At 40.1% G+C, this 144,179-nt stretch overlaps 7 protein-coding genes and 2 long non-coding RNA genes across 13 annotated transcripts in view; 4 read left to right on the forward strand and 5 right to left on the reverse strand.

The window, feature by feature from the left end:
- Positions 1–2,069, reverse strand: part of LOC123773722 (lysosome membrane protein 2) — an 18,328-nt gene extending 16,259 nt beyond the window's left edge. The window contains 1 exon segment of the mRNA XM_069312572.1: positions 2,063–2,069. Coding sequence (XP_069168673.1) covers positions 2,063–2,069 — 7 coding nt within the window.
- Positions 2,070–8,397: 6,328 nt separating this feature from the next.
- On the forward strand, positions 8,398–54,880 carry LOC123773720 (uncharacterized). Its single transcript, XR_006774857.2, has 3 exons — positions 8,398–8,835; positions 42,582–42,680; positions 53,798–54,880. It is a non-coding gene; the product is annotated as an uncharacterized lncRNA (long non-coding RNA).
- LOC123773721 (uncharacterized) lies at positions 12,900–23,415 on the reverse strand. The gene is made up of 3 exons (XR_011224444.1): positions 23,195–23,415; positions 14,921–15,113; positions 12,900–14,641 (listed from the first exon to the last, which is right to left on the reverse strand). It is a non-coding gene; the product is annotated as an uncharacterized lncRNA (long non-coding RNA).
- On the reverse strand, positions 47,838–71,313 carry Tmem214 (Transmembrane protein 214). Its single transcript, XM_045767586.2, is given in 15 exon segments — positions 47,838–53,242; positions 54,758–54,822; positions 54,824–54,910; positions 55,168–55,324; positions 55,880–55,976; positions 56,329–56,452; positions 57,189–57,337; positions 58,079–58,190; positions 61,111–61,212; positions 64,171–64,400; positions 65,106–65,259; positions 67,128–67,256; positions 68,418–68,609; positions 69,855–69,997; positions 71,149–71,313. Coding segments are annotated over 15 exon segments (2,016 nt in total). The 5' UTR covers positions 71,285–71,313; the 3' UTR covers positions 47,838–53,103.
- Positions 71,314–84,654: 13,341 nt separating this feature from the next.
- LOC123773718 (uncharacterized) lies at positions 84,655–98,373 on the reverse strand. Its single transcript, XM_045767583.2, has 5 exons — positions 98,218–98,373; positions 97,071–97,301; positions 95,267–95,406; positions 94,120–94,386; positions 84,655–86,091 (listed from the first exon to the last, which is right to left on the reverse strand). The coding sequence occupies exons 1-5, from the start codon at positions 98,251–98,253 to the stop codon at positions 84,987–84,989; spliced, it is 1,779 nt and encodes a 592-aa protein (XP_045623539.2). The 5' UTR covers positions 98,254–98,373; the 3' UTR covers positions 84,655–84,986.
- Positions 98,374–99,048: 675 nt separating this feature from the next.
- On the forward strand, positions 99,049–106,448 carry LOC123773716 (uncharacterized). 3 transcript variants are annotated; one of them, XM_045767581.2, is made up of 7 exons: positions 99,049–100,151; positions 100,394–100,627; positions 101,662–101,801; positions 102,176–102,322; positions 103,139–103,390; positions 104,381–104,642; positions 104,808–106,448. In XM_045767581.2, the coding sequence occupies exons 1-7, from the start codon at positions 100,116–100,118 to the stop codon at positions 105,411–105,413; spliced, it is 1,677 nt and encodes a 558-aa protein (XP_045623537.2). In that variant the 5' UTR covers positions 99,049–100,115; the 3' UTR covers positions 105,414–106,448. The 3 variants fall into 3 exon arrangements, with proteins under 3 accessions (XP_045623537.2, XP_069168609.1, XP_069168610.1); XM_069312508.1 differs by having other exon boundaries at positions 99,049–99,863; positions 99,991–100,151; positions 104,381–106,448; XM_069312509.1 differs by having other exon boundaries at positions 99,049–100,183; positions 104,381–106,448.
- Positions 106,449–107,571: 1,123 nt separating this feature from the next.
- On the reverse strand, positions 107,572–110,851 carry LOC123773714 (WD repeat-containing protein 36). Its single transcript, XM_045767579.2, has one exon. It carries the CDS (start codon positions 110,775–110,777, stop codon positions 108,075–108,077), a length of 2,703 nt encoding a protein of 900 aa, XP_045623535.2. The 5' UTR covers positions 110,778–110,851; the 3' UTR covers positions 107,572–108,074.
- Positions 110,852–111,814: 963 nt separating this feature from the next.
- Positions 111,815–123,387, forward strand: Arp1 (Actin-related protein 1). Its single transcript, XM_045767582.1, has 9 exons — positions 111,815–111,968; positions 113,946–114,010; positions 115,346–115,447; positions 115,874–115,973; positions 117,976–118,100; positions 118,212–118,346; positions 119,412–119,586; positions 120,093–120,329; positions 121,475–123,387. The coding sequence occupies exons 1-9, from the start codon at positions 111,921–111,923 to the stop codon at positions 121,616–121,618; spliced, it is 1,131 nt and encodes a 376-aa protein (XP_045623538.1). The 5' UTR covers positions 111,815–111,920; the 3' UTR covers positions 121,619–123,387.
- A 4,767-nt stretch (positions 123,388–128,154) lies between these two features.
- Positions 128,155–144,179, forward strand: part of LOC123773712 (venom dipeptidyl peptidase 4) — an 87,889-nt gene continuing 71,864 nt past the window's right edge. The window contains exons 1-2 of one of the 3 annotated variants that reach the window (XM_045767576.2): positions 128,155–128,295; positions 131,321–132,474. In XM_045767576.2, coding sequence (XP_045623532.1) covers positions 132,409–132,474 — 66 coding nt within the window. In that variant the 5' untranslated portion in view covers positions 128,155–128,295; positions 131,321–132,408. Of the gene's footprint in view, positions 128,296–131,320; positions 132,475–140,633; positions 140,693–144,179 lie in introns of those variants that run through there. The other 2 variants (XM_045767575.2, XM_069312514.1) reach the window with 2 other exon arrangements.

Raw genomic sequence — 144,179 nt, forward strand, 5'->3', positions numbered from 1 at the left:
GACCTAAGCAAGCAAATGCAAAATAGGAAGAAATGCCATACATGTTTTAACTATTCAGGAAGGGCACCACAACAAGGTAACATGAAAGGAGGATAGAAAAACAAATCTGAATTTGTATGCAAGAACACTGTAGTTGCAGCTGGCAATCTCAATCATTATGAACAAAAGGAAGAGAATCAGTAATGTTAAGAATTTGTCCAATACAAATACCCATGGAGATTTGGAGTGGAAACTCTAACCAAGCAGCATAGCTGCAGAATCTATAGCAAGTCAGCTTTGGCTATTACCAGAGATTGTAATAAACTATATTTGAATTAAGAAAACATTTGTTAAATAGATACTGTTCATAAAATATTCATCACTTTGCATCTGTAAGGTAACAAGTTTAGGTGTTATCTTGTTTTATAACTGCTCGGTCGAAATGGTTATGAAAGTCCCACCTTTCGGGGCAAAAATTTAATTTTAGCAATGGAATTAAAATGAGCAAACAGGTAATAAATAAGAGAACACAGCAAGGGGCAAGACCAAGATCCAGAAAGTGGAGAGGGTGTATAGTCCATATCCCCTTGTGCTAATGCCTTCACTGTGATCAATGGTGTACTGTACACAGAAATCACAATAGCAACATATCAAATGAACAAATCTACAAGGGCCGTGACGAGGGTTCCAACCTACGCACGGGATGTTCCTTAGGTCAACTGTACCACAACATATTTGTCACTGAATAAAGTACCATAAAACTATTTTGGTAATATGTACCATAAAACTACAGTTGAAAACTCAAGCCATTTATTCACTTCAGCACCAAAATGCCTTTAGAAAATTTAGTTAAAGCCAATTTGTATGATCCAAAAAATCAATCATGAGCAGGAGTGGGTGCAGCCATGGTGCAAAGAAACAATCAAGGAAGTGCAAAAACCAATTAGGGGTGATGAGGGGGATGCGCAGTTTCTCCAAAATAAAGTCTACCTTCTCTGTTACCCATTACAGCCTTTATTAATTTACGATGAAGTCTGCATGGCTTCATGTAGAAACCTGTAACTGCATACCAGCAACGCCAAACAGCAAAGATGCGACACCCTGAGAGTAACAAAATACTGTACTAATAATATGAAGGCTCTGTGGGCCCAGTGCATTTTAAATTTAGAAGTATCTAATCTTAAAAATGAATTTAAAACTCCATAGGATATAAATTAGTTTACACTTTGCTAATTATCACAGAACACTACTTTTAAGCATACAGTACAGTACTTAATTTCTTTCTATATTCGACATTGAAAAGCTACCAGAAAATAAGACATTTTTCAAAAGAATACAATCAGCTACAAGTCCACATTAAAATTAATCGTTGTATTAAAGTCATAGACCAGGTACTGGAACGAGTTAGTATGGCGATTATCCCAGGCTATTTTCCCTAGATCCTGACCCAATTTGCTAGACAATTTAAGGGAAATATTTAGCACTACTGTACGTACTACCAAAATTTACTTGCCAAGGCTTCAGATACAGTACTGTACTTTGCTACAGTACTGTACTTTGCTACAGTACAACTACTGTCCCAATTTGCTACATTGTCAATGATAAAGTTCCTTGAAACTATTGTGGGAAATTCAGTTACTGACAGTTTAATCTTTTGACCCTTTTAAATCATTGTCGTGTCATAAAAATTGGCTTCAGCTACGTGAAATATGAGACTTCTGCCCATAGAAAAAATTGTCAATATGCAATCTTTAACCAGGTCCTCCTCAGAAATGCTGCCATCATAAAATTGGAAAAAACTAATTAGCTACTATGCTTTTTTCCAAATCCTCACAATGTTCAATCAAAAGGTCTAAGGTTCAATTCCTGCACAGGAAACTTGTGGAACCATTTCCTTTCACCTGATGCTTCTGTTCACTTAGCAGTAAATAGGTAACCATAAGTTTGGCAACTGTTGTGGGGTGCATTCTGGAATAGTCAGCTGGCCTAGGGGAGGATCTTTATAATCAAAACCTACCAGGCTCTCTGTTCATCATTGGGAACACGAGGTTTCTTTCCCGAATTTACCCGAAAGCCATCTTACTTGCCATGATGGGCCAGGGGCACTTTTTAGCAACAATAAAAATAAATGTTAGGGGATAGGAAGGCATTATGGGAACAATTGACTGCTGTACAATATTTATGATATTACTGTACATGCCTTGTGAAGACCTAAAAATAAGGACGACTTTTTCCCTTACTAGAAATTTTTTTTTTTGGTCTACATTTCAATTCTCTGTAGTGACAGGTCCAGACACATGGTTATGTAATCAAAGGGACAAAAGTTCCAGATGGGTCTCTAGTGTATTCTTGTCTCTAGTTTAGTTACATTTAAAATGTACCATATTTGATGTAGTAAACAGTCATGGCAATTTTTACGATTGTCTGATGGATGCAGTGCATCTCGATACTGTTCTACACCAATGATGCATCAGAAAAATTTAAGCCCATGGCATTGGAGAATTATTGAATTGGAGCTTGGTGGAATGGCTGAACATTTACATCAATGGTATAAATTCAACACTAGGAGTTTACAAGGTGGTAGGGCCTTCACGGTTCTGTTGTGGGGGATCAGAGTTCACTTAAAAATTTACACATTTATCTTCATGTTGAGATAAAGATCAGAGCTATCAGTCAATTTGCAGATAACATGCACAGTAAATTCAGCAAGCTTCAAATAAATATCCTGTGCTGTTAAACTACACCAAGACCTAAATAAACTACAGAATTTAACAAAATAGCAAATGCATTTAAAGTTTAGATATGTATATAGATTCCTATGTCTAGGGCAAACAGTGGCACTGGTCATCAGCCAACAGATACACTAAAGATATTGATATGGCAAAGCAACAGTATATCCAGATGAGCAGGTAATAGAAATAATTATCCTTCAATTATGGAGCAGTATGGCCTCATGAGTTATACTGTCGACAGTCTGATCTCCATAATGTACGTATATTCAAACATTCTAATGTAGGACGACAAAGCTAATACCCAATACAGTACAGTATTTGTATAATACAAGACAGGTTAGGAGAACTTTAATCTATATTGTCTACGCCTAACCTAGAACAATGGCAATATTGTTTATACAAGGATGAAGTGCATATTCAAGCAGGATAAACTTTAAATTATGAAACCGAGATCAGAATGCTTCAGTGGTTATTAAAAAGAGGAATTTCAATTTAAGAGGGCTATGGGAACAGTACCATATATGCAAATACTCAGGTACCTGTGTTTGGTAATAGGGTAGAAAGAATTTATTACCAATATTAGCAAGCTTTTAAAGATAGGTTTCCTGTGCATCTTGTTAAAGCCAGCCACAGAGAATGCTCATCACTTCAAGATCCTTCCATATACAGTAATCTTACAAAACCTATATACTGAAAAACACTACAGAGGAACAGCTGTACAGCATTTGGATACTAGGTAAAACTCCATTTCAATTACATGATGGGACAATACATTATTCCATGCTACTGATCAGGAAACCTGGTTATTCACCATTACCATCTTTAGGCAAACCATCTTACTGAAAATTATAAAAACCCAAAATACTTGCACGATCTATATTTTGCTTCGAGTAGATAAATGTATCTATGAATAGGCTGTGTACTGTGAGACATTAGTAGCTTCTATGATCCTTTAATATCCCCATACCTAAATATTTTATGTATTAGCACAAAACCTACCATCAATGTATAGATAGTAATTACATTTTTTTTTTTCTAACAAGCCGACATAAGGTGTACAGGCATGAACTTATTAGACGAAACTGAAGTGTCTTATTCACCTACTCTTTAAAATTAGTAACCATGTACAGTACTGTTAAAGTTGCTGCTGTTCATAAATGCCTTTCAATTGTCAATTTTCAAAACTGAACAATTATATTTTCACATCTCCCTTAAATTTAAACACTTTCTAAAGCAATTTTTACATTTTCTACTTTTTTCCACCATATGTTATGCTCGAAGCTGAACATCATTCGCAAAATTTCTTAAAATTTTTACGTTACCTGCTTGTCGGTTGTCCATCGCACCAAACCTTTACACCATTTTCTCAAATTTTGTTCGAAACGTGCACTGTATTAGTGGCTTTAAGCATTATACCCTTATTAATGTATCTTCCTCTATTCGTGTATCGTGCGTGTACACATTTGTGTAAATTTAGACCTTTTGTACAGTGTAACCCATTTTTGAGCTACCACTCCTAAGAGTATTGGGTGCACAAATTACTTATCTTTAGTGGCAACAATCAAATCTTTAGACTATCAGTTTGGGGGGAGAAACTTTGAGCCAAAGTGGCCTTTAGTCACCAAAAATGATGTACCATACCAGAATGACACCAGGGAGACGTATCTCTAGATAAGGCAATGGGTTATCTCGAGAATGATTTAGCGGCTTAGCGTCCCTGCGGCCCGGTCCTCAGCCAGACCTTTTTATTACACATCCCCAGGAAGCAGCCCGTAGGAGCTGTCTAACTCCCAGGTACCTATTTACTGCTAGGTGAACAGGTGCATTAGGGCGAAATAAATCCTGCCCTAATGTTTCCGCCTCCACCGGGGATCTAACCCGGAACCTCAGGACTACGAATCCGAAGCGCTGTCCACTCGGCTGTCAAGCCACCAAGGGAATTAGCCACAAAAGTGACCAATTAACCTGTATGCCAACAGTGACAAGTCATCAGCTTAGGGTGATGTACAATCTTACCAGAAGTCTTGAGCTCTGAGACGTCTTCAGATTATAATGCATTCTTAAGGAGACGAACATAACGTAATGAAATCTTTCACGATATTACGGGTTTGACAAGCACATTTACAGTAAACACAACCTACACACACACACATTGATGGCCTTTAACACTGGTATAGGTACACTAGGGGGGGGTCAACCTTCCCCTAGTGAGTAATGGTGGGTGTGAACGTAGAGTTGCCTCAACAGGTCTAGGAAGGGTCATCACTTTCCTCACGTTAACATCACCTTCACCTGCGATTATATCACCACATCACGACACATCTTGACTATATTACCTAAAAATATTGCTCGGCGCATGATTGATCACAAGGTCACAAGAGGAGCGAGAGCGTCAACATCTCCACACGACCAGTGGCTGAGGTCTACTGAGGCAGGCCGGCCCTGCCTCCCCCGGGGTCGGGCTCAGGCCCTCCTGGGGGCGGGGCTCATATTGTACACACACTCCTTCACTATTTTCTACCCCATTTGTACACCCACGCTATCAAATATCATTTACCCCATTCCTAATGTATATCTTGTATTGGTTTAGGTTTTAAAATTGACTTGGGGAACTTGTGTAGGGACTTGCTGGCCATAAACGAGGTGGTTCAATGCCTCGACCACCAGTACTTAACGAGTCCATTCTCAGGTAGAAAGTTTGCATAAACCTAATTCTTTCTGATGTGGGACGGTCACTCAAGTGTGTTTAAGCCCTAGTTGATATGTCTTTATCGTCTACATTTGTTATACGACACATGAGTTTGGCTTTCGTGATAATAAGATTTAATTAAATACATAATTGAGTCTTATTAAATACCTGAGGCTCCTGGAAGTACAGTTAGGTTTGTTCTTAACTCAATCGAGAATTCCGAGTTTGAGTTCGCGGGACAGAAATGGTTGGGCACGTTTAATTTCTATCACCTAATGCCTCTGTTTACCTACCAGTAAATAGGTAGCCAGCAGTTAGCTTGATTGGTGAACCCAGACAACAGGGAATGCAACAAGTTCAAATACGTTTATTGAGACAATAAAATACATCTCAAAGGGATAGAGTAACTTAGGCTGTTTAAAGACTCCAACGCTCCTCTATTGCATATAAAGAAACAGGTATTTTTTACCACATTTTACTACTTACTGTAATCCTGCTAATACACCTTGGAGTTCAGCCTGCGTTGAAGAGACATTGTCAGTTAAGCGGCGTCCAATAACAGTATCTACAGTGCCGATGTCAGTGATCAAAACTGACCCATCACAATATACATGTAGAGTGTTTTCTGTAGGTCATTTTTTAATTATACAATCATATGTTGCCCTCAGCTCTCCTATCTCATACATACTTTTTTCTTTTACAGGAGGAATAATTACTACATCTACGTTACAATCCTCCCGTGGTGGTGTTTTTTATTTTTTTTTTTTACTATTTTCTACCTCAGACGTGGCCACACATTTACAATGCTAACCAGCATATATACATTTTCTTCTGTCCTCCATGGACAGGGTTAGAGATGTGTTAAACATATAGTTCAAGGGTTTATTGAACAATCAACCACAGAAGGTGATTCAGTGCTTTTAAAATGCAAAGCTAACCTACATACGTAAATACATAGATACACAGATTTACGTATGCCCTACATAAAGTGTTCGATGTGTCTTTTACATTGTGTCATTATTGTGCATTTACAAAGGTGAAATGTCCATGGTGGTGTGAAATGTCTCTTAGGCAAAGCAATACATTATGGAATAACATCATACTTTATAACATTAGAACATAAGGTACTCATATATGCTCTCTTATTGTAATTTATTATACATTGTCCATTATTTCCCACCTTTTTAACTGAGAGGATTAATTCATTAGCTCCGCCACCTCTCATTAATCTAATGGCAGAGGCTACATCTCTGAAATTCTATCATCAATACTTTTCAGATTCAGTTAATCCTCATTATCTCAACCATAGCATTTCTTGTGCATCCTAAGATTATTCTCATATCTTCATTTTGTTCCTTCTCCAACTTGCCCAGTCTACCTTTAACAAAACAAGAAATGACAGGTGCAGCATAATCAATATGGGATCTTACAGTACTCAAGTATATCATTAGTAGCACAGGGACTCCCACTCCCTTTCCACAGTATGCCAAGCCCTTTAGAGGTTGTAATCTCTTCCGACATTGACCCAACAATCTGTTCATCTCAGCTTCCAAACTCTCATGGGTATATCCAACATATGGGACTAAATATTTATATCTATTAACTCTACGTTTTTACCGTTTATTTTCAATATAATAGGCCTCCGACTTCTACATTCAAACCTTCATTCTTATGTACTTATGTATACTTTACCATGGCTTGTACATTTCTATCCGCCTTTTGAAATGAGAGGGTTAGTTCAATAGATCCCCCGCCTCTCATTAAGTTAATCGCCAAAGCTACATGTATATCTGAAAGCCAATCCCCAATACTCTGTATGTTGATTTACATCCTCATTACCTCATTATTAATAGTTGTGTACTGTATAAAATTGTGATCCCTTAAGGGGATCTTTTTACAGACAACGAAAGGGACCTTTTATAGAAGAGTGTAGCCTAAGTTACTCTATCGTTTTTTGATGTATTTCATTACCTTAATAAACTTACTTGAACTTGATCTGACTTAATTAAGCTTTGTCCCTGTCTCTTATTTTTGTATTTATTTATATTTATGGCGGTACTGAAGAAATGAACCTCCACCCATGCAAGCATAATTACGTAAGCACACATAGGCAGTTGACCACCTCTGAATTTGCAGACGAAAATATAAAATTTCCTGTAATTTCCTAATTATACAAAACTAGTCATGTTGAGGAGAAAGTATTGACGTTCGCGAGCAAAATGCAGCACATTAACGAGATGATTCCAAATTATACGGAAATTAGCTAGTTGTAGCATTACAAGTGATCCCAGTTTGTTTAACTAGAACTTTCATTTTCAGTGTACACTCGACAAGCAGGAGTGGTGTAGCTCTGGGATGCGCCTGCTCTCACCCCCTGTCCCCGGCCAGCACTGTGCGTCTGCCTCTTACTTTTCTACTGGTCTATAATGACCGGAAAAAGATGTTTATCTCATCAGACCTGCGGACATTTATAAGATTTAACTGGTCAAATTAGTCCCCTGACGACCGAATGGTTCCTGGTTACATTCTCGGACAGGACGTGGTGCTTGTGGACGCTTACACTACCCAGGATGAATCGGAGGTGCTCAACTAAGCCGAGTTTAAGCTGAAGGAACTTCATACATGTAATTTCTTGCTATATCAATGATGATACTGTTCAAGACGCTAGTGCTCTCTAGAGTGGAATACTGTTGCACAATGATAGCCCCTCTCAAAGCTGAAGAAATTGCTGACCTGGAGAGCGTACAGAGATCCTTTACTGCTAGAATCCACTCAGTAAAACATCTAACCTATTGGAACCGATTAAAATGCCTAAATCTGTATTATCTTGAGCGCAGGCGGGAAAGATACATAATAATTTACACGTGGGAAATAGAGGGGCTGATCATAAACCTGCACACAGAAATAACACCACATGAGACCAGAAGACATGGCAGAATGTGCAGAATACCCACGTTGAAGAGCAGAGGTGCAACAAGTACTCTGAGAGAGAACTCTGCCAAAATCAAAGGCCCGAGACTGTTCAACACGCTTCCACTACACATAAGGGACATAACTGATCGACCCCTCACACAGTGTTCAAGCGAGAACTCGATAGACACCTCCAAAGGATACCTGATCCATCAGGCTGCGAGCAGCCGCGTCCAACAGTCTAATTGACCAGTCCATCAACAAGGAAGCCTGAGCAATAACCGGGCCGCGGGGAAACTAAACCCCGAAACCAACACAAGGTAAGGTAAGCTAATTTACGAACAGCGACAATTAACGCGGCCAGCTCACAGGCACCAGTCTAAACATGGCTCCTGCCCGCCCTGCTGTCCACCTCCCACCTCGCTTACTATTTCCGCCACGCCATCTTTGACATTCGTGTCGCCTACACTCCCTTTCAACGCCTCCTGCATGAAGATGACAGCAAGTCATGCCAATGTCTCAGAGGTTAGTACGGAAGATGACCACCTTAGCGGTGGTCTGGGAACGACACGGTGTGGATGGTAGACGACGGTGTTAGGGAAAGGTAACTGCGAAAGTTGCGATTCTCGAATATTAACATTCAAAGTAACCAACTTTTTTCCTACTTTTACTTTCTGCGGCTCTGGCTATATGCCCGAACACTGTCTCGCTCTATGTATACCTAGCCTAGCTCTATGTATACCTAGCACCTAGCCTCACTATGTATATCTAGCCTAGCTCTATGTATACCTAGCACCTAGCCTCACTATGTATATCTAGCCTAGCTCTATGTATACCTAGCACCTAGCCTCACTCTATGTATACCTAGCACCTAGCCTAGCTCTGTATACCTAGCACCTAGCCTAGCTCTGTGTATACCTAGCACCTAGCCTAGCTGTGTATACCTAGCACCTAGCCTAGCTCTATGTATACCTAGCACCTAGCCTAGCTGTGTATACCTAGCACCTAGCCTAGCTCTATGTATATCTAGCACCTAGCCTAGCTCTATGTATACCTAGCACCTAGCCTAGCTCTATGTATACCTAGCACCTAGCCTAGCTCTGTGTATACCTAGCACCTAGCCTAGCTGTGTATACCTAGCACCTAGCCTAGCTCTATGTATACCTAGCACCTAGCCTAGCTGTGTATACCTAGCACCTAGCCCTATGTATACCTAGCACCTAGCCTAGCTCTGTGTATCCAGAACTGAGTCTCACTCTATGTATTCACCTAGTTGTGTTTTGCAAGGGTTGAACCTCTTTACAATTTCACATTTCAAGAAATGTGTATTACAATAACCTTCAAGAAAATCCACCATTCAGGCATTTGCAACACATTTTCATGTTCCGTGTAATGTGCTTGATTACTCTACACATTTTCATGTTCCGTGTAATGTGCTTGATTACTCTACACATTTTCATGTTACTTGTATTATTTTGGTTTTTCTAGCTCCGTTTTTATGTGTTCTTTGTATCTGGAATGTTGTTTGGTGTTTGTTAATTTATTTGTAAATATTTTCAGTTCTTTTATAAATAAAAACTAATATAAAACAATCTTTTTTGCTGCTATAAAACATGCGGTCTTATGAAATCTTCGCTAAGTATTGGAAGGCCTTCGTATCACAAAAGGTTCCCCCACGCACACTATAGTAATAGAATAGTTGATCAGTGGAATAAATTAACAAATGTTATCATTATTTTCAAAAGAACTGCCACCTCAAATTAGACACGAGCGCTGGTACCCAGCTGGTTAAGGCAAGGAGTGGCTACTGTGGTCTCTCTGCTAGGGGCGTCTCTCTCCTAGGGGCGCCTCTCTCCTAGGGTCCCGTCCCTCCTAGGGGCCCCTACCTCCTAGGGGCGCCTCCCTCCTAGGGGCCCCTGCCTTAGTGACCTCAGGGGACTTACTGCTCTGATCCAACTAAAACCAGTGTGTGTCGGTCGCCACCCTTTTTTGTGGGTGTTAATTAGGCCGTTTATACCTGACTAAGAATTGATCTGTACCCATCCCTTTCTCTACGAGTTTGTGTTATTTAGACTTTTAATGGTCTAGTTATTATTACACATAAGTTTATTATTATAATTATTATTATTATTATAGTTGTTGTAATAACTTAATATTTGATGTTATTTTTCCCATTGATAATTGATACATTGATAAAAGATATTGATACGTTGAATGTTTACTCATGAAATATTAGGAGTGTAGGCAGTGTAGGGAAGCACAAGGAAGCACTAGGGGTCACAATACAGGAAGCGTCGTAATCGTGACCAGCTGACCTCATGGTAGCTCAAAAAAAAAGTGGCTACAGTCGCCACTCCAACATTATATACATTAACTCATACGCGAGGTTTAAGAACTGTTATTTAGACTGAACGGTTGAGGGAAATAAATACAAGTAACATGTATACAATATATCACACCAAATGTAAATAAGTTTATGTTTACAAAACAAATATCAAACAATCTTACTTTTCTAAGTTACAAGCAGCGAGTGATGGGTGGTATTAGCCGGATTGATTTGTCACAAATGGCTAAGGACAAATCCTAATGTTTGTGAGGTTCTGCTCCGGGCAAAAATAAGGTGTGAATCAGATATATTCTTCCCACAAAAAGCGATAATGTCTAGACATGTGTGGTTGAGGAGGGCAGGAGGCATCAGTGGGGGTCGTAATCTCACCAGTACATCTTGCTTACCTTTTCCTGATCAGCTCAGGCGCAAACCAAGAAATTTACCACACAAAATTCACATCACTATTGCGCGCAAAGATATTTCTCAACGCTTGTTCCACCAGCAGTCACGAGAACAATTATGTTCTTGGTGTCGTACACTATTGTACACGCGCCTGCGCCTTACTTTTATGTAAGACAGTTTAATTCTGGCTGTAAATGGTACCTCTGTCCCATTGACCTGACTCGGGGTCAGGTCATTCCAGCTTTAATCGGTCCTCTCACTCTGCTTAAAATACATACATGCCGTTATTACTATTATAATCTATACTGTTAGGCTATTGTTAACGCAAATATTTTGAATTCGACTTTTCTCTAGCAAGCATGGATAACTTGTTATCTGAGTAATATCCAGTATGGATAGATAACTTGTTATCTGAGTATGTCCGCTTCTGGAAATAAATCCCAGTATCCTGTTTGCTTTATTCTGTATATTTAGGCTTTTTTTTTGGCTTAAAAGCCCTACTAATGATGATTCTCAGATCTTTCTTGCCTACTGAAATCGCAGATTTCAACTTTGTCCAGCTGATATCTGAGAAATATATTATTATTATCCAAGTTCAGAACCCCATTTTAAAATTTTTAAACTGCATGTCACTCCTTCATCCATTATGAAAGTCCATCTAGAAATTTACTAATTTATTTCTCGTCCTATTTTTGCATCGTCTGCAAATTTGTAAATATAATTTTCAATCCTGTGTCTAACTCGTTTATATATCTAAACAACAGAGGTCCCAAGATAGAGCCCGAGGCACTCCACTTTCAAATCTCCCATTTGCATTTAACTCCATTTGTGATAACTCAGTTTTCTTGGAAATAGCCAAGCTGTAATCCAACATAGGATAAATCCCCAATCCCATGGAACTCTATCTTTTAAATTAGTCGTTACCTACCTTGAGGTGCTTCCGGGGCTTAGCGTCCCCGCGGCCTCAACCACCGTTGGACTGTCACGACGCCGACTTCTCATGGAGTGCACAACAAATAAAAAAATTCAAATAAATCTTAGCAAAAATGTAAAGTTGCATCAATCACCATGACCGTACTGCGTCCGGCTGTCCGATCGTCACTTGTTAGCGAGTCACCGTGATTTAGGAATTGCTTTAATATAATTGTTTACGATTGTTGGCGTGAGGAGTGATTCAGCGGATTATTGGAGAGATAAGAGGGAGAATATAATATAATATATATATATATGTCGTACCTAATAGCCAGAACGCACTTCTCACCCTACTATTCAAGGCCTGATTTGCCTAATAAGCCAAATTTTCATGAATTAATGTTTTTTCGTCTACCTAACCTACCTAACCTAACCTAACCTAGCTTTTTTTGGCTACCTAACCTAACCTTACCTATAAATATAGGTTAGGTTAGGTTAGGTAGGGTTGGTTAGGTTCGGTCATATATCTACGTTAATTTTAACTCCAATTAAAAAAAATTGACCTAATACATAGTGAAAAGGGTTGCTTTATCATTTCATAAGAAAAAAATTATAGTAAATATATTAATTCAGGAAAACTTGGCTTATTAGGCAAATCGGGCCTTGAATAGTAGGCTGAAAAGTGAGTTCTGGCTACTAGGTACGACATATATATATATTATATATATATATATATATATATATATATATATATATATATATATATATATATATATATATATATATATTATTAAATATGACCGAAAAAGTAAGATTAATAATTCTAACACGAATTTTCTCGATCTTTCTTATGTTTCTTTTCACTGTTGATGGAAATTGAAAAATCAATTCTCCAAAATTCATTTTTATTTCTAGTCTGACGCGACACTTGAACGCGTTTCGTAATAACTTATTACATTTTCAAAGACTTTTAGTTTACACACACACAACTGTTACCTGCAAACACTAAACAGAGTTCTTACTTATGCTATGATTTAAACAGCTTTCATTTTTCATTTTATACCCGCATTTTGGGTGAGGTGATATGTTATAACAGTTTTGGATGAGGTGAACAAAACTTTCAACACGGGATAGAACACGAAACAATTGGTATTGAAGGTAAGAATGGAAGTAATTGCAGAGGGCCTATTTGCCCATATTTCTTGATGCTTCTATATTGGAGCGGAGTCCGCTCCAATATAGCTACAGTTGATTTATTTCAACAAGACAAACTTGAGTTACTGCTGCTTGTCTGCCAGTGTTGTGCTGACCGGTGTTGACATTCTTGACAGTGTCTTGTTGACACTGTCAAGTGTCAACACCAGTGGTATAAACTGGTTTATCCCTGTTTATGCCAGTGTGGCATAAACCTCCACGCTTGTAGCGTCCGGTTACACGACATACGACACCTGCATTCTCTCTGGGACACCACTGGCCCACTCCTGCCCCACTGGACTTGCTACAACTGGAGCACTAGTTGCTACTCCGGCAAGAATGCTTGCGGAAGTGCTTACTCCTCGGTTTCAGAAACAAGACTTGCCATTATTCCTCGCCAACCTTAACCTTATCCGTAACTTGAACCAGTTCCTGCACCACCTTGAGATCTGCAATGCCTTGATTTCAATAGACTTGTGATTGTCCACTAACTTCGCTTCGGTAAGAGTTCCATTGTCTTTTGAACACTCCTTTTCTTTTCCCTTCGTTGCAAAACGATTCGCGTCTCCCCTCAGTTATAACCTTCCCTCATCATTGCCACTTCCCTCAGTCTCCCCTCACCTTCAATACACATTTTCTTCCCTCAGTTTTGGTACGATCTATTGTACTTTCCACTTACACCTTTCATTCGACCCTTGTGTGTCCTTCAAATGTCCCTTCGCTCTTGTCCCTGATTCTTACTGTCCCCTCACAGGTGTCCCCTGGCACTGTCCCCTCAAGCGTGCTGCAGATCCATACACTCTGGGACACCATACTTACAACACAGCTAAATCAGAGATTCATAGCTTGGACATGTGTTTGGTACATCCTGCGCTGACTAGACGCGAGTCATGACGATTTAGTGGGAATCTAGTGATTCCCACTGAGGAAATAACAAGTGAAGTGTCCCCATGTGTGGACCTGGAGCGGAGGACAGGTGAGGGAGCTACACTGAGGGGAGATAATTACTTCTGATAAAGGGGGGTGGGTGAGAAGGTGGTGATGCGCTAATATGGGGTTAAAAGAGAACCATTTCAGCATCTACCGGGTTAAAAGTGAACCATTTCATCAACTACCGGTTAAAAGTGAACCATTTCATCATTACCGGTTAAAAGTGAACCATTTCAGCAACTACCGGTTAAAAGTGAACCATTTCATCAACTACCGGTTAAAAGTGAACCATTTCAGCAACTACCGGTTAAAAGTGAACCATTTCAGCAACTATCGGGTATTTAGGGGTAACCTTTACATCAAGACTTGCGTGTCATAACTATTAAGGTGTCTCTACAAGTGCGGTTTATTAGGCAGAGAAGTGTTTGCATTTTTACGAGGTTGTTGCAGTGTTTACACTCCAAGCTGACGAGCTGTGTGCAAATTGCTGTTTCGTTGGTGGAGACATTTGGGCGCGTGAGTGATGTGTGTGTTCCCACCAGGAAGACCTTGGGCCACGCTGAACTGAAATTGAAATAAGTTTATTGAGGTAAAATACACACAAAGGGATGAGGCAGCTCAAGCTATTCTCACCCCGTTCAGTACATCGTGTTAATACATACATAGACACACATCACAAGCAATAAACGTATTACCGAACATTCTGAGAGATAAACATATACATTTCCTTGGGCCACGCTGTCACACCAGCACCCTCCACGGAATGTTTCCAGCCTCAGTGTTATAAAACAACAAAGGTGTCGTGTGTGACCATATCATTCCAGGAAGAAACGGGTTCCATACCTGTTTGTCCTTGGTAACAGCTTCAGGTTGGCGCCAGTGGAGTAAGACATTACAACACTCGTGATCAACTTTACCAGCGAGGAATGTCTTTCCCTAAACTCTCCTTCTCAAAGTTGTATGATCTCATCGCAGGAGCGGGAGGGCGGGGGGATGTTCCCATAATCAACATGAATGTTGCTGCCAATCTGTAGACCTGAAGACAGAATTGAAGGGAAGTTATCCCCGGGTTTGTTTACAAAACATTTCTACACGTCGATATTTTCGAGAGCTAGAAGTAGATATGACCCACTTGTCAAGTATACTTGGGGAATATATCCTGGGTAGCCAGAGTGCCTGGTGGCCCCCTCCTGCACTGTACAGTGCTGGGGATCTGTTGTTATAGATTCAGCTACTCGGAACAAGTTCCAAGTAGCACGGGCTATGGTGAGCCCGTAGTGGACTTACCTGGCACGGTGGGGATCACCAGGCACTCCCTTAAATGTTCTCCCCTTAACTGTCTCCCTTAATTATCTCTCACTAACTCCCTTAAGTGTCTCTCTCCCTCCCCCTAAGTCTATACCAATATCTACAGCCAATTATTGTAGCATTAACAAGCAGGTTAGTGTTCAATGTAGGGGTATTTTAATGAGAAGTGTACTCACCTAGTTGTGCTTGCGGTCTTATCGCTAATACATAATTGTTTGAGCGATGGAGATATTAGTCATAAGGGAGCTGCTGTTTGTTATTAGTCTTCATAATACACTACTTGTTTCTTAATCTCATATGTCGTTTATCTACTGAGAGCGAAATATGAATTCAGTGTAAGGACTTCAGGTATTTTATCCTTAGTAATAAGATAGGTTGCCATATACAGCGTGAGCTTAGATTTATCTCTAAATGGCTCAATTTTACTACAATCCAAGATATAGTGCTCAAGTGTGTGTCCCTGTCTTTGTCCACACACTTTACACTTTACTTCATCTAGATCCCTATACAAGCCGAAGTGCCAGAGATACTTTTAGCCAAGTCTTATTTGAGCTGTGACAACTTTGTTAGTCTGCTGACTTTGTTACTTGCCCCCATACACATGTTTTACTTCACACATTTCATTGTGATAAACAATGGACCTGCTAGTTCAATTAATTGGTGTACAGATCCCTGAGCCTACTGGGCTCTACATTTGAAACTGTGTATGGAGTCAGCCTGCACCACATCACAGCCTAATGCACTGTGATCCGAGCCCGCTGACTGTGACTGAGCAGAACAGGCAGAAACTACGTAATTATGAATTCAAGAGTGTGAACTTTTTGCGTTATTTTAACAGGCAAAACTGGTAGGGCAGTCAGACGTGACAAGGGGAGCGTGGGGAGGGATTCAGACTTTCACTTGTCACTAGCCTTTATTAGCCGCGCACTCTGCAATAATATTGTGACTTCACATTGTACCCATGTTCACGTATTGTGATGCAAACATGCATGCACTCGCACACACGCACCTCTTACCCCTCCCCCACAAACACCCCACCAAGAGGGGTGCTTGTTCATTTACTTGCTCATTAGGTCGTAATTGTCGTAGTTTCGAACGAATCATCGAGCTCAGGAAAGCTTTTGCTGGGGCGACAGTGCCAAGAGAGACCAGCTGGGCTGGCAAAACCGTCGTTGAGGTTATCAAGTCATTTCGTGAATTCGTAAGCGACGAATCGGAATTGTAGGGTCGGTTTTTTCAAGTTTTGACTATACAACTCAACAGCCGAGCCATAACAGCGGTAAACAACGGAGGTCCCAGCACAGACCACTGGGACCCCACCAGTCTCCCACTTGGATTTAAGCACATTTACTCTAACTTTAATCGTTCTTTGAAATAACCACGCTCTACTTCAACTTAAAATAACCCTTTAAATGCCGTAACTTTAATGAGTTTCAAATGTTTTTAACGAGTCTATCATAGCCGGTGGAGAACCTGCCGGAGTCAGATAGACTCCGACAGTCCATATGGCAGATGGAACTACACCAGGAGCTGTGCTGCGCCCCAGTCAGGTCCGGACGCTCAAGACTCGTGGCCTCACATACCTAAACAATTACCGTCATTATCGCGGGAACGACCGGTAAAAACGCTAGAATACAAGACAGAATACAAGACAACAGGAACCGGAAACCTGTCACAACATCAGTCGAGCGAACACCGCCGTTAGCGTGAGCTCCAAGGACGCCCCCTCGACGGACATGCTGCGAGTTAAGAAACAGAAAACGAGATGCGACAAGCATGACTGATTCACATCGCTGATTACTCTCTCCCATTTAGACCTAGTGCGCCGACTATACGAAAACGTAAAGTAGTAGTAAATACATGGAGAGTGTCTGTCAGCGCTGCTTGTATCAGGTAACGCCAAGCAGACATTCGGAGACTTCACACATGGCTGCCTAACACCTTCCGTAGTCGCAGCTGTTGTGGCCTTCCTTGATGAATCACTCGCTAGTAACTTTTGCCAACTCGACGGATGTTCTTAATGGTACACGAGAGACAGACAAGCTGTGATGCTGCCTGCTTTTGTAACGGCAACCCTAGTCAGGTGCCTGGGTGACCCACACAGACAGCCACAACCCCAGAGAAAGACCTACCCAGTCACAGCCTCGGGGTGACCCACACAGACAGCCACAACCCCAGAGAAAGACCTACCCAGTCACAGCCTCGGGGTGACCCACACAGACAGCCACAACCCCAGAGAGAAAGACCTACGCAGCCACAGCCTCGGGGTGACCCACACAGACAGCCACCACCCCAGAGAGAAAGACCTACCCAGCCACAGCCTCGGGGTGACCCACACAGACAGCCACCACCCCAGAGAGAAAGACCTACCCAGCCACAACCCCAGAGAGAAAGACCTACCCAGCCATAGCCTCGGGGAAAGCCGTACCCAGCCACCTAGAGCCGACCTTCTCTCCGATATGGAAGAAGGCTCGCGATTCAATGCGTATATTACTACCATCCGTAGCAGCAAGGTCATGAGTCAGTCTGGCGTTGCTTCGATGTTAAATATAAGCTGACGACGTTAAATATAAGCTGACGGCGTTAAATATACGTTGACGGCGTTAAATATACGCTGACGGCGTTAAATATACGCTGACGACGTTAAATATACGCTGACGACGTTAAATATAGGCTGACGACGTTAAATATAAGCTGACGACGTTAAATATAGGCTGACGACGTTAAATATAGGCTGACGACGTTATATACAAGCTGACGACGTTAAATATACGCTGACGACGTTATATATAAGCTGACGACGTTAAATATAGGCTGACGACGTTAATTTGTCAACTGGAATGAACACAACACATCCAAATGTTCAGACATTTATGAGAACACTGCTACGGTTACCTCACTCGAGCACTGCTGCCCACAGAGTTATGTCGACTATTAATAGAAGCAAAACTAAATCTGGGAACAGATTATTTACAGGAACTACGATAGGCTTGCTTTATACAATGCAGTTAGAAAAGGTCCTGTTATAATTTAAATACAACTAATAATGAGAGCAGAATATGGTAGTTGGAGTGAGTTAACATAATTATGCTAGTTAAAAAAACTCTGTTGTTAAAGATTAATGTTTTATAACGATATTGTAATACAGAAAATATTTGTGTTCTATCCGGTTAATGTGATCAACCTCATTCAACTTACCAGATGCCATAGTATTGTTGAAGTGTTCGTACAGAATTTACAATTATTTGACTTTCTAATAATAGAACACATTGAAAAGAAAGATATAGTCTTATTAATTACTAATTACTTCATGCTAGCTTGGTGGGTCCCAAAGACGGAACTTGGCTTTCAACAGACCCGACATTTTTTTGCTTGAATTAGTTTGTTAATAAATTAATTATTTACTTTATATAAAGTCATCTTCAATATGTTTGTTTAAATCTTTATGAAAATACAGGTATTGGATTATTTTTATACTTGTTAAGAACTACAATTAAGCAGTCACACACATTCTCTACATTCCCCCTTTTTCTTTTTTTAATCAAGGTCTATTCAACTTTGCTTTAAGCAAACAATTATCATTAACTGTTAAGTCATGTGTGTAAACATTCGCGCTTCTTCATATGTGACATCGAAGAGCTTCGTATAACACATATTATAGCTTAAACATTTGAATATTATTAATTGGCATTCAATTTTATGTTCTTAGCCTATTATACGTTAGAATGTATGAACTTGCAGCCACATATACTTTGAAATTTCGCAAAATACGAGGTTAAACAACGGTTGGGTGGCAGGAGTGAGAGAGTGGTTTGGTAAGTGTGTCAGGTTTGTACTAGGGAGTCGTGAGGCGTGTCGTAACTGTGTCATGTCTAGCCTGTCGTGAGGCGTGTCGTAACTGTGTCATGTCTAGCCTGTCACGATGCCAGTCGTGTCATGCTTGGCAAGATGACATTAACACTTAAGGTGTGACGAAATACCTGTGGTTTTGGGGGGTCTTATCGTTTAGAATTTACATTTTTTGATACAAGAATAAATGACACGTATACAGATGTGTAGTTAAAAGGTTACCTCATTGGCTTATGTTTGTGGGAACCTTACGCCTTGGGGAAGAGAATATACGGCATCCTGGGGAGGCTTGTGAGGCTCCTACAATTATACTTGTATATTGTTTTTTTCTATTACCCTTTACTCACATGCATATCTAATATGAAAAGTAACTCTCCAAAGTGAGCCCCGTGATAAAAGCATCAACCTGACTTAAGACACTGAACTCTGCCTCAAATCGAGGCATTATAACTTCAGTTTAAAATAAACACTTTAGCAGTAGTTTAATTATATATTGCAAAGTTAGTCTTACACCAGAAAACATGACCAGCTTCGCTGAACCTCCGAGTCCTTGGTGAATAAGCTTCGCTGAACCTCCGAGTCCTTGGTGAATAAGCTTCGCTAAACCTCCGAGTCCTTGGTGAACAAGTTCGCTGAACTCTCTGAGCACTGTAGCACTGCCTGGTTGTAAACCGATGGGCAGGACGTGTTCCAGGGAATATTAATGAGTAAGGCTTACCGTAAGCTATGGGAAGGGACACGTAGGATGCTAACAGGAGTCAGAACTCGTCTGTTCCCTGCTAATCTGCTAACAGGAGCCTACTAACAGGAGCCTACTAACAGGAGCCTGCTAACAGGAGTCAGAACCCACATGTGCAAAAAAAATAAAAATAAAAAACGGAGGCAATTTCTCAGTTGGACCAGGCTATCCTCTCGCGCTGGGCAGGTTGGATGGCTTTCTCTTGCCCGTGGAGGAGCCCACTTACCAAGCTAAACACTTTACCTTCACTTTCACGCTCTGCAATAGTGCACTCAAACTCTGCTTTTATCCCATGCCAGTCACTCTCCAGTGTTACCACATCTAGAAGTCTCCATACCGTACTGCCACGTGGTGCATTCTCCATACAGTGTTACCATACCTATCATTCTCCATACAGTGTTACCATACCTATCATTCTCCATACAGTGTTACCATACTTATCATTCTCCATACAGTGTTACCATACCTATCATTCTCCATACAGTGTTACCATACCTATCATTCTCCATACAGTGTTACCATACCTATCATTCTCCATACAGTGTTACTACACTTAACATTCTCCATACAGTGTTACCATACCTATCATTCTCCATACAGTGTTACCATACCTATCATTCTCCATACAGTGTTACTACACTTAACATTCTCCATACAGTGTTATCAGTGTCGGTGCAGCTGAACGATGACAAATTGATATAGACCTTGCAATATTGATGATACGAACTGAAAAGTTGACAGAACTCCTTGAAAGCTGATAGTATGCCTTGAAAAGTTGATAGTTCGAATTGAAAAAGTCGATAGTTCGAATTGGAAAGTTGATAATTCACCAGGAAAAACCAGGGAGCATATTTAGGTAATATAAACAAGTGAGCAGAGTTGACAAGGGAGGAAGTACACACAGAAATCACAATAGCGTGATGCATCAGATGAACAAATCCACAAGGGCCGTGATGAGGATTCGAACCTACGTCCGGGATGATCCCAGACGCTGACCATTAGTCGACTAGGCCATGACATGGTAAAAGAATTGTAACCGGGAGTTCCACTGACGTCACACGGATCCTGCAGCCTCTGGGATGATCCCGGGCCTAAGTTCGAATCCTCATCACGGCCCTTGTGGATTTGTTCAAGGGAGGAAGTGATCCTGGAGTGGGCGGTCGCCGTGGGTGAGAGCATGGCGGACAGGGAGTGGAGAAAGTGTTGGGTGACGTTACTAATACTGGCTTTATCAGCTCCCACTCATGACACACTAGGGGTCATCACCCTAAGTGTACATTAAAAGTAACTTTTATCTCATGTCATTCCCAACGACGGAACGGTGTTCTGTTGTTATGACCGAACTGCTAGAGATAACTAATTGCCCAGTTCCCAAGGCCCCGAATTATCCATACAGACAGTTGGTCGGGCATTGGTCAATGCTTTAATGATTTGTTTTTGATTTACCATAAATTTTTAACTTTTCATTTGCATATTAGTAGCTATTGCAGCCATACAGAATTTGACGAAATCTTTAGTATGAGGCCAAGTGGCTGTTTGACTTGAGATAATTGGCTCCCAGGGAAGATAATCATTGCTTCAGTGCATCACTGCTGACTTAATTCATTACCTCAGTCCATCAGTGCTAATTCAGTATCTCATCCCGTCACTTCTGACACAATTATCTCAACCCATCACTGTTGACATAATTCATTATTATAGCCTATCACTGCTGACATGACACAAGTTCCTCCTTACTGCGTGCTTGTCCAACGCTGCTCACTCCAACCAATGGTTACTCATTTCCTTTTGAACTGAAAATGGTCTCATTTGATTACATTGTTACGAGTTCTGCCTCCACCTGCTGTTTTCAACACCCTGCTTGTATCATCTTATACTCAAGTTATATCCGCGCTTGTTTTTAGACCTTTCAAAACTTGGTTCAGTCATTTATTATGCACCCCATACCCTTCCTGTGGGCGGCGGTGGAATACATATATACATATACATCGAGTTCCCCCCCCCACCCCAAGGTCAAACTACTGACCTTCCCCAGGGTACAATCCCCACAACAATTGCCTAACTGCTAGGTGAACAGATGCATTAGGTGGAAGGGGAACATGCTCAGCCATTTCTATCCGGCACTGGAATTGAACCCAGGATCCCCCCAAGCGTGAGTCGAGAACGTGGCTGATTTACAGATTCATTTTGGTTTATATTTAGCTAAGAGTAGCACGGAGGTAGAATTGTCAACACCGAATATATGTATTGCTCGGCTACTGTTAACCGCCAACCATTGTGATGACGAGGGCGGTGGGACCCGACCAGGGCGGTGGGACCCGACCAGGGCGGTGGGGCCCGACCAGGGCGGTGGACCCCGACCAGGGCGGTGGGACCCGACCAGGGCGGTGGGGCCCGACCAGGGCGGTGGACCCCGACCAGGGCGGTGGGACCAGGGCGGTGGGACCCGAGCAGGACGGTGGGACCAGGGCGGTGGGACCCGAGCAGGACGGTGGGACCAGGGCGGTGGGACCCGAGCAGGACGGTGGAAGCAGCCACAACACCGTCCCACTGGTCAAACATTCCTCACCCAACATACTCGTGACTTTCACAACATCAACCACTCTTGCCCTCCGCTTGAAATGCCAGATTATGCTTGATTGGAAATGCTTGATTACAAATATTCATTTGTAAAAGGAGGAGGAAAGGAGGGGGAAAAGAACACAAATCCTATATTGCTAGGGACCTAATCAACTCCTCTGGTGCATCTTACATTTTCCCAACTCTACTCGAGTGAGATGCAAAACCTGAGCCAGAATACTTACGACGTCACACACCTTGTGCATAACAAGGTGCACAAACATTTAGGTTAGATTAGACTAGGATACACTTAGGTTAGGTTAGGCTAGGATACATTTAGGTTAGGTTAGGATACATTTAGGTTAGGTTAGGATACATTTAGGTTAGGTTAGGCTAGGATACATTTAGGTTAGGCTAGGATACATTTAGGTTAGGCTAGGATACATTTAGGTTAGGTTAGGCTAGGATACATTTAGGTTAGGTTAGGCTAGGATACATTTAGGTTAGGTTAGGCTAGGATACATTTAGGTTAGGTTAGGCTAGGATACATTTAGGTTAGGTTAGGCTAGGATACATTTAGGTTAGGTTAGGCTAGGATACATTTAGGTTAGGTTAGGCTAGGATAGGATAGAATACAAGAGGTTAGGTAGGGTTGGGTTTACTTTTAAAAAGTGGAGGTGACAGTTCCGTCGCAGGTAGCCATGGAACTGTTTTCGTGTGTTAGATGATATATGCTCTCACAGGCTGAGTCCTCTCTCTCTCTCGCTCATGCTGAGTCTTCTCTCTCCTAGGCTGAGTCCTCTCTCTCCCAGGCTGAGTCCCCTCTCTCCCAGGCTGAGTCCTCTATCTCCCAGGCTGAGTCCTCTCTCTACCAGGCTGAGTCCTCTCTCTCCAACAAGAGGTGTGCAGTACATTAGTTTTCATGTACAATAAATGAAAAAAATACAATATGAGAACATAATATCATTAATATCATTAACGTGATACTAATCATTCGTATTATCTTTGGCATATATATTGATAAGGGAAACACTGTGCTGGAGAGTGTAGTGAGGGAGTGTAGTGAGGGAGGTAGGAACTGCATGAGAGGCTACGAGACCACCGTAACCAGCCAATGAGCCGTGAAATAACATTGGTCTTATGTTCAATTGTTTATTGTCAAAAATCGAATTTAGCTAACGTGTGTGTGTGTGTGTGTGTGTGTGTGTGTGTGTGTGTGTGTGTGTGTGTGTGTGTGTGTGTGTGTGTGTCTGCAGGATCGAGCAAGGAGGTCATCACTGGGGTCAACAGAGGGGGGTCCGCGGGACCCCCACAGAGAGGCAAACAGCAGAAGTAAAACAAGAGAAAAAGTGTTCAGGTGAATGTTGGTGAGGCAGAAAGAGAGGCGAGAATAGAGGTGAGGGAGGTGAGAGTAGAGGTGAGTGAGGTGAGAGTAGAGGTGAGGGAGGTGAGAGCGTCATTCCGGGTCTCACCACCCCCCATTCCCCCCCATCACCCCTCACACTTTCACCTGGCGAATTTCCTATCTGGCTAAAGCGCCCCCACCCCCCTCCCCTTGCCCCTCCTCCCCCACCCCAGAGAAGGAGGGGGAGGGAGGGACGGAGGGGTAATATCAGCACCCATACCAAACTTCCCAGAGTTGATTACGCATCTCCTGAACCAACCAAGCCGAGCTTCTCATCCTCCACCACCAACTAGCCTCCACCACCAACTAGCCTCCACCACCAACTAGCCTCCACCACCAACTAGCCTCCACCACCAACTAGCCTCCAACACCAACTAGCCTCCAACACCACCTACCTCCATCACCACTACCACCACCTAGCCTCCACCACCAGCAAATAAGATGATGGACGTCTTTACTAGTAAATGTGGCGATGAAAGGGAGCAGTTCTTGACTCTGAAGGAGGAGGCGGACCAGAAAAGGAAGTAAAGCCCTTGGTTTAACTGGCAATGTAAGGAAGGTAAAGAAAAGACAATAAAGCCTGGAGAAAGTGCAGAGAACAAGGAACAGCAGGCAATAGAGAGGCACGAAAAAAAAATGAATACAAATGATTTAGGTGAGAATCTGTGAGGTAATTTGAAAACGACATTGCTGCAGACGTCAAGGATCAGCCACAGCTGTTCTATAGCCATATAAGGAGAACAAAACAGTTCAAGAGTATTTACTTAGATTGAGGAGACAAGGAGAAATTCTCATACCAAATGATAATAAAGAATGTGGGGAACTCAACAAAAGATTTCAGGAAGCCTTTATATTAGAACCAGCATGGAGACCAAGGTTGCAAGATGAAGAGTCAGAAGAAACAATGGATGACATTGTGGTCACTGAAGAAGTAAGAAAACACCTGGAGGGACTAGATGTGACAAAATCAATCTAATCATAGTGAAATTAGGTCCACCCTAATCTTACTATGGCTTCAGAAGTACTTTGTCACCTGTTATCAATTTTTTGTTAATAAAATGCTTCAGACAGGAAATCCAGAAATCTGGAAAAAGGTAGCTAGTCCTCATATTAAAAAAAATAAGGGGAATTGAGGAAATACTCGTACCCTGTACAGATAGTCAACAAGTGGAATGGACTGAAGGAAGTTGTGGAAGCCACCTCCATCCATAGCTTTAAGGCAAGATTCGACAAATAATTTCGACGTTAGGATTGTTATATTGTAAGAACAGGTACACTAGGCTAGTGGGCGGGTCATAAAGAACTAAACCTCACTGACCTGTAGACACTGATAGGTAATCAATGATAAGCAAGTACCTCCTCCACTACCTCTTCTCCCACTCATGCAAAATCACCATCTCTCACCTCTCCACCACATTCACATTACAACCCGCTCCCTCTCTCACCCTAATACCATCTTCTCTCATCCTACCACCTCCGCTCTCTTACTGATCGTACTCCGAGATCCTTGCAATGTCACCCTCCCTCACCACCCTCATATCTTGATCAGGGAGATATTGGGGGTTATGGAGGGCGCGTGTGACTGTACACCCGCAGTAGGGGCCCCCCAGCCTTGGTGAGCCCAGGTCACCTCTCCGCACCGGAGCCCGACCTCTTCCCTGGCACGAGATGCATTAGTTCTTTTGTGGTCGCCGTTACCATCTTGTTGGCGGCGGAGGACCCGATAACCATGCTGGGGGTAGTGTGGACCCCCATATCCATCCTGTTGACGGGCGTGGACCCCATCCCATCTATTCCGATCCGATTTCCATCTTGTGGGGCGAGGCAGAAAATACATCAGTCGAATAAATAGTATTCAATTCCCCGGTGAGAGTCCTAAATATGGCACGGGAGTGTCAAGCCTTCTTGGTGGTCATAGAGAGTGTAGTAAGCTAGGAGCCGAGGTGTCGTCATTCATGAAGCGAGGAGTCGTTTAAGGAAAATAATGTCCAGAGGTGTAGGGTCAAAGACCTCTGTAAAGTAAGCGCACCTATTTCATCTCGGCTGTGACCATGTCAACGCCATCTGTTGGACGCACACCAATCCATTTTCTGTTCCCCAGTGGAAGGCTGTGATCTTGCTGAGGTCTGTGTAGTTTCTTCCTTACTATTTATTTATATACAAGAAGGTACATTGGGTTTGTGGGCGCATCCGATCCCACGATCGTCGTCGCCCCTAAATCAACACAACATTGGGTTTGTGAGGATACATAGCATGGTATGTACAATCTTGTAAAGCCGTGCAGCCTTTCGGGCAGGAAGCGTATAGCGTTTCGGGCTATACAAATTGTATTCCTCATTAGTTATGTAGTGGGTACTTTGGTTGACAAGAGTCAGTGTACTCGAGTGACCAGCAAGTGCAGTCCTGAATGCAAGACTTGTTTCAGTGGGAACATTGAGCTATTGGAGATTGGACCGACGTATCCCGGGATGGCCCAGTTATGTTACTAGATGGAATTAGCGTCCGTCTGTCCTCGAAGGTAAGGCTTGGTAAAGGTGAAGCCTTTCCAGGAAGCCAGCCAGCATGTTGCTGGAGTTTTGAGTTAGTGGTTTGATACTGTGGAGGATTGGTCCGTGAATTGTTGAAAAAGAGTGGATTTGCCAGCATGAGTACCGTAGAAAAAAGCCTCAGGGAAAGGAACCTTGAGTGTTGTACGATAGAAGATCGCAGAAGTTGTTTTGAAGTGTCTTGTGTGACAGTGAGACCGACGGTGTTATGTACATATGTAATAAGTGTCTTGTGTGACAGTGAGACCGACGGTGTTATGTACATATGTAATAAGTGTCTTGTGTGACAGTGAGACCGACGGTGTTATGTACATATGTAATAAGTGTCTTGTGTGACAGTGAGACCGACGGTGTTATGTACATATGTAATAAGTGTCTTGTGTGACAGTGAGACCGACGGTGTTATGTACATATGTAATAAGTGTATATAGTTAAGTACACGTGACGATGGTTTTGTTCAGTGTTGTTTAACCCCCATTCCCGTTAGACTATTACTGCCAGTTCTTAATAACTTACCTAAGACTTTGGGTTGTATCTTGTGATAACAAGAGGCACTAAGACCCCATAGAGAGTTTGAATGGAAAGAACCCGGTTACTGGCTAAGTGAGATTGATTGATGAAGATTAAGCCACCAGAAGTAGTGGCACGGGCATGAATAGCCCTCAGGTGACAGATTTTTATATTGACTGTGATCTTCGGTCGTGTAACATCTTGAAGTGTCTCTGGCCTTACACCTGCTCTTCAAACGAGCCTAACCTAATCTATCCCAACTTAACCTAACTACACACAGTCATGATACGAAACCAACAACATATCGTCTACCACAAATAACATAGCAATTTACGCATATATGTAAATAACGAGGTCCATGATAACATTAAGGGAAGATGTCTCCAGGTGCAGAGTTGCTGGGAGAGGAGCTGGGAGAGGAGCTAAGGGAGGAGCTGGGAGAGGAGCTGGGAGAGGAGCTAAGGGAGAGGAGAACTCACACGAGGGCAGAGTGACCGGGCTCCAGTCCCGGCCAAGAAGCAAACTGTTGCACGCAATTTCTTTTATATGAGGTTTGTGTTCGCCAAGCAGTAAATTGGTACCTGGGAGTTAGAGAGCTCTTGCGAGCTGGTGTGTGTGTGTGTGTGTGTGTGTGTGTCAATAAAGTATGTAGTAGACATGTAGAAAAATAGGTCGAGGATCTGTAGCGTAAATAACCGACAGGAAGGCGTAATACAAGAGCTAACTGCTCTTAGCGCTCTAGAGTGCGCGCTACACACACACATCAAAGAGCCGGAGCTCAACCCCCGCAAGCACAAATAGCTGAGTACACACACACCTGCGGGTTGATATCACGCCAGACCTTCAGACCGCTGAAGCCCACGTAAAGAGGATATCATCAGCGGCATATGCCAGGTTGGCCAACATAACTACCTTTTAGAAACCGCGTGAGGAATCATTTAGGACTTTATATACCACATGTCAGACCAATCCTGTAGTATGTAGCTCCAGCGTGGAGTCAATATCTGGTCAAGCACGAGACTAAATTAAAGAAGATTCAGAGGTATGCCACCAGACTAGTACCCGAGCTAAGGGGTATGAGCTACCAGGAGAGACTACGGGAACTAAACCTCACGTCGCTGGAAGATAAGAGTTAGGGGGGGACATGATCACCACAAAACAGATTCTCAGAGGAATTGAGAGTAGGTAAGTTTATAACACAAGTGGTAACAGGTGGAAATTGAGTACCCAGATGAACCACAGATACATTAGAAAAAACTTGATTAGTGTTCTGGAAACTGTTTGCCTATTCTCCACGCACATGGGTATTCAAGGCCGAGGCGATGCAAGTGTAGTTATGTTGTTCTACTGCTCCCTTTCATCAATATAAGTGGTTCGTAGTTGGTTGAATTCTTGTACCAACCTACAGATCCTGATGTTGCAACTGCTGTGTTGTGGTCACTGTACATCATCTGCATTACTTAGTGCAGATGGAATGCATTAGGCAGTAATGTGGTGGAGGCTGACTCCATACACAGTTTCAAGTATAGATATGATAAGAGCCCAATAGGCTCGGGAACCTGTACACCAGTTGATTGAGAGGCGGGACCAAAGAGCTGATGCTCAATCCCCGCAAGCACAACTAGGTTTTTACGCACATAGATGCTCACTGAATGGGTATGGGGTGCACCACCACTCGCAGGATGGGTATGGGGTGCATAATAAGCGTGCCAAACTTATATGCATGCCAGGAACATCTGGTCGTGATCGAATTTCACTGTCAAACTTTTTTTTCTCTCTCTTCACCTCCCCTTTTTAAAGTCTACACTTTCCTTTCCTCATCCTCTCTCTCCCCTTTACTATTCTCTTCCTCCTCTACATCCTACACCCTTCTCATGTATATATATTTACTGGAGACTTGCAATCTCTGGTCCCCAGCGGCTCTGACTGACCTCTGGGAAAACCCTTCGTCAAGCCCAACCCGGATATCTTGTGATGAGTAGCGTAACGATACCTGAGCTCCTCTGACGTCCAATAATAATAATAATAATAATAATTATTATTAACAGGAATGTTTAGCTTGCAGTAGCTGTTGCTAGGATTCATAGGTCAGGAGGGTTGCTGGGGTTTGTACGTTTGTTAAACCCAAAAGTTAATTTTTTTTACAGTGGCAAATTATTGAACGATCTGGTTCATGAACGCTCCTGATATACCAACAAATCCGGCACCAGATGTTGCAATTTGCACTAGGAAAATATACGAGAAACCACAAGTGTCTTAATATTTTCATGTACACGAGGACAAGGGGTGTTCCGCCATATTGGGATACGACCCCAAGCAAAGTCGCGCGCATATTATTATATTTTGTTTTTTTACAGGGAAAACTTTTTTATAATCGTGATCACGATTTTTGTCCTCAAGGTAATTGTTAGGGGAAAGCACTAAGCCATTACAATCATATTGCCTTATATATTTTTTCCTCAATTTGACTAGTTTTTATAACAAGGATTTGCAGGTACAAATTGCATGAGGCTAGTTTTGTGTCGTGCGGAGGTTACCTGATGGTGAGATGGGCCCTCAAGCTCTTGACCTTGGCTAGCCTCTGTTAATTGTATACCTGTGTGTTCATTGCTGCCCCGGCATGAGGCCTACGGAACCTCGCTACACCTTGGTAAAGGGAGGGGAGACATACCCCAACATGGCAGACTGCTGTGAGAGGGAGCAGCAAGGAGAGGCTTCTTGCGCGTTACGGGCCGCAAATAAATGTTGGATGCGGTTGCCACTATAACTCAAAACACAATTATAATGATAATACTATACTTGGGAAGACTGGGGCTCTGATGCTGACGCTACAACGATATTAACTAACAATCTTCAGTAGCTTCAGGAGTGAAGCGATCAGAACTGACGCCTTACACGAAAACCTATATTTCAGTCGACTTCAGTCTCAAAGGCGGGACCCAGGAGGTGAAGGTCAACCCACACAAGCGCAGGTACACTGAGATGAGAGACATCATGTCAGCTAGGGATGAAGAGAAGCCTGAGGGAGATGAGGAAGCACATTTCCAGGGGTGAGGCTACTAGCCTTGTGGAGGAAGACCTTGAAGCTGTTGAGGGCCAAGGCTGACTCCAGCCAGCACTAGTCACCGGGCCAAGATGTTAATAACTGGAAATTTCAAGTTTTCTTCCAATTTCATATGTTTAATTTTCAATCATGTTTAGTAGTAGTAGTAGGCATCCATCAGTCTCAGGAGACAGTCTCTGTGATTAACTGGAAATATTTGACCAAACAAACATCCGACCATCACCGCGTCGGCCAGGCGATATGTACAAAGGCAGGACTCGGGAGCTAAAGCTCAACTCTGCCAAACTCTATGGGTGAGTAACACTGTATATTAACTTTACCATCTTTCTCACCCTCCACACTCATGGAGGAGGAAAAGGGGATGGTGTGGGGGAAGAGAAGGAGGGATAAGTGAAAGAGAAAAAGTTGTTAAGAATAATTGTAGAAGTTGATTGTGATGGTGGTGGTGTTGTTCCATTGACAGTGATTGTAGGGATGGTGGTGGTGGTGATGGTGTCAGTGAAAGTGGGGCTGATGACAAGGAAAGTGGTGATGGTGGCAGTGAAAGTGCATATCAATAGTTACCAAACAGTGACATTATATATATATATATATATATATATATATATATATATATATATATATATATATATATATATATATATATATACACATATACGGAGTATTTCCTTTTAATTTTTAGATTAATTTGCTTTTCATGTTTCAACTTTTAGCCTCTCTTCCTATTTCTCTCAATTTAAAGACTGTTCTTATTCACCTTGTCTAATCCCCTCAGTATCATGTATATATTGTCATCATATTCCCTCTATTTTTTCTGTTCTCCAGGTTTGAGGTTCAGCTTTCTCTACCTTTCCTCATAGTTCAACCCTCTTCACTCTGGCACTAGTCTTATTACAAACCTCGATGCTTTTTAAAGTTTGTTTTATGCTCCAAAAGGTACGGATTCCTGTCAGGTGTTGTATATTCCGGTACTGGCCTAACAAGGGCTATGTACATTGACTTGAACAGGCCCTAATTAAGTTACTAAACGACATACTGATGTTTGCCGTTGTATATGTTGCTGATGTCACCCTTCCATGTGTGCCTCTTGTGTTGGTGCCAATGGTGGTGGTGAGTGGTGGTTTTGGCAATGACAATAGTGGTGACAGTGGTGGTGATAGTTATAGTGGTGTCAGTAATGCTGGTGGTGGTGACGGTACTTGCCTATCCATGCTTACATACCAGTGACAAGAAGGAAGTGAGGTATAGTGGGCCCCGCCTACTTGGCTTCTTATAAAAGTTGTACAACAGCTTAACTATTTTGACGCTCAAATTCTTTGTCGAATTTGTCCTTCAAATTCATGGATGGGGGTGGCTTCCACAACGTCCTTCAGTACACTTCACTTGTTGACTACGCGTACAATATATTTCCTTATGTTCCTTAGTCATTTCTGTTTCCAGCTTCCACTTGTCTTCTCCATTTATTCTCTCAATTTCAAGAAACAAGCTCTATCCACCTTGTCTCTTCCCCCTCGGTATCTTGTATGTTATGATCATATATCCTCATAGCACAACCCCTTGTAGCTGTGAGGTATTGTAATGGTAAACCACCTCACGTTTTCAGTTTTAGTGTTAGGCTTGACGAGGTGTGGGTTTCCAGGTCGGTGTTGAATATCCAGTCTATCAGAACCTGTGTAGATTGCCTTGAAAGAGTCCTGATTTAGGTTTGTAAGTGGTGTTCTAATGCTGGCAGCTACGTGGTGGTGATGCCGATGGTGGTAGTGGCGGAGGTAGTGGTAATGATAGTGATGGTGACAATAATGGTGATGACAGCGATGGTGAGTCCCACTACAGCCTCTCCCACACAATGTCTCACTCCCTGCTCTACACTTTCACCAGTTGTTGACTTCTCTCTGCTCAACTCTCTCCTGTCAGCCCTCATACATGCTGCGCTGCTGCCCTGGGCGTTGTTCTCTTGTTTCCTTTGTTACCGTGTGTGTGTGTGTGTGTGTGTGTGTGTGTGTGTGTGTGTGTGTGTGTGTGTGTGTGTGTGTGTGTGTGTGTGTGTGTGTGTTCTTACTTAACAGTACCTAACAGAGTTGGTTGATTTTCAGCTCCAGGGTCAAGGCTTTCCAAGTGTTAGATGTCTTGTGTTTATCATTGTCGGCAACTACAGCCCTGTTAGGCTTATACCGCCCCCCCACCCACTCCCAAGCCAGCGATTGACCTTTCTCAAGATGCCAACCACAACAGTTACTTAACTCACAGCCCTTTTACCGGGGAAATACTGAGACTCCTCTGAGTCCAGCTCCCACCACGTCCTCGCCTTCCGCTATTTATCATACTAAACATCTCTTATATTTATGTTCATGAGTGGAGTATTGGGAGATGCCGGATGGCGCCTGTTGTCCTTGTGTGGTGAAGGCTGGCCTGGTGATCGCCCGCTCACCATATTCCGCTGATGTAATTCCATACATGTGTCATAACTTTTAATACTGCAGCTTTCAGTTATGACAAGTTCTGTAATAATAGGTATTTGTATGGTCAGCACAGTAACCGGACCAGGCAATGTGATGTAGTAATCGCGCGAATTCGCCTTGGCTATAGACACATCTGGCAGGTTAGTGAGGCTGAGCCACTACCAGAATATTCAGATTGTAAACTCTGTGATAAACCTTTAATGCATTCACTAGAACACTATATTGATGAATGTGAAACCGTAAAGGACTTTAGACCTCCTGGCCTCTTGTACCACCAACTGTGTAACTATTTTATTGACTCAGGTGTTCTGGACGACATCCTAACAATTTACCCAAAATTTGCTTGTCCATTTTAAAGAATGAAGAACAATTTCTACTTATATTCTAAGCTGTATCACTTATGAACCCATCCCTGCACTTGTGTGGCAGTGCACAATAGAAAGTTGTTTTCACATATCCACACATTAAAACATTGATTGTAACCGTGATATATATGTGCTTCAGCCTACAGTTTAGGCCTATTGTCTTATGTATGACCCTCTGTCCTGCGTGACAGTGAATACTAGCATTAACCTCAATTTAATAAGACTATCAAAATCCTCAGATTAGGCAAAATTGTAATTAATTTTGTCAATAAAGATGTTAATAATAATAACATACATGTGTGTCGCCAGAGAAAGTTTTGGTGTTATGTCTTCGCCAAGATCCTTTTCACTCAGTGATCCTGGAAAGTTCCTCCCTTGTGTATTTTTCTCAAGTTTAACTCCTGTTTCCATCCTCATAACGTTGCATTTTATCTGAGTTAAAGTTAAGGAACCATTTGTCCAACTAGCCATGGGGACCAAAATATGGACTCCTTCAGACCGTTGTACACAGCCTAAGACCAGTACAGGTACTAGAATATGGTGTTGGGTGTGTGCTTGCCTAAGTGTGCTTACGGGTAGGGAGGAAAAACTCTAGACTTAATCTCCTAGCAAACTTTAGTATCTTGTGTATATACAATATTACATTAGTATATATTGTATAGTATTTAATAAAGACAAGAAAAGTATCTTGTGTAAGTTTGCTGCTAATAATCTATGATTTTGTTATATTTGAACTTGTGAACAAATCCACAAGGGCCGTGACGAGGATTCGAACCTGCGGCCGGGAGCATCCCAGACACTGCCTTATGGGATGCTCCCGGACGCAGGTTCGAATCCTCGTCACGGCCCTTGTGGATTTGTTCATTTGATGCATCACGTTATTGTGATCTCTGTGTGTATTGAAGTTGTGAATCTTATTAGTGTCAACCACGTACTGGTGGAGACCATTCCCAGCGTCCACTACTGACAGAGAATCCCTTCATCCTTGCATCTGGGGCTCTGTTCCCTGTCTAGTTACTACCTCTGGACTCCTGCTCGGAGCTGAAGGTCCTCACACCATCATAGCGAGGTTCTCATAGGAGTCCCGTTGTAACTCTCTGGACCTTTACCATTTTTTTTTTTTTTGCAAGTTGAAGGTTGAGTAGGAACGGTGTACATTTCAGTAACACCTTTTATAGGCTGTTTAACACGTGGTGAAGGACTACTTGTTCAGGCTCCTGAAGACTGTTGTTATATCCGAGTTTTGTATATGTCATACTCTTATTGCTTAGTCTTTTAAGAGGTCGCTAGCTATCACCCTTTGAATCTATGCTGCTCTTCTGGGGCCAGATTCACGAAGCAGTTACGCATGTACTTACGAACGTGCTCATCTTTCCTCAATCTTTGACGGCTTTGGTTACATTTATTAAACAGTTTACAAGCACGAAAACTTCCCAATCAACTGTTGTTATTGTTATAAACAGCCTCCTGGTGCTTCGGAGCTCATTAACTGTTTAATAATTGTAAATAAAGTCACCTAAGGTTGAGAAGATGTACAGGTTCGTAAGTGCGCCACTGCAGCTGTTTCGGTCCTACGGAATGCATCAAATTATTATCCCTGCAATCATGAATATAAGAATTAAATTTCTTTGGCAGACTTTTAGATCTTACCAATAAGAGAATCCACTTTTTACGGTTGGTGGATGACGAGTCGGAAACAGTTGGGGAAGAAACAGAACAGTTTTCTTCATTACAAAGCTTGAAAAACTGCGTTTCCTTAAATACTTTCTGATGTGGAGAGACTACGTCAGAGCTGCACACTCCAGGACTGGTCTCGTGTAGGTGGAGTACAGTGTTCTGGATGAGACCCAAGTTCCTGAAGGGTTTTCTGATAGTCACCTCTTTCAAGGATGCTGCTGACTTTATTCTGTTTATGCGTGTCTAGAGCAAGATTATTTTTAAATCAACTTGCATGACTTCTTCTTTAGTTGGTAGTATGAAGGTGATTCTCCTAGATTGTACGCTGTCCTGCTGGTCTCCTCTCCCCTATCTCTATTGTCATAACCTTTCAAGAATAAACATTGAATTCCAGTAGCCATTTCAGGGACCAACTGTACAGTGCGTCTAGGTCCTCAGTGTTCTACAGTCTTGTCCTCTACTGACTTTTCTCATTAATTTTGTATCATCCACAAACACTGACTTGTTGGACTCTACATGTATGGTAACTGACACAGTACGGGTACTAGCAGGTCCTAGCCTAGGTCCTAGCCCAGGTCCTAGCCCAGGTCTTTGGGGTGCTCGGCTTAAGCTTCCAGATCCACATTTGTTTACATCCTTCTTCCCTAATTTCCTTTGTAATAGCTGGTTAGTGCGTCTTGCTACCTCCTGCAAAGTAGCTTATTTGTTTTAGTGCAGAAATATTTATTCCTGGGTGGGCCCTGAGGCTCTGGCTGGCCCACTAAGTCTTACTTGTTTCTTCTTTTCCAATATGCTATCATACCTTCTGGACTATTATTTTAAATGTATGTTCATGAAGTCTGATATTAAAACGGACGATCCACAGTTTGGTTTCCAGTAACCTGCTATTTTGCCTCATCATGGACATGGAAGGAAGCCCACCGAGGCTCTGTCTCCTCCCTTGCTGATCCCAGCTCACCCTATAGGGTCTGTTTCCTTCATTTTCTACTTCACGCTTTGGCTCAGTTCTCATTTTGTTCCATATTTGGTTTAACATTTTGTTTAGCCTATTCCAGAGGAGTGTTCCTTGTTCATCCTGTTATGCCCCGCCCCTCTTTCTTGTTCCCCTCCGTGTGCTAGTGATTCTGGCCCATGTTTGACCCTCTGCCACTCTAAGAAGCTGGGGACATGCGAAGAGAGAGAGGGGGGGGGGTTGGAAGAGGCATTTCCCACACTTTAAAAAATCAACGAAGGTTAAATCATAAAAAAATATACAATTTACTGAGGTCTTGGGAACATGTCCCATGCATACAAGTTGATTGCAAGTTTTTACACATCTGTTACTTGTTCTGTCAGTTTTTATCAGTAACTTGCCGGATATTACACTATTTACTAATAACAATTGTATATCAACGTTCTGGGATGATCTCGTTAACAGAGGTAACGGGGTCCAGGAGCTAAATTCCGCTCAACAAGCAAGTGTAAACACACACACACACACACACACACACACACACACACACACACACACACACACACACACACACACTCACACTCACACTCACACTCAAGCACTCTACGTGGAGGGAGGGAATTATCACTCCACGCAGAGTGGACATGTCAGGAAAAACACCACCTCATGAAAGCCATGTGTGTGGAAATAACCGGGCCCCGGAGGTTGCAAGAGACAACACAGTGCATGCACATTTTATATAATATTCAATATAAAAGTCATATAATTACGTGAAGTTAAAAGTAAATAGTTTTGAATTCAAATACCTGAGAGGTGCAGCAGTGTAGCCTAACCTGCAGGGAAAGTCAGGGAATGCCGCATGTGTATAATTATTGAACGGATAAGAAAATTGGAAAGTAACAAATGCAAGCTTAGAAAATTAAAAAGAGGGAGGTAAACAATATACAAATATACCAAGACGTCAGATAGAAACACCAGGCTTATGTGGAGTCAACACCTTTGTGTGATATTTCCTACAAATGTGTTGACTTGCTGTTTCCTTGTGGGTGGAAGCGAGTGATCGTCAGGTAAGCTTCTCTGAACTCTTGTGTGAGGTGTACAGGGGTGTTTCATGTCATATCGACACTGATTATAACTCAAAAGTTCATATAATTAAATTTTACTGCATCGAAAGATCATATAAATTACAAGTGGCTTAAGCTGAATCTATAACAACAACAACAGCAGAAAAATACACAAGGACAAAGAAACAGAACTGGGGTACCTGGATCGACCCGGGCACCGCCGGGTATACCACCTAGTTCCTAGTAAATTTGATTTTTGTTATTGAAGTTGTATTTTTTCCGTTTCTATAATTATGGGACGGCCGTCACCTGCCGCCATATAATAATGCATAAAGTAAATGCCTTTATATGATAAGGAAACTTGGGTGAGGGTTGCCGCTGAGGTGCGACAGTCACGTGTAGAGGGCACTGCAAGGTGGGAGAGATCTGCGCCAACACTGCGCATCCCCATAACCCCCTCCCCCCACAACAATAACTTCCCCCCTCCCCCCCACAACAATAACTACCCCCCCCCCTTTCCCCGTTATAACACACATTAACAGGCAGACTCCATATACAGTTTCAAATATAATTTGATTGACCCAATAGGCTCCGGAATCTGTACACCAGTTGACTGACAGCTGAGAGGCGGGACCAAAGAGCCAAAGCTCAACCCCCCCCCCCGCAAGCATAACTAGGTGAGTATATTCTACCACTACACTTCTCATTAACGCCCCCCCCCCCCTCAGAACACACCAGTAATGACAACGACGCTACACAGGAAGTACCTTTTCAAGGATGGTACACCTTGCCATGGTGAGTTTTCATGTATCCTGTAGCACAGTTGTCCCCGGCTAACAACCGACGGACCCGGGTTAATTTTCCGGTCGACAGAAACGATTGGGGTACATTTCTTTTCACCCGATACCTCTGTTCATCTAGCAGTAACATAGGTACCCAGAAGTTAGGTAATTGTTATGGGTTGCATCCTGGGAAAAGTCTTCAATAAACTTAAGTATAGGGTTCCCTTCTACCTCGTCCTCCTAAGCTTTCCCAACGTCAAGAAAATGGTAAATTTAAAGTTCCTCTTCCAACCTACCAGAGGACCCAAAACAGAAAACAGCAAGTCACTTTCGCCAGCCGCTTCCATTTTCTAGTACAACATTTTTTGGTTTGTAACCCATACGAGGGAAATGCGACGTTCTTTATAGGACAGGTTGTCCTGTCACCGTTTGTCGTTTTAGATTCGGCTACTGGGAACAAAAGTTCCACAGTAGCACGGGCTATGGTGAGCCCGTAGTGGACTTACCTGGCACAGGAGCGGGGCTGTAGCACGGGCTATGGTGAGCCCGTAGTGGACTTACCTGGCCCAGGAGCGGGGCAAGTAGCATGGGCTATGGTGAGCCCGTAGTGGACTTACCTGGCACAGGAGCGGGGCAAGTAGCACGGGCTATGGTGAGCCCGTAGTGGACTTACCTGGCACAGGAGCGGGGCAAGTAGCACGGGCTATGGTGAGCCCGTAGTGGACTTACCTGGCACAGGAGCGGCGCTGTAGCTACCCTGTCACCGACAACGGGAAATATATTATAGAAGAAGCAAGATTGCATAAGCAGGATTGGAGCTAAACGTATGGGTGTATAATTATAATAAAAGTTAGATTTTTGTTACTTTTATACAAATTTGATAACATAATGATTCATTCAAGTCTAACCATACTGCTTAGCATTCTCCTTTTATAATTCCTGAATCGATTTACATATAAATATACTTGTCATTAGCGGTCGTTAACTTGATAGCGTTTAGGGCCCACACAGGAATGTCCAAAAAAACTTAATATGTTAAATTTAACAGATGTTTGTATATTTCACCGATACATTGCTCCCGAGGAGAGTACTGCAAACAGTATTTTTTACCTGGGAAGTAGGTGGGAGGAATAACCGCTGGTGCGCCGCACCTCCAACAGAGTAACGGTATCCGACCAGCCATGTTTACACTGGCTACAGGGGGACGGAAATTCCCAATATTATGCTACTGATGCTAAAAAGAAACTTGCTGTGTTACTTCTGTGCATTCCTTGGCTTATTCGTGGTGCATAGATGTGACATCTATAAGAAATTAAGATTGTATGATATATACATAAAGTCCTCTATGGACATTCTGAGAACATGGTGGACAACAGAGCAAAGCTAACCTAAACTTATCTTACCTAACTTAGCCTAGCCTAACCTAGCTTAGACTAGCTTGACGTAGCCTAATCTAATTGTGTAGCCAGGGCTCATCTGACCCATTGGGGTCGTCACTCCCATATTCCCTCCATGTATAGTCTATTCTTGTATTGTCATCAAATGTCAATAGATTTATGGTCAGACAATGTAGTTAATGAATTTATGGTTGTACAAACAATACAATCGGTAGACTTATTATCATATTAGCAATACCGGTATTGTTAGGACGACCGTGAATTCGTCGTCATAATAATCAGTAAATTTTGTATTATACAATAGTGTCAAAACAGACGAATCAGCAGAAAGCTGTTGTAGCCACCCAGTATTTTATAATTCTTAACGTCATTGATTGAATTGAATTGAGTATTATATCATTCTTAACGTCACTGATTGAAAAATACGTATGTATTTTTGGACCCCCTCACGAAGTTCATCATTAGAGTATGGATTAAATTAAGATGAGGTAAAGAAGGGGGCATCTGTGCGCCTTGGTGAAAGTCACCCCAACGACCTTTACAACAGGTTAAGGGCATCACTACACCTTTTCATTTCTTGGAAGTCCGTAGCCTAAAATTCATAGATTCGTCGATATGTTGGATATTATTGCTTTACCTTAGCGACTATTATCATAAAGAAAGGACTCCTCACATGCACTACCACAATATCTTCCAAACACCATCATCAATCCCCCACACTCACCACAATCACATATGGGGGGCCTCGCGGCTAAGTGGACAGTGCTCGGTGGTCGTAATCCTAAGGGGCTCCCCCTAGTTCGATTCCCGCCCGAGGCGGAAACAAATGGGCAGTTTCTTTTACCCTGATGCACCTATTCATCTAGCAGTAAATAGGTACCTGAGAGTTAGACAGCTGCTACGGGCTGCTTCCTGCGTGTGTTAGCGATAAATGAATGTAGTAGATATTATAGAGGATAAATAGGTTGGTTAGAAAGGCGTGGTCCAAGAGCTAATAGCTCGATTATGCAGACACAAATAGTAATAGTAAATACAATATCTACCAAACACCACCACCATTCCGTACCCCCAGAGGAGGGGCTGTAGTCCAGCAACCCACCATCGCTGAGACATAATGGCTGGTATAGCCTTTAAGGAAGGCGGGCATAACGGCGATAATATTGGTGGTGTGGGCTGCAAATTACATTCCCTTGGCGGATGTCAGCGAGAGGAGGTACAACTTACAAGGGATGCATATTATTCACCTCATCCTGTCCAGGGTGGGGCTAGTTTAGGCTACTAGTGTATTCCTTCCAGTATTGTATACCTTCCAGTGTATTTATGACTATAAACTTGTACTTTTATTATATAATACAAGTACAAGTGTACAAGTATAAATAATAAATAAAAGTGTATATATATAATGCAAGTATATACTACAACTTAGTATATTAGTATATAAGGCTAAGAAAATAGGATTTAATATTTTTGGTATAAAATCTAGTTAAAGAGAATGAAACTGTGTGAATTTTCACCAATAAATATACTTATAAGGATAAATTCCCTTTTGTTGACCTGACCATCAAGCTCTTGGAAGTTCCTCATTTCAGTTTATACCTGAGTGAACCTCCCTACCTGCAACCTGTCCTCTGGCTAGGCTTCTTCAACCCTCGGTCAATCCCAGAGACGCATTTATCAATGCTAACGTTCTGTATATTCAGAATTTGTATTTTCTCAAATAGGACTAAATTAGGTTAGGTGGTTTCGATTCTATTGCCAATTATTGCTATTTGTAGTGCATGGATGAAGCGTTTACACAGTTTCCATTGGAGCAGACATGGTCAATTACTATTGATCTCTGCTTGATATACCAGAGAGAACTGATTATTAAATTGAAGTAAGTGTAGGAGCCGCGCTGGACGTAAACAAGCAATTATGGAAGCCGAGAGGTAGACAGACGGACGAACACAAACTCTCGAAGTATAGGGGATTGAATTGAAATTGAAATTGAAATAAGTTTATTGAGGTAAAATACACACAAAGGGATGAGGTAGCTCAAGCTATTCTCACCCCGTTCAGTACAACGTGTTAATATATACATATACACACATCACAAATAAACATATTACCAAACATTCTGAGAGGTAAAAATATACATTTCCTCCCTCACAAGGAGTATGGTATCAGACGTACACACAAATACTTTTATGACCTAGGTATACTGTATAGACAATTTGCAAGACACCTGCAGATAATTCAACAAAATATTACAATCTTGGTGCAAAATTCTTATATCTCTCAAGAATATCATCAACCTTTCCGTTGTGACACATCCAGGCTATTTGTTCAGGAACAGTCCTTATCTCAGTGTTTCTATATACACTAATCAACGGACAATCAAGAATATAATGGGCAAGGGTGTGAGACCTTAACATACCACATAGTTCACACTTCGTGTCATTACCATGAACATCTATCCCATATTCCCAGTAATATTTGTACCCAAGCCTGAGCCGCATGTACACAGATGGCTTCCAGAGAGAAAGTTTCCCCCCCCCTGCAGGTAGTAAGCAATTAGCGTGACCTCACACTAGTATTTACGTGATGTGCGAGGGACGAGTGAGGGACTGGGTGAGATTATAGCCTCTGGGACCTACAGCGTGGGTGGTGGTCCAGGTGGGCCGGCCAAGTTGCTTTACGAATAGTTTGATTTGGTGTTGGGCTTAAGCCTTTCAACTTCTGGAGGGTTATCAAGGCCGTGACACTTTTTTATTTTTTAATTAAATATATTTTAGATTTGAACATTGCAGAGAACCAAAGTAAACGACGTATATACACAGAAGCAAGGTACATGTCCCTGTTACAGGTGCAGATCGTCTAGGAAGGAGTGTACCGACAACGTTGGTGATGGTTCAGGCAGGAATGGTGCAGTTATTGCACCAGTATGGAAGGTGTGAGTGGTCGAGAAGTAGCTGTACTATTCGCTTTAGGTGTTGGTGCAGACAGGAACGGGTCAGGTGTTGTACGGGTGGTCTAGGAACGAGATGGTCCAGGAACAGATGTACCGGTAGATTGTGGGTGGTGGTGCCAGTATGGACGATCACACATTGTGCATGTGTGTGCGTGGTTCAGAGCCAGACATGCAGGTGGTGGTGCAGGCAGGTACGGGTCGGTTGTGGATGGTCCAACAGCAAAAAAGCGGACATATTTTTCCCTTTCCCTCCTGAAATACCCCTCCCCCCCCAGTACATATCCCCCAATGATATACTCATCCTGGAAATTTCCCTAGACATATTTTTCCTGGAAATTTCCCCGGACATATTCTTCCTGGAAATTTCCCTGGACATATTGATCCCTGGTGTCCGGACTGCCTGATTTGTCTACCGTACTATAAAACACATGTATTGAGTCAATATAGCATCCCATACTACAAAAATGACTGCCTCTAACAACTATGAAACGTGTATTGCTCTAAAACGGTTCACGTTTTGCATTGTAATTCTAAATGGCATTTAAATATTGAAACAACCTAATCGGTCCTGGGGCTAAATAAGCACTCAAAGGCCTACCATACCCAATATTAGGCCTATTTTGGAACATGCGTACTATACGAATCCTAGTGTTATTTGTTTTTTTTTGTCTATTTTTATGTTCTCTTTAATATCAGTTATACAATATTTTTTTTTTTTGGGGGGGGGAAGGGGAGTAACAGTCTACATTTGTGTATATTTCATTCACAGTATCTATAATTATTGTAAATTTTGGAGGATAGGATGTAATATAGTACCCTGATGCCCACAGTTATTCAACCTTGACCTACATAACATCCTGTATAATATTTTTTTTCAGGCGGTTTCTGTGGGAGACAGACACAAGGCTCGCTCTCCGGCTGGTTCGTTCAGTTACAGCTCTGTGGTTCAGCCTGAATGGCCTGTGTTCTTACAATAGGTAAATGATCTTCAGTTGATTGTGGTGTGTTCTGTATTTTATATCTAATACTGTCATTATAATTGTAACAATGTCTAGTGTTCGCATAATATTGTTCAGTTATTAAGCATTGTTATAATGGCTATCGCCCTATTTATTCTAATTCTAATGATAATGATCAGTATTAGGCTATAATTATTACTTTTTTAAAATGAGCAATTTGCTTGAAATTAAGTTCAATATAAGATATATATATAGTGTATATCAACCATATATGGGCTATTATTATTAATATTTGTCTTGTATAAATGAGTATGTAGTGTACTTGAAATTTGTCAAGTGCCAATTATACATATATACAGTATACATATATACATTCGTATGTTGGTTTTAGCACAATTTTTACATTTCATTGGTAGTTTGAGCTGGCTATTTACTCTGTACTGTGTTAGGTAATGTTACAGTGTTATGTTAGGCTTTTGTTCAGTGTTGACATTTGATTTCTGGAACCTGTAAAACCTATTTCCCGTGTGGCTAGGCCTGAGGTGGTGTTCTGTCCCTGTTCTTCTATTGTGCCTCTTTAACTGTAGGTGTACATGAGGGGGAATGATTTATAGGTGATGCAGGTGTGGGTATGGTGGACAGGTAGTGTAGGTGGGGGGGGGGTGTACAGTTAGAGTAGGTGGGGGTGGTGTACAGGTAGTGTAGGTGGGGGGGAGTGGTGTACAGGTGGGTACGGCCATGAGACGTTAGACCCGTTAAAAACTGGTCGTCCAGCTAGGCCAGATGTTGTTCACGAGCCTCGTTGTGTTCTACCTCGCCTTGTTGTTCACCAGCCTCGCTGTGTTCTGGGACAGGAGGGAAAGAGAATGGGAGAGAGAGAGAGAGAGAGAGAGAGAGAGAGAGAGAGAGAGAGAGAGACAGACAGACAGACAGACAGACAGACAGACAGACAGACAGACACAACAGGGAGGGGGGTGAGAGACTTGGTAGAGAGGGAGAGAGGTTGGAGGTCAGATGCTTGGGGTTACCCTCGCCAAACTTTCCAATATGATACATGGAAGATATGGGAGTGTCATAGTCCAATCAGGATTGACACCAGTGATACAGGTTCAGAAATATTGACATGTATAGCGAATCCCCCCTCCCACTTCCCTGCGATTTTTTTTGTCTGAAATAGATGCCGTACTGAAAATACGGAAAAAGGGAGAGAGGAGAGAGATCCGGGCGCATCCGAGTACCCCATCTACTATGTTAATAAAAAAAGTTGTAATATTACATTTTCCGATAAAGAGAGAGGGACATTTTTAGAGGGGAAGCTGTTCAAGTAACCTGTACTCAGGAATGGTGCTCTCATGGTGGTAATGGTTTTAAATTCACTACATAATTAGTGCTATCATCTACTCTCCATTCATGGTTAGACTAGGTCAAGGTTTGGTTAGGTTTTATTATGTTTGGTTACATTAATACTGTGTATTGACAAATATGTTAGATAACGAATTCGAAAACTATGAGTGTAGCCGAGAATTTCGTTTACAGAATACCGAATTTTTCAAACAATTGCAAAGAAAAAATGTTCAGCATATACTCCTAATATTTTAAACCAACGATTTATAATACAATAAATTATAACTTGACAATAAGGATTAGTTATTGTTAAGGACAAAATTCACTTATCAGTTTACACGTAGATTATTTATGGGACCATAATATGCTTTCAGCCCATCACAAATATCTAGATACCTACCCAGGTGGTTTGGTCTCTCGTGGTAATGTATTTGTTACCTTCTTTGATGTATGGTTGTTGTTGGCTTGTAGAGAAAACGCAGATGGTCACTCCTGCAGTTTATTGAGTAAGGAAAGAAAGTACGTAACTGGCCAGCCGAGGTCCTCCCTACTGTGAAGGTCTGTGAGGTACTGACTCCTCACTGGAACAGTTAGTTCCAGCTCTCTGTTGACGTCAGAGGCTTACTTGACTGTGATTGGTTACCTCTCAATCGTCGTACAATTTGAATACTAACAAATGGATTTGCTCAGAACGGGCATTTATCTTTATATCCATCCATCGGCTTCCTGTCCTCCTCGAAGTTTAGTTTAGTTCATTTATTATGCACTCCATACCCATCTTGTGTGCGGTAGTGGAAAGGGTTACAGAGGCACATAATGGGCTCAGGGACTTGAACCCCACAATTCATTTAGCTAAACAAGTTACAATGTTGATGAGCTAGTTACAACATTCACTATTGTTAGTGGCCCCCAGGCAATCTCAGTTAACGATTTTCAGCTTGTTTTAATATTTTTTGATATTCAAGTCATTTAAATATGAGGAGAAATCTGTAAACCACATCAATCAACAATTCCACACGTCACATAATACTTGACTAAAAAAATTCATTCGTAAAAAAACAGACGAATTTGATAATGATAATGTTTATTCAGATAAAAGTACATACATACAAAATGAGTTACAATATTGGATTTCTAGACAGAGCAAGTATATACTGTGACTAAAGCCTCTAATACGCACAGTGGTAATAATTTCATCCAATACAACAAATCATTTAAGGAGGGAACCTGTACTAAGCCAACGAACATTGTCATCCTGTGTACACAGAATTCACCTCGCTCAGTATGTGCGTGCTTTAAATAAAAAATACAATTTTCATTACTTCAGTTCCTTAAGGCCAGCTTTTGCACAAAAGGCTTCCTCGTGTAAATAACAATGATAGCCTACTAATTGATGTCCAATATGTTTTGCAAATACATTTACCAAAGCTGCTTTGCCAGTCATGCTGGGTGCACCATCAATTGTCATAACAGCTGTTTATGAAAGGTCAGCCTGTCGATTACACTTATATATTTATTTTGGGTGGGGTTTAAAGAATCAAAAGGCAGCATTGCATGGTGGCAAAATTTGCTCGCGTGCCATTCTGGGCACGCATGCCATAGGTTCGCCACTCTGGCCCTACTGAACTTCTCCTGGATGCACTCTACGACAATGGTCCAATTTCAGTCCATCCTCTTGAGTTGCCAAATTAATAAAAAAACGGTGTACAAGTTAGATAGGTGAACATAGGGATTTGGTCAAAGGAAATGTGCCCAATCGTTTCTATCCTGACAAGGAATTGAACCCAGGTTCCTTGATTATAAGTTGAGAGCGAAGCCAACTGTACTATGAGGGTAGATATTTACCTGAATTTAGCTGATGGCCACCATTTTTCTAATAGCCTCGACGGGGCAGGAAGCCGGCAGTTTGTCAAAAGATCCGACCATTTTTCCTGATGGTAACCTTTTTTCCTTTATCCAATAGGATTTTGAACTGCAGCAATGCTTTGGCATTTACGGCTTCGGCGGGTAGGCGGTTCCAATTTTTTTAGTATAACCCTATGGGTGAAAAAGTATCACCTGTTTTTTGTTCTTCATTTTGACTTGAGCTTTAAGTCGTAGCTCCTTGTGGTCTGTATCAGTATGTTTCAAATTGTTTAGCATCTTGACAGTCTCCATGAGATTAGCTCTGTCATGTCTGGTTTGTGGTAGTGTTAATCCTTTGGCTCTCAACCGTTCCTGGTACGAGAGTCGACTTATTCCTGCGATGAGTTTAGTCGCCCGGTGTTGAACTTTCTCCAAAGGTGATATAAGTCCTTCAGAAGATGTCTCCGTGCGTGGAAACAGTGCTTCAGGTGGCGGGTGTACCAGAGATCTATATAGATCTGAATCTATAACAACAACAACCAGAGATTTGTACAGCTGAATAACTACCTTCTTTTCCTCTGAAGTCAAAGGATAGTTTTTCATTCCTAGGGTTTATCTTATTTTACTACAGTTCAATCTTGTGCAACTTTCAATGACTGGTGGATTCTGACTCTGTCTTCAGAGCCATTTATGTCTAGTACATACTATTATGGAATGATAGACTATTACTTCAAAGTGATCACAGACAAGAATTTCCGTACGGATGTCATGATTTTTCCATTGTTATCAGATTATTTGACTACAGAAGGTGCTCTAAACGTACATATGCGAGGCCGGTCACACAATCATTGATGACAGTCAAGCAGCCATTGTTCTCTCGTTCTCGTGTCATCCATGGCCTCAACTTAAACATCCGCCTTGCCGGCATTCTATGCCTTTCATGTAAAGTTAGCACCACATACTGGGACACACATGTGCAAATGGAATGCACTAGGCAGTGATGTGGTGGAGGCTGACTCCATACACAGTTTCAAGTGTAGATATGATAAGAGCCCAGTAGGCTCAAGAATCTGTACACCAGTTGATTGACAGTTGAAAGACGGGACCAAAGAGACAAAGCTCAACCCCCGCAAGCACAAATAAGTATATGTGGGAAGGTTAGGCTGGGTAAGGAAAAATGAGAAACGATTAGTTTATTTTAGTTGAGGTGCCTAAATACCAAGTATATTTAGGTAAGTGGTGTTAGCATTTATGAGGTTAGGTTAGCATAGTCTAGGACAGGTTATGCTTGGTAAGGTTTGATTTGTTTGTGTGAGGTTAGCTTGAGAGGCGCTAGCTGACCTCACAGCTCATTGGCGCCCTCTATCTTTATTTTCTATTTATCTGAATAAAGAGAAAATGTAAAAAATTGTTCGTCGGTGAACGTGGCAGTCCAAGTTGGTAATCACTTCCCTCTTTACGAGCAAAAGTCTTGGCTAACTCATCCGTTCTATCATGCATTCAGAGACCAATATGGGAAGGAATCCACAGGAGACAAACTCTGCCTGCATCATTGATTATTTCATTATATGTGTGAATGTGGCATAAACTCATCCTCCTGTTTAGACAATACCTATTGTGACGGTCGTCAATATTCACGAATTAGTACGTACTGAGCTTTTAGATAATAATATACTGACTAATAAGAAATTCCTTTAAAATAAATGAAGTACAAACAAAAAAATTAAATATTCCTAGGTCTAGTATAGCTCACACATGTACTATATTAGGCCTCATATCGTGTATTAGGCCTAGGGAGGTTAGGAGAGGTTAGTTTAGTTTGACAAAGCAACAAGTAAAATAAAAAGTTTTCCGGTTTGTCCAACTCGATAGTTCAGATTTCTACTTTCTAATTTCGTTGTACGTCGGTATATATATAATGGTCCTCATCGTTACTATAAGTACTACCAAAATAGGAGGCTAGGCTGTGTTTTTTTTATCTATTAAATCTATTAATATTAGCAGTGCTAGGCTATATTAACAGTGCAAGGTTATATTCTTAGCAGTGCTAAGCTATGTTCCTAGCAGCCCTGTAGCTCTCTGGTGTAGGTCCTCGGCCGATATTCGAGGGTCTTGAATTCGATTCCCGGGCGAGGGAAGGGAGGGAAATATCGAGGGAAAGCGCCAAGCCATTGCGACTATATAGTATTTGGAAGGGATCAGGATAAGGATTAGAGATGAGACGGGGGGGAGGGGAAGGAATAGTGCCGATGGTCGGGGATTAAACGCCGACCTGCAAAAAGCGAGACCGTCGCTCTACCGTCCAGCCCAAGGTGGACAGAGACTGATGGGCACGTATCCTTTGACCTGATGCTTCTGTGCACTTAGCAGTGTATTGGTACCCGGGAGCTTGGCAACTGTCGTGATTTGTCTCCTGTAGAAGTGTGTGTGTGTGTGTGTGTGTGTGTGTGTGTGTGAGTGTGGCCCAAGGGGACCTCGATAGGCACAAGCTTTCTGTCTTCGACTGTATTCACCTATTTGTGCCTGCGGGGGTTGAGCTCTGCTTTTTCGGCCCACCTCTCAACTGTTACTACTATTTTTTTCCACACATACAGCCAGGAAGCTGCCCGTAACCGTCTAACTCCCAGGTACCTGAACAAATCCACAAGGGCCGTGACGAGGATTCGAACCTGCGTCCGAGAGCATCCCAGACGCTGCCTTAATCGACTGAGCCAGGTACCTATTTACTGCTAGGTAAAAGGGGCATCATGGTGAAAGACACTGCCCATTTTGTTTCTCGCCGGCACCGGGAATCGAACCCGGCCCACAGGATTACGTGTCCAGTGTGCTATCCACACAGCCACCGGCGCCCTATGTGGTCAAACCATGAGGTGAACTATATTGTTAGTAGCCCTGGGCTATTGTTAGCATTCCTCAGTTATATTATTAGCATTGATAATAATGAAACTTATCAATCCTAAAAATACCGAATAGAATTACATATAGGCATTTGTAGACGAGGCTTTGAACATAATGAATTCTAAGAACTATATTAGCTTGCCAATCAACGCCTTGGATATTAACACTCAGGCATAGAACGGAGACATTTGCTTATGTGGTAACTTTCAGTATTGTAAATAAGTGTATGAGCGCTATGTGCAAAGACCCATATTTTAATTATAAATCTAAGTCGTGAGCTAAATACAGAGCTTCTACATAATTATGACATAATAACAGAATTATGCATATTTAAAATTGCAGTTTAACTACATAGAGGCCGAAGACTAAGAAAAGATAGTGACTTGTTTTTCAGGAGGGCTTCGACACCTGACCTACTGCGCAGGTGCGCACAGAGTGAGTTTTTGTCCGGGTCACGTGATAGTTGGTGGCAGGTAGTGAGGACGGGTTTGTGAAGGTCACCGGACTGAATTCCCGGTTCTTCATTTTTGTTAACAATGCATTCACCAATAATACATTTAAGAGCCCCGCCAATGCCAGTAACATTGTCTACGCGCCATCAATATAACTTGCATCACTATCAAAATCATATTGATGCCATCAGCCCCTTACAATGCTAGTATCATGAGTCGTACCATCAATGCCACTTTTTGTATTATCACATTTAGGCATATGCATGTGCATATATGCAGCTGCCCTAGACTACATGAAGGGGAACACAGTGTGTTTTCAAGCTACAGGCTATTCGCGCTCATGCCACCTCGTGTGGTGGCATAATCTTCTTCAATCAATCACCAGTGTTTCAAGAGCTTGCTACGTGATGCTAAAAAGTCCATCACGACGGATGGTTCGACATACAGGGTTATGTGATCAGACGTCTACACAGACAAACTTAGGATGCATTATGGGGATATCCTCAAGAACACGTGTTTATAAAGTAATTGCAAAGCTCCAGGTACCTCATGCTGGCAGGCCTGACAGTTGAGTGGACAGCGCTCGGGATTCGTAGTCTTGAGGTTCCGGGTTCGATTCCAGGTGTAGGCGGAAACAAATGGACACATTTTCATCCTGATGCTTCTGTTCACCTAGCAGTAAATATGTACATGGGCGTTAGACAACTGCTACGGGCTGCTTCTTGGTGGATGTGTAATAAAAAGGAGGCCTGGTCGAGGAACGGGCTGTGGGGATGCTAAGCCCTGAAATCATCTCAAAATACTGTAACCTCAAGAAGGTCTGAAGGGTCTAATGCAGCCCGTCCTCATAAACAAAGGCCAAAAGTGATTCCATGCACCCACCAAACCCCGTTTATGAATGAAAAACAGTTTACACACGACTCGACTGATGATTTTGAACACTTCCGGAACAAGTACTTCACCTGACAAATTTTGTTCGAACCAAAATGCTGTAAATGATTCACCCATGTTCTACAAATAATCGCCAACAGAACTTAAACACCTAACCGTACCCTAAATATGCACAATATGCCAATATGTAATAATATATATTTGAGAAATTCCTGTTTTGAACGGACAGCATGTTAAAATTGATGAATGCATCTTTGGGGTCGACTGCTGGATGGAATGGATTTGGTCTGAGATCGGGTTGCCTAGTGACTGGTCATTCAATAATGTAGTGCATAAGATAACGACCCAGTTCCTGCCACAGTTTGTACCTGGAGTGCTCAGGATTGGGAGATCAGTCACCTGCTACAGGTAACGGTAACCTAACCTGATCCTGGCAACCACTGTCGCAGTCTAGTGGACGGTTTGTGCTGCTCATATGCATGGGTTTCGGATCTAAACAAATCATACAATTTTTATACATGTGCTTCAGGACTGTGGGAGTCAGGTACTTTCTCTCCTATTGGCCCAGTGTGTTTGGAACAATACAGTCGTCACAACAGAGATGGGGATACCTAGGTCTAATTCAAATTCATCCTTGTTACATGATAATTTTCCTTATTGAATAGGGCCGTAAAAAAATGATGTTAAAACCCAACAACGGTGGCTCCGCCAGCACTGTATGATAAGAGGCAAGATGCTGATCAAGACAACCACGAAAGAAGAGAGAATACCACACAAACCAAAATTGAAGAAAGGCGGTAGACACACACACACCCCTCTTTCCTGCCCCTCAAAAGATGCACCAAGTTACTAATTCATGCTGCTGCCTGGAAAACGACGCAGGCGGGAATTAATAACGCTGCCACCTGCGGGCCATAGAAATGGCGATATATATATATATAGTACCTGCATCAGGAAATCGTGACGCGAAGACACACACACAAGGTCAAACCACCAAAGTATGTCACTGGACCTATTCTCTGAAAGAGGCAGAGATGCGGAAAAATGCCCAAATTCAGATACCAGAGCTAGAAGAGCCAGAAACCAGAACTGGGCCAGCCTCCAAGGAGTCAGAAGGATCACCCTACCTGAGAATGACTTCTGTCAGGAAAGAACCAAGAACAGCTGAACCAGGAAAAAAAAAAAAAAGAGGGGTAAATGCACCTCAAACTCAACAAATTCAGCTGAAAAGCATCTACCACAAGGGCCTTGCAATCTGGGAATGGCTGTGAAAATGTGAAAAAGTAAATATTGTGTGGAAGTAGTAGCCTGCAACATAGAGCAAAGGACAATTTACAGTTTTGTGTGGTTAATTTGAACAATAATTTTAAGAGGCATGTTTGTACATAATTCAAATAAAACGTTTTTTATAAATCATTTATTTGAAAATAATGCTAAGTTGGTTTCCAAGAACGTAAATAAAGTTGAATACAAAATTTTTTTGATTACTGTATTTAAACTATTGAGTAACTGGACTCACCATTTTGGCTACAGAGTCTGGTGGAAGCCTACTGCACTGTTAGATACTAACCATTTTGCATTTTTGTACATAAAATACACTACACTACACTTATCAAATCTTTTGCATCACGAGCAATTCTAACTTTTTTTTTGTAATGATACAAAAGGGAATAGGGAAAAGTTTCTCTTTCATTTGTTTGTTAATAAAAAAAACAAGTTTTTTGTTTTCGAAAGGGAAAAACATTGCCTTTTGATGCATTCACACCTTAATGCACATTTAAATAATTCTTTCACAACATACATAACTAGTGTCATAACTTTCCGATTTACACAGTTCAAGAAAGTAAGCCAAGTGTGATCCACAGTCAACATCATGTTAAAAGATTTACTTTAAATATTTAAAGTTCCAAAACTACTACTTTATCCCCCCCAAAAAAAATCACTAAACATTAACATTGTAGTAACTCACAATAATAAATGTAATTGTGCAAAAAATATTACAGTAATGAAACATAATTGATACAATCAATAACAATAAATTATTTCATTGAGCAAGTAGTGTTACATAACAGTAATTGCATACAAAGTTATGTTACTCTTGATATCTTGGACGAATTATTTCAAAAGACATTCAACATAGTGACGGCCTTGCACAAACCTTGCTAGAAATCCCATTCCATAGTACAAGCCATAAAAGGTATGTATAAATAAAAAAATAATCTACGGAAAAAGAACAAGTGTACTGTATTTACAATAGCATTCACCTACAAATATTCGATGCATTCAACAGCTAATAAATGTTCTCTTTTCTTGAAAAAATATTTTTAGTATAAATCATAAGTGACTAATGCCTAATATTACTAAATATGATTCACATTACGAGAGCAGACAATAAATATTGCATATGTCGTACAGTATAGTATCTCAAATGTAAGCATGGAGATAAAACTTTTATAAGCAGTAAGGCACAAGTCTTGTCAGTTACATATGTAAAAACAAAATAAAAAGAACAATTTAATAATTACTCAAACATATTAAGTCAAACTTCGTCATTAAGATTTGGTAAATCAATAAATTGTTTTAACCATCTTCAAAAAAAAAGTAATTATTTCAGGATAACCTTAATTTGCTTAAATTAAAACTACAAAACCGAGAAAACACGAGAACATCTACACCTGAGACTCTGATAGACCATGTCAAGAACTCACTGAAAAATCAACTGTTATATCACACCTATATTCAGATTTCAACCTTCTTGGCACAAAATTTATGCATCACACTGTATATATCTCTAAAAATATTTACTGGAATGCAGCATTAATACTTTAATTTATATTACTAGAAATGACAAACGTACAAAATTTACGAAAACCTAAAAATCCATCACAAAATTTAATTACTGTACTTGATATTTTTTCTATACACTTAAATAATGGTAAATAAGTAATCTGGAAAAGTAATAAAAACCAGTTTTAAAGAATCTTAGCCTTAAAAACACAATTGAAATATAATTAGCTAGTTTTATTTGACGTACCATTTGTATCTTGTAACACATTCACAAGATTTGAATGCATAGTTAAAAGAAATTGAGTCAAATAATCCACTGCTCCCATCATGTATTCCTGCAACTTCTCTGGCGCTAAAGATCCTCTGGAACAAACAAACGGATATTTGTACAAGACTATGGAGCAGTGGAGGAAATGAAGAGATGAACATACACTGAACAAATCCACAAGGGCCGTGACGAGGATTCGAACCTGCGTCCGGGAGCATCCCAGACACTGCCTTAATCGACTGAGCTACGACAGGGTTAAAAAGGGTTGAAACCGAAGTTCTACTGAACTTACTGGATCCTGTAGCCTCTCCGAGGCACAAACAAGTTTTTTACACCCCCCCTTTGCACCCGAGCTATGTCAATAGGCCGTTCTCCCTCTTCGCCCTTACATCATCCTTGTGGATTTGTTCATTTGATGCATCACGTTAGTGTGATCTCTGTGTGTGAACATACATTATCAAATTAAAATGAGTCAGTATAGGGGCATTTAGCTCTCACAAAAGAGTATGTATGTTATTAAACAGTATCACTTGTAAATCAAGTTTAAAGTATTTAATTAATAGCTATAAAAATAATATTTTACCAGATGAACTTAATCATTCAAAGAAAATCTAATGTTGAATGTAATGAAATGCCTCTTTTTTTGGCAGGTCCTCTTGGTGGCTCCCCCTAAGCTAGCTGCCTGGTTAGCTCCAAGACTCACTGCAGACCAGAAGCAGAAACTGGTTCACTCAGAGACAAAGGCAGTCTGGGATACAAGATCAATCCAAACCAAAAGGAAAAGCCTCCAAAACAAGCAATTATATACAAAAACATTGGCAGCCCTATTAACTAAATGCTATTATTAGCTAACCAGTTACTCTTCCACCAGCAAATGGCAACCCAGGGCTCCAGCCAGGCAGCTATTGTATTTCAATTCAATCATGCACCTGGAGTAGTTTTCACAAAAGCTCTTCATGCTCCTCCTTGGCTTATATTTCATTTAAGTGTTGGCCTGTTTGTGTTCCCCAGATACTGTTGAAAATAGTCAACATCACCAGTGGATATCCACCCGACAGCGTCGGTGCAGAACTCCTCTACTCGAGCGAGGAAGCTCTGGAACAACTGTTTGCTCCAGAACGCTCTACGAAATGCAGGCCTAATCATCACGCCTACCCAGCACTACCTGGCTGTTAGAACCATTTTTGTCAGCCGCACCAGCATCTACATCGCCTCCCAGGACCATGACACTATACTGAAAAGCATTAACATCAGGAACCCTAGCTCTGACTGCTGTCAAAGTTGAGTCATCAAGAACGATGACAACCCGCCAAACACACACCAAAACTACGACGTTGGTACAACGTTTGAACAAGTTTTAACACCTAACCAGTTATGACAACCAATATAGCAAGTTGTAACAACGTTCTAATAAGTCATAAACACGTTAAGCCAAGATGTAACAATTTTAATAAAAGTTGTAACAAACAGAAAATAGAGATAGTTTCGGTTTGTGTTTCCAGGGAACCTACGGCCGACTCTGAAGGCGAGTCTCTACAGCTACAGCAGCAACCCAATTCATTCTCATTTCTCCTTTCACACTATCTTACATAATTTTCAAAGGTACTTACACAAAGACTTTTGTGCTGAGAAACTTGTGAACTTCAGCTAGATATGGAGACGATACATCTCTGACTGGCAAAGACGCCAACTTCTAAAGTTTCCACTGCAAGAGCGCCATAGTGACTTGCTGATTGAGTCAGTCCAGGCAGTGAAGTCTCAATCTAAGCACATGGAATGTGTGTCATGAGTATGTTTCTTTTACAGAATGGAATAATTTCTGAACTGAAAAAAATAAAATTGTGTTCACTGTGCTGAATAATACAGTACTCAAAACTTTGATTAAAAAAAAAAGTAATAACATCATTATTTGGGTAGATATGCCTAGTCAGGAGTAGCTTTACGAGTTCATGTAAAAAAAATTCCATAATCTTGGCATTCTGTTGTGATCTCATTCATTTACCTCTATTTAATACATTACCTTTTCTTTCATAACTGGAATATACTGAGCAGCTGACTCAATTGCTGCCATGAAATAAATAGCAACTGCCTCTACTTTTTCCAGCACCAGAAGAAGATAGGGTCCACCAAGCTCACAGCCTCGACTGTAGTACACTGGAATATTGACTGCACACCATCTGTCGAAATTCAAAATACAGCACTGTATATAGTTAAGACATTATCAGGACTTCCTTGAGAGGAAAAAAACAATACCCTTTCTTCTATGCAAACTCCTACATACAAGGGGCATAACTGGCTGACTTTTCATGGTGTTCAAAATAAAACTTGATAAACACCTCCAAAGGATATCCAATCAAACATGATGTATTAATTACATCAGACCGAGCAGCCACATCCAACAATCTGGTTGATCAGACCACCAACCAGGTGATCTGGTCAGAGACCAGGCATCAGGGACGATGATCCTAGGAACCAATGCAAGGTAACTAACTGCAAGATATCCCTCATATTTTTTTAGCACTGCCCCTCATTTTTTCTTAACTTTTATTCTAGTCATCACAAATATTATATAATAAATTACCTACTGAAAATTATCCTCCTCATTAATCTAATACAATTAAATACTGTTTGACGATTTCCAATAAATTTAGAGTATATTGTCCAGTAGTTTGTCAAAATATTTCATGCTACCATATACCAATATAAGCAATCAATAAACAAAGCTACCTTACTTGTAAAACAGAATTAACAGTGTTTTAACGGCTCTACCAAAGGCTTCAAGCCAAGGGACCAGCCCCAGCCTCTCCAGTGTCTGTCCCAACTTCGACTCTAGAGAATAAAAGTAATATTTAATCAATAACTAAAATTGTAATGAACTACAAATTATTTGTATATATACATTACTATAAGCAATGGCTAGCACTACTGAACTAGCATAAGAAATTAAAATGGATTTCTGCACATTTTATTTGATAATCTTACATAAACTATCCTGTACAATGCACTTGGAAATCACATTTCTAAACAAGACAATTTCAACTACAGTATGAATAAGCACAAAAAGAACAAATTTAATTATGAATATTACATAATGCTTTCCCTATGCTGTCATTCTTTGGATGGAATGCAAGAAGAATAGATACAAGGCTTCAGAAACTGGCAAAATATGAATACGTCTTACCATAAAATGATCCTGCACTTCTAATGTCCCAAAAAATAGCTGTTAGTAAGAGTATTCCCATAAGTTTCATCACATGAGGAAGAGGCGAGTTGGCTTTTACAGTCTTCATTTGTTTCAGCAATACCTGTAAAAGTCAGTGAAGAGATCATATTCAAATAGGATTATTTCAAATCTTGGCAGTGCTAAATAATCTACATGGCATAGAAATATGTTGACTCCACAGCCCGCCATGAGCCTCGCATTCCCTGGTCATAGCAGCTACAGACAACCCAGCAGCAAACAATAAGACGACGTGAATGGAATAAAAAACTTGTATGGCAACTTTAATTAAAGATATTTGATAAGACAGTTACTTGAGGGGAAAATAACACATGGAGAGCAAATTAAATGAGAATTTTTAAGTGTAGCATGTGAAAGACTCGTCAAGGAATATAGGAAAGGATAAGTCATGATAATTAGATCTAGTAATCAGTGTTGATACATTGAAGTAAACAGAGAAGGTCAACAACACTGGGCAGCCTTGTGAGTGCTGGTCATTAAGCCCCAACCCAAAGCCAACGCATCCATAAAGCCATCGAGCAACATCAGAGGAAAGCACCAAGAAACTGAACCCTGAAAAGCCCAAAGAGGAAGCTGGACACACAGCAACTGACAAAGGGCAATTGGAGTCTGAATTCCAATTAAACTAATAAGTTTGGTTAAACTTAAGTATTACTGAATGTCTTAGCTAATCAAACAGATTTTAGATCACCATACTATTTGAAAACATACTTCAACAGCTAAGTATGTATACATATATACTTATATACAGCTAAGTATCAAAGGTTTAATTTAGCAGCATTAACTGATACACAACTTACATTTGTTGCATCTGTTGCTTCTGTAACTCCTGCTACAGATCGGGCTTTGTGAGACATCTGTTCATTGGATACTGCAAATCCTTCAATTGCATCCTTCACTTCTTTTCTCTGCACTCGCAGAGACTGACTGAGAACCTTCCATTCTCTACCTGCCAAAATAAACAATACAAATTTTTGGAAATACATTTGTCATTCAACTTTACTTTTAATTTAAAAATAATAACAGTCATATAACAAATATCAGATAACCATAGTATACACTAATTGTAAAACATCCTTAACTTCACAATACCTTGTCATTATGTCCATAATCATTAGGTAATCTACATTTTAAGTTGGCATATGCTAACACCCTATCTGAGGCTAGAATTTCTTGTGCCTATTGATCAGCCAATTATAGTCGCAAGTCAACACCTCATAACTTAACTGACGAAACATCCTCAAGAAAATGTTCTTTTCGCCGTCTTAAATTTATTAGAATAGGGAGGGAGAGCTCCATTATTCCTGCCATCAGAGGGGGGCTACATTATTTCTAACATGGCTTAAAATTTATCCTACATATTATTCCTTTAGTTAAAATATTTGCTTCTCACAAATTATTTACATGCTGTACATCATATTGCAATCAATAAAGAGCATCCTATTCATATTTCATGTGCCAATGTATGAGTATTATTTCAAGCTGTAATAACCTATGACTACAAAGTTCATATCTCCACCATACGACATACATTCATATTAGAAAATGAATCCATACAAGAATAAATACCAACAAGACGATGTAGAACCACTGTACTTGGATGAAAAATTACAAATGCTTCGAGCCTCTTAAGTACTATATAGTTGGGTTATTTGGCATAAAGTATAAACACATGTTAAGCTCAACCAACCTAAATGGTGTAGTAAGATGGCTGACTGGGGTAAGTGCTTAAGATACAGCTGTGACCATATATTCCAGCACTGGAGATCCTGAGTGAGGCACTGAACCATACATGTCACTAACTGTTGAGGAGACACTAAACTTTACTATCTGAAACAAATTGTACAATACTGTGTATGTATATCACATGGATGTATATATACATACATACAGTACATATATATTGGATACAGATAATATATTTGCCTATTGAAATTGAAATAAGTTTATTGATGTAAAATACACACAAAGTGATGAGGCAGCTCAAGCTATTCTCACCCCATTCAGTACATCGTGTTAATACATACATATGCACACATCACAAACAATAAACATATTACCAAACATTCTGAGAGATAAACATATACATTTCCTATTTGCCTATTAGTACATTAATACTGTACTTGTCTTTCAACTAGCTCTCAATACATAATGGAATGAAGTCTTGACAGCTTACAACAGGTATTTAAAATTGTACAGCATATAATAATAATCATTACTACTCCAATTTGCACAGTCATGGTAATGATAGGCACCTCAGCCAAGATGCACTAAGAACAGATAGAAATGTAATTAAGATACCCAAAATGACACCATTCACTCGTTAAAAGTTTTTCACCCCTACATATTGCAACGTCACACAAGGCTAGCACTGCTATACTCCAGAAATAAATCCCCAGCGGGACACCTTCACTTCATACAATTAAAGGTTAAGTGCTTCCCATCACTTGTCACTTAACACATTTCAAAACATTCATTAAGAAACTGATCCCCATCTAGCCTTCATCCCTATCATATTTTGTAAACAGTTCACACTCAATCTACACTTCTTCAGGCATTCACTCACCGAGTCTGTCCATTATCATATTGCACCGGCTTGTCTTCAAATTCTCCCCACCTTCAAATTCATTCTTGGGCACTAATCATTCTTTCATTCACTATGACCTAATCATCTATACAGTATATATACACTACTCAGTCATACGATTTAATGGCTTCTATATTCCTCATGTTCCATTATGTTTTTATTCCTTATTTTAATGTCATAGTGTCATATATGCATTTTCCTTCCTCGCCAGTGCCTCACATCCATACACAAGACTAGGACTACAACTAATGCGGCTCTAGCTGCCTCTCTTCCTATCTTCTTAACTAGCAGCTTCACTGCATCATTTTCCTTCCTTCATTTACTCTAATTTCAACTTCTGCACTAATTCTTCTTTAGTCAATTATGCAGCCCCTGTATGTGAACAGAACAATGACATCTAGGACTTCCATTCACTCATATCGTATACATCGTTTGATTTTCTATCACCATTACATTTGGCAACATGTGAAGAAGATTGCAAAAATAAATATCAACAGAACTCCAAACTATTCTACATACAGTATATCCCAATCATTATCTGCTAAAACAAATGAATCATCTTCATAAATATAATGTGGAAACTCCACATAGTCCTATCATAAAAAAATCTCTCACCAATTTATAATAGCAGTCTTCTTACCTTTAACCTCTCTCATAACTCAATCTATAATAACATTTAATAATTATTGTTGGGTATTTCTACATTGACATCAATCCTCAACACATTCACAAGCTCAATTCCATCCAAAGCTCAACCCCCGCAAGCACAACTAGGCGAGTAAATGCATAATACTTTCCAGAGAATATTTCTATTCCCATTATCATATACTTTATAGGTAGATGCTACATAAACTTTATAATGAAATCTTCCTTACATACTTCCTCCATTGCCACAATGTAAATGTCTGATCCACCTGACTTCTCACTACAAAACCTGTTCGCTAAATTCTCAAATCTCTTGCATTCTTCAAATACCTAAACTTCCATAGGAATTTAGCTACAGTATATTATAATCAGTAAACCACTATCTTCATAATCTAAGATTTCTAAATAACTAGCCAATTTCATTCAAATTTATTTAATTATATAGTTTCAAGGTGTAATATATTAGCGTGTCAGTTATTTACACAGTACTGTACTTCCCTACAACTGATTCAAATATTATAGCCATCATAACTTCAATACTGAAGATATTTCTGGTAGATAGGGTGACTAGTAATAGAGGAATATGAACATCTGTAAAATTAACTAATGCTATAAACAGGATATGTAACACCACACACAGAAATCACAATAGCGTGATGCATCAAATGAACAAATCCACAAGGGCCGTGACGAGGGTTCGAACCTACGTCCGAGAGCATCCCAGACGCTGCCTTAATCGACTGAGCTACGACATGGTTAAAAGAATTGCAACCAGAAGTTCTACTGAACTTACTTGGATCCTGCAGCCTCTCCGAGACAAATCAGGACTTTACACAATTCCCCCATGCACTCGAGCCCTGTCAATAGGCCATTCTATCTCTTTGCTCTTACTTCATTACACTCGGCTCAGTCGATTAAGGCAGCGTCTGGGATGCTCTCGGACGTAGGTTCGAACCCTCGTCACGGCCCTTGTGGATTTGTTCATATGTAACACTTAGATAAATGGTTATTGACTAAAAACTAGCAAATCAATTTGAGTACAATGAATTCATTCACTTCACGGGGAGCCGGTCGGCCGAGTGAACAGCACGCTGGACTTGCGATCCTGTGGTCCTGGGTTCGATCCCAGGCGCCGGCGAGAAACAATGGGCAGAGTTTCTTTCACCCTATGCCCCTGTTACCTAGCAGTAAAATAGGTACCTGGGTGTTAGTCAGCTGTCATGGGCTGCTACCTAGGGGTGGAGGCCTGGTCGAGGACCGGGCCGCGGGGACACTAAAGCCCAGAAATCATCTCAAGATAACCTGGTTTATGCTATACCTACTGTAAATCCAGTCAATATTTTGTATGGTACTGTACATAAATAACTTGTTTAAAAAAAATTAGTCTAATTATTAATATGGTATACTCAAAGGCTTATTACATGATATACATTTCATAAAAAGTAAACATTTTATTTCTTAAATCAAGTCAAACAAAGAAAAAGACTCACTTCTACTTTTAGTGGATGGGAAACATTTGGATCCAAGCGACGAAGGAAGGATGGGAAAAAGTTGCGCAGGGTTACCTCAGGACTAGAACTAAAAGCTGCTGTCTGAAAAAAAGTAAGATTAATTTTGTTTAAATTAATGAATGCATATTTTGTGTGTAATGAGATGAAGGCTCAATGGATACCAATATTTCATGGGACAACCCACTTTCATAACATGAACAGAAATGAAGAGTTTTGAAGTGGAATATGTTATTGCCCGTTTTATTCACTCGGCTAATTCAGCTAATAACACAATCTCAAAAACCTAAACTACAGGTACAACAACAGATTGCAAACACATTTTAATTTTAAAAACACACGGCAACCTCACTTAGCCAAAGCCAATTTAATGGTTCGCACTTTAACTAACACAGTAAAATTAGACCGAGTACAATATAAACGAAATTCAATTCATTAATCTGGACAAATGCACCAACTGCCTTCTCTTACTACGTATATAACTGGATCATCTCAGCAATGGCTGGTACTCTCCTTAAGAAACCTTCTTGCACACTCTCCCCATGGGCCTAGAGTCTCAGACCCTATTGGAATGAAGTTGTACCGATCTAATTCCCTGTAATTGGCTGACTAATTGGAAGAAAATATATAAATATAACTTGCAACCAAATCAACCTATCCAAACATTATAAATAAATTAAGTTTGAATGAGTAAATTTTGTATTAATGCAACCATCTATATATGACATTATAAAGTTTTATGTATGACTGAAATTAAGAAATTGTCTCACTATTCAAAATGACTTCCACCAACCTTGCTTCTATTGCTTGTTTTTCTATCCACCTCCCTTTGTTTTATACACAAACCATCCACACTATGTTACTGAATAAAGAAAGAAAAACACAAACACAGGGTTTTCTAATTTCAGTTGTAAATAACTTAGAAAATTGCAGGTAAGCAAGTGGCAAGGACCCATTACCCAATGGTGGTGAGATTGTCCTTGACTGTATCCACACAACTGAAACTGGTGGTACATTGTCAGAAAAAACAATGCTTATATCCACTCCAGCACAAAATAAGCCTATCAAACAATCTTTAGAACCAATAAATGACACCGGAAAAGTTGCATATGTATGAGTTTTGACGTGTTGGTGAGGGAGACATGACAGGAAGCAACACCCTGTGCCCCAACCTTCCATGGCTTGTATTTCCCAGGTCATCTGCAGTGTCATCAAATCTAGCCAGCATGCAGTCTACCTTTGGCCTCGTGACATTTGTAGGTATGCTGCATTGGCCACAGTCGTCTGCAACATGTCTTGGACTGATATTTGGTCTTGGAGGAGTTTGGTGTTCTAACAGAATTGTGGTGGCCCAGTATTTAATGTCCTTGGTCTCAGTTGGTCAGCTTTTGGATAGATTCATTGGTGATTGATGCTTTTGGTTAGTCCAGCTCAGGATGCATCACCTGTTGTGTCTGGTGGCGGATCTTTGCTGCTACCTGTCTCACTTATTGTACCTCGGTATTGTACCTTGTGTGTATTGTTGTTCTGTTGAAGGCTGGCAAGTTATGCTCCTTTATGTGTGATGGGAGTGTTGAAAAGTCTTAAGCCCTTGATGTTGACAGTTCTCTCTCAGTGTACCTACTGCACCTCTGCTTTTCAATTGGGCTATTTTGCACATCCTGCCAGGCCTACTGGCTTCATGCGATGTAATCTCCATGTTTAGATTTGGAATTAGTCCCTCTAATATTTTCTAAAGTGTAGATTAAGTACATCTCTTGCCTGTGCTCTAAAGACCACAGATTTAGAACTTTAAATCAGTCCCAATAATTTAGATGACTTAAGAGTAGATTCTAGCAGTAAATGATCTTTGCATGCTCTCTAGGTCAGTATTTTCTCCAGCTCTGAATGGGGTTGTTAGTGTGCAACAATATTCCACCCTGGAGAGCACTAGTGTTTTGAAAAGTATCATTGGTATGGCATCCCTTGTTTGGATGGTTCTCGTTATTGCACAGGTAATTTTCCTTGCAGGTCGTGACCACTACTTTACTGTTTTCTTTAATGGTCTTCCAACATGATTACTCTTAGATCCTTTACATTGTTTTTTTTGTTGTATAATGTTATTTGATTCCATTTTACAATGGTTAAAATGCATGCCTTTGCAAAGTGTAAACATCTACATTTCTTTCTTTTAATGCTTCTGTGCTTTTGTTATCTTGGTACAGTAAGTGCAAAAGGTAGGACCTTCCCACTTTAAATCCAAGTTGACCTGGGTTGTAAAGTGCCTTGTTCTCCATAAAATTAGAGATCCGACACCTAATCACCCTTGCAAACACTATGAATTGTGTGTGATGCTAGTGATTCTGGTATTTCACCCATATCCACACTTTTGCTCCATACCACACTGAGCACTTGTGCTACCGGTACTTTGCATATATTTATAAATACCTGTACAGAGTTCCAGGAGTCAGTCCCACGGCAAAATGCAAGGGCATATTATCAATTTCTCTTTCAGAGTCTGCTGTGCCCATCTTAATATCAGTTATACTGTCCAAGATGCTCTTGCCACTTCATCATCCCATTAACTAGTTCTTATAATTCAACAAGTCTGTGCAACTCCTCACACTTGCTTGACATTTGTTACTAAACATTTCTTGTATACACACACACCACATGTCACTAAGGTTGTTTACTCAAACTCTTTCTTACTCCAATGTCACTTATCAACTCTACTTTATTTCCCTCATCTACCAATTCTCTCCTTGTAATCTTTTATACGTTTACATAGCATAAAGATGTGATCAGACAAGCATCCTGATATTACTCACTGTGAATGTATAACACCCAAACCTTACCATACTCTCTCCCAACTCGTCAAACTACAGTAACTGCATAATTTGCATTGTACCATGCATATTTATGTGTCATGTTAAAAATATATATAGTATTAATAAATAATAATGGCTAAGATCCTTCCTCTAATTTGTTTTTGTATGCCATCATTCATGTTAAATAACCAATAATAATAATAATATAAAAATTTAAGCAAAATAAAAAACCTACCTTAACTTTTGGGTATAGAGCAAAAAGTTGCCTCTGAACAGGCTTGGGTAATGATCCAGAAGAACACCAAGTGAAGTCCAAAATGGTGAAAAACTCGCGCACGCCTAAAACGTCCCCGCAGTCCTCAGCTCCTCCACCTCCTCCGCCTCCAAATACAGTGCTTCCATATTCTACCACATATGCCGAATAGTTCTTCAAGCCAATTAATGGTACCATTAGTTCCATCCATACTGTAAAAAAAAATAGAACATGACTAAGTAATGTACCCAGATTTTCATTTAATATGTTGAAATTTCAACTGCAGTGTCTTCAGAGATCTAACCCTTCTACTGTGCAACACAACCTGGGATGTTCTTGCTAATTATCCACAAGACGTGTGACATGGCCAGGGATGTTTTTAAGTACAGTACCACGTAAAAATTAAAACTTCTGTGGGTACACATGGCTCACATCTGCTTCCTTAGGCCTCCAGTAAACAGACACCATCTTGGAAAAATAAATCGAAGTGACCGGGTGAGCTAACTGGTAGTTAATAAGAGTACTGCTTGGTGTATGAAATGCCAAACAATATTATACTTGGAATGACTGAATATGTATGTACTGTATAGGAATTAACTGAACCAAATTCAATCCATGGAATCAGTATGATCTTAAATTACAATGCAACAGAGATGGCTAGAAACACATAACCAAACCATAAAGTATGCATATTAAGGATACCAAATAAGCAACAAAACCATTCGATATCCTGACCAGGAAAATCTAATTACAAGCACAAATTTATTTAAAAAGTATCTTGAGACCCTAAATCAATTAGAAATACTTTATAGAATTTTATCTTATTCATATTTATGTTGGGGGCGAAAATCGACCGATTTTTCGCCGCCAGCGGCGAAAATTGGCCGATTTTTGGCCGAAGTCAAACATACACCCACCTTTCAAACCAACACTAAAGTCATCCAGGCCTGACTGTCCGACAGCCCATAGAAGAGAGAGACACGCAGGCGTCTGATTTTGAATGGTGTTCCGTAGCTCACAATAATAAGGCAAATTCATCATACCAACATGTGGGTGGTTTATTGACAAGATCTGAAGAAATACAATGCATATTTAAAGTTCATTCTTAAATCATAACAATGTTACTAATATAGTACTGTATTATACTTCTACAATAGGTTTAGATTTCTGTTCTGTAGCTTAATAAAACTATAAAAATATATTTTTGTCATTTAACCCTTAGATAGCAGTTATCATGCTTTGATTCACGGGGTAATGAGGTTATCATGTAACGATTTAAACAATTTCTGTCTGGGTTTTCACATGTCTGATACGTATATGGATATAATAGCTCTGTGGTTGCAATGGAATTAACCTTGACAGATTAAAAAAATCCTGCTACTATTTCATGGTTACATGTACTAGGAGGAGCCTGCCATCGTGTGCGCACACCACATTGGTAGCTTGCGCCTTTCTTTTAATCTATACTTTTGCCAATATGGTGCCAATTATGCCATATGTAATCACCCAGAGCCTAACACCATTGTATATTATGTTCATATCCTTTTTCACTACTCTATGGTTGTAATGGAGTATACCAGGAAAATCAATCATCAATTAAAACCTGTTATTGAAACAATTGCGTTATATGAGTTGCGTGATTTATCAAGTTATTGAACATACAAGAGACATGGTAAATGAAGAGAAACAAGTGGTAAACAATCAGCGAAACACCCGAGGATAAACAAGAAGCATCAGCAGAACTGGACACCGGATGTTGACCGACGCCAGACACCCTACCAGAGCACGTCCATCCAGTGAAACAATAAATATTCACTTATTTTTTAGTTTTCTTACATTTTGCATACAGATTTATAGTTCTATAATGAAAATAATTTGTCTTTTTTGACCATAGACATGTATGAGTGATTTCTGCATAGCTGCTGTCTAAGGGTTAATCACTAATAAGTGACATCTGATCTAGTCAATTAAAGTACTTTAGTACTTTAATCGCCTGTAATAATTTAATAATTTAATACTTTTGCCTTTAATACTTTAATTCCCTTTATAATTCACAAGCATGACAAACATACCATCTTCAGGAACTGCACTGTACCCTACTGACATTTCAATATAACCTGTCATAAAATCCTATCTGGGACCAAACAAGGTAATTATTGTTGTCTTTACAACAAAAATAACCTACAGACTTTACAGTTTCCACAACTCTGTAAAGAAATATTGTGGTCTGTTACAGTCAATGAAATAACTAAAATCAATGTGAATTAGGTTAACTTAATATTTAATTAATATAATTCTCAAAAAGCTTTACGGTTTCTTCTGACAAAGCTAATTAACAAAATTATTAATGTTTGAATTAACCCTTAATTCTTTGTTTGACTTATGTCACACATTTTTTATCATACTTATCAAATTGCTTTTGTACAAATTAAGGTCTAATTTTTAAGGACTTTCTTGTAATTCCAAACAGCAAGTTTGAAATTACAAGAAAGCTAAATATATAGTATAGAAAAAGTTGGACAAAACTTCAATGTACCGATGCACAGATAGGAGGATCTGCTCACGATCACATGCTATCCTGCACCATCTTGTACAAAAGCTGAACACATTTACTTTGATTCAATAGCTGCAAAACAAGACAGTATTACAGCTTCACAGGAAAAGCTTTATTTTAATAACAAATAATGAACATACAGTATAACTTTTACATGAAAGCTTTGTCCAGCCTCTTGTCTTATCACAAATGCTTCTTAGGACTTCTGCACATCCCTCTATATCTGATAAAGACATACATAGACATAATTTCATTCTTTTTTATAATGACCATACCAACATACACCACATTTTAACAATGGAAAAATGTACATGGAAATATCCGAATTCTGGCTAAGTGCCTTCTTCTCATAATGACTGACTTACACACTGCTTGAGAAGCTTACCTGAATAAAAAGCTTATACCCTGCCACACCAAGACCTCTGACTTGCTCCTGCACCATAGATGATACACAATGCTTGTGAAACGCTGCTAGCACAGTATCACTACAGCCAGAGTGTGTGCTAATCAGCAGCTGCAAACCAAAACACAGTATTTAGATTAATGTCCTTTATCTTGTTACGTTATGAATGTTCCTGTATTCAAAGCATCAAAGTTTACTAAAAAATACTTTATGTACTGTGCATACTTTACATTCTTATAGGAATTCTTAGTTATTATAAAGATCAAACACTTAGGACTGTGAATGCCAGTCAAATTTAACATCAATCAGCACACATATCTAAATACAAATATTAAACATTTTCTATCCATTTCAGGGAAATGTGAAGTTTATTTGACATGTAATACCATAGTGAATAAAGTACGAGACAAAATGAGAGAATTATTATTACATAGGAGAACCCAGAAGTTTTATATTTGCCTTCAACAACATTTCACAACCTATCTTGAGATGATTTCGGGGCTTTAGTGTCCCCGCGGCCCGGTCCTCGACCAGGCCTCCACCCCCAGGAAGCAGCCCGTGACAACTGACTAACACCCAGGTACCTATTTTACTGCTAGGTAACAGGGGCATAGGGTGAAAGAAACTCTGCCCATTGTTTCTCGCCGGCGCCCGGGATCGAACCCGGGACCACAGGATCACAAGTCCATCGTGCTGTCCGCTCGGCCGACCGGCTCCCGTCGGTAGGGAGGTTGAGTAGACATTACCAATAATCTGGCAGAGTTGATTTGGTAATGTCTGGACATTACCAATAATCTGGACATTACCAATAATCTGGCAGAGTTGATTTGGACATCTGTTGCAGGTGGTATACCTCTAATGGAAACAAACACCTTGCAATAAGCTGACACACTTCGAGTCATGCATTGTTGCTCTAATATGCCTTACCCTGAGAATAATCTGAGCTGTCAGCCATAATGCAACTGGAGACATTACAAGCAGAGGTAGTCCATGAAAAGTGAATCTCAGACAAAATAGTTAGTTCCCTTCTATAATACTGTAGCTTATGTCAAAGCTATTACTTCTTCCTGTGTGGATCATTTAACATTCTACCTAGGGAACTGATGTGGGAAGCTGTATGTCTCCCTACCCAAAGCTGGTGATACACTGATATTATGCCAGTATTAAAATTAAAATACAACTTATAATGAAGTACATTATAATTTATAGGTTAACCTGAACTTGTTCTACTCAAATGGGGAATTACACAAGTTCACAAAATAAAAATCTTACCTTCTTGACCTCTGAACTTAGCAGAGATGCTGGGAATGATGTAGGATGACCTCTAAAAGCAGGATCTGGGGAGTGGATTGGATTGACGCGTACATTTAAGTAAGAAGCCAAGTCTTTCAACCATATAAGAGGAGAATCTTGAAAACGCGACATAACCACATCAAGCAGATTCTGCATCTCTCGTACATTCAGCTATTCGAGAAAAAAATTAAGGAAGTACGAGTGAGTTTTATACAGAGTCTTATCTTACAAGTAGATACAGTAAGCCCTCACTTTTTACAATATAAAGTGCCATTAGGCTGATACTGTAATAAATTTGTTACATTTTAAAATAAGGCTGCCTTAACTGAAGTTGTGCAGGAATTTTTTTTACACACATTAAAATACATTATTGCATCACAGCGTCTTCAAACGATGGGTAAAACTAAATCCAATCATTATCGAGTTTATATATCAACTTTATATATATAGTACAGAATATATTTGGCTGGTGAATGGTCAGAGAACTCCATAATAAAAATTCATGTAGGTGCTGCATTAAGAAGTAATGTTTTAAAAATTCAATGTTAAATGTAACGAAATACATCTTTCTGGAGGCATTTTAATCCAGGCCGGACCCTGGATTGTACCTTGATGAGGTTCTGGGAGTTGTTCTATTCCACATACATTCTAGTGTAGAGTGTAATACATTCTACAGTTAATTATTCTTTTAGTGTACCGCAAACAAAGATGACATTCGGAGAAATTCTCTTCCAATTAAACCAAGATGCAAGAGCACTAGTCAGATGGATAGATGCCCCAATCAAGAAAATAATCAATGCAGAATATGCAGTCATACTTAATGAAACATGTCTAAATGAAAACCTGCTGCCAGTATACACTAATTTATATTTATTTGTATTTAATTTATTATTTACATGCAGCATACAAGGACTACTTGTCACAAGTTCATATATACTGTGGCTACTGTGACTGTTCATATATATACCGTCATCTTTATGTACTTAACCCAAACAACTTTATCATTGTGTTCATTGCTGTCTTATGTGCTAGCCATATGCTGTATTGTGCCTACTAATTTTTGTTAAACTACCATTCAAGCTGTCATTGCAATCAATCTGAGCTACCTATGTGCTTTAATATACCTACAATTTTCTCTCATCTTTTATTTTTGTTTTCTTGCTATGTAACTTATCATTTTATAAATTTTGCAAGTATTTACCTACTTAAAATTTTCTTAGATTAAGGACCTGCCCGAAACGCTGCGCATACTAGTGGCTTTACAAGAATGTAATTACTATGCTATGTATCCTCACAATCCCAATGTACCTTCTTGTATATATATAAATAAATAAATAATGTATATTAGATAAACTTTCATTCAACTCTCTGTCTGTGTGTCTTTCAAGTGTGTCAACTCAACTTGTCTTGTCTTACCCTGCAGACAGCCTCCTCCAAGGTGCCCGGCTGATGTGGACCAACATTATTTTTCTTCTCCGGTTTCTTCTTCTTTGGTGCACTTGCAGCTTTAGGCGACTTGGGTTTGCGATTCTCCTTGCCAGTCACAACCTCAATTCCTCCTGCAGGAAGACTTTTTTTAGTATTTATATTAAATACAGCATATCAGATTAGTGATTACCTAGTAGGTAACATTTTTTATATTTGATAAAACCACTAGACATGTGCAGCAGTTCAGGCATAGAGTAAAAATATATACTAAATGCTCACCATATGTTCTTTACCTGACAGGAGGATGTGGAAGGAGGAGTGCAAATGGAAATTGGGAAACCAACACTAACTAAGAGTGACCGAACCAGACATAAGAACATAAGAATAAAGAACTGTAAAAATCCTATTGGCCCATACGAGGCAGCTCCTATTTGCCCCATACGAGGCAATGTACCATGTAGGTTGACCAGACCACACACTAGAAGGAAAAGGGACGACGACGTTTCGGTCCGTCCTGGACCATTGTCAAGTCGACTGTTGACTTGAGAATGGTCCAGGACGGACCGAAACATCGTCGTCCCTTCACCTTCTAGTGTGTGGTCTGGTCAACATACTTTAGCCACTTTATTGTGACTCATCGCCTGCATACTATGAAGGTACGGATGCTACTCAAGATGAACTGGGAAGCTAATGGCAGATATTTACCAAACTGCTTCATCTATTAACAGTTTAAGTTAGGTACATAAGAATGAAGGTAATGGCAGAAGGCCTACTTGGCAGCTCCTATTTATATCCACCCAATCTCATTCATGTCTAACCTACGCTTGAAACAATCAAGGGATCCTACTTTTAAGAATTTTAAGGTTAAAGAATTCATATTTAATTATGCAAACTGACAGGTGTACTGACCTAGTTGTGCTTGCAAGGTGTATGTAGTGTGGGCTAGACTTAGCCAAGAAAGATGTTCCTAAAACCTTTATAACAGTCTGTAAACTACAGTTTAATATATATATATAAACTACCTCTATATACCTCATCATAAAACATTGTTTACATGTCTTAGTTAATACAATAGGCTGGACCGTCCTGTAAACCAACCTTACCAATTATAAATCAAATCTACAACAATATCAGTCAACTAGAACCTTAAAACACACTGGTAAAGACACACATAACCCTTCACCATAACAAATAACATTCCCCTAACAAAATATGGAACAAAACACGAAGCAAAACATATTACAGACATTAACATAGCCCAAGTACCCGCAATACGACATACCTGTTAGAGTAACTCGTGGAGCTGACTGGATAAACTGTTTCTTTTCTTCTTTATTTAGTTTTCCATTAGCAACTGAGGCAGCTTTACCTTTCTTGGAGGCCTTGACAACCAGCTCCCACTCGCCCGTCGCTGCCATGTTGGACCACTGAGCACGGCCGCCTCACAAGTCACTGAAGTAGCCACCTGGCGCTCCAAAAGTAGCGAATTGGTTATAAAAGTAGCCCAATTTTTTGTTTTAGGTGAATGGGTTTCAAAGTTATATATTATGATATATAGAGTACACTACAGGATGTATTATTAACATTATTTCAGCACACACATTCTCTCTCTCTCTCTCTCTCTCTATCTATCTATATATATATACCAATATTACCAATATTTTAAGTTACCAATATTTACTGTATGAAGCATAATGGTTGTGGAGTCCTTCCAGGTAGATTAACAATATCTTAGATCAAAAAACGCCAATTTAATACACAATGCGCTGGCGTGTGTTCGCTTCTGTCTGCAAAGATAATAGAATTGCGAATAAATATTGAGAATAAGCTAAAATTATGAATAATAAAATGGCACATGAGTGTATTATATTGAAATACAAAAGTATTTTTCAAATATGCGAGGCGATTCACCCTTATACAATTGAATGAATTAAATAAGTTTGTCTTAACATCTTTCATACTGCAAAATTATACCACAATATCTACACTAAAATCATTGTAATTCAATTTCTTTATTATGCACCCCATACCCATCCCGTGGGCGGTGGTGTAAGGGATTACAGAGGCACATAATCGGTTCAGGAACTGAACCCTCTAGTTCGTTTAGCTAAGCCAATAATGTTTGACGCTAGTTTCAAAATTATTAATGTTGTATACACATGTACACACTCCCATACATACATGTAAATATATATATATATACGTATACATATATACATACACATACATATCTAATCACCCACACAAATACACACATCAATAATCTTTGTGTCAAGTGATTAACAAGAGGCTCACAACAGTCACTATACAAGGCACTTTACATCTATAGTGAGTCGCACAGTTACTAGTCTTGCTGCACACCCACCCAACTGGGTGGCAGCTTTACAGTCATGTACATGCATTACCTACAGTAAGCAAATTTTGGACACTTCGCTAAGATTTCGGGCAGCACATCATTATGAATGAAATACATGCACAACACAAAGACCAACAAGTCACACCACCGGAGTTATGTAACCGGAGCCCGAACCAGTTGTGTAACCGGATCCTGACCAGTTGTGTAACCGCAAGCCTAGCATGAATGAACCAAACAAACAATTCAAAACAAACAGCATCAACCAAACATCTGAAGCACAACCATGCGCGAACCGAAGCCCGACTATACGCAACCCAAAGCCCAATTGACACCCCCAGGTGCCCAACCAGTTATGTAACCAGAGCCCGACCAGTTGTGTAACCGCAAGCCAAGCAAGCAAACATCTCATCCAATACACACCAAGCCAAACAAACAGCCCCAGAGCCCAACCTAACGCTCTTCCTAGCCCTACCAAACAAACCCTTCCTTAGCCCTACCTAACAACCCCCCTCATACCTTAACAACTAACTTTGGAGCCAAAGCAAAAAACAATTGAGCCCCATACAAAAAAGAAACCTGGAACTCCTGCAAAAAAAAAAACAATGAACCCCTAGAAAATAAACATGTACTCAGCCATTGCAAAGAAACAACGATGATCTAGCAAAGAAATGTGAGGCACTAGCACACAACCCCTGGAGCACAACCATGCATGAATCGAAGCCCGACCATGCACAACCCGAGGCCCAAGTGACACCCCCGGAGCCCGACCAGTTAAGTAACCGGAGCCCGACCAGTTATTTAACCGGAGCCCGACCAGTTATTTAACCGGAGCCCGACCAGTTGTGTAACCGAAGCCCGACCAGTTGTGTAACCGGATCCCGACCAGTTGTATAACCGCAAGCCTAGCAGCATATATCTCATTCAACCCCCCACCTAGCTAACCAGCCCCAAACCCCAACCAAACTCCATTCCTAGCTCAACCAACCAAAAATCTCCTTAGCCCTACCTAAAACCTTCCACTTGCCTAAGAAACCAACTATGGAGCCATAGCAAACAAAAAATTTACCTATGTATGAAAAAAATGATTTCTAGCAAACATATAACCATAGAGCCCTAGCAAGCAAACCTGGAGAACTACTACACAAACAAACCCTAGGGAACGACCATGCACGAACCGGAGCCCGACCATGCACAACCCGAGGCCCAAGTGACACCCCCGGAGCCCGACCAGTTATTTAACCGGAGCCCGACCAGTTGTGTAACCGAAGCCCGACCAGTTGTGTAACCGGACCCCGACCAGGTGGGTAACCGCAAGCCAAGCAAGCAAACATCTCATCCAATGCACACCAAGCCAAACAAACAGCCCCAGAGCCCAACCAAACTATCTTCCTAGCCCTACCAAACAAACCCTTCCTTAGCCCTACCTAACAACCCTCCCATACCTTAACAACTAGGTTCGGAGCCAAAGCAAAAAACAATTGAGCCCCATACAAAAAAGAAACCTGGAACTCCTGCAAAAATAAAACAATGAAGCCCTAGAAAATAAACATGTACTCAGCCATTGCAAAGAAACAACGATGATCTAGCAAAGAAATGTGAGGCACTAGCACACAACCCCTGGAGCACAACCATGCATGAATCGAAGCCCGACCATGCACAACCCGAGGCCCAAGTGACACCCCCGGAGCCCGACCAGTTAAGTAACCGGAGCCCGACCAGTTGTATAACCGGAGCCCGACCAGTTATTTAACCGGAGCCCGACCAGTTGTGTAACCGAAGCCCGACCAGTTGTGTAACCGGATCCCGACCAGTTGTGTAACCACAAGCCTAGCAGCATATATCTCATTCAACCCCCCACCTAAGCTAACTAGCCCAACCCAAACCCACCAACTCCATTCCTAGCTCAACAACAAAATCTCCTTAGCCCTACCTAAAACCTTCCACTTGCCTAAGAAACCAACTATGGAGCCATAGCAAACAAAAAATTTACCTATGTATGAAAAAAATGGATTTCTAGCAAACATATAACCATAGAGCCCTAGCAAGCAAACCTGGAGAACTACTACACAAATAAACCCTAGGGAACAACCATGCACGAACCGGAGCCCGACCATGCACAACCCGAAGCCCAAGTGACACCCCCGGAGCCCGACCAGTTAAGTAACCGGAGCCCGACCAGTTCTATAACCGGAGCCCGACCAGTTATTTAACCGGAGCCCGACCAGTTGTGTAACCGAAGCCCGACCAGTTGTGTAACCGGATCCCGACCAGTTGTGTAACCGGATCCCGACCAGTTGTGTAACCGCAAGCCTAGCAGCATATATCTCATTCAACCCCCCACCAAGCAAACCAGCCCCAAACCCCAACCAAACTCCATTCCTAGCTCAACCAAACAAAAGTCTCCTTAGCCCTACCTAAAACTCTCCACTTGCCTAAGAAACCAACTATGGAGCCATAGCAAACAAAAAATTTACCTATGTATGAAAAAAATGATTTCTAGCAAACATATAACCATAGAGCCCTAGCAAGCAAACCTGGAGAACTACTACACAAACAAACCCTAGGGAACGACCATGCACGAATCGGAGCCCGACCATGCACAACCCGAGGCCCAAGTGACACCCCCGGAGCCCGACCAGTTATTTAACCGGAGCCCGACCAGTTGTGTAACCGAAGCCCGACCAGTTGTGTAACCGGACCCTGACCAAATGGGTAACCGCAAGCCTAGCAAGCAAACATATCATCCAATACACACCAAGCCAAACAAACAGCCCCAGAGCCCAACCAAACGCTCTTCCTAGCCCTACCAAACAAACCCTTCCTTAGCCCTACCTAACAACCCTCCCATACCTTAACAACTAACTTTGGAGCCAAAGCAAAAAACAATTGAGCCCCATACAAAAAAGAAACCTGGAACTCCTGCAAAAATAAAACAATGAAGCCCTAGAAAATAAACATGTACTCAGCCATTGCAAAGAAACAACGATGATCTAGCAAAGAAATGTGAGGCACTAGCACACAACCCCTGGAGCACAACTATGCATGAATCGAAGCCCGACCATGCACAACCCGAGGCCCAAGTGACACCCCCGGAGCCCGACCAGTTAAGTAACCGGAGCCCGACCAGTTGTATAACCGGAGCCCGACCAGTTATTTAACCGGAGCCCGACCAGTTGTGTAACCGAAGCCCGACCAGTTGTGTAACCGGATCCCGACCAGTTGTGTAACCACAAGCCTAGCAGCATATATCTCATTCAACCCCCCACCTAGCTAACCAGCCCCAAACCCCAACCAAACAAAAATCTCCTTAGCCCTACCTAAAACCTTCCACTTGCCTAAGAAACCAACTATGGAGCCATAGCAAACAAAAAATTTACCTATGTATGAAAAAAATGGATTTCTAGCAAACATATAACCATAGAGCCCTAGCAAGCAAACCTGGAGAACTACTACACAAACAAACCCTGGGGAACAACCATGCACGAACCGGAGCCCGACCATGCACAACCCGAGGCCCAAGTGACACCCCCGGAGCCCGACCAGTTATTTAACCGGAGCCCGACCAGTTGTGTAACCGAAGCCCGACCAGTTGTGTAACCGGATCCCGACCAGTTGTGTAACCGCAAGCCTAGCAGCATATATCTCATTCAACCCCCCACCAAGCTAACCAGCCCCAAACCCCAACCAAACTCCATTCCTAGCTCAACCAAACAAAAATCTCCTTAGCCCTACCTAAAACCCTCCACTTGCCTAAGAAACCAACTATGGAGCCATAGCAAACAAAAAATTTACCTATGTATGAAGAAAATGATTTCTAGCAAACATATAACCATAGAGCCCTAGCAAGCAAACCTGGAGAACTACTACACAAACAAACCCTAGGGAACGACCATGCACGAATCGGAGCCCGACCATGCACAACCCGAGGCCCAAGTGACACCCCCGGAGCCCGACCAGTTATTTAACCGGAGCCCGACCAGTTGTGTAACCGAAGCCCGACCAGTTGTGTAACCGTACCCCGACCAGGTGGGTAACCGCAAGCCAAGCAAGCAAACATTTCATCCAATGCACACCAAGCCAAACAAACAGCCCCAGAGCCCAACCAAACTCCCTTCCTAGCCCTACCAAACAAACCCTTCCTTAGCCCTACCTAACAACCCTCCCATACCTTAACAACTAACTTTGGAGCCAAAGCAAAAAACAATTGAGCCCCATACAAAAAAGAAACCTGGAACTCCTGCAAAAATAAAACAATGAAGCCCTAGAAAATAAACATGTACTCAGCCATTGCAAAGAAACAACGATGATCTAGCAAAGAAATGTGAGGCACTAGCACACAACCCCTGGAGCACAACTATGCATGAATCGAAGCCCGACCATGCACAACCCGAGGCCCAAGTGACACCCCCGGAGCCCGACCAGTTAAGTAACCGGAGCCCGACCAGTTGTATAACCGGAGCCCGACCAGTTATTTAACCGGAGCCCGACCAGTTGTGTAACCGAAGCCCGACCAGTTGTGTAACCGGATCCCGACCAGTTGTGTAACCACAAGCCTAGCAGCATATATCTCATTCAACCCCCCACCTAGCTAACCAGCCCCAAACCCCAACCAAACAAAAATCTCCTTAGCCCTACCTAAAACCTTCCACTTGCCTAAGAAACCAACTATGGAGCCATAGCAAACAAAAAAATTACCTATGTATGAAAAAAATGGATTTCTAGCAAACATATAACCATAGAGCCCTAGCAAGCAAACCTGGAGAACTACTACACAAACAAACCCTGGGGAACAACCATGCACGAACCGGAGCCCGACCATGCACAACCCGAGGCCCAAGTGACACCCCCGGAGCCCGACCAGTTATTTAACCGGAGCCCGACCAGTTGTGTAACCGAAGCCCGACCAGTTGTGTAACCGGATCCCGACCAGGTGGGTAACCGCAAGCCTAGCAAGCAAACATCTCATCCAATACACACCAACCCAAACAAACAGCCCCAAAGCCCAACCAAACTCCCTACCTAGCCCTACCAAACAAACCCCTTCCTTAGCCCTACCTAACAACCCTCCCATACCTTAACAACTAACTTTGGAGCCAAAGCAAAAAACAATTGAGCCCCATACAAAAAAGAAACCTGGAACTCCTGCAAAAATAAAACAATGAAGCCCTAGAAAATAAACATGTACTCAGCCATTGCAAAGAAACAACGATGATCTAGCAAAGAAATGTGAGGCACTAGCACACAACCCCTGGAGCACAACCATGCATGAATCGAAGCCCGACCATGCACAACCCGAGGCCCAAGTGACACCCCCGGAGCCCGACCAGTTAAGTAACCGGAGCCCGACCAGTTGTATAACCGGAGCCCGACCAGTTATTTAACCGGAGCCCGACCAGTTGTGTAACCGAAGCCCGACCAGTTGTGTAACCGGATCCCGACCAGTTGTGTAACCGCAAGCCTAGCAGCATATATCTCATTCAACCCCCCACCTAGCTAACCAGCCCCAAACCCCAACCAAACTCCATTCCTAGCTCAACCAAACAAAAATCTCCTTAGCCCTACCTAAAACCTTCCACTTGCCTAAGAAACCAACTATGGAGCCATAGCAAACAAACAATTGAGCTCTGTACGAAAAAAACAAATTTCTAGCAAACATACAACCATGGAGGCCTAGCAACCAAACCTGGAGCACTAGTACACAACCATTGGTGCACAACCATGCACGAACCGGAGCCCGACCATGAACAACTAGAAGCCCAATAAGTAATACCCCCGGAGCCCGACCATTTATGTAATCGCAAAGCCTAGCAAGCAAATATCTCATCCAACCCCCACCAATGTGCTAAGTGGGGCGCCACAGGAGTCCATTTTGGGGCCAACCCTTTTTGTCATACATTTATGACACAGATGAGAATATTACAAACCACATCAAATTTGCAGATGATACGAAGATCTATGGTAAAGTAGGAAGTGAAAGTCATATTGAAACCTTTCAAAGAGATCTACATGAACTCCACAAATGGTCAGATGACTCTAATGTCGATAAATGCAAGACCTTGCATGTGGGGCATAACAACCCACGTCACAACTACCAATTGACAGCACTACCTTTCAACAGATAGATGAAGGAAAGGACCTTGGAGTCAGAATCCACCAATCACTGACAGTTGTACAAGCAAGTGGGAGCAGCAGTAAAAAATCAAACCAAACCCTGGGAATAATCATGCGTTCCTTTACCTTCAAGGAAAAGAAAGTAGACCTTCAATTGTATAAGTTTCTGGTGCGCCCCCACATGAATTATTGCATCCAGGTATGGAGACATCTAGAGACAGACATAGCTGCTCTGGAGCCATGTCTTACCAGAACTATGGAGCTATGTCTTACGACAAAAATCATACCAGAGCTTAGTCATCTCTCGTATCAGGAACGGTTGAGGGCCACAGGGCTAACAACACCACAAACCAGGCATGACAAGGAGGACTTCATAGAACCCTTTAAAATACTAAACAATTTGGAGGATGTCGATGAGGACAATGTCTTCAAAAGGTCAGATGTTACACGAACAAGGAGCAACGGGTTCAGACTCAACAAGCCAGAATGTTGGACAGGAAACATGAGATGCTCTATCACCCATAGGGTTGTAAACGCGTAGAACCGCCTACCCGCTGAAGCAGTAAACGCCAAAACTGCTGGGTTTTAAAATACAGCTGGAAAAGATCATCAGGCCAAATGGGAGAACCTTTGACAAGCCGCCGGCTTACTGTCCTCATCGAGGCCACTCGTGTTAGTAGCCCTCAGGTAAATTCAGTTATTGGAGGGGTGTCCCCGATCCTTCCCGTTGGGAAGTTCATCTATTGCAGTGCACAGTTACAAATCCATTAAGATTTCAACTGAGATTCAACAGAGCAGAAGAAGTTGTTAAACACACATGGCAAAATCTTACTGAAGCGACCATACGAGTCATAAATACTCACACTCCGCCCAAGTAAAACAGAAACAAGCAACACTTAGTGGGCCAGCCAGAGGCTTAGGGCCCACGCAGGAATATCCCTTAAAAAAAAGCAGACTTCTAGCTCATCTAGATTGTAATTTGCTTAGCTAAATGAATTGTGTGGTTCAGTCCCTGAGCCCATTGTGTGCCTCTGTAACCCTTTCCACTACCGCCCACACGATGGGTATGGGGTGCATAATAAATGAACTAAACTATCTATAATACCGAACAAATGTATAATGCATTAAGCATTGTAGGTGCAGATAGACTATATATATTCCTGCGTATCTTCTAACTGCTCAGATATATTAGCAACAAAACAAAACAAAAAAAAAAAAGTTGATGAGCCTTACCTACACAGGAGCGACATACTCACGCCGCCGCTGCTTCCTGACGACTGGCGGGGTCGCGGTCAGTGAGCGGTGACCGTCCAACCGACCCCAGAGACTCCCGGCCTAAAATTATTTGAACGCCATATTGAAATTCCTAGTGTATAGCGCCAGGAGTGTGTGTAAATTAATATTTATATGCATTATAGTCCTTTCTAAAGTAATTTATAGATTTGAATATCATATCATGTCTAACAAACGAATTATTTAAGTTAATATTTTAATTATGCCCGATGCAAGTCTCATCGCGCATAAGATTCGTCAGCGGATTTTTTATTTTTTTTTATTTATATATAAAAATATTTGTATATAAAAAGAGTTCTTAAATTCTTGTAAAGCCACTAGCATGCATAGCGTTTTGGGCAAGTCCTTAATTCTAATTTTTACCTCGGAAAACGACCTGCCAAATCGTTTAACAACCTATTCTCTGCCGGGTGAACAGTTAAGGATCGTCGCCCGGCCAATCCTTCCCGCCAACAGGTCAAAGCGCTGGCGAAGAGCCGGGCGCGCGAATTTTGAAACCTGAATAACCTAGCTCAACCCAATCTTACGTAACCCAAGTCAAACCAATCTAATCCAACCGAACAACCAATGCAGCCCTTCTCAGTACAACTACATTCCCCCCATAACACAGTCTAACCTTAATAACATAACCTAATACAGCCTAGCATAACAATACATCCGGTTTTAAAACAGAACACCAACTTGTATACTGTATTAGTTTTTAAAACAGAAAACCAACTTGTATATTGTTTGTTGACCAACTTGTATATTGGCCATTTTCTACCATGCATGTTCCCCCCTTTTTTATCTTTTATTTGTTTTCTTTCAACGCAAATTATACTTTAATTAAGCTCAATTACTGTTAAGTTTTAGTTTAAGTGTTTTTTTTTCCACCTCACCTTGACTAGTGCTTTAGGTATTGTATGTACTAGCTCTACCTATAATAGGATAGGAAGCCGGCGGCTTGTCAAATGTCCCCTATTTGCCCTGGTGAGATTATCGAGCAATGTTTTGGCATTTACGGCTTCGGCGGGTATGCGTTTCCACAACTTTATAATTCAATGGGTAAAAACATATTTTTCTATCCTTCAGTGTGGCTTGTTCAGCTCGAAACCGTTGCTCCTTGTTCGTCTTACATCTAGCCTTTTGAAGAAGTGTTCTGGGTCAATATCTTCCAAATTGTTCAGTAATTTAAAAGTTTTGCTGAGAGCAGCCCTGTCATGTCTGGTCCCTGTGGCCCTCAACCGTTCCTGGTATGAAAGTTGACTTAGTTCGGAAAAGATTTTAGTCGCCCGGTGTTGAACTTTCTCCAAAGTAGGTATGTCTAAAGATGAGGTCTCAATGCGTGGATATAACAATCCAAGTGGAAGCACACCAGAGATTTTATACAGTTGTATAACTACCTTTTCCTTAGTCAAAATTTCGTTTGACTATTCCTAGGATTTGGTTTATTTTTATAACTGCAGCTTCCACTTGTACAACTATCAGTGATTGGAATCATTGAGTTGCTTAACATTAATATCCCAAATTAGCCCAACTTGCTTTTAAATTAGCTCAAAAAGTAGCAAGTAGCGAAATTAAAAATTTGGGAGCGCGGGGCTCTCAAAAGTAGCCCAATTCGCTACTTGTAGCCCAATCTGGCATCCCTGGCTGGGACACGACCCTACTCCTGTTTCACAATTTATTTACCTGCCTCTACACCCTTTATATTACTTTTTATTGTGCAGTGGGTAGCGTTATTATTTATTTGTAATCATCGTTGCTTATGTGATTTCAATCAATTAACTTAGATTGAAATTTGTATGTAACTCCATGATGGAACGCTCGTCCAATAAAGATTTTTTTTATATAAAACAACATATTATTTTTTATATATTGAAAAATTTGGAAATAAAAATATTATGTTTGAGTTACGTATTTAGGGTCTTGTATAAATATTTTACTCTCGTATTCCGTTTCTGGCCAGCAGCCTAGTGATGTGGATCACTCACACAACCGGCGCCATTTTTAAATACCAAACTATGCTCATTTCTTATATAAATTAGGCCTAAGACTTTAATAATTAATTTATCAAGTACTATAATTTGTATATTTTAGTTATTATGGAGTAAAAATGTATATACAGTATGATGATTGGAAATATATGTCTTCAATATATTTAAAATGTGAGATATATTAGGTCAGACGTATCCTTCAAGTTGGGGTCCGTCTAATTACCACAAGCTACACAAGCTTCACAAAGCTTCCTGGCAATACGTTAGTAATGAATAAATATGATATGTTAGGTTAGGCTGACCTAACCTAACCTAACTTAACCTAACCTAACCTAACTTAACCTATCCTAACTTAACCTAACCTAACCTAACTTAACCAAACCTAACCTAACCTAACCGAAGCTTGGATCGTCGACTTGATTTGGCGTCACCAGCTTTTTATTTTCGTCTAATTTCTTTATAAAAAGATACTTTTTCAGATTTAAATTATGTTTTTTCGTGTTGTACATTCAGCACCAACATTATAATGAGTAAATATATCATATTTATCCATTACTAACGTATTGCCAGGAAGCTTTGTGAAGCTTGTGTAGCTTGTGGTAGCTTGTGGTAATTAGACGGACCGTCAAGTTGTTCAGTATTACTGTATAAATATTTTGATGACATCGGCCCTGTCATGTCTGGTTCGTAGTGTATTTACTCATTATAATGTTGGTGCTGAATGTATAACACGAAAAAACATAATTGTAATCTGAAAAAGTATCTTTTTATAAAGAAATTAGACGAAAATAAAGAAATTAGACGAAAATAAAGAGCTGGTAATGCCAAATCAAGTCGACGATCCAAGCGTCAGTTAGGTTAGGTTAGGTCAACCTAACCTATCATATTTATCCATTACTAACGTATTGCCAGGAAGCTTTGTGAAGCTTGTATAGCTTGTGGTAGCTTGTGGTAATTAGACGGACCCAAAGACATTCAAACATGTATTTTCTGAAGAGAAGGTCTTCATGCTTAGATACAATAATCCAAGCAGGGTTGTGCCAGAGATTTATGGTTGAATAACTACTTTTCCCCTAGATCAAAATTACATCTGACTATTCCTAAGATCTTTTTTTTTTAACTGCAGCTCCCACTTGTACAACTTTCAGCAATTTGTATATTTGAACTCCAACATCTCTTTCTTTATCAGTCTGCTGCAAGATAATAATGTTGATTTGGTAATTGCTTGCAATGTGCATGACCCATATGCAAGTTTTCAACATTAAAAATCATCTGTCAATATTCCGACCACTTATGGAGTTGTGTGGACAGAACCAAGATGAAAGTCACCAAAACCTTTAATTCAGGGTCCCTAAACACAAAACAGGCATCTTTTGGGGCATCCAACCAGGCAGAAAGCTGCAAGTGCTGAAGGTGGACAAAATGAACTAAGTCGGCAGCTGCCCCAATAAGCTTGCACTTCATTTGTAGGGGTCAGAGAGAAGAGCCACATGAGAGGAATAAACTACACAGGATCCAGAGTCATAGGTGTTACTGACCCAAAAGGTAGCATGGCAGAGATAGAAAGAATGATTGTCACTCCATGGCACAGACAATGAACAGCCCTCAAACTTGCACAAGGAGAATTGGGGTTCGGAGGGGATATCCATAGGCCTTATCAAAATCTTCAGGGAATTACCATTGCAGGGGCCCAAGGGACTGACAAAACAAGACATCATGTCCCTAGTGCAAATGGCACTAGGGACATTTGAAAGAATTATAAAAAGAAGACTGACACAACCTAGTTGATACCTGATCCTGATACCTTCAGGGAGCCACAAGGAGTTGCCCCAGAAAATCCCAATATAACTGTTCAGTATTTCATCTGAAATGTTGTGCTCTTCCATTTACTGCACTCATAAACAAGCTCTACATTATTCATTGCAACAAATATTTTTGTTAAAGCAGTGACTGGTCAGGTTTTTTTAGTCCTTTCATCCTCAAGGGCTTCACTATGCACAAGTCTTCTTCAATACAGTACTTAGTAATGACATTTGGGAGATTATGGCAAAGAGAATTGTTAGAACTGAATGTGATGTGTAGTATTTAGTATTACCTACATTCAGTTAACATTATATCATTTCTCTCATTTTTATTTACCTTCTACAGTATTTACACCTGGAATTCATAATGTTGTCAGTGTTGTTTTTTGGTAAATACTGCACAGTACAGTAAATAAAGCAAAGAAACACAATGGCTTCCTTACTCCAGAAAACTATAACAGAGATGATTGGGGAAAAACCCATTCACTGCAGGTTTAGTTATGACCATCTTAACAACAATGTAAACCCTAGGCAAAGTAATGCACTGAGACGGTGGGGCTCTTACTCGGGAGATTGGCCCTATCCACCTCGATTTAAATACCAGGCCTTTCCAGCGGGAGGTCGAGTAACTATCCACTCTGCCAAGAGAGCTCCCATGATCTCATGGAACACAGGACTAATAGAATAAAGAGGGCCTCTGGGCAACTGTCCAGTGTGTCCATGCCTTAAGATGCCACTGGGTTTAGTACCTTCCACTTGTCAAGAGGGAGTTTCTCAAAAGGAGAATGATCTTCAATTTCTCAGAGACAGTGCTCACACCCCTTTAACTTAAACTGTTTGTTGTTCTGGCTGTGATAATAAACTTTAAAATTGTACAATACTTTATGGTCTTCATTAAATTGTTATTTTAATGATGCATACAATTTTATGTAACATGCGCTAATTTAATATTTTATATCATTAAATTCTTGATACTGAAATGAATACAATTTTTCTTAATCAAATACTTTGTTGCTTGGCAAAACAGTATGTTTCTGGGAAGGTGTTTCCTATATAGAAGTGAGATTGTACTGTCCCTTCTTTACCCAAGAAATTTAGCAGATTTAAATATTAGTTATGGGAATGGTAACCATTCGGAAACACCAATTCTCTAATATAAAATGTGTCCAACTCATTTCATATTACCTTTACTGAGCCTCACATTAATTATTAGGTTTAATACTAATCTAAAAATATTATTAATAAAATAGTCATTAAAATATGTTGAAAAATATATTTAACAAATGTACAATGGAACAATTCTTCTAAGTGTCCCCTATTAATGTGTTTCAAAACAGCTTCAGATGACAAGTTTAGACATATGTTACCTGTAACATTTCTATTTTATATTAGAACTCCATCCATATTTACATATTTATATAATTATATACAATCAATATCAAACATGTAAATATAAAGCTCCCACACAGGAATTGGAAAATATTAAGTTTAACACTGCTATCTATATTTTCTCAATACTAGTATTGTATGTAAATAATCTTGAAATATTCGATACTTCTGCTTCTCTAATACAGTTCAGTTTTCCTCAAGTTCTATGATCTTCTTCCTGATGAGCACAGATAGTATGTGAAGGATGCAAATGAATTTCATGTGAATGTATTGTGTGAGCAGGAACATGATGAGCTGATATATGGTGAGTTGATATATGATGAGTTGGTACATGGTGAGTTGATACATGGTTAGCTGGAATATGGTGAGCTGGAATATGATGAGCTGATATCTCATGTGTGGATATTTCATGAGCTGATACATTATGTGTGGATATTTCATGAGCTGATATATCATGTGTTGACATTTCATGAGATGTTATCTCATGGGTTATCTGATGAGCTGATACTTCATGAGTTAATACATCATGATTTGATACCTCGTGGGTTAACACCTCGTGGGCTGGTGCCTGAGCCGATACCTCATGAACTGCTAAATCATGAGCCGATACTTCGTGAATTAATAGGTCTCCATCGCAGTTGTTATTTTCAGGCTGAAGCATCGTCTGGTGATTGACAGGTCGTGCCGTTATAAGCCGTCGCCGTGCCCCCTTCTTCTTCTTTGCACAAATTATGGTTGTTGGATCCACTTTAGAAGAATCTCCTGAATGCTGACGCTTTAAGGTACTTGATATGGCCATGGCTACATTTGAATACTGGCCAAATGTTTGCAATGCATTTACTAAATCATCATCTTTTTGAATATCTTGAAAGTTTTTAAGAAATGTCTCTATAGGTTTTAGATAAATGTCTGGACTGGATTCTAACTTAAATAACAAATCATCAAATACTGTTTTTAGGCCTTCAGCACACTGACCTATAGCTTGTCCACATGAATCTTGTGAATGAAACTGCTCAACAATGTGCATCTGAGGCGAGTAACTTTGTTTATCCACTCGCTGGGTAACTTGAGGCATGGACAAAATATTTCCCTGCTCATTTTCCTCGCTGTTTTCATTTTGTGTCAGTCTAGGTCTTGGAGAACAAATTGCAATGATAACATTATCATCTTCAGTTTTCTCAATACTTGCACAGTGAGAATCATATTTCTCACAAAAAGGCTTTAAATGCCCTTGCAGTTCTAATAACATTTTCTTCCCAAATGATTTAGGATATTTGGGGCAAAATAATTTGTAGTAGAGTCTGGAAAAAAAATGACAATACAGTATATAGAAAACAGAATATTATACATGAAACAATTATGAGTGTCAGACCACGGAGGAAAATTGAAACAGGAATTTCCTTAAGTACTTTCGTATATTAATACATCTTCAGAAGGAGTCAAGGAGAAGGAGTCAAAAGAAGGAGTCATCTTCTGAAGATGTATTAATATACGAAAGTACTTAAGGAAATTCCTGTTTCAATTTTCCTCCGTGGTCTGACACTGTCACGTTTTTAATCACACGTTTATTTTCGTGATATACACACATGAAACAATTATATATAGTACAGCATGTATCAACATACAGTACATGTGAACTGAAATATTATTATACTGTAGATATACTGTTAATGATACAATTTCTGACTGATTGCAACATTCTTAAACTTGTAGTACTGTAATTTTAAAATATATTAATTTCCACATCTGTCTAATTGTCTAAAAGTATATGACATTGTTGAAATAAATACGAGTCAAGAGCAAGCCAGATCATCATTATCCATACAGAAGATGTGATGTGCCCTAAACCGAGCCTAAAAACCCTACTTATCCATGCACTCTCTACCCTTACACCATCATTTGGTTCCTCCTGCTCCCATATACCCCCCTACTTATTCCTCCACTTCCATGTTATCTTACAGTTCCTAGTTCCTAATCCCACTCTAATATTATTCTTCTGTTTCATCTTCTCATACAATGAGTTTAATATACTTTCAGATAAATATCTATGGCATTATTTGAAAACCAGATATTTCATGTAAAAACTGTATAAATCCCATGATAATTTATCTCTTGAGATAAACATAGGTAGCAAAATGACATGATTTTAAAAATAGTGTTTTATTTAAATAATCAAGATAACAGCCCAAGATGTATCTACAATAAAAAACATGGTGTTTGCATCTCTGGCATTTGGTAGTAAAGTTACAGTATTTTATTACCAAATACTAGGTTGTATTAGTGTATTTGGTAGTAAAAAACCAGCGTTGAATGTAATGAAACGCCATTTTCTGGGTGAGACCCGGAGGCTCCCCGGAGCTTTACCGGCTGATATGCTAATGTCAGACTTTGGCATCAGTCATGTGTATGGAGTTCTAGGGCCTACCGGGGACCACGAGCCAGAACCTGGCCCCCTCAGAGAGGCAAGGGGAGCAATGGCCTATAGAAACCCCCGTGTGGTTGGAAGCATTCTATGTCTGCCATCGACCGGGTCAAGCATCCAGAAAGGTAAGCATTCCAAAACAAACCCCTATTCTGGTGAAAATTGCTACCTAAGCCGAACTAGTGAATAGAACTCTTCAACAGAAAACACGGAAACTAGTATGACGTCATACGTCACCGCGCCGCTGTCTGCGCAGCTCCCCCCTCCCCGGGAGGGGGAAGGGGGAGCCCCAGACCTCCCACGCCGGCTATCCACCCATCAGTTCTGAGGCTGGATGTCAAAACACGCGAAAAACGCCGACCGGAGGGAGGGAGGGTTGCCGGGGAGCCTCCGGGTCTCACCCAGAAAATGGCGTTTCATTACATTCAACGCTGGTTTTCTGGGGGGAGCCCCGTCGGCTCCCCGGAGCTAACTACCCACAGAGGAAGGTCAAAGGGACAAAACCGGGAGGCGGACACCACGCACCCCCCAAGGAGGCGAGACAACCGGCAGCAAACGCCAACCCAAGGCGCCACAGCCCCGAAAATCCCGGGAACAACACGAGAACCACGAGCAGCAAGGCCCCTGCACGAACACCAAAAATCCATGCCCGAAAGACTGCAAGGCCACGTCGCCCAGACGGCAGCGAGAGCAGCGAAGCCACGAACGCCACAGGCATGAGGGAAGAACACAGGCAGCTTAGCCACAAGAACACGGCTGACCACCCGGGACACCATCACCCGCGAACCGGGAAGAACAGAACCGGATCAACGCAAAACGCGCTCCGGACCCAAACGCCGTGGCACGCAAACAACAGCAGAGGGCCGCCACTGAACACAAAAACGACACACCCCCGGCCCGACCAACAAAGCACCAACAAACCCTGGACCCCTCCAGAATGCAGCAGCCCCACCCCGCGCCAGAAAAGATGGAGACTGCTGCCATCAAACAACCAAAACGCTAAAACCGAAGGAGCAAGAAAACACAGCGAACCGACCCCCAGAGGCAAAGGCCCAAAGGAAAGAGCCGACGAAAAAACACACCGGAACCGAAGGGGCACTACCAACCGAGGAGAAGACAGAGCACGCTGACCAGAGACCAGGATGGTGCAAGCGGCGCACGAACAGGCCGGAGGTGAAATGACGCACAAGACAGCTGACTAACGGTGCAGAAGCAACACCAAGACCGAAAGCAAGCTGAAGCGGCTCCGCCTGCGCCGCACGAAAAGAGGCGACAGTATGTGGCAAGACGACGGCCCCCAACCCCCACTAGAAAACCAAGCCGAGAGTAAACCAAGCCAACAAGAAGGACCCACCGAAGAAGGGACAGGAAAAGGAAGGACCGCCAAAATACCCCATACTGCCGCCAAGAAGCACGCAGGTGGGACACCTACCACGAAGCCACCCGACCACCAACCGGAGGCGAGACCACGAGGCACAACATAAGCAGCCCCGACAAGGCCCCCCCGAGCCCAGGAAAAAGGCGGAGCCGCGAGAAGATCTCGGGCGCGACCACCGAAACCCAGGCGGCACAAGGAGATGGAACGTCTGCCGAACAGAAAAACTCCGAAGCATGCAAGCCCGCCAGGAGTTCAGAAACGACGGGTCCGACGCGAGACATCGCAAGAACCCCCCCAAAAAAAAATAAAACAACAACAACAACCGGCAGGGCAAGCTAGGAAAACCAAAGAAGGCGGAAGGGTCGCCGCCAGAACAGGACCCGAACCAAGGGGCCCGAACAACTGCAACAGACCGAGACAAAGAAGCACATCACAGGACACAGGCTGACCAACGCCTAAGAACACACGCAGAACATTCCTGCTGCAGAAGAGGCAGGAAGAAAGAGCAGAAGCACAAAAAAAAAAAAAAAACCAGGAGAACAACCAGGGGTGGACAATCAGGCAGGGACAAAAACCCCACGCAATCCCCAGGCACAAAACAGCAGCAAAGCGCCACTCCACAACCGGACACAGGAACAAGGACACGCCACCGTGAAACACGGTACCAATGCTCACGTGCAGCAGCAGCAGCAACAGGCACCACTGCAACATGCAACATGTAAATAGCAACTCCCCTCTGCAAAGGCAGAGAACGGAGCAGGCAGACCCCAGACAGGGCCAACGGAGACACGACAAAACCCTGCAGGCCCAGAAACCTGCACCAGGCGACCGACGGCGGAGAAACCCCGCTCGATACCTGCTGGATGAGGTACTGGGAGCTCTTTTACACCTCAAGCCCGGCCCAAGGTCAGGCCAGACCGGCCAGAGGATGGCCCACCAGGCAGCCGCTAGGAGCAGTCCACCGGCCCACATACCCCCACAACCAGGACGGGCCGGAACTGCCATACGAAAACAGGCCAGTGCGCCCTGGAAGTCCACGGACGAACCAGCAAGAAGGCTTATGCTCGCAAGTAGGTCGTGTAACAAGCACAGACCACTGATGGTAATACAGTGTTCCCCAAAAGTGCCAATAGCACCACTGCACTCCACTGGTACTATCCCGCAAGTTCTACCAGATAGGCGGGACCCAAGAGCCAGAGCTCAAATCCTGCAAGCACAGCCAGGAGCCTCACCAGGTGAGTACAGAACCAACCCTACAACCCCCACACCTCACAACATTAAAAAAGGAGGGTCCCCTGAACGACTGTAGCATGGGTTGGACATGCACAGGAGGGGGACAGGAGTGGGTGATAAAGGGACAGTCACTGGTGTGCGAACGGTCTCAGTCGTACAAAATTATACCTAAATAAAGACAGGTATATGAACACCGCCGCATCCAGCGCCCGGCCAAAAGACGCCAGACCGCAGAAACTCACCTGGCGAATGGTGGCTCGAACTTGACACGACTCAACCGTGCCCAGAAGAACTTGGGAGCACCGCCAGGTGAAGACGCCAGAGCCGGACCCGCAGGAGAACAGGGAGAGGCGAAGGAGGCGGTCCACACCCATGACACAGAAAACCGCGGTGTCCTCCCCACAACTGGGAACCAGGACACCCCTGGCGCAAAGGGGCACATACCGCAGCCAGGGAGAAGAACGAGAGGCGAAGCACTGTAGCAAAAAAGGGCGCAAAACCCCAGCACTGAACCATCGCCCAGACCAAAAACTCCACGGCGCATGCGCATAACACGCTGGCCGAACCGCACACCCTCCCTGCGGGAAGGCGCCAGCCAGGACTATTGCACGAGAAAAAGAGCCAAAAGAGGAAGCAGGAACAAGAAAACCGGCCAAAGAAGCAAAGAGCCCAAAAAAAGGGAACCCAAACGGGCGACAAGTAGCCCAAACGGGCGACAAGTAGCCCAAACGGCCGACAAGTAGCCCAACCGGGCGACAAGTAGCCCAACCGGGCGACAAGTAGCCCAACAGGGCGACAAGTAGCCCAACAGGGCGACAAGTAGCCCAACAGGGCGACAAGTAGCCCAACAGGGCGACAAGTACTAGGAGCCGACAGACGTTCCAATAATGCGGGAAGTAGCGAAAAACCTTCCCGTACCCTCGAGAACACAGAAGCCAACACTAGTCCCGAAGGCACACGAAGGCGCAGGCGCACCCGAGATCAAAAGTCACGCAGAACCCCATCGAACGGGGAAACATGACAAAAACACCGTCCCAAAAAGCGGGGGAGGAAACATCCACCCACAGGACGGAACCAACCGACTCAAAGGCCAAGGAACCGAGCCCGGGGAGGGGCCGACGTCCAACAGCACGTACGGCGAGTGGGGAGGAAAAACCCCACTCCGCGTAACCACAAGCCCCGCCTAGAGGGGGATAAAACCCCCCACGGGGTCTAACGGGGCCAAGGCCCCCCAAGTCAGCCCCTCCCCAGCCCCGGGAACCTACACGACAGGCCCCGGGGCCGAGCCGTTCCCCCAAAGCCCCGGCCGTACCAGAAAACCGGGGCAGCCGTGAAAACACTAAGGAAGGGAGCCCACTGGCAGACTCATACAACACGGCTGGAGGAACAGGCCCAAATGCCCCCGTCACTACCCCGGAAGGGGAATTCCCCGAGACTGCCCGAGTCTCAACACCACCAAACACCCCGCCCTGAACCTACAGACGGTAAGGAACCGGATGCAGGCAGGAAGGGTGAACCAGGGGAAAAACGAAATACAACGGGGCAGCCCCGGGGCTCCCGGGGAGGAAACCACGAGAACGTTGCCACCACCAAGGCTCAAGTGCAACGCCCCTGCTGCCCGCACCCGCTTTGTTAGCACAACTGGGTAACCGAGCCACAACGAGCAACCAAACTCGCAGGACACCGGGTCGAAGGTGTCACCGACCCCACAGGCAGCAGACGGAGGCAAAACAGAGAGTCACCCAGAGACAAAAGGTGAGAGCAACCCTCAAACTCGCTGGAAGCGAGGGGGGGGCTCTGGGGTCACATCCATCGGACCCGCGCGCCCCCAGGGGTTTCCCAGGGTCCCGAGCGTTTACTTTAAGAGGACTCGCGCTCAGGTAATCCCAGGCAGGGTACTGCTAACCGGCACCCAAGCTACCAAACAACTTTCTAAGAGCTGAACCCCCGGGACGTGTACACTCACGGGGACCTAGCAGGGGGTACCACCAGAAATACTCAGAACACAAGGGACACAAGGGGCAAGAACGAAGGCAGACCCCCCCACCAGGTATATAAACAAAAGAAAAAGAAAACCCCGCAAGAGGACAGCGTACCCAAGCGGAACAGAGCCGGCCGCTATGATTGGTAAAGACAAGCTGCACAGTACCCCGCGCCCCACCAGTGCAAACACTGCCCCTTACTCTAAGGCGAACAAGGGAGACAGAACACCCGAGCACACAAAGAGCGGCCGAAAACCAAGCGGTAAACGGCCAAGCAGGGGCAGGACCCAAGGAACTTGTGGAAGGTGGCCCCAAGCCCCAAGGGCAGTACTTACAGGGCACCTAGGGAAGGGAACCCTAGGCGCATGCAGCCCGAGTACTGAAGAATCACACCCGGCTCACGCACCACCTAGAAAACAGACACCACACTCTAGGTACAGTGCTGAAACAACCACTGGAGCCGGAGCACATAACCATTGCCTATAGCATCAGCCGAAGAACTGATGGGTGGATAGCCGGCGTGGGAGGTCTGGGGCTCCCCCTTCCCCCTCCCGGGGAGGGGGGAGCTGCGCAGACAGCGGCGCGGTGACGTATGACGTCATACTAGTTTCCGTGTTTTCTGTTGAAGAGTTCTATTCACTAGTTCGGCTTAGGTAGCAATTTTCACCAGAATAGGGGTTTGTTTTGGAATGCTTACCTTTCTGGATGCTTGACCCGGTCGATGGCAGACATAGAATGCTTCCAACCACACGGGGGTTTCTATAGGCCATTGCTCCCCTTGCCTCTCTGAGGGGGCCAGGTTCTGGCTCGTGGTCCCCGGTAGGCCCTAGAACTCCATACACATGACTGATGCCAAAGTCTGACATTAGCATATCAGCCGGTAAAGCTCCGGGGAGCCGACGGGGCTCCCCCCAGAAACTACTATCAAATACCTTAATGATTGTTTATCTGTAGTCAATTTCAAGTGTTTTTATTCCCAAGTCTGGTGCCAGGCTAGTCTTGTGGTAAATTAATGTGAAAGGCTGTTGCTTGGAAAGGCCTGCAGGTCTACGTACCAATTACAACTCTATTATCCAGCTCTTCCTTCAAGGACTTGCTCAATTACTTCTTGAACTCCTTTACCCGTGTTCCAGAAAAATTTCTTATATTTGGTAGAGAGGGTTGAAATGCTGCAGGCCTCTCATGTTCATACAGTCTTTTCATTTTGTGCCTTTGGCACCTCTACTCTTCATTAAGTCTATTCTGCATTTTCTACTCCCTATCTTTTGGTCCAGTAAGATATTTTATTGTGAATTGTTTGGATCTTAATTTCCTGTATCTACTACGTGCACAATGATTTTGGCCTCGCTTAGTATACAAAATGTTTTTGACACCTTTGTAAGTGCCACATATTCAGAAACTACAGCAAAATGAAAGTGTGGTAATGATGATAATTAAATTATTTTTTAAAATGTTTTGCTGTTTTTTTTTTTTTTTTTTTTTTTTGAGATATATACAAGAGTTGTTACATTCTTGTACAGCCACTAGTACGCGTAGCGTTTTGGGCAGGTCCCTGGAATACGATCCCCGCCGCGAAGAATCGTTTTTTCATCCAAGTACACATTTTACTGTTGCGTTAAACAGAGGCTACAGTTAAGGAATTGCGCCCAGTAAATCCTCCCCGGCCAGGATACGAACCCATGACATAGTGCTCGCGGAACGCCAGGTGAGTGTCTTACCACTACACCACAGAGACTTTACTATGGTATATGTTCACTATGGTATATGCTGAACGTCTTATCCAAGTACTGAAACCAAACTGGGTTACCGTTTAGAAAAGGCAACATATTCTAACAACACAGTTTTGCTACTCCTAAACCAAGTACAGCTGAATATTGCAAAATATACCCACAAAAGACTGATACTAAGCCACATGAAAAACTAATCATAAGCCTATTAACAGTCAACAACACATTTATGCTTCGTTCAACATAACACTGCGTGTACATGCAGTATGATCATCAGGAAAGTAGACAGGTATACTGTGTATGAATTATAGTCATCAGGTAGCCAGGTATATGAATATCAACCCATACTAAATATTGTATTAACTACCATACCTGTTATGACAGGACTAGCTAGCCAACAGCATGATATTTGGGTTTCTTAGGAAAGATATAGATCTGGGCACTTAAGATCCTTGCTGACAGAACATATTATACTATTATATTATCTATTATTACTATTATATTATCAAAGCAATATTCTTTAAGTAGAAACGAACATCTTGCCTTAAATATTAGGCCTTAAAGGTTCACAAACCAGTTTTACTCACCGGTAACAAAACTGTTTATCGGGGCATTTTGATCTATCTGCTGCAACAAAAACATACTGGTCTCTATATTCTTCCTGGAGATCATGTTTGATTACTTCTAAGGCAGATAATGGAGTATGTCCTGCTTTGTACAGCTCTGTCAATTTTTGTACTGTTTCCTCGGACACATCTCTTTTTCGAAGAATTTCTGGTGACAGGAGCTTGTGGTTGTGCTTAAAGTCCAAGTACACACGAGTGGGAAACTCTTGTAAATATTCATCTGTTGACCTGTAAAGTTGCATTATTCCTGTTATGAAAATTAAACAATACACTCCCAAATTTAGATTTGTATTTGTTTCCAAATACAGTACACGGAAATCAGTATTTGCATTGATTAGCTCACATGGTTGCATATTTATACAGTACCGTATTTGTATCTAATAATTGTATTTGAAAGTGCACTTTCGAAAACACATCTGGCCCCCATCTGTGTTACCTCTCTCATCCAGTCAACAGTAAACAGAGGCTATAATTTCATGTAAAATCTGTTTAATATGTCTAGCACCATATATAAAATGTTTGGATCTAAACAGCCTGGTGATAAAAATTAGGTTCATTATCACCAGGCTGTTCCTAGTGATAATGATCCCAATCAGTCAGCAAGGAGGCCTGGTTGATGACCGGGCCGCGGGGACGCTAAGCCCTGGAAGCACCTCAAGGTAGGTGTTAGTAACCAGTCACAGTTTAAATCAGTTCATGGTTCTGTCAGGACCACAACAACTCGTGGGAAGAAAGACGAGCTACTGATAAGATATCCTGCAGTTGAGGGGGAGAAGGGAACTATCGGGAGAAGGCACCAAGCCATGTCGACTATACAGCACTTGGAAGGGGATCGGGGAAAGGATTTGGGATAGGACGAGGAAAGGAATGGAGAAGGAGAAGGGCGAGTGGAACTGTAGTCTAAAATGTACATACAGTAGTGTACACCAGATGTGGTTTTTAGTAGAAAATGCCCTAATGACTTCTCTCTTATATCTGGTATTGCCTGCATGCACCACAAGAAATAGCCCTACAACAATCTTGCTAGCTCACTGGCTCAAATATCAGATGTCTTAGGAAATGTTTTAACATGCATTATTGTCCTCAGCAAGATGACTCCAATACTTACTGTGATAATTTACCACTTGCCATATGAGTTCTCTTCACTACAAGAAACATCTTTGCTGGACAACAAGTATTTTTCGAGGAAGCCTTCTTGTCAGCAGTTGGAGATCTTGAGTAAGTCCTATGTTGGCATCTCATGTCAATCTGACAAGAAAAGAAATCCACATGTCAGTTACTTAATTTAGAAATTGTACCTGTGGTCGGTCTCGAGCCCATTCTTGATGTGACGATGATGAACTAGTTACAAAATTCAGTGCACAAGATTGTAACTTGCTTAGCTAAATTGTGGGGTTCAGTCCCTGAGCCAATTATGTGCCTCTGTAACCTAATCCACTACCGTGCACAAGATGGGTATGGGGTGCATAATAAATGAACTAACTCGGTGATATATAATCAAAACTGATTATATGAGTGAAAAACTTTTAAAGTTGGATATACTGTAATTTGAAAGAAACAAAGCTTGAGAAACAGATCTTGCTAAAGAAAACTGAGAAAAAGAAGTTGAAAGATACATAGAAGAGTACCTATCACATTAATGAAGAACAAAACACAAGGAAAATTTGTTGGGTTATTAATGAAAAAGATGTACAGTATTTGGAATATGTGCAAGACAATTAAATGTTAATGAAGAACTGGGACAAAATGACAAAAATCTCCAGACATTATTATAATGGGGTTGCACATTTATATTTGTTTTAAAAACATAATTAAAACTAACATTTTAGAATTAATCAGCTTCCACTCACCCATTTTGCTTTGACCAGTAACATATGGTATATACTGTACAGTGCCAGACAATAATCCGCTTACCCATCTTTTTTTTTTTTTTTTTTTTTTTGAGATATATACAAGAGTTGTTACATTCTTGTACAGCCACTAGTACGCGTAGCGTTTCGGGCAAGTCCTTAATCCTATGGTCCCTGGAATACGATCCCCTGCCGCGAAGAATCGTTTTTTCATCCAAGTACACATTTTACTGTTGCGTTAAACAGAGGCTATAGTTAAGGAATTGCGCCCAGTAAATCCTCCCCGGCCAGGATACGAACCCATGACATAGCGCTCGCGGAACGCCAGGCGAGTGTCTTACCACTACACCACGGAGACTAAGTATCTCTACCCTTACACCGTCAGGTAATGTACTAGTCTCCTCCTGGATAATTTTGTTCAGTATTTTACATAGAATGTGTGTTAATGATACTGGTCTAGAGTTTAGTACTTCTTTCCTACTGCCTTTCTTAAAATTTTCAGCTATATTTACTTTTTTTTTAAGATTTCCCAACAGCTTTCTGGTCTCTAGTGTATTACTGAAAGCCTTAATTAATGGGTAGCATAGTATTGTACACCTGTAGACTTAGTGATATCTGGTCAGGCATTGCTGCTTTTGTCAAGATATTGAATGGAAACCTTATGGAAGAAATTAAATAAAATAAACATGGCAAAAGCATAAGGCATCTCTGCTGCGATACCAAATTAATATCACTGAATAATAATTAATAATTCAATAATTCATTGTGTCGGGGGACAGAAAGCCAGAGAGTATTCATACACGTTTGGCTTTTATCGAGGTCCCTCCTCCCCCCCTCAGGCCAAATTACTGACCTTGCCCAGGATGCAACCCCACAACAAGCTGACTAACTCCTGAGTACCTACTCACTGCTAGGTGAACAGAGGCATTAGGTGAAAGGAACTGTGTCCAACCATTTCTATCCCGCCCAGGATTCGAACCCGAAATTCTCGACTGTGCATCGAGAATGAACCTGACTGTACTACCGGGACCCTACATAACAATAAATAATAATACTACTTACTCTATATACATTTTGAGTCTTCTTGCCACCACATATTGGATAAGTCTTATCAACTCGCCAGGTCACGGCCGATGTTCTTTCCAAATCTTTTATCCACGATTTTGCTTCTGCTTTTGTTTTTATTTTCATCCGAATAGTAGCCTCAAATTTTGTGGCTGGCTCGGAGCTTTCTTCCTTTTCCGACTCTTTAAATTGGCAGATGCGGTATTCATACGCTTCTGGTAAAATTTGCTGTGAAAAATTTGAAACAAAAGTTGTAAAGTACTGTACATATTTTAGCCTTTTCTTTTGATAATACCTGAATTGCACAACTAGATACGTTTATATGACAACAATCAAGTATTCCGACGCTGGGGTACTTCAGGATATAAGCAGAATGGTTCAAAGAGTACAGATACAGGAAAGTATAACAGACATGGCATGAAATGAGAACAGTGGATGCTATGAGCCCAGGGGGAGTAATGAATCCATTAGATACAATGAGTACAGGCGGTGTAATAAGTAAAGTTTATGACATAGGGAGAGTAAAATGTACACAAGGTGTAATATATACAGGGGGTCCAATAAGTACAGGTGTGATTGGTACAGGGTAAATAAGTACTGTACATGAGTAACAAGCAGAGATGGCATAACATGTACATGTGGAGCAATAATTAGAGATAGCATAAGTAGTAGTCATAGTCCCCGTGGCAGCAGTGGTAAAGCACTCGCCCGGCGCTTCGCGAGCGCTTTGGCGTGGATTCGTAACTTAGCCTAACCTAACTTAACCTAGCAAGGCGTATCACTTCCGCAAACACAACTGAAAATATTTGCTTGCTTGACCACCGAGTCGTCTCACGCGACGTATATCCACCTTAGTACGACTATACATAACGTCTCGAGTTAGAGCAAGTGTGAGGCTCAGGTTATACTACACAACATAACAGACTATATAGCGAATAATATAACATAAAACCTCCTGATCCGATAACGACCCTAATTAAATATTAGTAATAATACCATAGGAGCCTAAGTTAGAGTGACATTACAGGAGCCTAAGTTAGTATAGGAGGCTAAGTTAGAGTGACATTACAGGATATTGTCCAGTTTGGACAAATCAAATGAGATAAAAGCAGGTCAAAACAGGGATAAGTAGTGGGTGAGCCACCTTGAGGAGCGGGTAATTAGCCAGTGGCTGAGCCATGTCTGGTCATGAGGCGACGACGAGGACGAGAACGACGAGGGCAGCGACGACGACCCGGGTCGTCCAGGGGGCCCACGACCACCCCGGGGCCCTCCCTCCCAACCACCCAGGGTTCCCACACTCACCAGTGTGGTCGTTTCGTACACCAACCAAACTCTGTTTTTTTGTGTTTTAAAAGCGGGTATGTTGCTAGGTTGGGATGTATTATGTTAGGTTACATTGTTGTATAGATTGTATTTCAGTCGGGTGGGTTGGGTTGGGGTTTTGAAGGTTTCAAAATCATTTTAAGTTTCAAATTTGTCTGGTGTACGATGTGACCTGTACACTCTCCCTCCCCCCACTAACCTTGTCATAATCACCATAACAATGCTTTTATTTATACTATAAACTTTATATTGTACATGTTAAAATGGCTAGATATCTAGATAAAGTCATTGTTTATTATATAAAACAGTTACACACGGCGTTTAGTGCATTTTAATTACCAGAATAAAAATTCAACAAATTCTAAATGACTCGAAATATTCTAATCTTTTTTTTTTACAGTTTCAAATATGCATTAAGTGAAAATCCAAGTGAATGAAGCTTGCATTCTTTAAGTACACTTAATTATAACCCCTTGGTCACTATGTTCCAATATATAATAATAACTAACAAATAATCCTAATATTATTAATAATATTGCTGTTACTGTGTAAATTATTATTATTGTGGTTAATTATTATTGATAATCATTATTACATAAATATAAAGAGGTAAACTATTATTATAAATAGAGTGTAGAGAACAGTTGTTGACATAACATGAGAGGGAGAACCCCAGTGTGTGAAGTGTCAACACTGTGACAACAGCTGGCACCTCCCAGCACCTCATACAACATCAGTCATACACCAACAACATACACCACCACTACAACAGTTGTACACATCACAACAACTACAACAGTTATACACGTAACAACACCACCAATAGTAATACACATCACAACAACTACAGTTATACACATCACAGCAACAACAAGAGAAGTTATACACATCACAACAACAGCAGCAACAGTTATACACATCAACAACAACAACAGCAGTCATACACATAACAACAACAACAGTTATACACATCACGCCAACAACAACAACAGTTGTACACATCACAACAACAGTTATACACATCACACCAACAACAACAACAGTTATACACATCACACCAACAACAACAACAGTTATACACATCACAACAACAGTTATACACATCACACCAACAACAACAACAGTTATACACATCACATCACAACAACAACAGTTATACACATCACAACAACAACAGTTATACACATCACAACAACAACAGTTATACACATCACAACAACAACAGTTATACACATCACAACAACAACAGTTATACACATCACAACAACAACAGTTATACACATCACAACAACAACAGTTATACACATCACAACAACAACAGTTATACACATCACAACAACAACAGTTATACACATCACAACAACAACAGTTATACACATCACAACAACAACAGTTATACACATCACAACAACAACAGTTATACACATCACAACAACAACAGTTATACACATCACAACAACAACAGTTATACACATCACAACAACAGTTATACACATCACAACAACAACAGTTATACACATCACATCACAACAACAACAGTTATACACATCACATCACAACAACAACAGTTATACACATCACAACAACAAAGAATACAACCATAGTGGAATACCCAAGACTTAAGTCCATTAATCATTAGATCTTGTCTCTGAAGAAAGGATTTGCCGTCTCAGTAGTGACAGCTGTCTGTCACAAGCTACGTTATTAAGGACAGGAATGGGAGCTCCACTAACTAGCTATCCCGAACTCCAGGTTGTTATGTGACTAGTTATGCTGTATTCCAGGTTATGTATAAAATTTTAAATTAAATTAGCCATGATACATGCATTTGTCACAAAATTTTATCGTCCTGTTTCATTCTTAGATTTTCCAGAAGCATTGCACTGATGGAATTCGTGTTAATGATGAATTAGTGTTAGACGTGTGTAGTCTTAAGTGTAGCTTCTTAAGTTTTTAGAAATAATTCACTAACATACATATTCTTTCCTTTACAGAAAATCTTACCTAGTGCATACAAATATAATATCAATGGGTTTGCTGACCTGAATGAGACTGGACAAAATTATTTAAACAAATGTAATTTTAGGACAAGTTTTCAGCTGAACCTTAAAAATAAATTAGAAGTTAAATTGTGGATAAAAGACTTTGAGAAGACATGTGGCATGAAGTGGCAAGTTAGCAAGACTTATCTTGGTTGGGGAAGCAGAGGAAATGTTAATGTTTATCAGGTGAGTTTTGTAATACCCTGTGCAGCTATTGCAAAATATACTGTATGTATAAATATCTGCCCGAAATGCTTTGCGTAATAGTGGCTTTAGGCATTGTATGTACTAGCTCTATCTATAAACCTATCAATTTTTTTAAAAATCTCTTGTATGTACCTTACCTAAATAAACATTTATTTATTATTTATTTATAATTATTTGCATAAGAATTTTGTAATAAGTGTTCGCAGTTGCTTATGTTGCGAACATTACATTATAATACTAACTCTGCATTAGTTAATGTTTTTTCTGTCAAATTCCTAGCATTTAGCAAAAGCAGCCCCCGGTGTTTTTGGGGCGTCAAGAGGACCAGTGTACTCTGGGGTTCTTTAGTAGCTTTGCTTCGTTTTCTAGTCTTGGTGGTCCCAGCTTCTGAGGGTATACTCATTGATACTCTTGGGTGATTTCTGTGGGAACTCCCTCTGCACTATCAGCTCTGGCCTGCTGTTTTTGGACTGGATGCTCAGCTATTCCTGGTTGTGTGTGTGTGTGTGTGTGTGTGGCTGTTCCCAAGCTATGTGCCTGGATATTTCCAAGCTATGTTCTTGTATATTGTCATGTGAGGAGGGGAAATGCCAGGATTTAGGCACTGGTCCTCGGTAGGCTTTTAATGACTCAAGGTCCTGGTGTGACTTAATAGGTGTGGAGGTAACCAAAGCTGCTGGCAACAGGGACCCACTGGGGACCCAACAAAAAAGAGGCAATTCATTACATTCAATCTGTTTTATTCTGACTTGAATTTGATTTTCCAGTACTTCATAGGTTTTTCTTATATTTGTTAATACCTGTAATACTACAATGAATTTGTTGAAAATATTCTAGGATTTACTGCTGTATCAACAATACACATTACAGTCCAATAGGTTTAATAAACTTTCAATCCTCAAAAGACTATGAGTCACTGTGAGGTATGCAGGGTTCGCCTATTTTGTTTTTTTTACAAATTTCTAGATTAAATTGTTCATAATCCTTACACTATGTACTTATATATTTAATAGGTTGATTTGAAATGTCATCATACAGCTTCTGTAAGCAGCACAGCTGTAAAGGAGGATGCATTAAATAGTACTTGCTGCCCTGCAAATATGTCTGTCATGGTAAAGGAAGGAACACAAGTAGTGCCCGATGGATTATGTCAGTGAGTATTGATTTGTGTTAAAAATAAGAAAAATATAGTACTGTATATAATTGTATCATTGTGAAATATCATTGTAATCAAATCTGAATTTATTTCTGGTCAGAGCTGAAGATATGCCTATAGTGTCACTCATCCACTTGAAATTCAAACCCGACATATCTCAATTTCACTTATAAAATGTATGTGCAGATTTGTTACTGCATATTCTATGCTGGTCACGTATGCACACACACATCCAGCCATGGGGCACATATAATTTTCCAATGTGTTTTGGAAAATTCTTTACATCTATTCAGTTCCCTTTACTTGGTTGCCTTTATTAATTTCTGCACATGCATTACCTCATTTACACCTATGTGTTTTTATGATTTCAGCCTCTGCACTGATGAACTTGTCTCGTCTAACCCATGGAAACGGAATCATACTGAGTTTTCGCCCTTACTTGGAGGAGTGCATAATACTCTTGATGGTGAAGCATCTCGGAAAGGAAAAACACAGATAGCATATAGTCAAGCGTCACAGTAAGAATCATAACTTGGCTATCTCCTTTGAGCTCAACATGTATGCTCGTTTCTTAGACTGGCTGGAACATCTGCCAATCCGTGAAACTTGCCATTTCCTGGCTTGAGGGTGCCAGAAGCCTTTAGTATTGACTCCCCCTCCCCTTCACTGGGCTTGGGGTCTGGTATTCAGCTCTGAGATAAATTTCCAAGATCGGTATTTCATCATCCTTGGAGGGGGAAGGGAGTTAGGTCTGAGGGAGGGATCTATGGTTTATTTCTAGGGGCTCCTTGATTCATGGCCTTGTGGTCCAGACCCAATGAAACCTATTTAACAATTTTAAACCTATGGCTGTTATCAATGGTAGGCCAAATAGAACTTCCATAACTGAAGTGACCCATTAACGTGGAAAAATTTCGGCAAGATAGCTTGTGAAAGCTACCAGGGCTCTACCAGGAAGATGCATTTCATTACATTCAATGCTGGGCATTGAATGTAATGAAATGCCCAGCAATAAGAACTGTATGTTAAATAATTACATATTTAATTGTAAATTAACTGTAAAAGGGATATTAGAAAATATCTGCACATTGTCAAATTACCAGGAGCCATTATATAATAATAGATAAGGGATTATAATAATTTGGTGTTAATGAAACACTGAGGAGCACTAGGTAATACACTAACAGAATAGTGACTGGATAATACAGTAGTTTAGAGCTAATGAATTTACATTTTGTTGTTTGGATGAACAGCATGAACATGAACAGCATATATTGCCTAATTATTTACTGAAAATTACTGAAAGTCTTGTACATTTTCTATTTTGTTTTCAGATGTGAAGATCTCTGCTCAAGAGAGTTCCCAACGTACGTTTATCTCAGTTTTCAGCACAATCACCAAGTTTCTTTGCCAGAACATTGTGAAAAAGAATCTGTATCGAAGATAAAACAAAAACTGATAGCGCTCTATAGAACAGGATACACTCCATTAACGGCACTCGAGGCTCTCAAGCATGACCTGCAAAAAGACTACTACTTTATGGCAGGTGACAGAGCCCAGGTTCCTGATAAACAGTTCTGTTATCGGTAAGGGCATATGAACAGAGTACAACATTGATTAGCTTGATTCAGCGAGTATATGGTTACAAATCTTTATTTTTATTAATTTATTCACTTTGTGAATCTCCACTCTAAAGTTATTTTGCTAGCTTTAATATTCTATATTGTACTAATCTAGTTGTGCTTGCATGAGTTGAGCTTTGGCTCTTTGGTACTGTACTGTCTCTCAACTGTCAATCAACAATAATTGTGTGGGTAATATATATAATATTATAATACTGTACAGTGGAACCTAGATTAACGAATTTAATCTGTTCCGGCAGCGAGCTCGTCTTTCAAAACGAATTTCCCCATTTAAAATAATGGAAGTAAAATTAATCCGTTCCACCACTGAAAAACGTCAATATGATATTCGATTTTTTAAATAATGGAGCAGTCTACCTGACATACACTGGATGATTCTTTGACATTTGTCTTGATTTTTTTTTTTTTTTAGAAAATGGAGCAGCCTATCTGACAATCACTGAATAAACTTTTATGACTTTTATATTTTTTCTAATTTTGTCTAAAACACAAAAATCAATGCTTATTGCAACATTACAGCAGTTGCCCCTATACATCCCAGTATTATTAGCATCTTTAAAAAAAGTTATTTGCATTGTTGGAGGTGTCCGAGAATTTGCGATAGCCAGCAGGAAGCACCATGATGTGCTTTTCATGTTAATCAAGCGAAAGCTCGAAATATATAATTTTGTGTGTGACACTTACCTATATGTGCATGTAGGTTTCAGCTGTAACTCTTGGACCCCACTATTCTAGCAATTGGTTGTCTAATGCAATGACTCCAGGCCTAATTCTCTATCATACCTGCTTTTAAAGTTATGAATGGAGTTAGCCTGTACAATCTGCTCCTTTAGGTCACTCCATTTACTCACACCCTCACACTTGTGCGTGTGTGTGTATTGATTGTCGTTAATTTTTCAGTCTTCTAATTCTGTTCTTATTCCATTTTTGCAGGGTGTATTATAGTATGTTCTCTCGAAGTTCACTTCCACGCCAACCATCAAGCAATGAGACATCAGTCGATCTTCACCATCAACAATGTGATGAAATTAATAAAAGGCTACACGTAAATCATAATACAAAATTTACCAGCCCGCTAGATGCAAAACTGCACATAAACCAAAATAAGCATCTATTAGAAAGACAATTGCATGGCCACTCAAAGACATTTTTTAATAAAAGTGACATGGGTCATTGTAAACTGTTAAACAAACCAGTAAGTAGTACGAAGTTAGATAAGAATTGTATGCAGTTTGGTGAAGAAATTGAGAGTAGCTATAATATGACTTCAAATAATGACATATTAGTTGACATTCATAATAAGCTATCAAGTGACCATGATGAAAGATTAAAACCTTATTGCAAAACCTATCAATTTCAGTGTGCAGATGCTGAAAGATCAGATGAAGAAATGTTGAGTGACCTTCAGGATAACTTGAAAAGAATTTGTGGGATGTATAATTTGAAGTGTGCAAATATTGAAAAATGTGATGACCAAGTTATTGTTGCAGTCTGTTCTCCTTTGACAAAAATGGTGTCAAATGAAATTAGTGACAATGAAGAATGTGAGTATAATTCTTCTGAACCCGAGGACATGACATATTTGGAATGTGAAAGTGTGCCAGTTCATTTTCATTCTGAAACATATGCAAATGAATCAACCATAGAACATTGCATTGAGGATATGAGGACAGTCTTTGATGATTTGTTAACAAAAGTAGAATATAATCCTGAAGTTTTTGTGAAACCAATGGCAGTATTTTTTAAAAATTACCACCGAATAAAAAAAGATAATGATTTGAAATCGGCTTTGCATACATTTGGTAAATACACAAATTTAACAATGCCCATAATAAAATCCTTAAAGGGTTTGCATGTAGGTGACTCTGTTGAAGGTGAGCAAAATTCCACAGTATACGCAAGAAAGAGGAAAAGTTCATATGAAAATTGTCAGCAAAAATGTCTTAAGATTGAAGAAGCTATTTAAACATTTTCTGTGGCATTATGTAATGACTTGTCTGTTCTTATTAGTTTTATATAAATGGTGTAAAACACTCTCAAGATCAAGTTAACACCACTAGGCTTTGGTGTCAGGGACTCTAGTGTTCTTTTCTAATGATTGCAGAAACTAATTCTAACAGACAAGTATCTCGTCTAGAGACCAGAGAGTCCAAAGGATGTGATTTACGAGTACAGGTGCACAAGAAGAATGACTACTCGGCAATCTGTCTGGATGTGTCAGCTTGAACTCTGTACCCTAGATAGGACATCATCTCCCATGATAACTGGGGCATGTCCCTGGTGTATAGTAATAACTTATTCCTATGTGTATGGAGATGTCTTCTCCCCAATTGCTATGCTCGATTTTATTTTCGTGGCTACCGATATGGAATGTTGTTAATATATCTATGGTTTGTCATGAGCCCAGAGCAGTTTTAGGCGGGCTCAGACTCCCATCCACTTGGGCTGGATGGTCTCACTTCATGCAGATCGGCGTTCAATCCACGACCTTCCAAGTGGTTGGGCACCATTCCTTCCCCTCCCTGTCCCATCCCAAATCCTTATCCTTTCCCAGTGCTATATAGTCATAATGACTTGGCACTTCTCCTGATAATTCCTTTCCTTCCTTTAGGTGGGCTCAACTGATGACTCCATGTCAAATTTATAACAAGTGTAGTTCATCCTGAAAGTACTGTACTGCAATTTTTTTCTTATACAGTATACATATTGGTTCAGGTTAATGATGCAGTGTAGGAATAGTACCTGTACATTATTCCCTGAAACATAAAAGAATGACATGCACATTATAGTACTGTATTAGTGATCATATTCATTTTGGGTCCTTTGTTCACATTACATTTTCCCAGTCCATAGAAACTTGAGTGTATATTGTAGAAAGGTGTAATTTCTTATTGAGCAATAATGGGTTTGTGTTAAATAAAATTAAAAAATTATCATACTGCACAGTATTGTATGTCATAAGTTATTGTATTTATGCAAGATAAATAAAGTATCTATCTTCTTCTTTCTTGTAATTTTTACATTAAAAGGTTTTAATTAAGTACCGATTTGTAAATGTGAACACTGGTATCAGTTTGGTTGATCAGTAACAGTCAACCAAATATTATAGAGTCCAAGCACAATTAAAAGCTCTGTACCTCAGGGTACTGCTTTTCTTCTCGTATCAGATATAGATAAAAATACTGTACTGGTACAAGTCACAGCTTCGTATTGTCTCCTACAGATCACAAAAATATCAGCATGAAAATTATCTCTGCTGAAGACATTGATAAATTACAAGCAGATATCAATAAAGTTTTTAACTGAGCAGCAAAAAATAACATGATGTTTAACCTTGATAAATTCCAGGTACTCGGGTACAGTACAGTAAAAATGATGACCTTTAACAAAATACACTACCACTCAATACTCACTTCCCTCTTCAGAGCGGGAGAGATTGCTGAAATAGAGGGAGTACAGAGAACATATACGGCATACATAGATACGATAAAGCACCTATATTATTGGAATCGTCTCAAAGCTTTTCAAATGTACTCCCTAGATTTTAGGAGATGAGTGAGCTATTATATAATATACACATGGAAATTACTGGAAAGCCAGGTTCCAAATCTACACACCAGAACAACATACTGGTGTGAACGATATGGAAGAAAATGCAGACTAGAACCAGTGAAAAGCAGGGGTGCCATACACACAATCAGAGAACACTGTATAAACATCAGATCCATGGTTGTTCAACATCTTCCCAGCAAGTATAAGAAATATTGCCGGAACAAACGTGGACAGCTTAAAGAGAAGACTACAAGATAGTTTTCTTCAAGAAGTGCTGGACCAACAGAGCTGTGGTGGATATATGGGCCTGCGAGCTGCTCCAAGCAACAGCCTGTTGCACAAAGCTCTCACAAGTCAAGCCTGGCCTCAGGCCGGGCTACTTTAACTTTTTGTTCAGAGTAGCTGAATCTAAAACAACATACAAAAGAATATTATCCAGAGGTTTAATAATTATCAAGGCGAATGTACATATACTAAGGCCACTAATATGCTAAGCATTTTGGGCATAACTTAAAATATTAGTTATGTTGTTTAGAGGTTTGACGAGGTATACACTTAAATTAAACAAGAAGTAAGTCAACATATATATTGCTCAAACAATTTTGAAAATTATATACAGTACAGCTTTTAAGGAGAGCATAACATAAAAAAGGATGGGAGAAAATGAACATGTATTAAGGGGCAATACATACTTGAAATTAAATGAGATATGGTAACATTGATGGATTGCTATAAGATATGAAAATAATTGACAATTGTACAATAGACATTTTAAAACAGCCATTGTCTTAATAATATATACAGTACAGTACTTACTAATTTTAAAATTGTAGATAAAATTTAGAAAAATAGAATGTACACTATATGAGCACTAAAAGGGGTTTTCTTAAATTTACTGTTGTTAATAAATTAAACAAAATTTGATTCAACTAATTTTATAATCAAAGTAAATTAAAAATTTATGAGTGAATTACCAAGCACATCAAAATTACATAATGTACAGTAATAATTCGTAACTAACATTTTTCAAACAAGAAATAGGATGGTGTAGTTTAGTCTGGTTTATTGCACATTTTCAATAGTTAATCAATGCAGCATTTTTGAAGTATGACACAAGGGAGAGTGTTTCATTCATTGTGTCACATATATTATACCATGATTTCTTTTGAACAACAGCTAATTCCTCACATATCTGACGCACCTCTTTATTTTTCATTACAAAATCTGCATGAAGCTTGAGGAATAATCCTAGATAACCTTGAACAGCTTCAAAGTAATACTGCTTATCTAATGCAAACTTTATCATTTCTAAAAATTTGACCAAAACTTCCTCAGATCCACCAACATCAGGATCCAAGCCCCTAATTTCAACTTCAATTCCAGAGGGGCCCATTTCCATCAACATTTTCAATGCATCTTCCAAATTTCCAGCTTTTAACTTTTTTCCAAAAACAGTTAATACTTCAAAGGTAAACACAGACTTCACTTTAGATTTATCTTCATTTGTTTCTTGTCCTGTAGAAGCAAACTTAAATTCTAAACCAGGAACAGTAGGCAAAAAGAAAGGAGCTGATTTTGGTATCTTGGGAGGCTCCAATGGCTTGTTCCTTCTTTTGATAACATCTAAATTTAGTAAGTTTAACCATCTTGATGTTGGTAGCAAAGCTAGTGTAACCAACTCTTCAGAAATTTGTTGAGGAGACTTGTATTCGTCTTCATCATCGTGAACATCACCATCTTCAACTTCTAACTCAGATGTCTCTTCTCCCTCTTTTGGTACCAATTGCCTTACATCTGCAGCTGTTGAAGGTAAGGCAATGTGTGTTGCTTGGAAACTCTTAGGTAGAGGGCGAAGAGAAAGATGATGATAACATGCCTGATTAGACCACAGATAGACACCAAGTTGATCTGCATGAGTGGTAGCTAAAAAATCACCAACAGGAGACATAGTTAATGAAGTAGTTGGAATTGGTACCAAAAAGCAGTCCACACAAGTCCCTGAAGGTATATCCCAAGTTCTAATTGTATTGTCAAGAGATGAGCTGATAAGCCATTTAGAATCGGAGGTAAAAGTAATGTCTGTCACATGATTATGATGCCCATATAATTTTCTTACAAGACTCTTTGTATCTATATCTATAACATGAATACTCCAATCTTCAAGAACAATGCCTACAAGTCCAGAGTCTCTGTGGAGACACATTTTCGATATACTTTCTTCCATTTTCAATATCTTGATGCCTCGGCAGTCTTTCATTCTCCACCATCTCAACTCACCCTCCTGCCCACCTGACACTACATACTGATTTAGTCCATGTGTTACAACATCCCTTACACCACCATCATGAGCAACTGGAGTACCAAATGTCCCTCGAAGAATTCCAGACTGAATATTATATTTGTCCATATGACCCGAGTCATATCCTATTATAACAAAATTTCCACACACTGTTAAATCTACACATGTTGCAATAGCCCTATGTAAATTTTTATCCTTAAAGCGTTCATGTATTAATTTATGCTTCCCCATTTTTTGTGATCCTATTGACCAAGTTGTCACTACAGTTTTACCTCTATGAATTGCAGCAACATTATCCCATGCCTTCTCCTGCGCAGTCTCCGATGTTAAACAAGTAATTGCTGGCATTTTCTTAGTGTCCAAAGACTTCTTCTTCTTCTTTGAAGCACTTCTGTTATATGAAGCTTGTCCTAAACTCTTGTTCAAAATGTCAGTCACTGTGGAGAAGACCCTCATTACAGAATCTTCACCAGCTGTAAGGATTGAATTTCCCAAGCTTCCATGGAATCTTGCTATCAGCGGAGGAGCTGAATGCCCATCTCGAATCTTCAATAACCTGGCTCCTCCATCTGGAAGATCAAATATCCACATCTTGAGAGAGTTGTCGGATGACGATGTAACCATCAAAGGCTCACTCGATAGACACGTAATCCCAGACACTGGACCAGAATGTGCATCCCGTAACTGTGACACCAGACGTCTCTCTTTTAAATCCCACAATGCAACATGTCCAAGTTCACTGCCCGTCACCATCACTGGAAATCCATCTGTACGGAAGCTTATTCCTGTCACTTTACCCCAGTCCTGCTTGAAGTCTACCACAGTTTCATCGAACTTCAAGTTATGAAGAATAATTCTTCCATTTGCTAGGCCCACTGCCATCACGTCCTGTGCTGGTGCTTGTTCTAAAACAACTACACTGGAGTCCCAGCCATTAAAAGTGTAAACTAACTTACAAGTTTTGAGGTTCCACAGCTGCATTTTTCCTTGCTTACTACCTACTAAGATCTTATTGAGGTAAGTTGCAGGATGTGCCATGGCCGAGATCTCGAAGCATTTTAATTGGAACTCCATCTCCATGTACAGTGATTCAGCTTTGATGTCCCAAACACGAAGATTATTCAGTTTATCCACAGTGATCAAGTGTGGCCCAAATGGGAGCATAAGATGAACACCTGCTTCGTGCCCGACATACTTATGTTTTAACTCGGTCCCACGTCGCCAAGCATATATTGTGTTGCCGCTTGACGTGAAGACATGATAGGCATCAGCAGCCAAGGCGTCGATAGCTGCTCCATGTGGATTACTAACACTTAACAGGCCGAGCTTCCCTGCACCGTAGGTGTGGAAGGAGTTCCCTACGACAGTTACAATGAGATTTTCTTTTCTTCTTTGAATGTAACGTACCACATGTGCTATGTCAGTGCTCACCAGGCCAAGAGCACGGTAAGGAGTAAATATTTTACTCCCTTCACCCATTTTAGTGAGAGTTTAGAGAGACGCACTCGCCCCTACACACGTGTTGGGTGATTTGTTTACAAAGCAGACCAATACAGGTATAGTCTCTTTCTAATTTGATTTCAATATTTGTTCTGAAATTTTGATTAATATGGTAGATGCTTTGAATATATTTTTCCTTTATCAATGCAATTTTTATTTTTAAAATGCAAATTAAAGATATATGAGTGATATTTATGGTTTTATCTAGAAGTTCTTAATGTCGCCTACACAGTTGGTACATAACATGTTCATAACACAGTTAAAAATGTATCTAAATGTTCATCATAAGTGCATATAGTGCTATTATATAGTTTTTCCTAGTAAAAATGTATTAGAATTCCTTTCTTTATTATATATATACACACAGGTATATATATTCCTCGTCTATACTGCCTCATATAATTACTATACAGTCATGTGTGGTTAGCATACTATACGTTTTACTCTGCTGGGAAGATAAGAGACATAGTATAGATTTAGAATAAACGAGTGGAATAAGTCTGGAAGTAATTAAGATGTAAAATTAAGATAAATAAGATTCTTGCCCGAAACGCCATGCGTATTAGTGACTTTAGATATAGTAAATACTAGCTCTACCTATAAACCCAACAATATATGTGTAATTCCTCATCTATATATGTGGTTTTCCTGAATAAATAATTCAAGTTCAAGTATGTTTATTGAGACAAGAAAGAAATACATCTCAAAGGGATAGAGTAGCTTAGGCTATTTCTAGCTCTACTTTAAGTCCATCAAGGGGCGCACAAATTCAGTAAGTACAAATAGACAATTAACATTACAAGAATCCCATTTAACATTGCAAATAACTAATATAATTTCGAGTATAGAGGTATGTGGGTAGGAAATGTAGAAGTTTATCTCTCAGAATGTTTGGGAATTTATTGTTTGTGATGTGTGTCTATGTATGTATTAACACGATGTACTGAACAGGGTGAGAATAGCTTGAGCTACCTCATATTTTACCTCAATAAACTTATTTTAATTGCAATTTCAAGGTGTGAAGGGTGGAGCCGGGAGCCCTCTGGTGGCGGATCAGTCAAGCTCCGGGAGACATTACTAGCAGCAGGGGCTCGGCCGCCCATCTCTCTCATCTCCCTCACCATGGAGCCTTACGAAGTCTTAGTTAACCAGCCCGTCGTCATAGATAACGTGAGTGGGTGAGGGAGAGTGAGGTAGGAGGGGTGGTAATGGCGTGGGTGTGTCAGGGGAGAGGGAGAGAGGTGGGCGGCCGGGCGCGTCTGTCAAATGATGTTTGGCTGATGAGTCATGGCTGGTTATTTACGCTGGTGGGTTAGGTGTGTTGTGCCTCTTGGGCCTCTTGTGGTGCCTCTTGTGCCTCTTGGTCCTCCTGTGGTGCCTCTTGGGACTCCTGTGGTGCCGCTTGGTGCTCTTGTGGTGCCTCTTGGTCCTCCTTAGGGGGGTCACTACAGGCACGGGGTGAGGGCTGTGTGGTGGTAAAGATTGTCTTTCGTTGGTTCATATTCGTATCTTGTTATTCACTTCAACCCCAAACTTCCTCTCCTGATTAGTTGATTTATTGTCGATTTTATGGTTGATGATGCTGGGAGCTTGTGGCCCCGGGTTCGATCCCAGGCGCCGGCGAGAAACAATGGGCAGAGTTTCTTTCACCCTATGCCCCTGTTACCTAGCAGTAAAATAGGTACCTGGGTGTTAGTCAGCTGTCACGGGTTGCTTCCTGGTGGAGGCCTGGTCAAGGACTGGACCGCGGGGACGCTAAGCCCGGAAATCATCTCAAGATAACCTCAAGATATATGTTAGCTGAGCTAGTCATCGTATCTTTGAACTGTTGGCAATCATTTGTTTTTAGTCGATTAATATAGTGATTTCTTGACATAAAGGTCAATATGCTTAGATATTGTCACCAATGATTTCAGCAGGAACTTTGGGGTAGTTAGTCTTGACAAGCCCTGGGATGATGTTGGTCCTCTGTACACATACATCTTGGGCTACCATATGTTACGTTTTTCTCAAAGGTGTCTCCTTTAGTCCTTAACTCTATCTACCTGGTCTTGGTTTTGAAATACTCTGTATAAGAATGTTCAGGTTTTTTGCTGCTTATTCTTTTTCAGATGCATCTTGATATGTTTACAGTACAGTATATAGAATAGTGTAGCAGGAATATAAGTGGTTTTTGATGACCAAACCACCTTACCTTGAGGTTACCTTGAGGTGCTTCCGGGGCTTAGCGTCCCCGCGGCCCGGTCGACGACCAGGCCTCCTGGTTGCCGGACTGATCAACCAGGCTGTTGGACGCGGCTGCTCGCAGCCTGACGTATGAGTCACAGCCTGGTTGATCAGGTATCCTTTGGAGGTCCACACGTCAGATGACAAAGTCGTTTCTCCATCTTCTGATGTGTGGTTGTCGTCGTCATCTTCAGCCGCATTATAGTGACTCATATAATTGGAATATGAAGTAGCTATAAGGTGCCCATAACTCAAGAAGCACATCAATAAACTGAAAAAGGTGTGAAGACATACTACTAAATGGCTTCTAGAACTGAAAAAAATACAATGAAAGACTGCAGGTGTTAAATATTCCAAACTAGAAGATAGAAAGAAAACAAGCAGTATGATCATTCCGTACAGGAACTGACAAAATTGGCATAGGATTTCTTGAAATCTGCAGCCTCAAGCACAATAGTAGCTTTAGTAGGAAGATGAGGCCCATCATTAGCGCATCATCCAGTGTCTGGACGTGCAGGGTAGTCATACTAAAAGGCATTGAACTTTTATCAACAGCAAATGAGTGATTACCATGTATATATTTATAGGCAAATTCTGTTATATGCAGTTGCAAAATTATAAAAATATTTTAGTATATATGTACATAGTATAAATAATAATCCAGGCCATTACAGCTAAACCACGAGAGATATTTTTTATTTGGATTTTTGTGCTTCCTGGATGCTAATTAACAATATCAAATGTGTTTTTTGTTTTTTTCCAAAACCATTTTTTGGTGGGCATCACAGGAGTTTGTGGGCACATATGACATGTGCTCAGTGCAGGGGTTAAAGATGATATTGTAAGTACAGCATCATTTTTATTGCCTTTTGATGAACATTAACATGCAGTAAATGTATTGAAAGAGCTGTTTTGTTTCAGGGCTCAGGTGTAATTAAAGCAGGTTTTGCAGGTGACCAAACTCCAAAATGTCACTTCCCAAATTAGTACGTACTTTTGCATTTTGTCATATCAAAAAAATATTTTACTAATTTTAAATTTAGTGCAAAACTATATTTTTTGTAATTTTCTTATATAAGTGAGTGAGTGGTTAAAATTATTTGAAAAATAATTCAAGTTTTGTGTAATATTGTTCCTCCACATAATCAAAATTGTATTGTGATTAAGAATTTGTTTTTATTTAGCATGACTGTAGTGTCTCACTTTCTGCAACAGTGTGTCTTGGTTTGACTTGTTCTCTCAGTTCCACTATAAACTTGAAACAGGTTTACCATTAGTGGTAGCTCCTCTACCCTTTCTTGTTTCTGCTACATGTAAAGTTACCTCTAGAAGTGCTTGTCTTCTGAGTTTATCAATTTTACTTCTTCACTCTCGTGGGGGCTCTTCATTTAGCCAGCCTATTTACCTATAATTACAATATAAAATAATCAGCATTATTATCCTATTCATCATTTCTAGGTTAAGGAGGAATCAACTCTGAGAAAAAGTGTCAAGTTATAATGAAGTGAGGAGGCATTATAATACTGTATTTTGGATTTTCCTTAGAAGATTTAGCTAGATTATTTAAGAACAGAATAGCTTATTTTTGAGTATAATGTACAATGTAATGCAATAATGTACTTGTGAGCACATTGTACAGTAACTGCCATAATTTTACCATAGCCAAGACTTACCAAATTTGCTGTTGAGAGATATAAGTGTGTTGCCCAAGTTGCTCTAGCGTGTAATTTAGTGAAGTGATTGATTTGATTTGTTTAATGTGAGGAGGGTTTGATTTACAACGGAATGAACACAATGTTAAAGTTGGGCGACACAACACAATTACACTTTACTTATTGTAAGTAAAGTGTAATTATTTCCATAATGTTTGTGTTTTAGAATTAGTGTTGCATCCTGTTGAGTTGATACTGCAACTTGTTTTGTCCAAATATACAACATCGGTTAGTTGGATAACATGTGACGAAATTTCTTTTCTTGTTGATGCTATTACAAAAACTATATATTTCTGTAAATTATCATTCTGAGTGAAAGGAATATGATATTGCTGCTGTAAGTTTACCTATAATCATGTACCACTCTTCTTCAATATTTTGAGCCTGGAATACAAAAACAGTGCTGTTCTGATCTTGTAAGTGCATAAATATTTGAATAGCATATTATTTATCATAATATTGTACTGTACTGTACAGTATATTCTTAATATGTATTTTTTAAGGGAGCCTTCAGTAAGTAGTTCTCCAAACTTAATTCAGGTAACACCAAACCTGAACCCAACACTACATAGGGGTATACATTTTCCCTGACACCACTCTGCTTTTCAGTATTGGCAGACCAAAACATGTGCGTGTAATGGCCGGAGCATTGGAGGGAGACCTTTTTGTTGGCCCAAAGGCAGAGGAGCACCGTGGCCTCTTATCTATTAGGTAAGACTGGCCAGATTCTGTTATAAACTGTTTAAACTTGTACTTTTATTGGGTTTATTAATTTTAACCTATCAAGTAACTAAACTGAATTGTACAGTACTGTAGTTACATTTAATATTTAATATGGCCTGTATTTACAATACCTCATATTCTTTAGATTTACAGTACTATACTTTTATTGGGGGGTATGAATTAATTTTTGTTGACTTGTAATATAGTACATTAATTTACTTAAGCACATATAAAAATATTTTTTGTCAGTTTCTTAGTTTAGCTATTTGATGTACCGTTTGTTTTATTCATAAAAATGTTTATACCACGCATGAGAATCACTGAAGACGTTGCAGTACTGTTCACTGTGATAAACAAATTTATTAATTTTGTCGTACAGTATTTATAGGAAATGTCTCATTTTTCCTTCATTAGATATCCAATGGAGCATGGAATTGTAACAGACTGGAATGATATGGAGAGGATCTGGCAGTATATATATAGTAAAGACCAACTTCAAACATTTGCTGAAGAGGTTAGTGTATACGTGATTATAAATTAGATGCAGTAAAATTTGTTTTTAGTTAATGTATTTCTCAAAACATTTAATATAGTAAAAAGAGACTTATGAGGCATGGACAGTATATTATTTCTGGAGGGAGGCCAACCCCCCCCCCCCCCCCTGGTGGCTCCCTGAAGGTGTCTTGCTGAGATTGCTTCTTGCAATAATGTCTCATCAGATGCAGGAGCTCTGCTTGGCCTACTGGGGACTAGAGGGCAAATTTGGCCCACTCACAGTCGGTGCCACACGGCACCTCGGATGCATTTCCGATGGTTCCTTTTATATAAAAGGGGTGACGCCGAGGAAAATAAGACTTGCGTCCCTACCAAAAAAACACAGAGGTTAAGTGACAGTTTTCCACCACACTAGGAAAGCATCCAGAAAATCAGCAAATTTTTACAGACACCATAAAGTTTAACGAAGGCCAGAGCCTCTAAAATGCCAAGCAACTCTACAAACGATTCACACAGAATAGAAGAAACATTCATAATTAGCGTAAAAACAATATTACCGAATGCTATCTTCCCCCCATCTTTCTTCTCAGATCTGGAGCTCTTGAAAAGTACACCAATGAACTGATTAACCTGGTTGGGAGGTGAGTCAGGAAACCACCAGGGCTCATCCAGAAACAGGCATTTCATTACATTCAATGCTGGGTTTGTAGAGGGAGCCCCCCCACGGTCACTCCCTGAAGCTAACTAACCACAGAGAATAAAAATGGGACTTGCCACAGAGGAGAGGTGGCTTGCACTAGGACAAGGAAGAAAATCGAAACCAGGAGACCCCACCCAAGGTGGTATATGACCGACTTTAACCAAAGATATTAACCAAATACTGTACTGGGCTGCCAGTATCACTGCCAGCCCAGTGATTTGATGATACTGCAGATGACCTTGTAATATGAGTCCTAGGAAACAGGGTTAGCCAACATGGCATCCACCGAGGCAGAACTGGTGATCTGCAGGTAATGGCAAAGAGCCGCAACCAGACACAACAAGTGATGCACCCCCAGTCAGACCAACCAGTCATCAATCACTAGTAGACCCCTCCAAAAGCTGGTCGACTTATACTTTGCCAGAAAAGAAGGTTGAAGGCTGCAAACAAACCATGTGCCAGGGCCAAGGAAACTAAACCCTTGTCTCTGGAAAAAGAGCCTGAAAGTTCCCACCATTTGTTTTGGAGGGGGAGGGGGGTGGAGCCTCAGATTGTAGGGTTGGGGAGCTTCATACTTTTCTCAAGAGGTGTGGTTTTTGTTCACTAGGCCCTGGTGGGGTGTTACATTCGTCTGTTTGTATATTAGTACAGGTATGTATTTTTTTGCAATACTGTACGTTTATGCATAAATATGTATGAATTGCCAGGGATCCTGTACATCTTGTACATAACTATCTTGTACTGTACTTAGTTATCATATTGTAATATCAGGCACTATAAACACCAGTACATTTGCATCAAATTTGCACTGAATATTGTTCATTGGAGAATTCTTTCAAGGCAATTCATACATATTTATGCATATATGTACAGTATTGCCAAAAAGATACATACTAATATACAAACACACACAAGTCAAATAATAAATGCTTCCTTTGCACAGAGCCAAAAGGAAAGAAAATTATACAGTGGATTTAAATATATGTACACTCTTTTGTGTAACCTCGTTTGGGCAGATTGTAATGAACCAGAACTATTAAGAGGGGCGGAAAGAACTCTCCAAATGAACAATGTTCAGTGCAAATCTGATTCATATATTGGTGTTTATAGTGCCTGATATTACAATATAACTATGTACAAGTACTAAATAACTATGTACAAGACAAGTGTTATGCACAAGATGTACTATAGGGTTTGTGTGTCAAAATGAATAAAAAATAATCACTACTTTTGTTGTGTAATTAAACATATTCCTTCAGAAGTTCAAAATTCTATTCAATTTGTGTCCTTCCTAACTTTAATTGTTAATTCTTTTTTTCAGCATCCTGTTTTACTTACAGAAGCCCCCCTTAACCCTCGAAAAAATAGAGAAAAAGCAGCTGAAATATTTTTTGAAACTTTCAACGTTCCTGCTCTCTTCGTTTCCGTGCAGGCGGTCTTAAGTTTGTAAGTATATTTCTGTATATTTTTATATGATGCCATTATTTACTATACATGTATTAGATAAAATGGAAATAATGTACAGTACAATCCATCATTCTGTAAATTTATCTTCAGATATGCTACAGGACGAACAACGGGTGTTGTTTTAGACTCCGGTGACGGTGTAACGCACGCTGTTCCTATTTACGAAGGCTTTGCCATGCCTCATTCAATCATGAGGGTAGATATTGCTGGTCGAGATGTCACTCGGTGAGAACTGTTTATAATCATATCTTTATAATCATGTTTATAATCAAACCTTTATATCCGCCTAGGGTAGATCACCTGACCACCAAGAATAAGTGGAGGAACATATATATTTTGATTATATCAAAATGTATGTAATCAATATATTTTCATGTAATTGCTGCACTTATTCAGGATTTCACTTTTATTTTAATGACATTTTTACTTGACCATTGTTATGGTATAATTGTTACAGCTAGAATAAAGACAAGGTTTTCAAGTTTGTCAAAACTACAGTACTTTTATATGTACTATTCAATCATAATGTTAATATATATATATATTGCATTAATGAAACAATAAGTAGAAAGTAGACCTTATATTAAGACAGTAATTTCATACAAGAACTGTTATTTCCAAATCAAATTTGCTCTCAGCTTGAGTTTTCTCTACATCTTTCTCAATTCATTTGTGCTCTGTTTAACTATATATATATTGTAATTTAATTTTGGACTTTAAATTGTCAAAGGTTATAAAATAGAACATAGCACAGGCCTACGAAAGTTGATTGATTTGTTATTAACCCGATCCATTCCACCAGGAGATCCATTGTAAACAATCTCAGCTTTTTTCAGCTACTATTATGGTCTCTGTTGTTTTGCTATTTTTGGACACAATTATTCTTTGTTACATTATACGCTCAAATTAACAACATTCAATGTAATTTTATCTGGAAAATAAAGCTTTGAACTCGGTATAGGCCTTGCAAAATATTGAGGAATTCTTTTAAGAATAAGACGTTTATAAAGCTCAAGATATTGATATTTTTTAAAAGTGGCATGTTTGAAAATGATATTTAATGTAGGATGATACAGTATTAATAAAGTTATACAATAGACAGTCAAGATAAAACTAAAACTGAACATATATATATATATATATTTGTCTTAGTAATAAAACAAAACCAATAAATTTTGTTTTCAATACATTTGTTCTTGGAATAAATTGTTTAATTAAATATACTGGTTAATTAATTTAAGGTTCAGGAGTAAAACGTATTCATGTCTTAATAATCTGTTATATTTCCAGTTACCTAAAGCTACTATTAAGAAAAGAGGGACTAAGTTTGTATACAACAGCAGAATTTGAAGTTGTAAAAACAATGAAGGAACGTGTTTGCTATTTGGCTACCAATCCTCAGCGGGAAGAGACTGTTGACACAGAGCGACTCTCGTATCAGTTACCGGATGGGTCAACAGTTGAGGTGAGATCATTAGGCATCGAATGTTCACTCTAGTGCATTATTGGACAATAGGAGAAACAAGCCATGAATTATGTGAAAAGTCAAAGTCATCCATTGTGTCCTATCACTTTCCTTTCTTAGCATCGACATGTTAGTTGACATACAGTACCTATCCTGTCTTAACTACCACACTAAGCACCTCTATACCTTGCCTTATTGTGCATATTATTTCTTTCTTCTGCCCAACTAAATTATGCTTAAGCTTCTCTTAACTTTTTGTTGGTAACAGAAAGTCAAGTCTAGTTATTACCTATATAAATAAGACTGCATGTAGACTGCATATGGTTATCTACATCAGTATGTCAAGTTCAAAGTATAAAATGAACAAGAAAATAACCTTGAAAGACAGGGCTTATCATCTCCAAGTTGTAATAACAGGCAGCAGATATTATGAATCCTCCTCACGCCACACCAACTAAATCTTAGGTATTGTAAAACCTTCATTGTTTGTGGCGTTTATTTTTCAGGTTGGCCAGGCACGTTTCCGTGCTCCAGAAGTTTTATTCCAACCACATCTTATTGGAGACGAGAGCGATGGTATCCACGAAGTTCTTCTTTATGCTATACATAAATCAGATATGGATCTACGCAAGCTTTTGTTCCAAAATGTTGTCATTTCTGGAGGATCAACATTATTCAAAGGATTTGGTGATCGATTGCTCTCGGAAGTAAAGAAGCTTGCACCTAAGGATATAAAGATCAGGGTATGAATTTTATAGTTGTTAGTAATTTTGCTTAATGGTAATATAGTAACTCATGTGTAAAGGTAATGGAAAATATATGATTAGGTGTAAATTTGCAGGATAAATATATTTTATGCTATGCCTTGAAAAATACAGAAACAAAGTCTGGATTGTAGATTGAGTTCTAGTTAGTGTGACAAATGCACGTGTGACTGTTTAATTGCCATGTAAAATTCTTTATATATAATGGCTGACTGTTTACTACCATGTCGATCTTCACAAGATTTCCCTGATGTAGCCAAACCTAAGAAAGTAAATTTCAGTCAAGGTGAGGAAAATGGCCAGTGCCATTTTCTTCTTGGTTCTGTCCCTCTTCTAACCTTTATAACCTATTTTCACTCCAAAATTGTGCTCGAGGCACTTTCCTTAGTAACTTAAAGCATTGCTTGTGCCGTCTATGATGTTATTAGTTGGGATAAATGACTTGATGCGAGCAAGGACTGTGTTTGGATGGCAATGGTAACAACAGTCAGCCACCACAATCACTATAAATACAGCTAACATATCCTCTTTAATGATAACTTGCACATCTATACAAACACAACCACTATATTCACTATAAACACAACCTCTGTATTCACTACAAACAGCTACAATAACAACCACCTCCACACCATGCTCATTATATTCACTTTGCTCATTATAAAAGTTTGTACTCATTACACTCTATTTAATGCAGTTTCCTGTAATTATTGCACTTTGTGTACTTACTGCATAAATTTGTTAATACAGCATTTTGAGATCTGCCAACTTGGGAATATTTTCTCATTGCTCTCAAGATATAGAAATACTGTATAATGCAGCATATCTACTGTACTGTAGTTTTAATAAAAAAAATCCAATTTTACATACTCATAATTCTTTTGTCATATGTTAATATCAAATTGTGTTTTGATTAAAGATCTTCTTAAAGATAAAGTTAGATTTCTGTAGTGTGTGAGAAGGCCTATTCTAATTTCATCTGTTAATAGTTAGATTTTGGTAGGTTATAGATTACAAAGATAATTTTTCATTTTCTTAGTTTAAACTCCTATAAGGATAAAACTATCACATGTACTCACTAAAAGAATAAGAAATCATAAATACGGTAAATTATATATTTTCAGATTTCCGCACCTGCAGAGCGACTCTATTCTACATGGATTGGTGGTTCAATTCTTGCTTCTTTAGACACTTTCAAGCGTATGTGGGTCAGCAAACGTGAATACGATGAAGATGGTGTTCGAGCAGTTCATCGGAAGACTTTCTAATTGTACATTAAGTGTAGAATATGGCTAGTTAAGGCAGAGACTATTATTCATGTTCGTTCCATTTAAATTGAATTTGTTTTTATTCTCAGATTATCATTAAAAAAGGTATTTATTTTAATACTTTACAATTAAAACAAAATTAAGACTAACTTAAAATCCATTGGTGTTTGAGAGTATAAAATGGATAACGTGAGTTTTACGTTACTGTATGGTGGTTGTAAAGATTGATACCGTGCAGATACCGGTAATGGCAGCAGGTTAGGTCACTGTGAGGCATTTGTATATGTATATTTTTGCCATGTGTGCGTGGATTATAAACAGAGAAAATCAACCGAACCGTGTAAGGCAAGATTTATAATAAATTGTAAAGCATATCACAAGACATGTATTGAATTTAATATTGCATTCTGTTGTATATTTTCAAAATATAGGATTTGTTATCTCGAGCATTGTCATATTGCACTAGAATGGTTTTAGGTAGGCTATGTGAACTGTAATTTTGTGCAGCTTATTTGTACTTTAGACAGTGGTACTCTGGTGACTGAAAGACGTAAAGTTGACGGCACAGTGACAGCCTGTCGTGGATCTGAATTGCCTTGATGCATGTGACGGAGGATGGCTATATTCCACTTCAGTTTTAACTGACAGCATTGCTTTGAGTTAAAATTGTTTCAAGGTGTATTTTAAGTGTAGTAGATTTAACAGTAAGCTTTAAATTTAAAAGTTACACGATTTGTACTTAATATACAGGTAGTTCATTGTTTTTATGCATATGCATACACTTTGCTATTTAAAGTGAAGATTAAGGTTGAATGCAAATGACAACATCTACTATTAAAAACTGATCATGGCTTCATCTGCCAAATGTGGTTGTGAGTCAAATATTAGCCTACCTGTGTAACTTTCCTAACTTCAACAACTATGGATGGATAATTCAATATTATCCCTGTAATTTCATTACCATTAGAAAGCATTCCTTTGATACTGTACCTCTAAAACTAATCTTCCATATGGGGAACTTTAGTTAGTATAGTATGCAGTATGAATAACACCTTAAGGATAATATTTCTTAACAGATCTTATTAATTTTCTATTGCTTCTGTGCCTTGATAATGAAAGAAATCTATTGCTTTTGTGAAACCAAAGTTAGTTTAATTGTAGCACAGATGAATGTTGTATTTTGCATGAGCCTACTTATGGTGAATGCAATATCTTGAATGGTATTGGTAGCACCTTATTTTGTTACTGCTTCATTTCTTGTGCAGGTCTCGGTGTAACCGAGAAGTACAGTAGTTCCTTTATGAACTTCAGTCATCATTAAGTATCTTGGCCATAATTTGAGTCTTTCTGTCAACTTAAACAATCCTAGAGTTAGTGTACAGCCATTCAAACTGCTTTTGTCCATGCATTTGATGAATAATGAGCTTTAACTAGATATTTTACTCGGTTTATTTATTGAATTTTTATTATTAAAGTCCTATTTTTTAGCATTCGTATAAGACTTCTAGCTATGTACACAATCATTACAAGTTACAAATTTAGGATGAGAATGTTGTATATTTTGTAAGAATTTGCATTGAGCAAGGGCTGTTCAGGGTCTGTATTTTACAGGAAGCACAATGTTATTTACACCTTTATCAATCCACAGATTTACCGTACTTGATTTTTATTTTTTTTTGGTAAGCTTCGTACTGCTGAAACTCTGGTGAAATGGACATTTCCAATATTTACATTGATTATTTTGTATTTATAATGAAGTCGATAATCACTTCTGTCTTTTCTTTAATCTTTCAAGCTCTTATATACATTGCGGAGTCTCTACAAAATATATGCTATTTATAACAATGTCATGGCTCATAGGTGCATTCAGCTTGATGGAATATTATATACAGTATTTTTGCTTTTTAAGCGAGTGTGTTAACTGGTGCTATATCACAGTTAGGTTCAAATTTTGTCAATGAGACCATAGGGCAAAAAGTCCTTGTTTATTTAAAATATTAGCATAGGAAGGAGCAGAACTGAAATTGTTGATATAAGAAGATTGCTCCACACTTCTATATTAGATTCTGTCAATTACGGAAAATAAATGTAGTACTGCATGGTATAAGAGAAGTTTAGAATTTAGTTCGACATAAACTAGATGTATACAGAATTTGTTTTTGTCCATGGTATGATGATTAGCATCATATCGTATTTTTATTTTCACAGCCAACTCGTGGTTTTAAACAAAGATGCATTCCAAGATACCTAAGTTTAATGCTGTTATAGAAAAAAATGAATACATTCCAAAACAGAATTTTAATGAATAAAAATTCCAGTAACTTTTCTTTAACAAATAGTAATTTAGAATATAGTACTGTACTAACACTTGATTAAATCTTCCATGTCAGAGAGAGGAGTAAGGGAGGAGCTGGTGGACTGTATTTTATACCTCTAGTGTGTGTGTGTTTTTTTCAAGCTCTCCCCACTTTAGCCTTTGACCTAAGATGATGGGTTTTTAAAATATATGTTATCAACTTGTTATTTTTAATTTTTGATGTATGACGTATGAAATGAGGAAATTCTAAGCACTAAAATTCATCTAAAAATCATAACCAGCTAGTCTTCAAATTTAGCCAATAGCTTTGTTATATTCAATATGCTGCCTTCAATCAATTTACTAATGGAATTCCTAATATGTATGGGATTAAACTAAATTTTATAATAAGTTGTGTGAATATCTTATATCTACTCACATCACCATACAATGTAGAACGTATAACAGCAACGTAGAATATTTAAATGACCTAAATGATTTCTTCGTGTTGAAGCGATGAATGTGACACTAAGAGTTAACTTCGTGCAGTATTTAGTAAACCAAAATTTGCATAAAAATTGCCAGACTATACTGTACATGTATAATATCTAGGAACAGCAGAATATCCAATGCATGGCAGTACAGTACTGTACCTTCAAAATCAGCCCTAAACAATGAATTACAGTCAAGGTAAGCATTTAAATATTACTGAAGGGTATGCTATGTATATACAGGACATGTACATATCTGCACAAACTTTATATTTGGTAGTATGTTTTGGCTGCGACCCTATTTCATTGATAAAGATATAAAATTACATTAACAAAAATGTAATGCAAAATAAGTGCTTAAAATATTTAAATTTTTTGTATATAACTTATTGAAATTACAGTAATTTAATTAATATGTTCTTGCTACGTATCACAGGCTTAGGAAAATACTATATTAAAAAACTTCACATGGAAAGTGGTGTGAAATCTGTTTCGGAGGTTAATTTCAGCAAACCTCAAACACAGTACATAAACGATTTATTAAAGTAGTGTATATTTTTGCATTATAAATACTATTGTTTTTTATTAATCAAGTGCCACTTCTGCCCATTTATGTTAAACTGGTGCACAAATACAGCCGTGTTCAGTGACAACGTTGGTAACACCAAATGATGGCCAGATTTCAGATATCTTTATTTTAGTGTTGAATTTATTAGTTTCAGGATTGAGAGGAAAAGATGGCACAAGTTCTAGTCTATGTTGCAGAACCTGTGCCATCTTTTCTTTTTTCGTAATTCAAAAATAAAATGAAACACCGAGGCCAGCAGTTAGTTACCATCGTGGGTTCTGAACACTGCCAATTGTCAAAAGATTATAGATATTATAATGTGATAAAAAAACCAGTTTAAGAGTTAGAAAATTGGTATATGATAATGAGTCCCTGTTGAGTGTAACATTACATCAAATTATATCCATATTAAAGCACAGCCTCATGTTTATCCTCTTTGTTTACTTGGAGGAGTTTGACCTCACTATGATGCATGAGTGCTGAATGATGTCCCGGGGTCCAGTGCTACACATCAAGCCTCACCACTATTACACCAACTTACCATTATCCGTGAGGTTTTTAATTCTTTTAATACCAGTTGGGCTGTGCCATACTCAATACCTACTAGAGTAACACCAACTGGTTGGCAGGAGAGGTTATACATCATTTCTAAGTCATTCTATTGTTCTCTGAGTCAAAGCTCAATCTTACTGATTCTTGACTAGGCGCTTGAATAGTCAGAACAAGCTGACAATATGTAACAGGAAACTTTTCAAGGAGATGCAGGAGAATACTCTATCCAACCCAGAACGTATTTTAAGTGCATATACATTACTCAAAAAGACTTTCGAGGAGTAACTTGGCTTTAAAAGAGTGACAGCCTGCTTTCTGGCTACCTGCTGAATGGCTCACTAGGTACTGAAGCTACAACAAAACCCTGCAATACTGCCTCTAAACATTGTATCCTGACAGGTCATGGCTGAATGTTGTATGGGCATGATGCCAGAACTTTAAATTCCCAAGAAATATAAACATGAGCTATATCCTGCTTGTTGGGATATTTTAAGGTTAATTTGCTGGTTGATAAGCAAGTGTCCTAGTCAACACCACTCCCTGGCTGGGTGCCTTCTATTAGTAATTAATTAATTAATAAGACCCAAGAGGTTGATAGGCCTTAAACCATCACTAAACCAATTTCAAATTGAGTAGTATGTGGGATCCTTAGGAGCTGGTGTTGAAGGAGAAGATGGTGATGAAGGAGGGGGAAGGTAGTGAATGATTTTACATGTATTGCTAATAAACAAATTATTGCAATGCCTTTTACTTCATCTTAACTCTTGCAAAAATATATATATGCATCTGAAATTTGAAAAAAAATGCATCATAAGTCATTATATCTAATATAATAACTGCTGATTATATGTAACTTAATTAACATTCTTTAGAAAACTTAAAAGGTTTTTGCTAAAGTAAAAAACTAAATTGTATATCAGCGTTATGTAAATTATATAACACTGAATATATAATTATAAGTAATTTAAATTGAATTTGATTATTCCTTGTACATTATATAACATCAGCACCACTGTTCATTATAACCTATTAGAAACACCATATACCATTCATCCCCGAGAACAACCATATATTACATAAATTGTAATACAACCATGTATTACATAAATTGTAATACATGTAATACAACAACCATGTATTACATAAATTGTAATACATGTAATACAACAACCATGTATTACATAAATTGTAATACATGTAATACAATAACCATGTATTACATAAATTGTAATACAATAACCATGTATTATATAAATTGTAATACAATAACCATGTATTACATAAATTGTAATACAATAACCATGTATTACATAAATTGTAATACAATAACCATGTATTATATAAATTGTAATACAATAACCATGTATTACATAAATTGTAATACAATAACCATGTATTATATAAATTGTAATACAATAACCATGTATTACATAAATTGTAATACAATAACCATGTATTACATAAATTGTAATACAATAACCATGTATTATATAAATTGTAATACAATAACCATGTATTACATAAATTGTAATACAACCATGTATTACATAAATTGTAATACAATAACCATGTATTACATAAATTGTAATACATGGTTGCAAGTTTCCTTAACAGTTAACAAACCATGGTGTGATTGTTATACATTCTTTTCCACAGCCTGAATATTTGTTGCTCTGTTGAATCTGAAACACATATAAAATAAATTATCTGTGAATGAGCAGAATTAAATATTTTTCCAAGCAACCACTTGAAAGAAATGAAAAAGAACTGCAATATCTTTTGCCTTTAAAGCAATAGGTTAATCAAAGCATATTCAACTTCTACATTAATCCATTAAATTCATTTGAAAGAATTCTACAAATTAAGATAATTAAAAATACTGTAATAAAATTTATAAATGTTTGTTTTCTACAGTACATCATATGCATAACAAAGTTGCGCACAATAGTATTTAATCTTAGAAAAAAGAAAAATATCAGAATTAAGAAATGAAAAAAGATTAATGCTATGGGATTACATCCTAAAGAAGGCCACATGCCACATCCTAGGGAGATCTCGATACAAGCCATATAATACTATATCATATATATTATTATATTCCCAGGTTTCTTGTCCCCGAAAAAGGAGAAATATATATCCCAATTGTACCTTTTTTTACGGAAACTAGATACTATAGCAATTATGCATTCATTAATTAAGATGTTGAATAGTGAGGGGCTTAAGACTCCGCCTTGAGGAACCCCAATTCCATATTCATTGTGCTTGCAACAGAATCGTCAAATATAACATTGGCTTTCCATCTTGTAAGATAATCAAATAAAACCCTATAATATTTATATTTTTATAGCTAATATGATGTGTCTACTAGACAAAACATATAGTTTAGCAGACACGGTTAATCATCCATTTGCTCCAAAATAATTGACCTATTTACCGTACTGCTCTAAAGCCAGATAAATCAATTCAGTGGAATTAAGATAGATAAAGATAAAGATTAAGCCACCCAAAAGGTGGCACAGGCATGAATAGCCCGTAAGTGGTGGCCCTTTTGAGCCATTACCAGTATCATGAGCTGATACTGGAGATATGTGGAGGTGCGACTGCACCCTGCGCGACGGGAGATGTCTCCAGTGTCAGTGGAAGTGTTTAAAGTGCGCGGCTCCACCAAGCTTTGGAAAGTGTTAGGAGGAGAGGTTGCGTGAGGCGAGATGTGTCAGTGTGAGAGCTGGACGTGCTGGGGGAGGGTGTGCGACGCTCTCACTCAACCTGGGTAAGTACGGTACACTGGAGCTCCCCATCCCACCTTTCACTCTCACTTTATACATAAGAATGAAGGTAACTGCAGAAGGCCTATTGGCCCAGCTCCTATTTATAATCACCCAAACTCATTCATCTATATGTCTAACAGATTAAGATAGTAATTAGAGCGATGAAGATAATGTACATTGACCACAACACAGCAGTTGCAACATCAGGATCTGTAGATTGGTACAAGAATTCAACCAACTACGAACCACTTAGTTTGATGAAAGGGAGCAGTAGAACAACGGAAGTACACTTACATCGCATCAGGCTTGGATACCTATGTGCATGGGGGAATAGGTTTACAGGTTCCGGAAGATGAGAGGAAATGTCAGCACTGTGGAGAAATGCCCAACAGACCACTGGAACATTATCTAACACAGTGCACAGTTATACCCACAACAGACCACTGGAACATTATCTAAAACAGTGCACAGTTACAGCCACAACAGACCATTGGAACATTATCTAACACAGTGCACAGTTACAGCCACAACAGACCACTGGAACATTATCTAACACTGTACACAGTTACACCCACAACAGACCACTGGAACATTATCTAACACAGTGCACAGTTACAACCACAACAGACCACTGGAACATTATCTAACACAGTGCACAGTTACACACACAACAGACCACTGGAACATTATCTAACACAGTGCACAGTTACAAACCCATTAAGATTTCAACTTAGATTCAACAGAGCAGAATAATTTGTTAAACACATGGGAACAAAATCTTACTGAAGCGACCATACGAGTCATAAATACTCATACTCCGCCCAAGTAAAACAGAAACAAGCAACACTTAGTGGGCCAGCCAGAGGCTTAGGGCCCGTGCAAAAAAATCTATATGTCTAACCTACGCTTGAAACAATCAAGGGCTCCTACTCTTATTATGTTATGTGGTAATTGGTTCCAGAAAATCAACAACCCTGTTACAGAACCAGTATTTACCCAGGTCTTTCCTAAATCTAAACTTATCTAATTTATGCCCATTGGTTTGTGTTTTGTCTTGTGTTGATACTTTTAATACCATATTAATATCCCCTTTGTTATGTTCATTTATCCACAGTATCATAACACACACCGCAGCTCACAGTATCATAATAAACCTTATACCTGGGGGTCTTATCCCTACACAGTATACCCGGGGTCTTGTCCCCCCTACACAGTAAACCTTGGGTCTTATCCATACTCAGTTTACCTGGGGGGAGGGAGGCTTACCCATAAACAGTATACCTTGGAGCTCTAATATGCCTTTCATACACTTACAGCCCCGCTCCTGTGCAAGGTAAGTCTACTACGGGCTCACCGTAGCCTGTGCTACTTGAAACTTTTGTTCCCAATAGCTGAATCTAAAACAAGCACTGAGGATCGATTTTTTCCTCTGCACAGTATCTAGGGGAGAAAGTTTATCCTGCAAAGCAGTGCTCGAAGAAGGGTTTTTTCCATCATGCATATTACTATATGGAATTTTGTATATTATTATATAATAATATAACTGTATATGCCTGCGAGATTTCTTCTCTTCATGTTCAGCTGTAATTTGGAAGCCTATGAATCATCCGTGGATTTTTGTTATCATGCACAATACCTCGGGAATTTTCATCATTCATGCACAATACCTTGGGAATTTATCATGCATGCACAATACCTTGAGAATTTTCATCATTCATGCACAATACCTTGAGAATTTTCATCATTCATGCACAATACCTATGGAATTTTCATCATTCATGCACAATACCTTGGGAATTGTCCTCATTCATGCACAATACCTTGGGAATTTTCATCATTCGTGCACAATACCTTGGGAATTTTCATCATTCATGCACAATACCTTGGGAATTTTCATCATTCATGCACAATACCTTGGGAATTTTCATCATTCATGCACAATGCCTTGGGAATTTTCATCATTCATGCACAATACCTTGGGAATTTTCATCATTCATGCACAATACCTTGGGAATTTTCATCATTCATGCACAATACCTTGGGAATTTTCATCATTCATGCACAATACCTTGGGAATTTTCATCATTCATGCACAATACCTTGGGGAAAGGGGGGAGGGGTTCATTGCCCATGCACATTACCTTTTGGGGTTCTCTTTCTGCTCCGCACAGCTCACGTTTGTCCTCATATTGTACTGTGAGGTTGTCCTCATACTCAAGGCTGGGCGCAGTAGCCTCTCCACCCCGACCATCACCCCCATGAACCCTACAGTCTCTATAAGCGTGGGATTATAGGGCGAGTGTGTGACACTGTGCCCCCTTCCTGTAGCGGTTTATACTAGTCATGCAATTGTCGAGAGTGGGAGGGGGGAGATAATGGTTTTAATAGACAGCAGCAGTGTACAGGGGAAGAGATCAAAGGGGTTAAAATGACTCACGGCCGCACACAAGCATACTAGTTCGTGGAAATATTTTGTAATGACTGGTGGATCGGGTGTTGGGGCTTATCACAAACGACTGTTGTAAAACATAAGAACATAAGAACAAAGGCAACAGCAGAAGGCCTATTGGCCCATACGAGGCAGCTCCTATTTATAGGAGCGTTTAGAAGAAAAAGAGAAGCATTTAGTTCTCCCTGGCATCTGACTCCACCAAATTTGTTTAGTGTATGCCTCCAAGAATCATTGGGCTCCCTATTCCAAAAACGTTTATAATTCTTTTGTTCTAAGCTAATTTAACATGACACTTTGCAAGCTCAATTCTCAGAGTGGACTAAAGGAACATGGTTTTTGAGATACTTTTTAGAGTCCTCATTTCGTACATGCACTCGACGGCTCTTTGTTTTTAATGATAAGCTAGTTTGTTGGACTTGTTTGAAAAATGATTGTTTTTGCTTATCAACTGAATCTTTATTCCGGACCTAAACATTCTTATTCTGTTTTCTGTTTAAGATTACCAGAACATGCATTATTATGTAAACATGTCCTAATTCACCACAAAGTTATTTCGGTACATTTTTTTTTTTCAGATGAAATTCTACCGTGGGTGTCCAGGTCCAAGCTATATATTAGTTACGCCAGCCTCACACTCACTCTTGAAATTTGGGAAGTACCAATAGACAAAAGGGTTAAGGCGGATTAAATGAAAACCAGAGGTTGAAACAATTAAGGCAGCTACATGTATATGGACTCCAACGACGTTAGTGTAATATAATTTCATTGATTGGTAATGTGAATGTAAACGCCTAGTGACATTGAACATGCTTCTGGCCACAGCAAGAACAACACAATATTGTCATGGACATTAGGAAAATATAACCACAATGGAGAAATGATTTTTAATATCGTGATCACTACCTCCACAGAACTTATATACAAGTAAACAAGCCTTGCTACATATTCAAGTTGAAGTAAGTTTATTGAGACAAGAAAAAAAAAATCTCAAAGGGATAGAGTAGCTTAGGCTATTTCTACCCCCCCCCCCTACCTTGCTACATATTTATCTAAAACCAAATAAAAGTATAAGGGAAACAAATATAATATGCATGAATTAGTAACAAGCATCCAAGGGCTTAAAAGGTGATAAACATTAAATATTAAAGAGCGATTGCTCCATCGCGCTGGTTGGTGTTCCTGGCTGCAGCCATCAGAGGCTAGCGGTCAGCCAGACTGGGAACTACTCCAGCTCCACACTCCACCACCCATACAGGCACGCCAGTCCTCTCTACACTAACCATCTACAACAAGAACATTCCTCTGCACAAGATACATAACGTTGTGATGCTGGACATATTCTTTGGACTCGACAACTCGTGTGCTTCGGGACAAATGTAATATTTTTGTTAAATTATAGTGAAAGTCCTGTGTTTTCCACGGTAAACATAATTTAATGATTTTAATGAAAAATTGTGTTGTGTTAATATATTAAAACGAGTTCTGGAAAATCAATTCGACGAGTTAGTGTTATGAAAGCGTTTACGAGCAAAGAAAAGATTGCTTGTTGAGACAGTACGAAACTGGTAATTCAGTTCTTGTCGCTGCTTGTGCCCATACAACTAACATAGTCTAATTGGTCAATAAAGAGCCGTACGTGACCTTGTAGTAGTGACGAGCAAGTATGTTATCCAACGGCTATACAGCAGTCGCTCAGGAAGATGGTGATCACTACTATCTCAGGGAAGAGGTAAGTCCTGTGTACACGGTGAATTGTTCAAGCATGCTGGTGTGCTTCACGGAGTTCAGTGTCACAATTATTGAGTATGCTTTGTGCTTTGCCACATGAAACACTGGTTAAAAAGATAGAGGCTCATGGTATTGGGGTGCTATATTAAGTTGGATTAAGACATGGATATACCAAAGGAAACAGTATAAATGGAGTTAAGTCAGAGTGGGAAGATGATGTAAGTGGAGTGCCTCAAGGGTCTGTCTTGGGACCTCTGTTGTTTATAATATATATAAATGATAGATTCAGGTTTGAGTAGCAACATTTGCAAATTTGCCGATGATACAAAAATCGGTAGGGAAATTAACACACAAGACTCGCTATCACTTAAAGTTGATCTAAATAGTTTTAAAATGGTCAAAAGATTGTCAGATGCAGTTTAATGCTGATAAATGTAAAGTTCCGAGGCTAGGTAATGGTTACAAGATATGAGCTAGATGGTGTTGAGATTGCAGAGTCTCGATTAAGATTGCGAAGTATTTATTGGTGGTTATAAATAGCTGCCTTGTATGGGCCAATAGGCCTTCTGCAGTTACCTTTGTTCTTATGTTCTTTGAGACTGCTACAGTCATGCTAACGTACGCTTTATGAATTTAAATAGGCTTACTTGGAGATTACTGTTACACCAATTTAAGGAGGTCACTTGACATGGTTTTTCATTAACCCTACGGTTAAAATTCCCAGAATTGTGCGAGAAAATTGTATGTTTACCTGTACATGCACTTCATAGTGTACACGTGGTAGGCTCCGTGCACACATCCTGCAGTTGTCAGATTTGAAACATGCTAATTCTATGTAAATTATCTATATATTGGCCTTGATCATGCTAACGTTATAGGCACACAATTAACAATTAGGTCATGCAGAGTAGTTCGCAAGAAAACTAACTTGCAGATTTTCCATTTCCATACATAAGAACAAGGTAACTGCAGAAGGCCTATTGGCCTAATAGGCCTAGAAGGCCTATTTTGTTTGGTAACACGGGAACATTTAACTTGACTAACCTCGTTGGATGTAAAACCTTTTCCTGTATGAAGGTAGCCTACCACGTGTTGTACAAATTGAACATCAGTACATCCTATTTTTAGTTTTATGCGTAGTGTGGTGTGCATTCTTTATTGCCATCATGTTACACTTTAATATACGGTTCTACTGTTGACCATTGTAATGGACAATGATGCTCTGATTTTTTTAGTGTTGGTTTGGGTCATGATGCGGGCAAGGTTAAATAGGCCACAATGACGCTCACCTTGACACACTTGTTCACCTTCAAGGCTAGACCTGACTAGGGCCAGAGGACGGGTCCTAAGTAACGGTACAACCAGGCCAGCATACTGACTTTCCCTACCTTCCCGTTCTCACTTTCAATCTAACATTTAAGGGCTAGAATAACAAATCTGGTAACGTCCCGGTTTAGGCAAAACAGTTTCTATTAAATGTGACAAGGTTTGATAAAAGGAAAACGTTCTCGACTCGCATGCTAGTAACGTTCATATGCTAGTATTCTTTCATACAAATGACGTCTCATTCTAGTGCAATGTTACCCTGGGTGGTAGGAGGTTTTTACCTGATATTAAGCTCACCTTGAAGAGCAAGGAAGTGCATTTTGTAATAATTTATAGCAGTAGGTTTGCCTTGGTAAACTAAAAATATATTCGCGGAAAAACTACTCTCTAGGAAGCAAGATCCTATGCTTATACTTATTTTATAAACGGTAAAACAGCTAGTCTTACTCTAGAGAAATTGGCAAGACAATTCAAGCTTCATAACGAATAACTCCCTAGACTAGCATTGCTCTAGTTTTACGGACCATTTTTAGCCTCGCCCTGAAAAGGGACGAAACTAGGCTAGGTCTAATTTCAAACAGGGACAAAACTAGAATTGTGCGCTTGTCTATTCCCTTCAGTGAGAGATCATGCTTCCATCCTCCTAATAGAACGTCGCATTTTGACGTATATTTTACCCAAGGCCAAAAACTGCCGTTTTATATAACATTTTATATATTTTATATTTATATAAAACATTTTATATAATAAAATGTTGTTATTACGTCTGCGGATTGAGCAAGGCTGCTGCCAGTCACTGCTGCTTGGCTGCTCGCTCGCTGGTGGCTTGCTTCACCTTCAAAAACTGGTACATGGTTTGTATTTTAATGTATTTATAACTCCGCCGTAATCAATTTTAGTATTATCACATTTGCTTAAATAAAATAAATACCAGTATTTGCGATTAAAACTCGATTCAGTTCCTCTTTCCGACATGAAGTAGGACACCTGTTTTTTTTTGTTAGTGGGGGGGGGGGGTTATTCTCTATAATACACATTAGTAATACACGACTAGTAAAATAGTTGTATATTATCGGCGTGACAAGTACACCTTGAGCAACGTGACGACAGCACGTGTGAAAGTGAGTGGGGCCACCACAGTAGGAACAAGACCAGACGCAGGCTGTTACAACGCTCTTGTTTTGTCTCCCACTGTTGAAATTTTGGTATTATTGCTGTCGTGGCTAGACCCAACGACCCCAGCATGGCGGGGCTGTTCCCCCTGATGATGAGCAGTCGACTTTGAGTGACTCTTGGGGGGGGGGGGGGAAATATAAACCGAGTGTTTAATATTAGTACCAATCAAGATCACCAAATTGCCCAAAAGATTGTGGAATAGGCTCCCAGAGAAACACAATCTGGAACCTGCTTGACTTGGCCAGTTGCTTGGCCTGGTGCCCGGGAAAAAACTACCAAATGTGTGTAAAGGTAGATGCAAACTCGCCACACACGCACAGAAAATGCTTGGTAAGTATGGCTACTGCAATGTCTATGGATATCTTCTTTGCCAGACATTAAAGAGGAGTACCCAGTGGCTTGTTCTTACAACATCGCAGTGGATCTTCCTTACCAACTTTGGCTCAGTGGCGACTTTTGATAGTTGGGAGTATTTTCTTCTTGATTTACTCAATCTGAAAAACCTGGAGGTATTTTAACTCTACATTGGAAGTATTTGACCCTACACATACTGTGTATTTGTACTGAGAAAGTAGAACTGATAGAGACATGCAGCCCAGAGTTGCTTGTTAGATGGGTGGTAGTGAGTCAGAGCAAGTATAATTGCCGAGGAGAGATGGTTGTGGCAGCCCGGGCCGCCGACAGTATAGTCTAGTGGAATTTCACCGTTTCCTGAAGTCTTAAGATGATACAACTGAGCCCCGAAGCAGTACAAGTATTGATGTAAGAAAATAACTAAAATTATATACTAGTTGTTAGGTGTTTTAATAAGATAAATTAGACTGCTTGTAACTAGCCACGTTGAGGCTTTTATATATACAATACTGCGCTCACATAGTTCTCAATTATGTGATTTTTAAAGTGGATGTAAGCGCTAACAGACTATTATCAAGCTACTGCCCAGAATAAATTAATGCAATGATCTCAGTTTATCGTAATTGTGTCGTACTTAGTTTGAAATTATTTAATTTAAAGTCTAACCCATTCCATTTAATTAAAACTCGAACACTGAAGTTCTTCTTGATGTCTCTCCGGCGCCTCCAGCCTCACCATAGGTCTGTGCACCTGTTTAAATATTCAACTTAGCCTTTGTCGACCGTCAGATCTTTCTTATTTGTAGGCTGTATTGTTTCTTCTGCGTGGCAAGACGTGGCTTCCTCAGCCGTTCACTACACCTCGAGACGCCTCATTTCCTGAACAAGTATTATATATTAGACTATATTTAGTTCATTTGTATACTTTTTTCTGCTAATGTTACACGCCAGAGCTGAATACTAGAGGGGCGACTCTCAAAGTTGTATTGTGTGTGCTGAAGGATATTGTCAGTATAATACTGTACAGGTGTATAAGCATGCTTTGGATTTTTAATTTTAGAAATCCGGAATTTTTAAATTGAGTGTTCGCTAACAATTGTGTAATAATAATTTTAATATAGAATGGCTTTCTTTCTAATGGATACGGCAAAGTGTCTGATATTCCAATACCTATGAACCTTCTCTTAAAAAGTCAGATACGTAGACCCACACGCAGCCTGTTCAAACCATTTTACATGCATTATATTTGAAGAGGGTTTTGCCTAATTGGAAGCGTTCGAATTTGTGCAACACACCTGCCCTATAGAAGATTCTTCATACTATTTAGAAAGCGTCAGTATTACGCTGTGGTCTTACGGGCTATTCACGCCCGTGCCACCTCTTGGGTGGCTTAATCTTCTTTCATTTACGCCGTGGTTAAAAGAGTAAGAATTGATGTGCATTAAATGGAGACCTGCTGCTGCTACATGAGCACTGTTGAGACGACTATGGGGCTGAATACTGCACTTACACAAAACACCACCGAGATTATTATTCTTAATTATAAACACGCCAAATATAAGTTGACATTTTCACCTGAAAACAATCCTACGCTACAGGAAAATTACTTCGATTTGTTTCATAACTGCTCCACCACTCAAATATTGTAGATGAGATATACCTTCATGTAGTTGACAACTAATAACAAAGCTAGTTTAAGGGGTGAAGCGCATGTTGAGAATGGTTTGAGGTTTGTGTTAGGATGCCAGTGTGTGTGATTTCATAACACCTCTGACCTTTGCTGAGGAACAAGTACACACACAACAGCTCGTTAGTGTTAAGGCCAAGAGAGAAACTGGTGAAGGAAAACTTCTATGTGAGGAGCACCAGGGTGTTGATGGTAGACTTAGCAGCAGTGTTAGAAGGTCAGCTGTGGTAGGTTCCTCACCGAGCTAATTACTCATTTTCCTTCCACGTTCTAAACCACACATCATGGCCATCCGTACGTGTAATACGGACATTGAGGTCATAAAATATTTAGTGTACAGTATAATATGTACAAGCAGACAGACAGACGGATGCGAGCGCTCACTGAAGACAAGTCACAGCCTAGTGACTGTCGCCTCGCCCTGCATTTTAAATTATTAACATGCAGTTACCATGTTATCTTAATTTAACTATAACACCATGGGGCTTTTCGTGCTTTTAAATTTAAAATATACAGCCAGATATCAGCCTTACAGATCAGACAATGCTTAAAATACTTTAGCTACGAGGACTTCACCATCCAGTATTCAGGAACGAAGTATGTGTTGAGAGAGCACAAGGACAGCAACTATACCAGCGAAGAAAACAGGCTGTGTACTGTGTGTGGAGACACACACCTGTGTATCAGTGCTGTACATGCTGATATGACATGTTCACTTGTAATATGAGTAACGTTGTCCAATACGCTTTCCCTCCGGGGCAAAATTTGATAATTGAACTTTACACTACTATACGAGGAGTTTGGATTTTCTTATTAATAGCGACAAAATTCTTAGTAGCGTCTCCTTTTAGTAGGAACATAACTAATATAATAGCAAGATATCTTCAAGTTAACCCAGCTCTTCTATTTTTACTGGCAGACTATTACATTTGGTACAGATTATGATGTAGCTGTTTCCGGTCAGAGCAACACGTCGTGGTGTAGCGGCGAGGAGCGCTAGTTAGGTCAACCGGAATAGTACCGTAACACTACTGGGACCAGAATCTGTATAACGGGGCGTGGCGAGGGTGGCAGTTTTGCCTGTCTGTCCTTGTACAACACACGCACTCCGTCGATGCTGCTTCAACAATAGCCTAATGTGAACTTTTTGCTCGGTCTGTGGAAAACAATCCCAGACATGCTGGCTTGCTTACACACTTCAGACTCTCCTGTTTTTTTTATTATTATTAAGGTTCTTTGTGTTGGGTTCATTAGCTTTGACAAGAAAATCTGCAAGCTTTTACTGTAACTTTTCCCCATTCCATCCCCCTTCTTCCTCCGTCCCCCTCCCCCATTATCCCCCTTTCCCTCTCTTTATCCCTCTCACCCCTCATCTACTCTTCTTCCCCTGTCCTCTCCCCCTCATCCCCTTCTCCAACACAATAAGAACAGTGGGTCTTTATCATTAATAAAATATTAAAAAGAAAAATAATTACCAGTTTGCAGCTGTGGTGGGTAGGCTTCGGGTCCACAGGACCTCTGTCTCAAAGGCCTCCGAGAGGCACCTCACGGCTCCCCTGACTCGCCCCATAACACCTTCCATTATTCTTATCCTTCGAGTCCTAATAATTGTATGCATATTTATTTTATTATTTATAAATGATATTTAAGTTGCTGCGGACCAGATAACAATTTTGTCTGGCCGGATGTGGTCCGTTGCTTAGAAATCCCTGCCCAAGACGGCTATTTATTTTTAGTTCCCTATTAACTAGTCGACGGGTCTCCAGCTGTGTCTACTTCACAACCACTTGGTGTAGAGGGATTAGCGGCAATACTAGCTCCACGTCTATTGTGTTAGCTGGTGATTTATATCATAGAGAACCGTTACCAATCAATATTTACCCGGGTATTTCCTGACTCTAAACTTATTCAATTTGTATCCATTGTGTGGTGTATTTCTTTGTCAGACGCAGCTGCTCCAAGTCTGATGTATGAATCACAGGCCGGATTATCAGGTAACCTTGCAAGATTCAAAAGGTCTCTTTTTGAACACTGTGAAAGGTCTGCTAGTTTTGCCCAATATGTTTAGAGCTAGTGTTGAAAAGTGTTGGTCCCGTAATGTTGTTAGTTCTGTGTACCTGTGGGCTAAACACGTTGCTTATCAACGGCCGCTAATGCGCTTCCTGCCATGTATTTAGTCTCGTAAATGGTTATTTTCGAGGCAAATTTGGAGAAAAGTCCTTCTAATGCTTTCAGTGTGTACATTTTTATGCATTTATTTCGCCTGCGCTCTAGAGAATACATGATAGTTTTGTAACGATTTTGCATCTTTATCTGAATTTATTTCCGCTCTTTTTTGTAATTGCAAATGTTGTTGTATAATCGTGCATCTAAATACTTTAATTAATAATAATACAAGATAAACACAGGTCCCAGGACAGCCCTGAGGGACTCCACTTTAAGCGGTTTTACCACTCTGATTTAACTCCATTTATGCAAACCCTTTGTACAGTGACGTAGACATTGGCATATGTTTTGAGTGAATGTAATAAAGCCACGCATAACTTAGGGTAACGACGATCTTATAACAATAGTCTATTATTAAGTATAACTATTAATAATACTGTCAGCTGACACTTTATCTGGGCAAGCGACACAAAGAAATTGAAAATTGAAATAAGTTTATTGAGGTAAAATACACACAAAGGGATGAGGTAGCTCAAGCTATTCTCACCCCTATTCGCGACACAAAGGGCCCTCTGACATAGATAGGCCGTTCTTAGACAATGGAATTACTAGCCTAGATGAGTCGGTAAGCTGTTATTTTAGATTTAGCTAATCAGAAGGAAATGTCTATGTAGCCCGTAAATAGGTAAGCTATTGTAGTAGGCTTTACTAACTCTCCCGCGATCAGTAGAACACTTGACCCAGCTATATTCAGTAGGTGGAATGAAGGATTGACTGTCATGGCTGCCGATCTCGTCTAACCTCTCGTGATTGCTTTCACATTTTAGTTACGCCCATGTTATATGTTTCAGCACTACAACAAAAAATGGTAAATAGTACAAAACAGGAAGGGTGGTTAGGTATTAAAATGGAAAAAAATCAGCATAGAATAGCGCTGCTTCCGTCTGGAATGCACCTTTGTCATTAGTGATTGCTGGAGTGTGGTGTGACGCAACTTGCTCACGAACACCCGCCAACTCCAGCGAGACGCAGCCTAGTCACGAACGTCTGGCGTCTCCAGCCAGTCTCAATTTTTAGCAATATTGCACGAAAGTTTTGAAAAAAAGATATAAACTTGAGTGCAATAGTTAAAACGTTATTAAAGTTATAACTACTGTTTGTGTTGTTTTTGAACAGCTTAAATATAAAATAAGCACATCAGAAAGGAACGCACAGTGTGATGATAATTTACGATCTAAACCTGTATCTGTAATGGTTTAATGATTGAAAGGTCGGCTGGAGATAAGTATTAGTTTAGGGTTCCACATTGGAGAAGGACAAGTGGGCTGGCAGTCGGTTCTCTCACACCGGCCAGCTCCACTACAACCGGATTTCCACAGATGAGTGACGTCACTGATAAGTTTTACATCCGTCTGAGGACAAACAAAAACAGCTGAAACGCGAGTTGACGGTGTAATTAGTGTGGGACCACGAGTTGACGGTGTAATTAGTGGGGGCCACGAGTTGACGGTGTAATTAGTGTGGGACCACGAGTTGACGGTGTAATTAGTGTGGGACCACGAGTTGACGGTGTAATTAGTGTGGGACCACGAGTTGACGGTGTAATTAGTGTGGGGCCACGAGTTGACGGTGTAATTAGTGTGGGGCCACGAGTTGACGGTGTAATTAGTGTGGGGCCACGAGTTGACGGTGTAATTAGTGTGGGGCCACGAGTTGACGGTGTAATTAGTGTGGGGCCACGAGTTGACGGTGTAATTAGTGTGGGGCCACGAGTTGACGGTGTAATTAGTGTGGGGCCACGAGTTGACGGTGAAATTAGTGGAGGCCCTAGAGTTGAATGGGCTTAGTGTTGTGGGGGCCACGAGTTGGCGGCAGTGTGATAAAAAGGTTCTTTTTATGCATTTACAATGCTAATCATAAACTAGTGTTCACATAGAAAATCCAGACAATCCAACTCTTAGAGATGCTCAAAGTACGAGAGGAAAAAGGATTTAAGAGAGATCCCTAAAACGTGCATATTATCAGGAAGATCAGAGCTAAGATAAAGGACTTCAGCTCGAGAAGTGCATGAAATCGGGTCCTGAATAATGAGCAGACAAGGAATATTTTGTCACGCCTGTTCAGGAAATCCCCTAGAACAAGGAAAATGTTCATGGAAGCTGTAACCAACGATAGAAAATATCATTCGACGTACATAGTAAAGACAGATGTACACTGACTTTACTAGGGCTCTAGATAAAGCTCTATCTAGAGCTCTAGATATAGATCATTGGTAAAAATACTCAAATGACAATGGATAACAGACGCACACAGGGAAGCATTTTTGTATTGTGCATTAGCCTTGAGAGTGACAAAACCCATCATAAAGTTTACAGGTGATTCGAAGACCAACGTGGAAAGTAAAGAAAATATTGTAGCTTTACAAAATCATTTAAACAGATAAGTGGCCAAAAACTGACAAACGCTCTTCAGTATCGAAAGTGCAAAACTTTACAAATGTAATATAAACACCTTGAGGGGGAAGATGATTTCACAGTAATGGTACAGACATTTAAAGCTTTTAATTATAATAATCAAATGAACATTTGATGTTAAAAAAAAATGCTTATCCAACTTTATAAATAAATCCCTATTGTGCTCCCGCCTTGATTGTAGTATTTAAGAATAACCTCGCCTACCAAAAAAAAATAAATCGCCCATGTCAGTTGCCAACTAGATAAATCCTGCAAATCAAATGCAATATCATTCATTGATAACTGGGAACACTTTTATGGAGAACATTTTAGGGAATGAAATACCTAGAACATCTTGGTCAAACTGTGCGTGTGTAATGGGTGGCTTTAATTTTAGTGGAATAAGCTGGATTAACAAAATAGGGAATACCAACGCAAATACTTTTTTTTTGAACTAGTTAATAATTACTTAATTAAGCAAGATATTAAGGAAACAAAAATATTTTAGACTTGGTGTTTACCAACAGGGAGACTCAAATAGATGACAACGAAATAGGGAGTGACCTAGGGATCAGTGATCACAAAGAAATCGGATATGGCATTGAATGTAATGGATGTGTAAGAGAATTCTAAGGTGCCAGATTTCCGAAAAGCTGATTTGACTAAAATGTCTTCGAAGGGATAGGCTAGACAGACCTAACCATGGGAGGCGGGCCGGACTTGGAATGAAATGTGAACCTATCAGTTACGTGACGTAACAATGGATTGAAATGTAGATTGAAAATATAACTTGGTTAAAATATGCAGATGATGAGTCACAATAACGTGGCTGAAGATATGAAGCTCAAACCACACACCAGAAAATGAAGAGACGACGACGTTTCGGTCCATCTTGGGCCATTATCAAGTAGATTTGATAAGACTAACAAAGATCAACGTTTTTTTTTTTTGTGTGTAGGTAGTTTTAGGTGGGTAGAGGTAGGTAGATAGGGGGAATGGAGTTCACGCGTTTTAATACTCGGTATTCTACAACCTGTCCTACAATATTGCATTTTGAAGTCCAAATTCCCTGCGGATAAAACGGTGTACTCCAAACCATAGATAGCGGTTCACATTCACATTAGTACATTGTGACAATTAGAGAGAACGGACTGACCAGCTGTCATAATCCCTGGTGTCTATATTCACTGGTGGGTAAACATGGTGGTGTCAGATGTAAGGAAACTTGCCCAAAACGTCACTTAAATCACAATTATATATATAAAACACTTAAAAATGTACTAGTATATTGTAAAAGAAATTGATAACAGGGGAGTCAGACTACTATAGTCTCACCAGAATCTACGAAGTTTCCCTGTTTTCTATAACAGCGGACGAGTGAAAGTGCCGTGTGGGTGCCACATACTGCCACATTATTACACAATGTTCACCTACGTAAACACTTATATTTTAGTCCTTGTTATATTGGTGGTATATGTAATGTGGCTTAATATCTGACATCTTAAATACGTACGCAAAAATGATACGATAAAATTAAGTTTTGTTTCCTGTTGAGTTGCCTAAAATGTTAAAAATGACAATTATGAAACGTAATACTACATTGTTTCACTATGGCAAACGCATACGTACATTTCACACAAACTCCGTCCCGTATGATTATAGCATGACTACTCCAGCTGAAGTTAGACATGCAGGTAAGTCAGGTTAAACACGCGGGGACACTAAAGCCCCGAAATCATCTCAAGATAACCTCAAGAAGATAGTCGTATGATCTGAAGGCGATATATAACCTTGGGCTTGTTGCCTGACCCTCTCCATCACACACGGAAACCAAACTAGGAAACTTCTTAACCGGCGTCACGGGCAAGCGAAGCTGTGAAGGGTATGTGTAGCCTCTCCCAGGATGCACACTTCATATATGGGAAGCACAAGCTTTCCACCATGTTATGCTATCGTAATTACGACCCCTCGAAGCAGGCAAGACAAGAGTTGTTTATAATGACAAGTGTCATTATAAGCATACTTGAATGATGTCATTTTTATAGAAAAAAACAAGTGTGCATAAAGTATTCTTGACATTAGGCAAACAATAACTTCTGAATCAGATTAAGTGATACAACTTTAGGAATTGTGTGTTGTTAATAACTAGTATTTCATAAGTAAAATAAATCAATTAGTATCTATAATTATGAACTTTAAAGGAAAAACTAGTCTTGATGCTGATTTTACGTGTGTATTTACCGTTTTATTAACCAGTATAACATTGAAGTAAAAAGCTTTTTAGAAAGCCTACTAAAATGTTTTTTTTAGCACGACAGGTAATAAATGGTATCTGATATTATAAGCAACAAGAAACACGAAGCTGACATTATAAGCTTGGTGTATTACACATACACAAGCATCATGTGTGCAAATATTTACTCATGCTCAAGTGCGCACGTTCATCTGAACGTTAAACTTTTTGCATAATAAAATTATTCCTACGGTGCAATGGAGTTCCCAGTGGGATCGAACCTGCCACGTTGCAAGCAAGTGACAGACGCTC

Source organism: Procambarus clarkii, chromosome 72 (assembly GCF_040958095.1).
Source record: "Procambarus clarkii isolate CNS0578487 chromosome 72, FALCON_Pclarkii_2.0, whole genome shotgun sequence".
NCBI lineage: Eukaryota > Metazoa > Arthropoda > Malacostraca > Decapoda > Cambaridae > Procambarus > Procambarus clarkii.

Bases quoted from the DNA above. Each gene is read 5' to 3' on its own strand.
- LOC123773718 (XM_045767583.2), bottom strand. From the start codon at position 98,253: ATGGCTCAGCCACTGGCTAATTACCCGCTCCTCAAG. The intron at 95,407-97,070 runs GTAAGTAGTATT...TTTTCTTGTCAG, and splicing joins AGACTCAAAATGTATATAGA to ATTGACATGAGATGCCAACA. The intron at 94,387-95,266 runs GTAAGTATTGGA...GCAACTTTACAG, and splicing joins GCAAGTGGTAAATTATCACA to GTCAACAGATGAATATTTAC.
- LOC123773716 (XM_069312508.1), top strand. From the start codon at position 100,116: ATGGGAGCTCCACTAACTAGCTATCCCGAACTCCAG. The intron at 100,628-101,661 runs GTGAGTTTTGTA...TATATTTAATAG, and splicing joins GAAATGTTAATGTTTATCAG to GTTGATTTGAAATGTCATCA. The intron at 102,323-103,138 runs GTAAGAATCATA...TTTTGTTTTCAG, and splicing joins GCATATAGTCAAGCGTCACA to ATGTGAAGATCTCTGCTCAA.
- LOC123773714 (XM_045767579.2), bottom strand. From the start codon at position 110,777: ATGGGTGAAGGGAGTAAAATATTTACTCCTTACCGTGCTCTTGGCCTG.
- Arp1 (XM_045767582.1), top strand. From the start codon at position 111,921: ATGGAGCCTTACGAAGTCTTAGTTAACCAGCCCGTCGTCATAGATAAC. The intron at 115,448-115,873 runs GTAAGACTGGCC...TTCCTTCATTAG, and splicing joins CGTGGCCTCTTATCTATTAG to ATATCCAATGGAGCATGGAA. The intron at 119,587-120,092 runs GTGAGATCATTA...TTTATTTTTCAG, and splicing joins CGGATGGGTCAACAGTTGAG to GTTGGCCAGGCACGTTTCCG.